This window comes from Phytophthora cinnamomi (genome assembly GCF_018691715.1).
Source record: "Phytophthora cinnamomi strain GKB4 chromosome Unknown Contig38, whole genome shotgun sequence".
Taxonomy (NCBI): domain Eukaryota; phylum Oomycota; class Peronosporomycetes; order Peronosporales; family Peronosporaceae; genus Phytophthora; species Phytophthora cinnamomi.
This window is the reverse complement of record NW_027150971.1, coordinates 1,653,248-1,792,230: the sequence shown is the minus strand read 5'-3', so window position 1 is coordinate 1,792,230 and position 138,983 is coordinate 1,653,248. Positions and strand designations below refer to the sequence as shown.

At 52.5% G+C, this 138,983-nt stretch overlaps 26 protein-coding genes across 27 annotated transcripts; 8 read left to right on the top strand and 18 right to left on the bottom strand.

The window, feature by feature from the left end:
• Nucleotides 1-3,247: 3,247 nt before the first annotated feature.
• IUM83_03443 (Catalase/peroxidase HPI) lies at nt 3,248-4,450 on the top strand (the record flags this gene model as incomplete). Its single annotated transcript, XM_067927444.1, has 1 exon — nt 3,248-4,450. One exon carries the CDS (start codon nt 3,248-3,250, stop codon nt 4,448-4,450), a length of 1,203 nt encoding a protein of 400 aa, XP_067792020.1.
• A 9,687-nt stretch (nt 4,451-14,137) lies between these two features.
• IUM83_03442 (uncharacterized protein) lies at nt 14,138-15,904 on the bottom strand (the record flags this gene model as incomplete). Its single annotated transcript, XM_067927443.1, has 3 exons — nt 14,138-14,161; nt 15,036-15,332; nt 15,422-15,904. The coding sequence occupies 3 exons, from the start codon at nt 15,902-15,904 to the stop codon at nt 14,138-14,140; spliced, it is 804 nt and encodes a 267-aa protein (XP_067791890.1).
• A 13,781-nt stretch (nt 15,905-29,685) lies between these two features.
• On the bottom strand, nt 29,686-31,992 carry IUM83_03441 (uncharacterized protein; the record flags this gene model as incomplete). Its single annotated transcript, XM_067927442.1, has 1 exon — nt 29,686-31,992. One exon carries the CDS (start codon nt 31,990-31,992, stop codon nt 29,686-29,688), a length of 2,307 nt encoding a protein of 768 aa, XP_067791741.1.
• Nucleotides 31,993-32,974: 982 nt separating this feature from the next.
• Nucleotides 32,975-33,794, top strand: IUM83_03440 (uncharacterized protein; the record flags this gene model as incomplete). The annotated part of the gene is made up of 2 exons (XM_067927441.1): nt 32,975-33,668; nt 33,751-33,794. The coding sequence occupies 2 exons, from the start codon at nt 32,975-32,977 to the stop codon at nt 33,792-33,794; spliced, it is 738 nt and encodes a 245-aa protein (XP_067791742.1).
• Nucleotides 33,795-38,939: 5,145 nt separating this feature from the next.
• Nucleotides 38,940-44,206, bottom strand: IUM83_03439 (putative serine protease family S10; the record flags this gene model as incomplete). Its single annotated transcript, XM_067927440.1, has 2 exons — nt 38,940-39,377; nt 43,001-44,206. 2 exons carry the CDS (start codon nt 44,204-44,206, stop codon nt 38,940-38,942), a joined length of 1,644 nt encoding a protein of 547 aa, XP_067791810.1.
• Nucleotides 44,207-46,163: 1,957 nt separating this feature from the next.
• On the bottom strand, nt 46,164-46,499 carry IUM83_03438 (putative serine protease family S10; the record flags this gene model as incomplete). Its single annotated transcript, XM_067927439.1, has 2 exons — nt 46,164-46,225; nt 46,298-46,499. The coding sequence occupies 2 exons, from the start codon at nt 46,497-46,499 to the stop codon at nt 46,164-46,166; spliced, it is 264 nt and encodes an 87-aa protein (XP_067791987.1).
• A 469-nt stretch (nt 46,500-46,968) lies between these two features.
• Nucleotides 46,969-47,556, bottom strand: IUM83_03437 (Zn-finger protein; the record flags this gene model as incomplete). The annotated part of the gene is made up of 1 exon (XM_067927438.1): nt 46,969-47,556. The coding sequence occupies one exon, from the start codon at nt 47,554-47,556 to the stop codon at nt 46,969-46,971; it is 588 nt and encodes a 195-aa protein (XP_067791811.1).
• An 829-nt stretch (nt 47,557-48,385) lies between these two features.
• IUM83_03436 (putative serine protease family S10) lies at nt 48,386-55,321 on the bottom strand (the record flags this gene model as incomplete). The annotated part of the gene is made up of 4 exons (XM_067927437.1): nt 48,386-49,099; nt 49,161-49,848; nt 54,755-55,194; nt 55,274-55,321. 4 exons carry the CDS (start codon nt 55,319-55,321, stop codon nt 48,386-48,388), a joined length of 1,890 nt encoding a protein of 629 aa, XP_067791790.1.
• Nucleotides 55,322-59,596: 4,275 nt separating this feature from the next.
• Nucleotides 59,597-61,102, bottom strand: IUM83_03435 (putative serine protease family S10; the record flags this gene model as incomplete). Of its 2 annotated transcripts, none has more annotated exons than XM_067927435.1 (1): nt 59,597-61,102. In XM_067927435.1, one exon carries the CDS (start codon nt 61,100-61,102, stop codon nt 59,597-59,599), a length of 1,506 nt encoding a protein of 501 aa, XP_067791989.1. The 2 variants fall into 2 exon arrangements, with proteins under 2 accessions (XP_067791989.1, XP_067791990.1); XM_067927436.1 differs by having other exon boundaries at nt 59,597-60,694.
• Nucleotides 61,103-62,036: 934 nt separating this feature from the next.
• On the top strand, nt 62,037-63,017 carry IUM83_03434 (Sideroflexin-1-like protein; the record flags this gene model as incomplete). Its single annotated transcript, XM_067927434.1, has 1 exon — nt 62,037-63,017. The coding sequence occupies one exon, from the start codon at nt 62,037-62,039 to the stop codon at nt 63,015-63,017; it is 981 nt and encodes a 326-aa protein (XP_067791988.1).
• A 230-nt stretch (nt 63,018-63,247) lies between these two features.
• On the bottom strand, nt 63,248-63,842 carry IUM83_03433 (ubiquitin-fold modifier 1; the record flags this gene model as incomplete). The annotated part of the gene is made up of 5 exons (XM_067927433.1): nt 63,248-63,348; nt 63,443-63,482; nt 63,570-63,627; nt 63,703-63,759; nt 63,823-63,842. The coding sequence occupies 5 exons, from the start codon at nt 63,840-63,842 to the stop codon at nt 63,248-63,250; spliced, it is 276 nt and encodes a 91-aa protein (XP_067791991.1).
• An 861-nt stretch (nt 63,843-64,703) lies between these two features.
• On the bottom strand, nt 64,704-66,188 carry IUM83_03432 (putative serine protease family S10; the record flags this gene model as incomplete). Its single annotated transcript, XM_067927432.1, has 1 exon — nt 64,704-66,188. One exon carries the CDS (start codon nt 66,186-66,188, stop codon nt 64,704-64,706), a length of 1,485 nt encoding a protein of 494 aa, XP_067791763.1.
• A 349-nt stretch (nt 66,189-66,537) lies between these two features.
• Nucleotides 66,538-68,070, top strand: IUM83_03431 (putative serine protease family S10; the record flags this gene model as incomplete). The annotated part of the gene is made up of 1 exon (XM_067927431.1): nt 66,538-68,070. One exon carries the CDS (start codon nt 66,538-66,540, stop codon nt 68,068-68,070), a length of 1,533 nt encoding a protein of 510 aa, XP_067791765.1.
• A 149-nt stretch (nt 68,071-68,219) lies between these two features.
• On the bottom strand, nt 68,220-69,368 carry IUM83_03430 (uracil-5-carboxylate decarboxylase; the record flags this gene model as incomplete). Its single annotated transcript, XM_067927430.1, has 1 exon — nt 68,220-69,368. One exon carries the CDS (start codon nt 69,366-69,368, stop codon nt 68,220-68,222), a length of 1,149 nt encoding a protein of 382 aa, XP_067791812.1.
• Nucleotides 69,369-70,246: 878 nt separating this feature from the next.
• IUM83_03429 (ATP-binding Cassette (ABC) Superfamily) lies at nt 70,247-70,720 on the top strand (the record flags this gene model as incomplete). The annotated part of the gene is made up of 1 exon (XM_067927429.1): nt 70,247-70,720. One exon carries the CDS (start codon nt 70,247-70,249, stop codon nt 70,718-70,720), a length of 474 nt encoding a protein of 157 aa, XP_067791944.1.
• A 177-nt stretch (nt 70,721-70,897) lies between these two features.
• IUM83_03428 (Major Facilitator Superfamily (MFS)) lies at nt 70,898-72,996 on the bottom strand (the record flags this gene model as incomplete). Its single annotated transcript, XM_067927428.1, has 9 exons — nt 70,898-71,338; nt 71,404-71,691; nt 71,766-72,008; nt 72,068-72,203; nt 72,273-72,394; nt 72,457-72,538; nt 72,601-72,641; nt 72,707-72,769; nt 72,844-72,996. The coding sequence occupies 9 exons, from the start codon at nt 72,994-72,996 to the stop codon at nt 70,898-70,900; spliced, it is 1,569 nt and encodes a 522-aa protein (XP_067791788.1).
• Nucleotides 72,997-73,161: 165 nt separating this feature from the next.
• On the bottom strand, nt 73,162-75,329 carry IUM83_03427 (Major Facilitator Superfamily (MFS); the record flags this gene model as incomplete). Its single annotated transcript, XM_067927427.1, has 9 exons — nt 73,162-73,605; nt 73,681-73,968; nt 74,060-74,302; nt 74,380-74,515; nt 74,583-74,704; nt 74,779-74,860; nt 74,929-74,969; nt 75,035-75,097; nt 75,168-75,329. The coding sequence occupies 9 exons, from the start codon at nt 75,327-75,329 to the stop codon at nt 73,162-73,164; spliced, it is 1,581 nt and encodes a 526-aa protein (XP_067791773.1).
• Nucleotides 75,330-77,808: 2,479 nt separating this feature from the next.
• Nucleotides 77,809-78,795, bottom strand: IUM83_03426 (Calcineurin-like phosphoesterase; the record flags this gene model as incomplete). Its single annotated transcript, XM_067927426.1, has 1 exon — nt 77,809-78,795. One exon carries the CDS (start codon nt 78,793-78,795, stop codon nt 77,809-77,811), a length of 987 nt encoding a protein of 328 aa, XP_067791954.1.
• A 253-nt stretch (nt 78,796-79,048) lies between these two features.
• IUM83_03425 (Protein phosphatase 1, regulatory subunit) lies at nt 79,049-84,855 on the top strand (the record flags this gene model as incomplete). Its single annotated transcript, XM_067927425.1, has 5 exons — nt 79,049-80,264; nt 83,196-83,284; nt 83,355-83,558; nt 83,629-83,965; nt 84,593-84,855. The coding sequence occupies 5 exons, from the start codon at nt 79,049-79,051 to the stop codon at nt 84,853-84,855; spliced, it is 2,109 nt and encodes a 702-aa protein (XP_067791953.1).
• A 621-nt stretch (nt 84,856-85,476) lies between these two features.
• IUM83_03424 (40S ribosomal protein S15) lies at nt 85,477-86,193 on the bottom strand (the record flags this gene model as incomplete). Its single annotated transcript, XM_067927424.1, has 2 exons — nt 85,477-85,590; nt 85,840-86,193. 2 exons carry the CDS (start codon nt 86,191-86,193, stop codon nt 85,477-85,479), a joined length of 468 nt encoding a protein of 155 aa, XP_067791956.1.
• A 227-nt stretch (nt 86,194-86,420) lies between these two features.
• Nucleotides 86,421-87,433, top strand: IUM83_03423 (Ribonuclease P protein subunit p30; the record flags this gene model as incomplete). The annotated part of the gene is made up of 4 exons (XM_067927423.1): nt 86,421-86,484; nt 86,552-86,799; nt 86,872-87,021; nt 87,095-87,433. The coding sequence occupies 4 exons, from the start codon at nt 86,421-86,423 to the stop codon at nt 87,431-87,433; spliced, it is 801 nt and encodes a 266-aa protein (XP_067791809.1).
• A 53-nt stretch (nt 87,434-87,486) lies between these two features.
• Nucleotides 87,487-88,252, bottom strand: IUM83_03422 (dna polymerase epsilon subunit 3-like; the record flags this gene model as incomplete). The annotated part of the gene is made up of 3 exons (XM_067927422.1): nt 87,487-87,821; nt 87,920-88,038; nt 88,116-88,252. 3 exons carry the CDS (start codon nt 88,250-88,252, stop codon nt 87,487-87,489), a joined length of 591 nt encoding a protein of 196 aa, XP_067791952.1.
• A 10,455-nt stretch (nt 88,253-98,707) lies between these two features.
• On the top strand, nt 98,708-99,871 carry IUM83_03421 (reverse transcriptase; the record flags this gene model as incomplete). The annotated part of the gene is made up of 2 exons (XM_067927421.1): nt 98,708-99,074; nt 99,381-99,871. The coding sequence occupies 2 exons, from the start codon at nt 98,708-98,710 to the stop codon at nt 99,869-99,871; spliced, it is 858 nt and encodes a 285-aa protein (XP_067791808.1).
• A 3,074-nt stretch (nt 99,872-102,945) lies between these two features.
• Nucleotides 102,946-103,498, bottom strand: IUM83_03420 (uncharacterized protein; the record flags this gene model as incomplete). The annotated part of the gene is made up of 2 exons (XM_067927420.1): nt 102,946-103,209; nt 103,448-103,498. The coding sequence occupies 2 exons, from the start codon at nt 103,496-103,498 to the stop codon at nt 102,946-102,948; spliced, it is 315 nt and encodes a 104-aa protein (XP_067791745.1).
• A 24-nt stretch (nt 103,499-103,522) lies between these two features.
• IUM83_03419 (uncharacterized protein) lies at nt 103,523-104,420 on the bottom strand (the record flags this gene model as incomplete). The annotated part of the gene is made up of 2 exons (XM_067927419.1): nt 103,523-104,097; nt 104,171-104,420. The coding sequence occupies 2 exons, from the start codon at nt 104,418-104,420 to the stop codon at nt 103,523-103,525; spliced, it is 825 nt and encodes a 274-aa protein (XP_067791968.1).
• Nucleotides 104,421-108,705: 4,285 nt separating this feature from the next.
• On the bottom strand, nt 108,706-113,103 carry IUM83_03418 (Crinkler (CRN) family protein; the record flags this gene model as incomplete). Its single annotated transcript, XM_067927418.1, has 2 exons — nt 108,706-108,840; nt 112,705-113,103. The coding sequence occupies 2 exons, from the start codon at nt 113,101-113,103 to the stop codon at nt 108,706-108,708; spliced, it is 534 nt and encodes a 177-aa protein (XP_067791654.1).
• Nucleotides 113,104-138,983: the final 25,880 nt, after the last annotated feature.

The following is a 138,983-nucleotide window of genomic DNA, read 5'->3' as shown; positions in this document are numbered from 1 at the left end:
AGTCGCACTGCCTCTTCCTACTAAATATAACGAGCGCATCGTTGGTTCTCAGGACGCCGAGGTAATGTAGCCGGCCACTACTACTCCGATACGGCTCTGTTGGACGTGTTTAACGGCTCGTTAGCTTCGTCTGCGAGTGCACTAGCGGCTCCTGTATCGCTGGGCTTTCCGCTTCTCTGTGGCGCGAGCTGCTCCCCGCCATGTAAGACCACATGTTGATACTACACTACCATTTACTTTAGGAAAATCGTTTCGTATGAACTGCTGTAGCTTCTCTAAACAAATGTAGGGCGGGCTTCCACGTACATTCGAACACGGGTAACCACGGCACTCGCCAACCTGACGAGCGGTTAGTTCGATCTCCTTCATCAACCACACCATCGGTCAAAAACAACTTGTACCAACGCTGCAGTGTTCGCACGTTAGGCCCAAATGTATCCCTTACATACTGCATACAGATTCCACAAACATGCATAAGAAAAACGGCTCGCCAACGGTAGTCGAGAGAGTACATGCTGCACTTGTGCAAGGTGAAGGTTTTCGGAAACTGCGGTGCTTCGACAGATCAGCAGCGCGATCTGCTGACCACTCGTCAAGTGTCCAGATGTAAGTGTCCAATTGCATATTTTATATATATAAAGCGCGGCATTATAATCCATACACACACATCGAGATTTAAAATAAATCGGCCCGAATTGCGTTTTTGGATCGGCAATTCGACCACAGATAGCGTAAATCGATATCGATATCGAGGCTGGCGATTATAACTTGGAGGATTTAATGGCCATCTGTTTTTATATCGGGCGCCAGATATTATAACTCGGGCAAATCACTAGGTGAAAACGACAAACGCATTGCAAAGCATAATATCGGTTGGCTCTCAAGCCTATTGGGTCACTACTCGGGGGAGTGACCTTTTGTAGCCATCCCTGAATAGTGCCAGGGTCACTATTCCATGTAACCCGGGTACATTCTCCTAAGTGATCCACAGCAAGGAGTATTTTCTGCGATAGTACTTGCGTCTTGATACAATGGATAATGCTTTGATCCATCGGATGCACTTTGGCCGCGGTGTTTGGCTGCAACCACTCCACTCGCACGTTTCATCGTGAGATGAAGCGTTATCTACCACTGGTAGATGGTGTGTGGCCAGGTTATTTTGCTCATCCCCAGTTCTGATTTTACACCCAGACGGTACACTGCACTTGATGTTGAAGTTTTGTTATAAAAAAAACAATACCGGAACAGCTTCTTGTATTAATTGAACAATAATCCCTACCCGTCCAAGCGAACGACACCACCTGAATGGTTTACATGCACGCCACGCGATCTGTATCTCGGATTACGTCCATACGAGAATGCCTATGTCGTGCCAAAGTAACAGTTGTGGAGACCCATCCAGTACATGTATGGTAACCGTACATGAATTGGATGGGTCTCCACATCTGTTACTTTGGCACGACCATAATGGTTGTCGGTAGAGCAGTGAACTGTACAGAACACAGCCTATTACAGTAGGGTCAGGTTTGGGAGTTCCGGGTGGGTGGCATATGTACAGCAACGAGCGCTTCGGCTGTATCCCGTAAACTTGAGACTCGATAAAGTGCGCTGTACAGTAGGCTGTACTGTACGGTACACATGTAGAAACACGGTGGGTGACCACTGGAACGGGTCTGTAATGCCCAGGTACGCGGGAACGTTTGGATGGAGAGGATGTTTACAGGATGCTACGAATGATCTTCCATTCCCCGACAGGTTGAGGTATCGTGCCGTCGTTATCGATCGCCTTAGATTAAGGGGCCTGCAGTCTCTGCGAGAATTCTGGGTAGGCACTGCGGATGAAGTATAAATAAAATTATTGAGACGGGAATTGTTAGAATTTCGCTACGAAATCAACACACTCAGCGAAAATTCTCTCCAGCTTCCCACAAGCAGCACTACTCGTGCAGGTGTGACGTTGGCACAGTGTGTACACAAGGTACACCATTGTCCGATCCACCCTTCTACACACAGGGATCGCGTGTTTTGTCACCACCCCGACGTGGCCTCCGATTTGTATTTTCCTGGCGGGCAACGCCAGGAAACGGATGGCTCGTTCCGCAGGTCCGAACCAAATCATGTTTTCGATCTCAAAATCCCAGCGCATGCTTCCTGTTTAACTGATGGTGCAAAGGATGCAAGAATAATACGTCCTTTAAAATCTCATGACTCACCAACGCAACCGAACAACTTGGATGTGTTGGCCATGCGAACAGTAGAACACTCTCACCGTAAAACGTCTCATAAAAGGCGAACGCGTTTGGGGGAGACCTTGTCAAAGGAGCTTTCCGTCTCTCACAATTCGATTCACCTTCAAGGCCTCAAGTCAATCAATCACACTTGAGCGATGAACGTCCGTCTCGCCGCATTCGTCGCTGCGATTGCCACCTTGGCCAGCGGAGCTGCCGCCGGCAGCTGCCCGTTCGGCTACGACAAGATCGCCTCCGTGAAACAGCAGGACCGCCAGATTTCCAGCGAGCTATACGACGCCAAGAGCTGCGATGTGATCGACTACGACCTGGTCAAGAAGGACCTCGAGGCCCTAATGACCAACTCCCAGGACTTCTGGCCGGCCGACTTCGGCCACTACGGCGGCCTGTTCATCCGTCTCGCGTGGCACTGCAACGGCTCCTACCGTCGCGCAGATGGTCGCGGTGGCTGCGACGGTGGCCGCATCCGCTTCAACCCGGAGCACAGCTGGGCCGACAACACGAACCTGGACAAGGCCCTGAAGCTGCTGGACCCCATCAAGAAGAAGTACGGCGACGCTCTGTCGTGGGGTGACCTCATTGTGCTGTCGGGCAACGTGGCCATCAAAAGCATGGGTGGCCCCGTGCTCGGATTCTGCGGTGGCCGCCGCGACGACGTCGACGGCACCAGCAGCCTGCAGCTCGGACCGACGCCCGAGCAGGAGAGCGTGGCGCCGTGCGCCGTGGACGGAGACTGCAAGGAGCCCCTGGGACCCACCACTATGGGTCTCATCTACGTGAACCCCGAGGGACCGATGGGCAAGCCTGACCCTGCTGCATCGGCCCCTCAGGTGCGTGACACGTTCAAGCGCATGGGTATGAACGACCGCGAGACTGTCGCGCTGGTCGGTGGCGGCCACGCCTTCGGTAAGACGCACGGCGCCTGTAAGACGGGTCCCGGTCCTTCACCGCTGGAGGACCCGGCGAACCCGTGGCCGGGTACCTGTGGTGAGGGCCCCATGAAGGGCAAGGGCAACAACACGTTCACGAGCGGCTTCGAGGGCCAGTGGACGTTCACGCCGACCAAGTGGGGCAACGGCTACTTCAAGGGCCTCACGACTCGCAAGTGGGAGAAGTACGACGGCCCTGGTGGCCACGTGCAGTGGCGCCCCGTGCCCGACACGACGCCGCCCGTGCGTATGCTGACGGCCGACATTGCGCTGCTGCACGACCCGAGCTACAAGGCCATCGCGACCGAGTTCGCGGCCAACCAGGCGGCGCTGGACGAGGCCTTCTCGCACGCCTGGTACAAGCTCACGTCGCGTGACATGGGCCCCGTGGCGCGTTGCCGCGGCAAGGACGTGCCGCCCGCGCAGCCGTTCCAGAACCCGCTGCCGCCGTCGCCCGCCAAGCTGGCGGACTTTGACGCCGTGCGCAAGGACATCCGCGCGCTGCTGAACAAGAAGGTGGACGGTCTCTCGGGCGACTCGACCGGCAAGGCCAGCTCGTACAACGGCGCGCTCTTCGTGCACGCCGCCTGGCAGTGCGCCTCGACGTTCCGCATCACGGACTACGCCGGTGGTTGCAACGGCGCCAAGATCCGCTTCGCGCCCGAGAAGGACTGGCCCGTCAACAAGGGCGTCGACAAGATCATCGCCGCTCTGGAGCCCATCAAGAAGAAGTACTCGACCCTTTCGAGTGCCGATCTCATCGTCCTGGCTGGCCAGGTGGCCCTCGAGGACGCTGGTAGCCCCAAAATCGACTTCCTGGGTGGCCGCACGGACGCCACCAACGGTGACGGCTCGGACCTCCTGGCCCCGCGCGAGTACTACAACTCGACGCTGACCGCCGTGCGTGACAACATCAAGATCCTCGGTGTGTCGACGGAGGAGGCCGTGGCTCTGGCCGCCCGCCCGCGCAGTGCCGCGCAGCAGAAGACGCTCGGCTACAGCGGCTCGTACAGCAACAACTCCAACAAGCTCTCGAACGAGTACTTCCAGGTGCTGCTGAACGAGAAGTGGACGGCCGTGTCCAAGAAGGAGTTCAAGGCCGAGGGCCAGAACGTCTACATGATGGACACGGACCTGGCGCTGCTAGACGCGCCCGAGCTCAAGGCGTCCGTCGAGAAGTTCGCCAAGGACCAGAAGGCCTTCCAGAAGGTCTTCGCATCGGCCTGGGCCAAGGTCATGCAGGCCGACCACTTCAAGGCGGGCAGCTACTAAGTCCTTTAATGTCCTCGTGTAGTTACAATCCATATATCGATAGCAACATAGGAATATAGTTCGATGCTTTTTTGCCCCGCGCATAAATACACGACCGAACCACATGAACGTTGTCCTCCGTGTCACTTCAACGTCCAGCAACCAATCATCTGCGTTAGAAACGTTTCTAAAGCACGTGAACCACCGGAACACTTGTCAACCGACAACGATGTCCTGGGGCTGGCGTCGCCGCTACAACGACCATGACTACGAAGACGACGTGGACAAAGAGGAACCTGCCGATTCGGAGGTTTTCTGCGATGGCAATTGGTCTTTTGGGGGTGAAGGTTTGCCCACCGACGTCCCAACACCTTCCGGCCCAATGTGCCAACAGATCAGTGAGATGTTGGCTCGGGCCGGTGACAATGCAGGGGAATATTCCTTCGGGGGTCAAGCCTCAACACTCCCCGCAGTCCCCGGACTTCATGTCGATGGCGTGGGGTATATCCCTGTTCCCAATGACGGAGGCGCACGCGACGAAACTAATTGCCAAGTGTGACAAGTCTCCGTTTGGAAGGAGGCTGGACACCATGATGGACGACAACGTCCGCAAGAGCTGGCAACTGGGTCCGGACCAAGTGGAGATCAAGAACACAATGGGATCGCCAAGTTCACTGAGACCATTGCTGATCGCTTGGAGTACAAGGGGGTGCCGACACAGTGTCTCCTGTACAAGTTGCTGGTGTACGGGGAGGGTGGCCACTTTGTGAAGCATCAAGATACGGAGAAGGAGGACGGAATGGTGGCGACGTTGGTGGTGCAGATGCCAAGTGTTCACGATGGAGGAGATTTGGTGGTGTACCGACATGGTGAGGAGAAGTACCGCCACGATTTCGGGAAGAGTGACGGCACGACACCGTACCTACCGCATTATGCGGTGCACTATGCCGACGCGGAACACTCGCTGCAGCAGGTGACGAGCGGGTATCGGCTTGTTCTTGTGTGCATGCCGCCGACGATGCGCCACTTGATGAGGAACCACGACCAGACGCTGAGTGAGGAGCTGGCTCAAATGATTAATTGTATGGGCCAGGAGGACGAGTCATTTGCGCTTCTGCTTTCCCACGAGTATACAGCGAAGAGTACCGGGGAGCTAGGTTCACGTGCGCTGAAAGGTGTCGATCGTGCACGAGTTCAAGCTCTTGAAGAAGCCAACGCTGTTGTTCCCTCTGCGAAGAGGCTGCAACTTTTCATTGCAGAACTCGACGATGGAGGTAACTGGGAGGAAAACGAACGCTATGAGAGCATCAGCTGGTACTCTACGAGTGGGGACAGTATTGCTCGGTCTACAAGAACGAAGTTGAAGCTCAACTTTCTTAACCCAGGGAAGGAAACGCTTTCCGGGTTTTGGGCAGACCGTGGCAACAGCGCTTTTGAAGGATATCTTGGCAATTCGGGGGCAACAAGAAATACGACGTATTCGCGGTACGCTGTTGTTGCTTGGCCCGCGGCTCAAGTCGTGGAGAATTCATTCAAGTACATCAATGTATATGCGGCCGTCGGGGCACTCCAAGCGCAGAGACCAGTCGATGCTGTACTCCTTCGCCGGTTTATGGAGATCGTGTGTGCGAAATCGTAGGATACGCCAAGCGGAAATTCATGGGATTGCCCGAAGACGGTGTCTGTTGGCTTTTGCCGTTCCTTTGCGAGCTGTTGGTCGATGCTGGAAATCCTGGTTTAGTGCACCTGCTCTTCAGTAATTTCGTCAATGGCTTCAACCAGTACGAACAAAAGGATGATCTCGTTGAAGGATTTGTTGCATTGGCTGGTCGATTTGACTGGAGTGATATTGGCCAAGTTCTACCGGGCTACTTGGGCAGAACAGTGACACTGGATCCCACTGGCATGAGCATGTACGCTCACAATGTGAGTCACAGGGCCCACGATTCAGCACTGAGAATGACGCTACGAATCGCAGATAGCCTGAACGCTGGAGCTGCCCAACAGGCGTTAATCCGAGCAGCAGCGGAGGAAGCCGCACGACTTGGAAAGGAGGAATTGTGCAAGTCGTGCGTCATCGAGTTGCTGTGGAAATGGGCGATTCGATGCGGAGATATGGACATCTTCAACTCCTTGCAAGTAAGTTCCAGCAAACACAGCCAAACCTGCTGCAGCCAATACTTGAGGCGGTCTCGTAGCACATCGGTGCCATCGACGCATCGGATAACAGGTTTGCTGTCCTTGCCTCCATTGCCGCCAAGAGAATCGATTGCCTAAACACGCAGCTCCAATCCATGGGCCAGCCATTCTCGCGGGAAACGCCAGACGCCCACTTCCCTGACAACGCCAGATTGAGGCGTTTGTTCGAGGTCCCAACGTTTCCATGGACACGATCGGCGTGCGTCATTTTAACGGAATCGGTCATGCGCGCAACTACGCAGCCAAGTGGATGCGTATACCGCAGGTAAACGCCTCGTTCACGCTCGAGCCGGAGGGCCGAGGCCAAAACGGGTACGTGGTCATCACCAAGACGCGGTCGTGGTTCTCTGAACACCAACGAAAGTTGGTTGAGTGCACGGTAGAGGTGAAGCATTTGCAGGATCGCTACGGCGGAGACGCCACCGGCAACTCCAGAAAGAGAGCACGGGTGGAGCAGAACTCCATGCCTTCACTAATGTCATACCTGTACTAACAAAAAACTACGTAATCACGGCGGTCCGAAGTTTTTCTGGCTGCAAGCGGCCATCAGCGGCACCTATCAACAAGAGAGTCACCTGAAACTGTATTGACCATTGACGAGCACACTGTGGAGTTAGCACAAGCGCTGGAGGACCTGGAACTTCGCCGTTGACGCTATCGCATGCACCAAGCGAGGCACAAGATAGGGCAGAACAAGGGATCGAAAGTTTGGAGACCAGCATCGCGCAACTACAACACGAGATTCAGCAGCTAAACATCCAGCGTTAGATCGGTGCACTAGTTCCATGACAAGCACATCGATGTGGAGTGTTGCGGCGGAATACTTCCGCTTGTTTGAGGACGGATACAAGGCTCTGTGGTCAGGATGGAGCCCTCCGTATCGACCTCAGGGTCCGTGCGAATATCATGAGCACCGGGAATTTTACTCGCCACGATGTCAGACGGTGTGGTAGGCGACAGAGGAGTTGGAGTGGCGGCACTGCTGGAAGACTGGAGGCAGCTTTCATCGATTCTTGAGGACCTACATGTTCAAATTGTGCGACTTGAACGTTGTGGTTGAGAATTCTTGGGAACGCGCTAGCTCCATCCAGCGTGACGTTCCGGGTTTGGTGGCCAAGTATGCTGAAGAGCATGCTGTTGAATCGTTGCAGTAAGAATTTGGGGGCCCTATGGTGGCTGACAGCAACGTTATGGTCGATCCCATGAGATGGGTACAACTTGACCCTGTTGCTGTCAAAGTTGGGTGTATCGACAGGAAATGGCTAGAGTCACAAGTGGATGTGACCCGAAGGTGGTCTGAGTGTGTCGTGCCGTCTTGGGGGGCAGTGTGGAGTATTGGATCAGACGACGACGACGCCGACGACGCTGCAGCTCGACCGACACCGACCGACAGCAGGACCGCGTAAAATCTACAACTACATAATCGACGCCGCGTCAACCGCGGCACTGCATAATCAGCACCAATGGTTGGCGCTGCAGAGCTGGAGGGTGCTGCTACAGGGCGCCCCTCCTGTAAGGCAAGTAGCGTTAGGGAGCTTTGTCTAACTGCTAAATGAACTCACTTCGCAACTTACTTTTGAGCGCGCAACGTCATAATAAATGAACTAAGTGGGTATTACTGTATCCACTTAGATAACGTGCAACGCGTTTCCCCACGCGCAGATTGAGTTTGCGATGGGCTGTACCGACTCTCTTGCGTCTGCCGTTGCCTGCAGCAAGCCCAAACTAGTCCCAGTTCACTTTCAATTTCGTCGTCAACAGAACAGACCATGAACCTGCGTCACTGGCTTTTCAGCGCTGTTGCCACCGCTGCAGTGTTCAGCTCGGTGGAAGCTATCGTTATCGACCACGATAAGGTGCAGCCATTTCCTCAACCGAACCCCGTCACCTTGACCGAGAAGGTGGCCATCAAGTACAAGCCGAGTCTTGAAATCGTAGCGGGGTGCCATCCGTACCCTGCTGTCAATGCTGCCGGTGATACGAGCGGAGGGCTGAAAGGAACGGGAAAAGCCAACGGAAAGTGCACTGGGTCGCCTCTGGGGTCGCAAGTGTATGGCCGTTCGGGTTGGTACAAGGATATGTGGGCCATCATGTACGCGTGGTATTTCCCCAAGGACATGGTCTACCGCCACAAATGGTCTGCCGCGGTCGTGTGGCTCGACAACCCCGCTTTCAAGAAGCCAAAGATTCTCGCCGTGTCGACCATTGGCATTGGCGGAGTGTATGAGATTACGAAGAATGGTTCGCCAAAGTGCGGCCGTCGGTGGTGTGACCCACCCTTTGTTGAGTACATCAACGATACGAGTCCCATGCTCGCATACGGGCCTGGGAATGAGGCTAGCGGGATAGAATTGACTACAGTGAGGGGCCAAGGCGAATTTCAAAATCTCATTATGTGGGACCAGTTGACGGAGGAGGCTCGAACCGGCCTAAGCAACGCAGACTTCGCGCCCCCCTTCATCGAAGAAGCCTTCAAACCAAATCTCGAGTCGGCTCGTCCGTTCTTCTAGCTTCCTATCGAAAAGTGCCGCTGCCGAGACAAATGCGTTCCAAGACCTCTCGGGTAGTGTCAGGCGGAAAAATATCTGCACCAAAATACTCGGAATACATTGTTTCATCTTGTCACATTGTCAAGACAAAATACAGCGCATTTTAGGCTTCGGGTTTTGGATTTTGAGTTTGCGGTTTACTAACGGATATTACCGAATAACTTGCAAACCCTGTATTTATTACTACGTAGTAAAAATCCGGTGGTAGAAATGACTCCGTCGTCAACTAATAAAAGTCGTCTATCAAATAAAAGCCAAGTTATAATACTACAGTAGTAGAATTATCCTGGGAGACAAGCTTGCTGGTTTACCAGCCTCACAAACTTTAATTCGTGACGAAGTATACTGGTTCGCGGGCTCTAGGGGCTCGCTTGATTCGCAGTTCGATGGTTTTTGTATTTTGGAAGTTGATTGGGTACCGGTATGAATGTAGAAGTAACAGCATCTCCACCGGTCGTGAGTAAAAGAACGTCTCGTCAACCTTTTCCAGTTATTTGAATTCTTCTTCCAGCCAACTCACCTGGTAAGCTGCAATCGCCTCAAGCACAGCAAATTTGCACGTCGTATCGCGCTTGTCGACGCACTTCGAGAACACTTGGACAAACGGATACAGCTCGCTCGGCTTTTTCTGCATGACTTTGTCTGTCATCGATTTGAACATTTCAGTATCACCAGGAAGGATGACATGCTTCCAAAACATATCAACCACCTTGGAAGTCTGCAACTTCAAATCCATTTCAACAGCCATTTTTACCAGATCTTGTCGAGCTTTCGCATCATCCACTGCATCTGCCATTTGCAGCAGTAGCTCCATTTCCGAGTCTCCAGGTGTTTCGTAAAACTGGAGCACGTCAGTTTGATTGCCCAAGACGTCCAGCAGTGCTGCACCAACGGTGCTTCATGCGTATGTATTCGCAACTTTGATAACCGCTGGTATTATTGTTTCGTTTCCGTTCAAATCACCCAGACGAGGGCAATACTTCGTCAAGAACATCGTGGCCAAGTCCGCCTCTCCGACATCCAGCATTAGCTCACAAAACGAACGGGAAAATCGCACTGATGCCTTGATAGTACCTCGATAAAATGGACCTAACCCATATCTAACGACGACAGCGTCGGGGAAACTTCGCAGTTCAATAGCATCAACAGGTCTGCGGGAAAGCAACTCCTCCACAGCGAGCTTAGCAGACATTAGGTTCAGGACAATTTCCAAGTGGCGACTGACTGGCCACGCAACGACTGCGAATCTAGAATACCTGATCGGTCCTTCGTTGCCAGTGAACACATTTTCAGCGGTTCCATAGAATTTCCAGAGTTTTCTTGTCCAGGGTTTAGAAAATTCAGTTTTAACAACACGCTGCAGGTCATTGTAAACCGCGGAATCGATTGTCTTGGGAAGGAGGAAGTCGTTGACGAGATCAAGGGTGTGGGGGAGCCCTTCTAGCCGTGTTTACGGGCCAGCGAGGCACAAAGCAGAAATGTGTGTGTGTGTGGGGGGGGGATGAAATTATGAATGGTGATGAGTTTGGATCGATCGAGCTCATTTCGGCGACAACTCCATCCATTTACCCATTTGTCACAACTACTTTTGAAAGCAAACACAGCGCATTACTATTCGAAGATTAATGCAACTAGACTGGTTGGCCCCCCCCTGTAGTGAGGTACTTCACTTCGTCGAATCAGCTAGCTTGCTACTCGACACGAGCTCGTTTAACGGCAGGGCCATATGCACAACCACCTTGCCCAAATCGCTCGGTTAGATCCTTGAGCTCATCCTTGTACGACAGCAAACTGTTCTCGTACTGGGAAAACCAATCGCGTGTTTTCTTGATGGTAACGAACGCGTCCTTGCCTCGTCCACCGGGCTCCATCGTGAACGAAGCATTGGTCTGGGTGGCGCGCATGCACTTGGTAGCGTACTTTCGAGCGTCAGGGAGGCTAGTAAAGGTCATCAACCCCATGGTCGTGGTCGCAGGGTTTGGGCCGCGGAGGAACGCCTGAATCTGGGCATTATCTCGAAACTATGCTTTTGGCATCTCCCAGCTGAAATGTTTTTCATTCTCCGCCAAATAGTTCTTCAGCCTGTCGATACGGACGGCAACGATTGAAGCGAGCACGAGAAATCTTTCATCTGACGCGTCGATGCCATCCATATGCTGCGACAGGATCTCGATCAATCGCTGTAGTTGGGCCGGCTCCATTTTCTTGACTTTGTTTGCCAGTGGCTCGAGAATTGCCTTGTTGCCTTGACGGATAACAAACATCCACAGCCAACCAATGACACTGGACGAGCACAAGCGTTTGTCGTGGACCATTACAGCTTTCTCCACAGCCGCTTTGAGCAGTACCTGCTGAGCAGTTCCGCGATCGAGACCTTTGACCAACCGCAACGCTAGTTCCATGCCTGAGTCGCCAGCTTTGCCTGCATAACCCATGAAACCAAAACTGTTCTTCTGAATCTCTTCATCCAATGTGCTCAATAACCCTTCACCGATATCACCCCACTTAAAAGCACGGATAACCTTGGTAATAGAAGGAATCACAGACTTCTTCTCCCCAAGCCGGACGAAGAAGTTGGTGAAGAACAAATTCACAAGTGCTGGATCGCGAACTGCCACCAGCAGGTCGCACAATGTTTCGCAAAATTGGACCGAAACAGACTCAGACTTCGGGCGATAACCCAGTGAGTACGATTCCTCATCATCCACCAAGTCAGCGTCCGCAGCAGCTGTCATAAACGACTGGAGCGTCGCCGCATCGATCGACTTCTGAGCTTTCAGGGCCCCCAGAGCGGCATTCGCGCCGATGTATTTCAGTGCATTCTCCACACTTCGGACAGCCGGCCAGGCGACAATTGCGTAGCGGGGATACGTGGTGTTTCTCGTCGCGCCTTCGTTGCCAAGATATCCCTCGAAAGTGCTGTTGCCGTGGCCTTCCCACAGTTCAGCCAGCGAATCCCTCCCTGGGTTAAGAAAATTCATTTTGATTTCCTCCATGCCTCGTCCGTAGCTGTGCCCAATCGAGGAGTACCAGTTGATCTTCTCCTCACGTTCGTTTCCTTCCCACGAACCCCCAGTATCGTAGTAGTTGATATCGGGCTCCACCGCAGCAATGTAAAACAGCATTTTCTTCTTCGCAGGGAGCGACGCGTTTGCCTCTTCCAGAGCTTCCACTCTGGCGCGGTCGATGCCCTTCAACGCTCGAGTGCCCAAGTCCCCGATGCTTCTGTCAGTGTATTCGTGCGACAGCAACAACGAGAACGAATTCGCCTTAGGCTTCAAACGCCCGATCAAACCAGCAAGTTCTTCACTCAGGGGTTTGTCATGATTGCGAACCAAGTGGCGCATCGTCGGTGGCAGGCAGATCGAGTACACTAGTACCAGGCGAAACCCTTTCTTCACCTTCTCCAGTGAATGCTCCGCATCAGCGTAGTGCACCGCATAATGCGACAGGAAAGCTGCTGAGCCCTCTCCTTTGCCAAAGTCGTGGCGCTGCACGTCCTTCCCACCTTGATACACCACCAAGTCTCCTCCTTCATGCTCGCTCGGCAATTGCACCACCAGCGTGGCCACCATCCCGTCCTCCTTCTCCATGTCCTGGTGCTTGACAAAGTGTCCTCCTTTCCCGTACACCAGCAGCTTGTACAGCTTGCATTGCATGGGGACCCCTTTGTATCCGAGTCACCGGCGATGGTCTCTCTCAACTGGTCCACCCCATTTTGCCACTGAGGGTTTTTGAACGAGACTTGGCTCGGTGCGAGCTGCCAGCTCTTGCGCGCCTTCTCGTCCATCATGGTGTCGAGTTTCTTGCCAAAGGGAGACTTGATACACTTAGCAATGAGTTCATCTGCTTGGGTCTTGCATAGAGGGAGAGCGATGGTGCCCACCCCTTTCACGGCGAGTCCCGGGGCTACTGGCAGCGTTTCTGCCTGGCTCCCGAAGGAAAACTCCCCCCCCCCCTGGTCTTCCGCTCGAGCGAGAGCGTTGCTGATCTGTGCGCACACAGCGTCTTTGGGTAGAGGGATGTCTGTGGCCTTCCCCTACACGCCAAATGGCCACTCTCCACGCTTGAAGACCTCCGCCTCTGTCGGCTGGGTCTTGTCATAATTCGCTTCTTCCTCCTCGTAGTAACCCCAACTGCTTCCCCACGCCATGGTGAACTGGGATTTGATGGGGAGTGGAGCTTTGGCTGGCTGGAAACCCGAATACATCTGCAACTTGCAGTTCAACTTGAAATGAATTTAACATCATCATAAACCACCATCAGAATACCAAGTAACCTTAGGGATTTCGGTGCGATATTCGCTATTCGAGCTCTCTTGTTGGCACTTCCATCCGAATCTCCGCCGATCTTTGCCCTCGGCAGTTCGATTTCCTCCTTGGACGGCTTCAGCGTCTACTTCGTTACGTTCTCATCGAATCACTCGACAGTTTTGGTGATGGTTACGTAGGCGTCCTAACCTTTGCCGTCGTCCTCCATGGTGTAAGAGGCAGTCAGTCTCGTAAGGAACGTGTCCCGAGTAAACCATCGAGCGTCAGCCAGCGAGTCCGCCGAAACGGAACACCCCTGTGGTGGTCATGGATACGCTGGGACCGCGGAGGAAGGCTTGGATCTTGGCGTTGTTGCAAAAGAGAGCCTTGAGTATCTCTCTGTTGAATGGCTTCACCAAGGCTTGCAGCAGGCTGTTCAACCAGTCGATACGGACGACGACAATAGCAGACAGAACTGCACACTCGTCACTGGATGCGTCCACGTGGCCGAACTTCTTCGACAAAGTTGCAATTACTCCTGGTAGCAGGGTAGGGTCCATTGCGTGAACTTGTTGGATAAAGTGCCAGTCTTGGCCTTGACCCCAGAGCTAAAAACCGCCTCTCACAGTGATCTCACGACAATGTCGTGACGACATTTAATCAGCACCGAGATTGATCAGAGACTTTTACCGCGATCTCTATCGCAGCTTTTAGTAGTTCTTCTTGAACTTGCCCTACAGTAGATTTGGACAAGCTCAGCGTTATCTCCACGCCGGCCGTGCGTAGCAACGCTTGGCGGACGTAATCCCACCCAAAAACGGCAAAAGAAGTTGCTGAATCATATCCACCAGTGCCACGTCGCCAGCATTGAGTGAGCATCAACTCGCGTAGCGCTTGACAAAATCGAGCAGCGCGAGATAATGGGCCGAGCGATACCATGTGCGAGATCGGGAGCTGTTTCCGTCCAAACTCGCCGAAATTCCTATCGAAGTTTTTCAGACTCTCGAATCGCAAACTGTTCTAGCACTTACAGTAGTCATACTGATGTACCCCATCAAGCCTTCGAACGGAAAACAGTAATCGCTTTTGAATGTACAGAGTGTGAAGCTACGCTGACTCATATCCCATGCAATTTGCAGTCTTCTTCGATAAGTGCTTCTTCAATGAGGGAGTAGCACAACGCTGAAACTTTTTCATGAAATGGTTGAGCGAGGTTAAACAACGCTCGAAGCTGGAGTTCCGTTTTGAGAGAAACGTCAGCCTCGAACGTGAGACGAGAATATGAGCGCGCAAGTGTGGTGTTAACTCCAGCTACGTCCTGGTTTTTGACATCAATCCAGCCTACCTGGCGCCCTTGAACCTTGTGATATTGCAATCCATTGACCTCGATCGAATCGAATTGAGCAACCCACACGACCGCAGTGCGACCTTCGGTCTCAAATTTGCAAAGCGTATACTTGCAATGGACATTCCCATGGGCTTCATTCATGGAGAAGCGAAATTTGAAGGCCTGTGATAGCACACTGTCGGACCTTAGAAGAACCTAACATGTACGGAGAACAATTAGTAAAAGTACACATTACAATCAAGTTGCAAGTGTTCACGTACGCGATGATCGTAGCACTGGTTCTCCAGCCTTTCTGTGCCCATCACCCTCCACAGCGCGTTACCAGTCACCCGTGCAGGGAAGGGCAGCGTCGTATTAGACTCCATGATAAATGCGTCCATGCCCCCATACTTTTTCATCTGAGCGTGCACAAAGCACGCTGTTGCGTCTCTGTAAGCTGGCCCTCGCAGCACCATTTGCATTTCTGCTAAAGCGTTTTCTGCCTGGGCCAAATGGCTTTTGACGATGGCATCATCGTTATTGAGAGGGATATTGCATCGACGATTTATGGAGTAAATCTAGATTTGAAACAGCACGAATCGACCGTTGTGTTTAGTTAGTGTCAGTACCGCGAAAAATATCTGTCACCAAACTCGACAGAGCATACCTTCACATTCGATTGACGATGCAAAAGTGCTGTCAATTGCATTCCAACCTCGTACTCGGCTAGAAGCCGTTCTCGCAATTCTTGGTTCTGATTCTGAGCCCGCCATCTCTCCTTAAGCTGACGTTCGGCAATTCTTTGCCACACGAAGCCGTTGTCCTTTTTCCGGGGGACGATTAACCGATAGTGTTGCTTGGCGCTGGAGAATGGAATAATACTTGCTTTTGTGGAAACATCTCCGAGATCGTACTCCACTCTGGTGTCTTGTTGATGTTTGTAGATTTCTCGAAGTTGAGCGAGCTCAGTTTGAAGTTTTCTCGACTCGAGACGAAGACTGTCGAGCTCAATCTTTTCGCGACGCACACGCTTTTTCTTGGGCTGCTTGGGTTTGCCGTCGGCGTCAAAGGAGGAGCTGGAGGGGGGCAGACCGGCCTTCTGACTGTTTCCAAACTCACAGGAACGGAGTGTCTCCAAGGGTGCCTTCATCGCCTCGTCAGCTTGGAAATGACGTTCGTGACGGCGACCCGTTTTCAAGAGAGTCAGAATGTGACACAGCATGTGTTACTATACAAATATGTGATTGGTCAAAGTGGCATAAGCAATCAAGAGAATAATCGCGAGTATCACGGATGCACTACTTTCCACCGTAATCACCAATTTTCCTCCTTGTGTTTGTTTACTTTGCCTCCGTGATCCATGTACCGTGAACTTGTGTTCACGAGGGGGATATGACAAGTCCTGGCACTGTTATAATATCCCAGATACGTTTTCAAATTATGCCCCAAATGATAAAAGCTAGCACTAAAAACTTTTCTGGCACTCAGAGCTGTAACAGCTCATCCACGGTACTGCGCGCTACGTGGCAACACCAAAAAAATAAACAAGCACAACCGACAAGAGTCTGCAAGAGGATCGTCAGGGCCCCGCAACACAAGAGGACCATGAGTCTGCCTTGTAACAAGCGCCAACGGATCACGGGGGTAGTGGTGAAGACTGAGCCTGCTGTGAAAGCGCTGCAGGAAAAGGTGGCGCCGCGAAGAAGGCCGCCGTGAGGAGATTGGAGAAGGCTGTCGTCGAGGAGATCGGCGTTGTAGCGACCGCTGTGTACAGGAGACCGCCGTCTAGGAGGATACAGATGTCATGCAGGTGCACGTGCCGGCGCGTGTTGTTGAGAAGTAGGAGCACGAGCTGCCTCTTCTCCTGCGCGTCCTCGCCGCTGAAGAGCTCCGCCAGCTTGACGAGCTTCGGCACGTTGCGCTCGTGCAGCGCGGCCGAGTGCTGGAAAATTCACCAACACCTCCACGTACAGGCGCAGCGCGCGTGTTCTTGAGCAGCACTTTGGCGTACACGACGTCCAGCAGCTACGTGGACACGGCGTGCAGCGCGTCCCAGCGCTTGGCGCGCTTCAGGCCCCGGAACGCCAGCTGCGTCAGGTGCACGAGCCCCGCGCAGTGCAGCAGGCTCAGCGGCTTGTCGGCGGCCACGTTGGTGCTCGCCAGCAGCGGTGGCAAACACTTCGCTGTGCTTTGTTGCTGTTGTGAAGTACTGGTCCTCACGGTTGCCTCTGTGCCAGGTTGGCTTTTGGTCCAGTACGGTTGAGTGCAGTCAGACTAGTAGAAGGCACGACAGCTAGAAGCAGAGAGGGAGAAACTTCACTTCACAAAATACAAACGGGAGGAACAAGCATCTTTACTCCCAGCTAGCCTTCTCGCCTTCTACATTCATTCGTGTCTGTGAGGTGTGAGTTGTCGACGCACGCAAGTCAGTCAAGTTTCAAGTGTTGCTTCTGTTTCCACCTGGAGCACAGTACTGTGGATGAGCTGTTACAGATCTAATGCATTTTGTAATGTTGCAATGGGTATTTATTTAACGAAATGATAAATATACGTATACTTAAGTAATTATAATTGTCGGCTTCCCTGATTCCTGAGCTTGCAGGGCGTCGAGGCCATGCAACGATAGCGTATCGTGCGTAAATCGTGTTTCACGTTGCCTGTTCGTTTCCGATGTAGCCTTCGTACGTGCTGTTCCCGTGGCCTTCCCACAGTTTAGCCAGTGTTTCGCCCCGGGTTTAATTAAGATATTGAACTTCACTTTCGCCTTCTCATCGCTTCCGTGGCTCCCTCCCCGCGTCCAGTATCACTTGATCGACTCGTGTCGTTCCATCTCTTCACAACTACCACCAGTGTCTTCGTAGCCCACGTCGTGTGTCAGTTCTGCAATGTAGAACTGAATTTCGTGTCAACAGGAATCATTGCGTATAAATCGTCAACACGCGCACAGTCGATGCTCTTCATCGCGCGGGTACCCAAGTCCGTGACACGTTGTGTACTAGTGCGACAGCAGCAGTGTGACTGCTTCATCCGTTGGCCAATCAGCCGGGCCAGCTCCCCAGTCAAACACAGCGAGTGGACCAGAACCAGCCGATACACTCTCCAACTTATTATCGGCACCACATAATGAACCGCGTAATGCGCCAAGCTAGAGGTTCCCTCTCTCTTGCCATAGTCATGGCGCTGCACCTCCTTCTCACCTCGATGCACCACCAGATCTCCTCTTTCATGCTTACTTGACAGCTGCACCACCAACGTCGCTACCATCCCTCCCACTTTCTCGGCAACGCCAGCAATTTGTACAGCTTGCACTGCATGGGGACCCCTCGTATCCGAGTGGTGGACAGTCTTGAACGGGGCGAGGCCCAAACGGCACTTTTGGGTGAAGCTATGGAAAAAGTCACTGATATCAACCCCGACAAATTAGCAAGGTCGAAGTTGCAAAGTCTACTTTGGAAATGTGTTATCCAGAGTGATGATTTGGGCATTCTTGCCAAACTAGTCGATCATTTCAAGAAGATTAACCCAAGTGACCTGGAATCTGTTCTCAAAGAGGTTCCAGAACATGTGGCATCTTTGGATACGAAAGACGAGAAGTTCAAAGCGATAGCGTCAATCACTGCACTGCGGATGGAGTGGCTGAATCAGCAGATCGACAAAATGGACCAGCCATTTACATGGGAAATGCCTGACGCGCTTTTCATCGATAACGCTCGCGTCCAAGCCTTCCTGAGGGGTCCCGAAACCACGATGACTACACAAGGGCTGGTGTACTTTCGGAATCGGAAGAATGCCAAACGATGGACTGGCCACGTGCAAGAGAATGCAACTTTTGAGAAGGTCGCCGAAGGAACTGGCTGCGACGCGTTTGTGAGAATCACGAAGACCCGCCATTATTACGATAAACGACAGAAGGAAGTCGCGGCTTTTAAGGCTGAAAAGAAAGAGCTGGTTGCGAAGCGCTTTGACGACTCTGCTCCTAGCGTGGTAGGCCGAAAGCGCCCTCGAGACGAAAACAACGAAGCCGCTGAAGACAGCAAAGATGATGTGGAGATGGAGGAAAGACGCAAATTAAGAAAAGTGGTGCCATGATAGAAAATTTGCATTCATTAATGATTGATGAGAATTGATCAATTCATTAATGATTGATAGGAAGTGATCATACCGATCCCCACGAAGTACTCGCAGCTTCGTGTGCTTTTATCCTTATTATCAGTTTTTCTCAATAGGACTCAAGCCATGTCGGACGACGAACGTGAGGAGTTGTCCAATCAAGACCCGGACTTTGATGAAGACTTCGGCGGCAACGAGTGGCCATTCAGCGGCAAAGGTGGGCTCGACGATATTCCGGTTCCGACGGGAGCTGCGTGTGCCAAGATCAGCAGCATCTTGGGAAGAGCCAGCGAGCACTCGGGAGATTTTTCCTTTGGAGGGCAAGCCGACCAGTTGCCCCCAGTTCCATGCATATTTGTCGATGGGGTGGGGCCCGTTCCAGTGCCTCTATGGGAAGAAAGAGCCCAGCGACTCATCGAAAAGTGCGAGAATTATCCGTTTGGTCACAAGATGGACACCAAGATGGACGAGAACGTTCGGAAGAGCTGGGAGTTGCAGCCTGACAAGGTGCAGATCAAGAATCCAATGTGGAAGGCAGGAATTGAGAAGATGGCGGTGACTATAGCTGATCGACTGGGGTACAAGAACATTCCGCTGCAGTGCCTCTTGTACAAGTTGCTCGTGTATGGAGAAGGAGGTCACTTCTTGAAGCACCAAGACACAGAGAAGGAGAATGGTATGATAGCGACGTTGGTCGTGCAACCGCCCAGCTTGCATGAAGGGGGAGATTTGGTAGTGTACCGAAATGGAGAGGTCACATATCGTCATGACTTCGGGAAAGCTGACGGAACTGCAACGTATCTACCACATTATGCTGTTCATTACGCTGATGCAGAGCATGCAGTGGAGAAAGTGACAAAGGGGTACCGGCTCGCGTTGGTGTACTCGATTTGTCTGCCGGTAAACATGCAGCACCTGGAGCGGAACCCAAATCGACCGATGAGCGGAGAACTATCCGATACCTTTGAGACTATGACGTCAGGAGACAACAGTTTTGCACTGTTTTTGGTTCATGAGTACACCGAGAAGAGCATTCGGGGGTACGGATCGATTGCACTGAAAGGCGTTGACCGCGCGAGATTTCTGGCACTGGAGGAAGCCAACAATCACGTTTCTGGGGAGAAGAAGTTGCAATTCCACATCACAAAATTGTACCACCATATTATTTTTTATGGCAGCTATGGGCATATAGGTGATTGGTATGAAGAACTCCGCGAGGAGAAAGTGAGCTGGTACACTATGGCTGGAAAATTCCTTGTCCCTATCGACGAGGTGAAACTCAAATTCAACTTTCTCAATCCGTACATGGAAACCCACTGTCAGTTTTGGCAGAAGCCGTACGGAAGTAGTGACATGCACGGTTATTTGGGTAACGAGGGCCCGACGAAAGATAGCGTATATTCGCGATTCGCAATTGTCGCCTGGCCTGAAGTGGAGAGCGTGGAGTTTACAATCAAATTTGTCAGCTTGACTTCCGCCTTTACGACTCTGCGAGATCAAAATTCCGTCGATACTGCCAGGCTGCAGAATCTCATTGAACTCGCGAGCACGAAACTGTCGGATATGGGAACACAGGTGGCTGTGGACAGACGATCAAGAGATTCGCATGAGACCGAGGATTCTGTCTCTGTTTCCATTGGCGTCTGTCAAGTTTTGTGCCAGCTGTTGGGGAGCACTGGAACTACATCCCTGGCGAACCTATTCTTCAAGGACATCTTCAGACGTTTGAATAATAAAGGACAAGTTGCTTCAGAGATTACCCAACTTGTGCGGCAGTTCACATGGGCGGGGATTGGTAAGGCGCTGCTGGATGCGCTGGATAATAAGAACAAGAGCGAGGCCATAGTTCATACACTTGCGGTGGCCAGAGCTTTCAACCCTGGAGAAGCTCAGCAAGCTTTGTCGGCACTGGCAGTTGAGCAAGCCGTGGGGATCACAGACGACGATTTGATCTCGAGGGGACCACTCAAGGAACTCTGCAGTTTGGTTTTCAGCAATTGCAGCGACCCTATTATCCATAACCTCTCACGCAAGTTTGAACAAATGAACCCACGGCTACTAAACCCCGTCATCGAAATATTTTCAGACTATCTTGAAGATATTGCTTTTCCCGAGGACAAGAAAGCACTGTTCGTGTCGATTATATCGGGCCGCATTGAGTGGCTGAAGAAGCAGATTCGCGTGCTAGAGATGCCGTTTTCTTGGGCGATGCCTGTTGCAGAGTTTCCGGAATCTGCCGACGTAGAAAAGTTTCTACGCAGCCCAATTGAGGCTATCACCACAATTGGAATTATGCGCTTTGAAGGCTGGGGTGCAAATCATCTCGCTCTAAAATACAGGTATCTCCAGATGAATGCCTCGTTTGACATGGAAGATCACGGTCGTGGCACTGATTCGTTTGTGAAGATAACGAAGACACGGGCGTGGTACGACGAGAACAAAGAGAACCTGCCATATTTGAAGAAAGACCTTGCGGATTTGATGAACGCCACGGTGGAGACCCTGGTTAAGATCATATCGAAGAGAGGCTGGACTCGTCCAAAATGAATCTGAACCAGGTCGCAAGTTCGAGCGTAGCGACAAAGATCTTACCTTCCAACACTTAGCTTTTTAATACATGATATTTTACGTGTTCTGCTCGAATATTTATAGAAACTGAAGTGAATAAAAAGCACTGTTTTTGTACAACTACTTCCGTTCGTTGGAGTGCTCGGTCAACCCCACCAGCTCTTTTTTGAACGCCGTTATTTAAACCATTCACACGTCTCCGTAATTTTCAGGCGTTACGACCCTCATCTGCAGGAAGGTCCCAAACCAACGTAGACGTACGCGAGTTTGATATTGTGTAAGTTTGTCGAAAAATATCAAGGTTATCGCTTTCTGTACTAGATTAGACTAATGATCGATATCGACATGGTTGACATCAGAAACCATCTTTCACATTATTGCAATAGTCATGACTGACTGGCTGTGAATGACCAAGCCAGTCTTCTTCACCGGCCGCACTGCGGAATTTTGCTGTTAAGGAATAATGGCTTCAATTGAGGTAGATTTTGAAGAGGGCGAGTGGCCATTTGGTGGAGATGGGGAACCTGAAGACGTGCTAGTTCCTATCGGAGCTGCGTGTACCAAAATCAATGAAATACTTGCTTCTGCCGATGAAAGCGCTGGGGAATACTCCTTTGGAGGGAGAGCAGATACACTGCCAGTCGCGCCAGGTCTTGTCATCAACGGGGTGGGGGAAATTGGAGTTCCGTTGGGCCAAGAGCAAGCTGAAAAGTTGATCGCCAAGGGTGAGAAGTCGCCTTTTGGCCACAACTATGACACGAAGATGGATGAGAACGTCCGTAAGTCGTGGCAGATCGCGCCAGACCAAGTGGAGATCGCGAACCCTCTCTGGGCTGCTGGGCTTGAAGAGCTCACGACTATGATTGCTCAGCGCTTGGGCTATGACTCGGTTCCGCTGCTGTGCTTCCTGTACAAGTTGCTGGTCTATGGAGAAGGCGGCCACTTCGTCAAACACCAAGACACAGAAAAAGAGGATGGTATGATCGCGACGCTGGTTGTTCAGCTACCGAGCAGTCATGAAGGAGGCGACCTGGTGGTGTATCGCGGCGGGAAAGAGCGATACCGCCACGATTTCGGCAAGGCAGAGGGTACGGCGGCATTTTTCCCCCATTACGCGGTTCACTATGCTGACGCTCAGCACGCGCTGGAAGAAGTCACGAAGGGGTATCGCCTCGCTTTGGTCTACTCGATTTGTTTGCCCACTACGATGCGCCATCTTGAGAAGGATTCCAACGCACCGACGAGTGATGATCTTATGGATGCTATCAGTGAAATGGAAGAGGGGAAAGAGTCTCTTGCGTTGCTGTTGGAGCAGGAGTACAGTCCAAAAAGCATCGGGAAATTGGGCATGGGCGCTCTGAAACACATTGATAGTGCGAGATTTCGTGCTCTTAGCGAAGCGAATACTGCCGTACCCGCCGACAAAAAACTCGAGTTTTTTCTTGCGAAGCTGTCCCACAAAATTGTCTCGTGCCCGATGGGAGCAATCCACAATGACTGGAAAGAAGAGGAGCGCAAGCAATCTATCCATTGGTACTCTTCGAGTGGCGAGGGTCTCGGGCGTCTGAGGGACGCCAAATTGAAATGCAAGCTCAATTTCTTGAATCCATCTCGAGCAACTTTCACTCAGCTATGGGAACCCCATGGAGACAGTAACGAAGAGCCGTACACGGGTAATGAGGGTCCTACCAGGAATACGAAGTATTCGAGATTCGCAATTGTGGCATGGCCAGCTGTCCAGCATGCCGAAAATGCACTAAATACAATGACTGTAGAACTTGCTGTAGAGGCTTTAGTACCTCGAAAGCCCATTGATGCTGCAGTGCTTCGCACGTTTCTCGATGTGGCCAGTAAGAAGCTTGGCACAGGGAAACAGTTCTCTGGTAGTGATGCTAAAGCTTCCGTGCGATTCTGTCGAACGTTCTTCGAGCTGTTGGTTGAAGCGGGAGACAAAGGTCTTACAACGCTGTTCCTTACCAAGTATTGCCCTCGTCTCGGTGAGCTGAGCGAAAATACATCTCTGATTCCAGGGCTTACGAAAGTGGTGAAAGAATTTGATTGGAATGACATCGGTGCGGCCATGCTGGACATTCTTGGGCATGTAACGCATGAATACCAGGAAGAAGATTTTGGAGAATCCGAGCTTGAATTGACGCTGCAAGTTATTGATGGGCTAGATGATGGTGCTGCTCTGCAAGCTCTTCTGAAAATGGCGGTGGCACTGGCTATTAAGGATGATACTACGGATCCGGAGAGCCGTGACGAACTTGTTGACTTGAACACTTCCAAGGTTACTGGAATCCTGTGGAAGCACGCTATCAGCTCTACTGATTGCGGTCCGTTCGAGGCGTTGATAAATCACTTTTTGCAGAAAGACCCGAGCGTCATGGGTCCAATGATCGAAGTCTTTTCGCAGTATGTAGATGACCTTGACGAGGTGGATGGGAAATTCACGGGGCTAGCGTCCATTGCTACGAGAAGAGCAAGGTGGCTGAAGAGCGAGATCCGTCGCCTAGATAAACCATTTTCGTGGGAAATGGTCGATGCCAGATTCCCCGGGAACCCAAAGATTGAGGCATTCCTACGCGGCCCCGATACCTCCATGAAGATTGTGCGAGCAAAGCCGTTCACTGGCCTCCCTGAAGCTCGGAAGTATGCTGCGGACTGTGTGCGTGGGATGCAAGATGGAGCGTCCTTCACGATGAAACCTGCAGGAAAAGGCAAGCAGGCATACGTTACGATCTCGAAAACCAAGAAATGGTACAACGACTGCCAGAAAAAGGTGCGTGAGTACCAGGCTGAGAGGACGAAGCTCAAAGAGCTCTACAAAGAGGGCAAAGTGGCCAAGAGAGCACGCACGGAGTAACCAGCTTACGTTATGACGGCCGTGTAGTAGCGGAAGCCGTCATTTTGTTTCACATTTTAACCCCTTTTTACCGATTTTTTTGTTCAAACTCGCATGCTCTGGATAGCAGTGACCCCGGAGGGAGTGCTGTGGCCAGCCCAACACACATTAATTAGGCACCCGGTAGCTGGCTCCAGTGAAACTGATGCCGGTAAACTGAAGCCGGTAACCAGTATTGAGGTTTTGGGACTTTCCACAACTGGTCTGCATCCATCCGGGTGGTGCCGATTGAAGTCATCAAGCGCTTACTGGACGTTGGATCGATGTGTCGGCTAATCTGGATGCTGTCCAGCCGAAGCAACAGATCAGAGAGTGCCTTCGGACTACAATATGCGCCGGCCTCTTCGTTGCCGGCGAGCACCTCACACGGAGTCAGCGAAGACTCACTACGCACATTAGTGGACCAGTGCAGCAACAAATAGAAGCTATATAGACCTAATCCTATTCATCATGTCTGCAGCAATGAACTCTGGGGTGAGGCTGTTCTTTCCAAATGGTACGGCACTACTAGGGTCCATGGTTTGCTAGTATCTAACGCGGTCACCTCTATGCGTAGATTTTGCTGTCCAGGGTGCGTTCTAAACTTCTGGAACAACGATCAACCGGACTGTGAGCTCTCCCCACCAAGCAGCCAAAAGATATTTGTGTCGAGTCAGGCTACGGAGGTGGATTGAAGCTACTCTCGCGGAATTTGACAACCTTACTCAAGCAACAGCAACTCGTAAATCTGGTGTTGGGATTCCGGCTGATATTGGCCTTCCACACCGTGTGGAGTGTTATTCACATGCGTCGTTCCTCAACCGCTTTTCAAGTGAGTCTAGTCTTTTCGACATGTTCGTTTGTAATGAGTTCTCTCCGCACATGCACGAGTAATAAGCGATCTCAGCACCTGCTACTTCTACATCACAACGAGAAGAGATTGAGCGGATGAGGAAATGCGAGCGGAATCTGTGGAAAGCCCGTTTTAGTAGTTTGATTTCATTATTAGTAACTCTTTTAGTAATATTACTATTTTCACTCGTCCACTTCGTAATAGTAATACAATTAGTAAATCAAAATCGTCTCCCAAATTATTAATATTACTTAATGGGTGAAATGGATATCTTAACTTACTAATTAGTATCAATCCCACTTCCCATACGCCTTACCCATCTTTCACCTTTCTGCGTGCGCAGGCAAAGGATCTCCAGAAGCTGCGCTAGACGTGGGGACATGTATTGTCTGATTCCAGGGCTCATTCGAGATAGCGAAAGTCTACCAGTGTATATTACGTACGACAGCTTGTTTTTTTTTTTTGAGATGCCCGTCCCTTCGGCTCATCAACTCCAAATACAATGCCGTGCTTCGCCCGGAACAGCTCTGGATTTTAACTTGTAGACCATTAAGCATGCAGCTGAGGTAGATTTCATATTTTATTTAACTTGTTCACTCCGAGAGCATTCCATGAAACAAATTTTGATTTGTGACTCCCGGCCAAACCTGTCGAAATCGGTAACCAATGGACCAGAGAAATTTCGAATAGGTACATGTACAACTTTGTCAAGTAAGCCTGGAACACCTAGTGTCATGCATACTTGCACTAAGTATGTACTTCGTAGTACTAAGTATGGATTTGATATTGCAATGATACGAATGAGTTGGCTCGCGCGAGCTGCACGATGATCCAAGATTGTCCGAATTATTCGTCACCTAATTTTATTCTACACCCAAAAACAGCTACGGTTGCACTTTCAATGCCTGCGTTGCGGGTTTTGATCACGTTTAATGGTTTCGTTAGGCAAATAGCCAATCCTCTTTGCAAAGAATTTATTTGCTCGTAAATTACGCGAATTGCTGAACCAAAATTAAGGCTTACACGGTTTCCTACTAGTTTTCCAACCACAAGAGAAGGTTTGGAGTTGCATAGAGTTAAATGTTGGAATTATTGATCATTGCTTCGACACTCATTGGCTACAAAACGTTGTGTGCATTTATAAAATCGTGGGCTAATGGATGAACACTGCATAAACGATAGTGGGCTCCTTAAACATGCCTAAACTAACCGAAAGTAATTGTTGGGCACGCGTTGTTGCCGTTCGTAGCCTCACGGCACGGATACATTGCTCAAGCACTGCCTGCGAGCGCTACAATCGATCGAGCCAACGAAGTATTTAGCACCAGAAACTCCGCCAGTATTGGAAAAAGCTCGAATGGAGGCTCCCACGTACTGCCTCACGAGTGACATCAGTTTTGATCTTGGTTGCCTTTAACTAATGCTCGTGCTGGCACAATTGCTAGCATGAAATTTTTGTATAGAGCGCGATAATGTCTAGTTAATTGTGTCCAATGCCATGTGGTACTCCAGTCTTCAGTCAAGCAACCGAGGCCCTTTTGGCAAGGGGTCCGCCATTGATGGTAACTACACCATTTCACAGTCAAATTGAGAATTTGTAGGGAAAAACTACATTCAAAACGAGAAGCTACCAACACGGTATTCGCTGTCCTGGATATTTTCTTCGATCGATGTTGCACTGAGAGTCCAAATACAACATAACTTTAATTTACTGGTTACTGCTCGCTCTCTGGCTTGAACTTCACGTAGTCATAGAGGTTTTCTCGTTTTGATTGTATATTGTCTCAATTTGATCGCAAGACGGTGTCCACCCGTCACCTATTGGTAGAATGTGTACGGGTGCTTTCTAGGATACGACAACTGGTTGGTAAGGTATGAACTCGTGCTTGAAAAAGTAGTTTGAAGAGTGCGTGGTAATGAGAACCAGAAATTAGACATTGCCGAGGATAACTAACATGTACTAAATATCCCTCATTTACTATCTAACATTTGTTTGTAATTACTTCTGTTCGCTAACGTTTAGGCGAGCACTACTGTAGTACAGAATTCGGAAATAAATGCGGCGGTCAATTGTGTCAAGCTTTTCTCGCCTGAGGGTGGACATGGAAACACTTCCTCAACGTTCATGTACAGTTAATAAGTCCATGAACTTAGACCATAAAAAATATTTAGATCAATTGTCGCCTTCAAGTCGCATCATAATGCCAACACAAACGAGCTCCTTGATAATGCCAGGTGAACATAATGATCATCGATATTTCCGGGGGGATCATAGATAAGAGCAAGTAGCGCAAGATGATTTCTTTGCTTGGTGGAGTCAGCGTTTCCGACGCCAAGTTTGTCAATTTCGACTAGTGGGTTACGACTGTCAGTCCTCCAACGAAATTCGCTGTTTCTGATGTACGAGAATATCTCGAATGCCAGCACTTCGCAGCAGGAATTTAATTACGAGCTAGACTAAGGTAAATTTGGTTTGCTTTTGTTTGTTTTTCCAGGGTTCAGTTCAATACATCTGCTACACGTGTCACGTGCAGTCATTTTCACTTGACCGTGGCTTACATTCTCTTATCTTTCATTTTACTTTGCCGTGGTTAACGCCGTCTGCGCTCAGGGTTACCGACACCTACGGCTGTATTATCTTATTTTTGCTAGTAAAGGTTTGCGTGTTGTTCCAGTAAAGAAAAATCCGGTGAATGTCGCTCGAGTAAACAGATAAATCATTTGTCATAGGTATTATCGTTGCTTAGAGGCTATGGAAAAGAGTAGGTATTTTATTTCAATCTCTACTGGATGGGTCAACATAGCAACATAATTTGTACAACAAACAAACTATTCAAAATAACAGGCATTAATTATAATAATCACAAAGAGTTCTTCAACATCGCAGATCATATTCAACAGGGTATGTGATTAGTCAATAGTGGCACCGGAGTGGCAACCGCCTATGGACTCTGGATAAAACCCAGAGAATACCGTCGCGTTTCGCTTTAACCAGGGTTCTTCAGCTATCCCAGCCAACGCAAAGCTCTCGTCTTGGTACTATAAAGTCACTTCATGTCCGAGGGATATGTTTAACAGTTACATCGGCTAGGAAGTGAACAATCTATCGAAAGGGGAGCGTCACTTGGAAGTACGAGAGACGGGAGTTGGACTGCGACCTCAATTTTTTAAACCCTACCCAATCAAGTTCCAACGAGCTATGGAGTCGTTTCGTGAAAAACCGTACACAGGCAACGAGGGTCCTACAAAGTGTACTCCAGGTTCGCTGTTGTCATTGGCATGGCCGGCTCTCCAACGTGCCGAAATGCACTGAAGATTGTGTCTGTGGAATTGCTGTCGAAGTTTTATTGTCTCGACGGCCAGTTGGCGAGGCTTGGTGCATCAAACAGTTGCTGGGCGAATATAGGGAAGGCTTCCGTGAGATTTTGTCGGTCGTTTATCGACTTGCTGATTGATGCTGGAGATGAAGAACTAGCGACGTGATTTTTCACCAAGTTTTTGCCTCGCCTTGGCCTATTTTAACACTTAAAAGTGAGAAACCTCTCTTATCCCTGGGTGACGGTGGTGATGAATGCATTTGATTGAAATGCAATTGGGGTGGCTATGTTGGATCTACTAGGGAATAGAACGCAGGGATTCTTGGAGGGGGCGATTCAGTAAGCGGGAGGTGGTCTGCAGGCTCTTCTTAAAGTGGCGGGGCCATTGGCCATAGAGGCCGATACTATGGACCCACCGAGAAGGGTCAAGCCTGTTGATTTTGACTCCCCGATCACAGCTAATGACAGCACTATGTTCGAGACGTTGATAAACCACTTCATGCAAAAGGACCCCAGCGTGTTGGGCCCAATGATCGAACAATGTTCAGAGTATATAGGCGACTTTGAAGACTACAGCAAGCAATTCAATGAACTCGCGACCATTGTTTCCAAACGAGTAAAATAGTTGGAGAATGAGATTCAACTTTTGGTTACATCGTTTTCATGAGAAATGACCGGCGCCATGTTCCCCGGCAACCCAACGATTGAGGCGTTCCTTCGTGGCCCGAAATCAACATGAACACGGTGGGTTTGAAGCCGTTCACTAGCCTCCCTGAAGCTAGGAAGTAGCGCGAGATATGCAAAATAGAGCCTCTTTCATGATGAAACCTGCTGGAAAGGGTAAGAAGTCTTACATGACGATCACGAAAACCAGGAAGGGGTATAACGACTGCAAGAAAAATGTGCGCCAGGATCGGACTAAAATAGAGAACTCTGCAAACAGAGCCCAACCGAGAAAGCACGCGTCGATCAATTGTTTCTGTTTGGAATCGAGTCTCTTCTTTTCGTGTTAACAAGAAATCCATGCTTTAGAGTACTTGTGGGTGAGACGTTTTTGTTGTACGTTGATTGTTGCAATATTTGTTTGTACTAGGCCATCGAAAACTAATGAGCACTGGCACTTCCACCAAGTGTATGTAGAGATGAATTAGTACGAAATGGTTAGATCCCTGAACACACGCGGATGACTTGTCACTGTACTAGATGTTTGCCTCCGCTCGTTTGTGAACGGACTGCCTTCTCATCGAATCCGTCGAGGTAGATCGATACGAGGTTTCGCCATCTCCGCCGAAATACCCGTCGATCCAGTCCAGCCGCGCCTCTTTCAGCTTGGACCAGTGTGTGTGGATAACTTGATCGGCGACCAACTCGATCGGAACTCCGTTCAGCGTCCTGTTGGTGTGAATCAGCTCATAAGTCGTCACAGTCAGATTGAAGAAGTTGAGAATCTGCATCGGCAGGATGCGTGCAACAAGGAACAGCGGGAGATCGCGGTACCGGAAGAGAATCGATGACGCCAGAACAAAGCCGCAGGCCTCCAATTGCCCACGCGTTGACATAACTGCTTCTCCTGGCATCGAAACGTAAATTTCCGTGCTGCAGTCATACAGACCGGTATTGCGCGATCGGTCGTCAAGGAATCGCGTGAACGAGTTCATATCGGGAGACAATGATTGACGCTGGCCCCGGACGTGAAAATACACCTTGGAACTTGCTCCAACCTTGGATGTGCTTCGAACCGAGGCTTGCAGCATAGCGTGAGCTGTCAATCCGATTAAACAGGCTCCAACGATTACTATGATGAGCACCACACTGTACACACTCAGCGATGCTTCCAAAGCACAAACCGTCGAGCCGCGGCAACCGGAGTACTTGGTCAGATCACTCGTTGGGACCGAACCCATGCCAGTCGCTAGCAACGCCCGAGTTGACACCGCCACCGATTTGGTACGGCTGATCAAAAACAGGATGATCGACACAAGGAACCCGACTACATGAGCAAAACTTGGCTCCATTTCTTGCATCTTGAGATCCCCTGCACGCGCGAAGACGATGTTTATCGCCAACACCACGACCAATGTGCCACAGCCAAACGCTCGAAGGACTGCCTGGTTCGTGTCGGCTCCCACCAGTAAGTCTATTGTCAACTGCTTGCGCCACTGCATCATACCCAGGACCATTTGAGCAACCAGGACGAAGTTGTAGCTGCTGCGCACCACCTTGGCGATGGTGCAGAATGTCGTCACGTTCATCACCTTTGCCCAGGGAGATACAAAAGTGCACTTGAGCTTGTACCAGCCGCGTGCGCTCGTCAGGTACGCCGTCACGACCAGTGCCAAGATCTGTAGATTGATCAGTATTCGAATACTAAACGTGCTGTCCACTGTCACCTCGTTCACCTTTTGGTTCACAAAGTTGTGTCGAAGTACTACGCCGGATGTCGTTTGCTGAACAGTCCACTCATCCAGCCAGACCTGGGTGAACAACAGTGAGCTGCAATCGCCGGACATGCTGCATTGAATCATGCGCCACGGCGCTGGGTAGGAATACGTGCGCTGGGCTCCGTCCGAGTTGAGATCAGCCGTAGCGCCGGATGTTGCGAGTGCCGAGTACGCGCATCCCAATGTGTCTCGCTTCCCACCAAATAGGTTGAACATTGCACAGTTCGCAGCAACCAGCAACTGGTTCGAGTACGTCGTTACCAGATCAATGTACTCGGAGTGGCCTGCGGTCTCTGCGTAACGGGACTCACGCGTTGCATCGTAGCATGTACTCTCCACGGGGTTCAGGTTCTGATCGAGCAGTGACACGATCAGCATGGCACCGGATATGCGTGACGGGTTGAGCTCTCCCATGGTGTCGGGGACGAAAAACTCGGTCGATTGGAGACGAGCGCGGACGTGCGTAGCGGTGCCCTGCAAGCACGAACCGTCGACACCGAATGCTGGGGAATCGTGAACACTCAACAACGTTTCGATTTGTATGGCACCTTCAGCGTCCACGCCACCATAGCAGACACTCTTATCCACCGCAAGACCGATGATATCCGTGTTCACGGAGAGCATCGTAGCAGTGGAAGCGGTTGTCTCGTTTACAACGTAGGAGCGGACGACCTCGAAAGCCGACTGAGGAACTGCGCGTAAGAGGTCGGTTGTTGCTGTGGGTGTCGCCCCAGTGAACAAATACGACTGGAGAATACCGCAGTCGAGTTTGCGCGGGGCCAGCACTTGGTAATGGTCGTTCTCGAATGCGTAGTAGGAGAGCTGTTCGTATCGGTCACCGTGTCCGTCGCCAAAGACGCTCTGAGGGTTAAGTATGAGTTGAAGCATTAGTGGCCAGAGGCCCATGGCGCCGATCGATACAAGCGCGAGCTGACGCAGTCGACCGCACACGGCGAACACGACATTGCGGTGCCTTGAGCCCAATTCGATCTTCTTGGGTCGGGCTTTCTCCTCCGGGGCGGTGTCGGTATCGACGAGATCTCCGTTCATGCTGACCTCCCCCATGCTGTCGAGTGCGCGCTGAAAGGCGTTTTGGTCAATGAGAAGAGACTTTCCAGCAGTGACCACAGCGTCGCGTGAAACCAAATCTGCCGTGCCCTACTCGTGCCCTTGGTACTGCATGCAGTACATGTAGCTATTCTTGCCGCCCAAACGCGACGAAGTGTGGGCGAAACGCTGCCAGCTTCAAGGTCTTGCCAGTACTGGTCAAGGCGATCAATTTTAGAGCGAACGGACCCTTATTATCTCCATAGGTTCAAGAGCCTCAGGTCGCGAGTACCACGCGCAATTGTGAGCGACTTCCCAACGTTTCAGCGCGTGCAATACTTGCGCACGCGTCTGGCTCATCCTCCAGAACACCACGCTATTAAAACCAAGACGGCAGCGCTGCCGCAACGGGAGGAGATGAATAGATAGGTCCACGCCCAACGCCGGACAAACTGCAACGCAGATAGTTGGTGACACGGTCTGACGCTGGGAGCTCTACAGCACGTTAAAAACAGTGACGAGCGAGAATGAACGAACCAACTGCTCTTGTCGGCCAAGACTCGAGAGGATAAAACTGCCGCAGTTCTGGTCAGCCGTTGAGCGACTCGCGTCCTCTCAGGCAGAGTTTTCCGAGCAATCGTGGTTCATTTCGGTTCGAGCGTCGCAGTGAGCAGGTCTCGTATCAGTTACCGTACCGAACCTCCTGCGACAACCTCGCCCTACGCAACCCAAGCAGCACTTTTCAGTCTCCAAAGCTCCAGCTTGTGGCGCGCTTCGGATTTTCAACGCGCCCACCATCCCATTGGGGCTGCCATTCGGCACCTTGACTTCCACGCAAGGACCCTCAGGACAATGATGGCCCATAACCGAAATGAATCACTTTGCCCCCATTGTCTGTATGAGTCGTATTGAAAACGCACACTGGTTGGCTGACGGTATCATTGGTTGTACATACTTTATTGCAACCGCTACCTTCAGGAATAGGAAGTTGCCTTGTGTCATGTCTTACAAGAGCTACCTGGATTATATGGACTACTATGACGACGATGACTATGGCTATAACGACGATGTCTATGGCTATAACGATGACGACGAAGATGGAGGCTACAGCTTCACCGCTAGCCCACGAGATCCCGCTCGAATCTTCCGCGGCCAACCGTGGCCGTTCTACGACAAGGCTGACCCCGACGAGAAGCCGTGTCCTGAAGACAACTCGAGTCTAGCGGAAATCCTCACGAACGCCCTGCTCAAGACCGAGCCAGAACTCCCATTCGCTGGGCGAAAGGAAGGACTTCCAACCGCCCTAAAACTAGAGGTGGAAGGTGTTGGAACTGTGACGTTACCACTAAACGAAGAGCAGGCAGGAAAGGTACTTGCTCGATGCGAGAAAGAGCCAGCTAGTAAACCCCAGGCGAATGTCTGGGAGCTGCACGAGAAATTCGTGGAGCTAGAGGGTTCCGAGTGGTGGGAAGGCCTAGACAAGCTGGCGGAAGTTGTTACGAGTCACGTGGAACTGCAGCATCTCACTGATGACGAAATTATGGACCACCCGACGCATAACCTGGTTCTATACGGCCAGGGTAACGTGGTGCTGGAGGGTGGAGGGGGTGAAAGTGGCGAAAACGCTGCGGACGCGAGGGTGATCGTGCCCTACTCGCCCTCCGATTGCGGGGTTATTGTTGTTGAAGAGCCTGGTGGCGCTAAAAGCCGACACGTACTATCCCCGCGTGAATCGCAAGACGGGAAAAACTTCGTCGTTGTTTCTTCTGGGGCTAGATGCACTGTGGAGGGAGCTCAAAGTGGAGTTCATGCAGCAATGACATTTTCCTTTCACATATGGAAATTATTTGCGTATTTGTCGTCACACGCCCGTGACCAAGACGTCCGCGATATTCTTTCCCCAGCATTGGAGGCGTCTGATGCAGTTGCCATATTGCTCAAGAACGACTATAATAACGAGGCGTTGACAGAGGTAGGGACTTCTGCTCTTACTGGGGTCGATCTTTCCAGACTTTAGACCATCGAGAAGCTGAATGCCACCTTGCCAGCAAACAACAAGTTGCAATTCTTCCCGGTCAGACTGGATCACGAGGTGGAGTCAGTTGCGACAGGTGACTCTGACTACGACGACGGCATGGACAAAGAACACAAGGACTCCATCCTCTGGTACACTCTTGGTACGAGAGGCCAGACCTTTAGTAGAGGTAGTTAGAACTGTGAGGACCCCCGCCTTGAGTACCTCAACCCCGACGGTGAGACTCTTCGAGAAATGTGGATAAAGGCAAAACCTACCAGCACCGTCACAATGCCGTCCGAAGAAGAGAATCTAAGGTTTGAAGACAGAATGAGGAACGCGCGTCACGAACACGACTACTACGACGTTCCGCCAATGCCAACTAAACGGGAAAGATACTCACGACACGCGGTTCTTGTGCTTCCTTGCGAGCGGGCAATGGAGATTGTCAGTAAATTCAGCGGGGATAACACAGCTGCTGCTTATCTCAAACAGTTCACACCTCATGATTTAGTGGCGTTGCACACACTGCTCAGGAAACGAAACTATGCTGTGACAGAATGGACTGATGCAGTCTGCCATTCGCTGGTGGAGATGAAGGATACGGAACTTGTTCATTTCTTCTTTGAGCAGGTAGCTGATATTTTCTGCTCGGGCAGTCGCGTCGACATCAACACTTCATTTCTCATTTTGGTACAAGGATTCGGGTGGGAAGTGATTGAATCACCGTTTCGTTCGTGCTACGGTTGTGTGAGGGACTGTGAAGCCCTGGAAGCATTGGTTCATCTTGCAAGAGGTTTACCTGGCCACAACGATCAGAATCGCATTTTAGAGTCACTGTTCAACGAGGCGAAGTATTGGGATCCGTCCTGTGTCCGCGATTATTTCGAGATCGAGCTACTCTGGAACTGTGCGAGCCATTGTACAGACATTACAGTGTTCGACAGTTTCGTCGGCGTGTTAAAGCGCTTAGGCCCAGATCCTTACGGTTTGATGATTGAGCATCTTGAAAGGTACTCCAACGACGTGGGTTTTTCACCAAGGGAGCGCGACGCATTCACTGATCGTGTGGCCGCTCGAGTCGAATATCTGAAGCTTGCGGTCGTAAATCGTGGCAAACCAGGTGCATGGAGCATTCCTGAAGCTATCGTTCCAGGTGAACCAGAAGTTGAGGGATTCCTGCGAGGGCCCCAACAATCCAAGGAATTCACATGCTTTCCGGATACAAAGGCTGCTCGTGCCTTCATGTCCAAGTTTATTGACGATAATTGTGCCTCGATGTTTAGCATGGAGTGTTGCAGAGACTACAGATCCAAAGCCGGGTAGAAGATGGTAACACTGAGTAAGTTCTCGCATAAGCACGCATCAGGAGAGAGGCTCGAACTTTATCTTGACGAAGAGCTGGTAGAGCTCATGGAAAAGTACTATCCCGATGAAGACCGCGGTTGGATCTGTGAGACCTGGGCGAGACGGGCACCTGAGTGCGAGCGAGGACTTTCACGACCCAAACGCTAAAAAAACACCACGCGTAGTAAATAACAGCAATGTTGCAGCATTTTGGGATATTTCTCAGAAAAATTCTCTCAAAGTCGTTTTTCTTTTCTCGTACTTATCTCTTCCCATTCAGAATCTTGCGGAAGCCATCTAACATAATGATCGATGAAGACTTTGCCAAAGGCAAGTGGCCATTTGGTGGAGAAGGTAAGCCCGACGATGTGCCCGTTCCTTCGGGCATCGCGGCACAGATAAGCGACGTTCTGTCTCACACAGACGAACAAGCAGGAGAATACTCGTTTGGGGGACAGGCTGATACGTTGCCCGCTGCGCCGGGGTTAGTTGTTGATGGAGTTGGTTCGATCCCTGTTCCTATTACCGCCGAGCAAGCTCAGAAACTGATCGAAAAGTGCAAGAAGTCTCCTTTCGGACACAATTTCGAGACCAAGACGGATGAGGCGGTGCGTCAGAGCTGGCAGCTCGAGCCAACACAAGTGAGATTTGAGAACATGACATGGCAAAGCGGTATCGAGAAATTATGCGAAGCCATCGCCGACCGGTTGGGGTACAAGGACATCCCACTTCGATGTGTTCTGAACAAGCTGCTGCTGTATGGTGGAGGAGGACACTTTGTGAAGCACCAAGACACGGAAAAAGAGGACGGTATGATCGCGATGTTGGTGATTCAGTTACCCAGCTCTCACGACGGGGGCGATTTAGTCGTTTATCGAGGTGGCGAGGTGAGACACCGCCACGATTTTGGGAAGGCGGATGGGACTTCGGCGTTTCTTCCTCATTACGCCGTGCACTATGCGGATGTCGAGCACGCTTTGGAGAAGGTGACGAAGGGGTACCGACTCGCTTTGGTGTACTCTATTTGTTTACCTCCTACGATGCGCTACCTCGAGAAAGCTCACGACAAGCCTCTCAGTGAATACTTGGCTGCTCTGATAGGCAGCATGGAGGGTGATGAGGAGCCGTTTGCTCTGCTACTATCTCATGAATACATGACGAAAAGTATTCAAAATCTGGGCACAGGCGCGCTGAAAGGGATCGACAGTGTGAGGGTTCATACGCTTGAGGAAGCAAACGCACTTGTGCCAGCAGCCAAGCAGCTTCGGTTGTTCATTACGCGTTTGGCACACAAAATAGAGTATGATATGAATCGCTCCATGGATTGGGAACCTGGTGAGCGCAAGGAATCCATTCGCTGGTACTCCGCCACGGGTGAGAATATTGGACGAGTGAAGAAGTCAACGGCGTTCAACTTTTTAAACCCTGCGCAAGAAACGCTGTCTCAAATGTGGGCTCCTCATGGAATCGAAAAAGAAGAAGGAGGGTACATGGGCAATGAAGGACCGACTAAAAACATCAAGTATGCTCGATACGCAATTATTGCGTGGCCTTGTGCGAACCATGCGAAGCACGCCATGCAAGTTATGCCGTTCGACGTTGCCATGGAGGTGTTTTACGCTCAAAAACCGGTGGCTGCTGCCAAAGTTCGCACATTTATGGAGGACATGGGCGCGAGGCTCAAGGTGGAGGATAAATTCTACTCTATGTCTGGTACCATCTCAATCAAGTTCTGCCGGCTTTTTTGCGAGCTGGCATTGGAGGCTGGAGATCCAGAGATCGTGCGAGACTTTTTCGCGAACGCAGACTACTACATTAACAAGCCGAGGCCAAAAGACAAGAAGCCGTTGGCGTGTTGTTCGGGGCTCGATAGGCGGAAAGACAACGGCGCTCTCATCCCAGTAATAACGAAGATTGCCCGCAAGTTTGACTGGGGTGACTTCGGCGACGCGTTAGTAGCGAATTTGGATATGAGCCCGTGTGTATCAAAAGAGAAGGACACTGGATACTCAAGCATGGAGATGGCGCTGCTGATTCTCGATGACCTGGATGGCAGAGGTGCGCAACACGTTCTACTCAAAGTAGCGATGGAAAAATCGACACAACTCACTACAGATGAGTTGTGTTCATCTCCGGTCGCTGGACTCATTCTGAAATGGGTAGTTGGCAGCAATGATGACCCCTTCGTTGCCAAAGTAGCAGACAAATTCAAGCAACTTCATCCGAGCCTACTAATCCCGACACTTTTGAAGAAGGCACTCGAGTGTTTTACCGCTGTCGATTCCAACGACGAGAAAGTAAGTTTGCTGACTTTGCTCGTCTCGAAGCGTACTGACTGGCTCAAGAGCCAGATCGATGTGCTTGACAAGCCATTTTCATGGCAGATGCCGTTTGCGCAGTTCCCGGATAATGCGAAGGTGCAAGAGTTTTTACAAGGTCCTGCTGTGACGATGACGATTACGGAGGGAGTGCACAAGTTCGAGGGATTCCAAGATGCCAGTAACTGCGTTGGTAGATGGACGCGTGAAGGGCAAGTCGGTGCTTCGTTCAAGATGAAGGCAGGTGCGATTAATGCTAATGCCGTGGTGACAATTACGAAGACACGCAAGTGGTTTGGTGAGAGCCAGCAAACGTTGAAACAGTACAAGGAGGAGCTAGCGAAATTACTGGAATACTCAGGTGGAGAGGCCAACTACGGTGGCAACAAGATGGCTCGCTTGAAGTGAAGTCACAACATGGATGTGAAGATCAGAGCGGATTTAATTTCCCCTCTGCGTAAGTGCTTCATTACCAATCAAACCGTGCTAATTAATATTGATATTTCCATCTATCCTTTGCTGAAGGTGGGGGGGGATACAATTGAAGCAGACAAAAGCGATCATTCAAATATCATCAAAGTGGTTGTTTCCAGAGAGATATAATACCAAGGCGGTACTGTGCACCATGTCTGCCATAGTGACAAGTGGTGATGTGGAGCTAGCGAGATGGCCGGAAGAGGAAATTGACATCTCTCTCCTGAAAAGAGGTGCGCTTCTTGAAGTTGTCGCCAAAAGCTGTTTTAAAATGCTTCAGACGTATTTACCGCAAGCCGCAAACGGTACTGGAGTGCTACTGAAAACGGGCATTCGGGTATCGTCCGCTGGTTATCAACCGTGAGCCAGGGGGCGGCTGTCTTCATACGGATGAAGAAGATGCCGATGAAGATGCTCTAGCTGCCACAACTTCCCTCGGTGGCGAGGCCAGTCTCTCTCTCACGCAGCCGCTTTCAATGGACATTTGGAGGGTGCGAAGTATCTCTTGGGGCATTATGCCTGGAGACGACCACCAAGCGTGCCCAGTTACGAATGAAACAATGCTGCAGGCAGCCGGGAAAGGCTGCCAATAACGACTTCGAGGTGGCCAAATGGCTCCATGACAACAGATCGGAAGGGTGTACGCCGCTTGCCATGATTTAAGCGGCTGCCGCCGGTCACATTGAGATGATGGAGTTGCTACATGCCCACTACAATATATCCACCGCCGGAGCGATGGAAGCCGCTGCGGTGTATGGACGGTTGGACGCCGTAAAGTGGCTGCAAACGCACACGAGCTTCACTTGTAGTACTCAAGCAATGGATACCGCAGTAGCTCTGGGATACTTTGAAGTCGTGAAGTGGCGAATTTGCACGATGCAGTTCACCAGTTGTGACTCAGCTGTCTTGAAAGCCCACTGCGAGGGGAAGTAGCCTCCAGGATCGAACCGCGCCACGTGATGTACTCGCACTACATTGGGCTCGGCGCGATCAGTACAGTACATGTACCCAGCGAGGATCTTTGCTCGCACGAGTCCATGTGAATTCTCAAGCGACGGGCACTCGTTGATCTCGATCGAATTGAGGATGCGAATGTACATCTCGTTGCCGAACGAGTCCACGATATTGTCCTTCACCTCGAGGCAGCAGTAGTCTCGATGCGACACAATGGGCGTGGGCGTCATGAGCATACTAGCGCCGGTATTGCGACTGGTGCGATGGATAATGCAGCGGCAGATGAACAACGTGATCTCGTCGTGTAGTTACGTTACAGTCGAACTGAAGGATGCACCGCCGATGCAATAAATACAGCAGTTCGTTCTGGTGTGCTCGATACGATAAAGTGGCTGCATCGCAGCCACTTTCACGTTTGTGCTACAACGGCAATGCGTTTCGCAGCTGCGACCAGGAATTGGCAAGTAAAGTCGCTGCACACGCACCGCCCTCAGGATTGTATGTCTCCGGCCACTGGCAGCAGTGGACGACTTTGAAACTGCGTTGTTTCTGCATCATGTTCGACAAGAAACAGTGTCTCCAAATACCGTATGGAATGAGGAAGTGACATTGTGCCTGGTCTGTGTGATTGGGCGCTGTCTAATATTTCTGCTAAATGAACCGGTGTGCTGAGAGTCACGCCTGACAGAGAACGCCACCAGCCACTTGGCTAAATCATCAGGTGTCGCGGCGTGCAAACAGCCGCTTATAAAGCTCTGTGTTGGGACTCGATACTTCAGGGCCCAAAACCACAATTATAAGCTTGCGTTAACCAGCATGACTTCATATATTCGTATTAGTTGTAAAGTTGCAACAATGTCCAGGCTCATCATTGATACTACCACACTATTTCCAGTTATGGGGTAACCCAAGCTTGTGTGTTTGCGGAATTAGTCTCGCACAGTGATCATTTAAGTTGCGTTGCCTATACTTTACGTGCACCTTGGCGATCTCAAGAGCTGATCACAATTCAGCAAAATATCGATGAAGTGGGAAAATGATACCCTACTCAATCGTACCTTGTTTAGATGCGGTCACGGTGCCACTTCGTTTATCAGTCTTCGTTCGACATCTTTTTTTATTTCTCATTTTCTTAAAAAATGAAAATTTGAAAGTGTGGTGGGGTGACTGATTGAATGAGACCGGCCGAGATCTTTCTTACCAAACCACTACGCAAGTCACTTTCGAATTGTCTTACCAAGTAGTAAGTTCCAGTTAGCAAGAAGGCGAGATGGAGGAGGGTGATGGCGACGTGAACGATTTCAACGATAATGAGTGGCCTTTTGGTAGCACTGGGGAGGCAGAAGATGTACCAATTCCAAGTGGAGCTGGATGCCTACAAATTAACAAGGTACTTGCTCGATCTGACGAGAAAGCGGGCGAGTTCTCCTTTGGTGGACCTGCAGCCGCTTTACCATCAACACCGGGGTTGTTTGTGGATGGAGTGGGGTCAATTCCGGTTCCGATTACCACAGATCAAGCCGATAAGTTAATTGCTTGTTGTGACAAATCTCCGTTTGGGCACAACCTAGACACCAGGATACTGAGAAAGAGGACGGTATGACTGCGACGCTGGTGATTCAATTGCCGAGTCTGCATGAAGGTGGTGACCACGTAGTGTATCGTACTGGGGAAGTACGATATCGTCATGATTTTGGGAAGGCGGATGGGACAGCGGCCTACATGCCTCATTATGCAGTCCATTATGCAGACTCCGAACATGCCGTGGAGAAGGTGACCAAGGGGTACCGACTGGTTCTAGTATACTCGATATGCTTGCCGAAAACGATGCGCAGTCTCAAAAGGTATCACGATGACAGCCTGATTGAAGAACTGGCTCAGGCGATTATTAGCATGGATCCTGAAGAGGATGATTCGTTCGCGCTTTTACTAGATCACAACTACACGGAGAAAAGTATCGTGGATTTGGGCTTCACAGCGTTCAAAGGTATCGACCGTGCAAGAATTGAAATACTCGAGGGTGCAAACTCTGTCGTTCCTATCGACAAGCAGCTGAAGCTTTTTATTGCAAAACTGTCCCATGATGTTTCCTACTACTCGGATTATGGAGGCAGGCGTGTATCAGGGCATTTGAACTCCATCACCTGGTACTCATTGACTGGGGAAGCCTTAGGCTCCACAAGAAATATGTCGGCAACGTTAAATTTCCTCAATCCTTGTCAAGAGGCGCTTTTTGACTTGTGGATGCCACACGGAATATGGAAGTCTGGGGGGTACACAGGTAATGAGGGCCCCACACAAAGCACGGTGTACTGTACGTACGCGATTATCGCGTGGCCTGCCGTAGTACACACGGCGAAAACGTTGGAATTCATGCCAGAAGATGTCGCCGTTGAGCTTCTGCATGTTGACAGCTCAACTGATGCTACGCTACTTCGTGAGTTTATGGAAGACCTCAAGGAAAGGCTTAAAGCACTGAAAAAGTTCTCAGGCTCCAACGAGCGTGGTGTCGTTTCTGTCAGATTTTGTCGGACGTTGTGCGACCTCCTAGTCGCTGCTAGTGACTCTGAACTTGTGAACTTCTTTTTCACGAAATTTTGTCCTGATTTGGACGGCCTGGAAGACAACGAAAGTCTAATCCCACCTAACATCTCGATTGTTCGTGCCTTTGACTGGGGCGACATTGGTCAAGCCATTTTAAAGACCTTAGGAACGTATGTATTGTGGCGTGAAAACATTAATGGCGCGCCAAATCTTGATATGACTCTGGAAGTTGTAGCCGGTCTGGATAACGGAACAGCCAAGCAAGCACTGCTCAAACTTGCCGTGGACAAGGCGGCACTTTTTGCAGGGGATAATCTGTGCTTGAACGGCCCAGTTGAGCTGCTGTGGGAGCACGCTATCCGTTGCGAAGACAAAGGTATCTTCGACTCGGTCGTGAACTCCTTCGAGAAAATGGATGCAAGCGTGCTCAAGTACGTTGCTGCGTCTATTTCGCAGTCTATTCGCGATATGGACCCAACAAACGAGAGATATCCCGTGCTAGCTTCAATGGTGTCGAAGCGGACGGAGTGGCTTAAAGGCCAAATAAAAACCTTAGACAAGCCCTTCTCGTGGGAGATGAAAGACGCTGAGTTCGCAAATAACGCCAAGGTGCAGGCGTTTCTTCGAGGTCCCGCTGACTCCATGAAAATGACAAAAAGTGTGCACAAATTCAAAGGGCTTCAAGACGCACAGAACTGCGCGGCGAATTGGATGCGCAACAATCAAATCAACGCCTCGTTCGAGATGGAAGCGAGCTCGAAAAACAGGAATGTGATTGTGACAATCACGAAGACCCGCAGCAGGTACACGGAGTGCCAACAGAAACTGCAACAGTACAAGGTAGAGCTGAGTAGCTTGCTGAAGCATGGAAACAACAGTGGAGGTGACAATGTTGGTGATAGCAAGCATGCGCGCGTGGAGTAGTAGGGTGGCTGCCGCGCTCGTACTTATACTGTTGCGATACCTTCTCGGAAAACTACGAGAACTACTTGAGGAAGTCCAACAACAGCAAGGGAAGCGTATCAACAAGGCTCTTGGTATTTTTCACATAATGTCTCTCTCTCTCTCTCTCTCTCCCCATTTTGATCGTTCACACTCAGAACTCCTCGTTTTGGAAGAACTTGTTAATCATCTCAAACGAGACCGCAGGTTGATCCTTCGGCACCATGTGGCCGGAGTTGAAAACACGGATAAACGCCAAGTTCTCGAAAGCGCGAACACGACCAGCATCCAGGTTCTCGGACGTAGCAAACGGACGGTTCGATGCGCTATTAAACTCCGTTTTGCCGCTCCACTCCAGTGCCATCACCCACGCCTGATTCCCCACCCAGTTGCACATGAGGTCGGCATCACCGGCGTAGATCAGCACGCGTACGCCTGAATCCAGAAGCAGCTTCACGTCGTTGGCGGAGGAGACCATTTCGTCGAACACGAAGCCCGCCCCCACCGTTGCATCGCACTCGCGCCACGGCTTTGACTTGTGCACGTCGACACCGAGCTCGGCCAGAACAGCCGGCAAGTTCAAGTACTCGTCAATATGATCAAAGTCGAAGCACTTCATGACGTCCACCTCCGCACACGGCTCGCGGATGTCGTACGGGTTGCGTCCCGACTGGAGGTAGGGTCCTTCCAGCGCTCCAAAGCAGAACTCCATGGCATCGAAACACGTCGAGCGCTCCTTCTCGCACCTTAGGATCAACTCATGGCACACTGGCTGCGCCTTGCGCATGTCGTCGATCCCCTGCTCATCCAGCAGCGACACGTTGTACGAGTTGAAGGCCATGTCGACGCTGTGCTGGTACTGCACCGCCGGGTCCGTGAGTCCGTTGCCGACTGCAATACCCGCCAGATTGATATGGAAAGTCTCGGAACCCGAGTGCCGCAGCATGTTCGCCTTCATGATGTGGCTGGCGGTGGCAGGCACATAGTGTCCGCCGTAGCTCTCCCCGGTGACGAAGAGCTCCCGGTCGGCCAGATCTGGGTGCTTCTTGAGGAACTCCTGCAGGAACCAGTAGATGTTCTCGGCCACGTTGAGCTCCCCGGAGTCGTAGTCCACCTTGGGGCCGTACGAGTAGCCCACGCCCGTGGGCTGGTCCAGCCAAATAACATTGGCCTGTCCGTTCCACGAGTGCGGGTTCGTCCTGGTGGACAGATCCGGCTGCACGTGACATGGACCATTTTCGGCCAGGAGGGCCATCATGCTGGAGCAGCCGGGTCCGCCCGTGAGCCAGAGCACCAAAGGGTCCTTCTGCGGGCTGCTGCGCGACTCGACGAACCAGTAGAAGTAGTGGTCGTCCTTCTTGTTTGGTAATTTTATATACCCCGTCTCGTGATTCGTAATCCCGCAGAAGAAGTCTTGGGGTCTCTCATAGTTGTTCGCGACGCCCTTGAGGTTCTTCACACTTGATAGCGTCGCGTCCTGGTGCACCACGAACGCGAGCGTGAGCAGCAGCGCCACGCCCGCGGTCACCAGCAGCGAAGAGCGCGTGGCGGAGCGGCGCACAAAGCGCGCGGGGCCTGAGAGGCGGGGCGCGCGCGCGCCCTCCGCCACCAGCGGCGTCAGCTCGGACGTCCGCCGCATTTTGCTGATCAGATCCAAGAGTGAAAATATATAAGTTATGAGATTCAGATCTGCGTCGGACGGTAATTGGATAGGGAGAATGTGATTGCCCTACACCTAGCACTTCAACTTTGAAGTTGAAGTGCTTTACCTCGAGTTCTGGTGACAGGTGCGACTCGAGTACATCTCAAGAGCACAGCACCATGGTCTTTGTCCGCCACCTCGAATCGCTCGTTAGCGTAGCTATACCCCGGCATTGATCGCACGAGGTGGTCGGCGACTGCACGAGCCAACTCAACGTCGAGGCCTGACACACGTGCGAAGTCGAAGTATTGCTGGAGACACCCACGATTGCCGTAGCTTCAGTCGCTTCACGGGTTGGCGGAAGTATGGGAGGTCGTCCTCTGAAGAAGTCGAAGACAGTGCCAGCAGCTTTCGGATCACCTGGAAGGCCTCGCCTGGGGTTCTCGTGGTCCCTTTGCATATGCACTCGGAATCGTTGCTCTTCTTGGAGACCCAGAAGAACGTCCAGTGTTGGTTCAAGTCTGTAATCAGAACCATCACGGGTCCTCAGAGAGAAGATCTAGAGCGATCAGCTCTGAAAATGCTTGGAAGTCGGAGACTGCTACAACTTCTCTCTTCACTTCTATCAGCATTTTCACTTCGGGCAAGTACATCAAACTGAGTGGGTCTTCCTCTATGATATCACTCAATACGAGGAGATCCGTGCGTCCTTGGAGCTCGATGCCAAGCTTTGGGACGTCGACACTGAGGATATTTTCGCCTTCGTCAACTCCAATCACACAAAGTCTGTTCTCCTTGAGCACAGCACCAATGTTGCGTTCCAGGTATTCCCGATATCTTCCACGTTGCTGCTCTTCGGTTAGCACGATTTCTTGTCCATCTTTAAGAACGGCGCTCTCCCAGTCGAATGGGTCAACCGTAGCAACCTCAGCGTGAATTGTGCCAATAGGTTTTACCGTGAGCTCGAAGGCCTCCAGAAGTCCTCACCCCTGGTTCCTGTTCATCTCTGAATGACAGTATCGCTTGCGCTTCTTGTCCGTGGTCAGCTTGTCTAGAAACTGGAGTTGCCGGGTCCTTGCCGATGGTTCAGTCTCGCTGTCCGACTCAACTTCATCTTCCGTTGGTACGACTAACACATGGACTTGATTCGTGAATAGCGGTCTCGTACCGGCCAAAATGTCCTCAACGGCTCCCTCCTGGATGGATACCTTCTGCTTTCCCATCAGCGCTTCAATGGCAGCAGTCTTCTCTCCCTGCTTGAGCTTCTCCACATCACCAGAGTCAGCCTCTAGCCACTCTTCGGACCCCGAGCGCGTACTGTCTTCCTTCATAGCCAGGAAGAGCTGCAGTTTGTCTGCTTCGCACTTGACGGTGTCTGGCATCTCTTTCTTGATCGCGCCCTTCAAACCCGACACCAGCTCACTTTCGTCCACGTCCACGTGGAAGACGTTCCCTTGCACGCCAACCATCACACAATTTAGTCTCACCATGTTACTCAGGTAATAGATTTTAGACTGGCCGAAAACTTTGCGGGAAAAGAAACCATACTTTGGTGAAAGATGTTTTTTCAACTTTCTTTGCCTACGACGTTAGTCAATCAATGTGTCTTTTAATTACAGGCCGTTGGTTCTAAAGGAGCGCGACTTCCGGTTGATCTTTAGACACCAAGTGGCCAGACTTATAGACCCGAAGGAAGGTAAATTGGTTCTGGGACGAGCGAACCGATCCGGCGTCAATGATGTTCAACTTGGTCACTCTAGTCGTGCTGTAGCACTCGGCTGGATTGCTCGAGTCGCATGTCTTGCGGTGTGATCCATCGCTGGCATCTACCGGCACCGGTAACAGCGAGCTTGAGCAATAACGTGCGGAGCCTGTACAAGCGCTGCTGTTCGACTGGCATACGTTCTGTACTTCTTGGCACACTGGTTGTGCTTCCTTCGCATTTGCCAGTTCGCTAGGGTTCAAGAGGTTGATATTGTACGAATTCTTGGTTGCCATATCCAACGTGTGTGGCATCTACACGAATCAAAATTCCTAGAGGTTAGCTCTGTGAGCAGCATTTGTGTTGGTGTTACGACGGATACTTACCCACCTGAGTTACCAGTCCGTTGCCAATGGCGATGCCCTGGAGGTTGACACGAATCGTAGCGCTCTTCTTCTCTACGATAACGTTCTCGCTTGTCGCTGCAGGGACGTCGTAGTGACTTGCATATCCCTCGCCCCTTCCTTCAAATTCCGGGTGTTTGTCCAGAAATCGGTCTCGGTCGCCATGGCTTCGCGTCGATAGCAATCGGTAGCAATCTTTGACAATGGCCGCGCGTGTTCATCCTGTCGCCGTTCGGCTGGATTCAAAGGCGGGCTGTAGTGTACGTGTCAGCACTGCGGAGACTGTCGCGGTCTTCAGTTTTCTGCTTGGTACACGTGCGTACCCTGTCGCATGCAAATCTCTGTTATGTCAAACCTAGCAGCAGCTCCGGTCGAGTCGAGTTGAGCGCCATGGACGTTGGTGGGAGCGCTTGCTCATGGCAGACGGTCTGGGGCTTCCATTCATGTGAAGAGCGGCCGGCAGCGGTCCCTCGGGCACAGTACCACCCACGCAAGCTTAGACACGACGCCCACGGAAGAAGGCACGGCAAAAATGGCATTATAAGGAGGTGGTGCAATTAGGCTGTGAACTAGACCAGGGCGACAGCTAGAGCCATGCAGCGCCACCAAGTTGGCAGCGCTTGCAGGGCACGGAGCGTCCAGCGACCCAAAGTTTACTGGGCGGGCTGGTCCACAGGCTGCGCGTCGGCAGGCTCGGGCTGAGCTGCAGGCTGCTCCTGGGGAGCGGCCGGTGCCGGCTCCGCAGCAGGCTGCTCTTGAGGGGCGGCGTCGGCAGGCTGAGCCGGCTGAGCGTCGGCCGGTTGAGCGTCGGCCGGTTGAGCGTCGGCGGGCTGCTCCGGAGCCGGCTGGGGCTCGGCCACAGGGACGGGCTCGGCGGCGGGCACGGGCTGGGCCTCAGCAGCGGGCTGCTGCTCAGCGGGGGCGGGCTGCTCGGCCGGGGCCTCAGCGGGCGGCTGAGCCGGAGCTTCCGTGGCCGGAGCTTCCGTGGCCGGAGCCTCAGTAGGCGCCTCGGTGATGGCGACGGGCGGCTCCGTGCGCAGGGCGGGGGCGGGGGTGGGCTCGGGCGTGGCCTGCACCGCCACCTCGGAGGACTTGGAGCTGTGGCCGCTGAGCGTGAGCCACAGCACGACGACGATGGCCGCGAGCACCACGACGGCGCCCGTGATGCCCACGATGCGCTTGCGCTTCTGGGCGTCCGAGGCGTACTGCTCGCCGCGCAGCGGGGTGGTTTCGGTGGCCATGCTGGCTGGGGACTAACTGGGCGAAAGGGGATACGTGTGTGCGCTCGGCGCCGGCGATCGAGAAGTGAGAATCAGCTCGCGCGTCTCGCTTGGCAGAGCCGTCGGAGCCAGCGCCCGCCGCTGACAGCGCGGCGTAGGCGGGCCACGAAAATATCGAAGCCTGCGCGTGGATCACGGCCTGCTGCTTGGAAAGCTCCGACCTCGATGTTAACGCGGGGATTTGCGCCGCCGCCAGTCATTGCGCAGTCTGCGGAGCCACTTGCGGCCATGGCCGCGGCGGCGTCGAGGTGTCCGGTTGGGTTGGCGCTGTGTCGGGCTGAGGCATCAGCGCCGTCGAGTCGATGATCGAGCGTGGGGCGCCTCGACTCGCGGCTGCGGGCAAGTTCGCGGAACGAGATGGACGCTCTACCATCCTGCGATACTCCTTCGCGGCGGCACCTGCAGGCTGCAGGCCTGCAGGCTTGACATGATGCTCGACTCGAGACGCGAGCACCTCACCAGGAAACGTCGCGCCGGAATTTTGTGCGCAGTTACCACTCCTCTGCCATAGCCCACCAGCAAGGAATGTGCCGCGAGCGGATGCATCAGCAACGACCTGCATGCTACCGGTAGACTATGGGCCAAGCCCTGCATTGCAGCGCCAGCGATGGCACTGGCGATGGCGCTGGATGCTCGCAATGGATGCCCGTCAGGACCTGATTCGCCACGTCAGACTCGCATAGAAAAGACAAGGTAGCCGCTGTAATCAGGTATCTTTTGGGCCAACCACTTCAACTTCGACCTATGAGTTATGCAGGTGTCCATGTAAATGCAGTGCGGGCACCAAAGACTACAGCGCCTCGCTGCGTAGGAAGCGATTGATCATCTCGAGCGCGACTTCGGGCTGGTCCATGGGCGCCAAGTGGCCGGCGTTGAACACGCGCAGGAACGTGAGCTGGTCGCCGTACGCCCAAACCGTGCCGGCGTCTCTCGCGTCGACCTCGAACGCCTTCGGCTCGGCTGCATTGAACTCTTTCTGGTGCTGCCACTGCAGCGCGCGCGTCCAGGCCAAGCCGCCGTACCAATTGCACACCAGGTCGGCATCGCCGTGGTAGATCAGCACGCGGACGGAGCTGTCGGTCAGCAGCTCGGCCACGTCTTGCTCGAACGTCTTCATCAAGTCTGCGGCGAATGCAACCTCAACGTCGGCCGCAATCGTCTGCCACGGCGCCGGGTGCACACTCGAGACGTTCAGGTACGCGCGCACAGCGTCCGAGTTCAGGTACGCCGTTATGCGCTGGATCATGTCGCCATAGCACATGATCGGGTCCAGCTCGGTGCACGCCTGTCGGATGTCCATCATGTTGCGGCCAGCAGCAGCGTACGCGCCCATGACGTTGAACTGGCAGAACTGCGCTGCGTCGATGCAAACACTCGAGTTTGTTTGGCACGCAGTCACGAGCTCAGTGCACTGCGTCTCGGCGATCTTGGCCTTCGCCAGTGTCTCGTCGTCCATCAGCTTCACGCCGTACGAGTTGTTCACCATGTCTAGCCCGTGCTCACTCTGCGGGACCACAACATTAAGGTCAGCTCCGCTCACAGCGTCCCGAGAATTGGAGACTTACCTGCACGATGGTATTGGTGAGGCCGTTGCCAATGGCGATGCCCTGGAGGTTGAGACGCCTCGCCTTCGCTGCCTTGTTCTCGCGGTGGATCTTGTGCGCTGCCGCAGGGATGTAGTGTCCGGCATAGCTCTCGCCTGTGAGGAACAGCGGTCGGCCTTCGAACTCGGGGTGTTTGTCCAGGAATCCCTGTAGGAACGCGTAGACGTTCTCCTGGACGTCCTTCTCGTCGTGATCGGCATCTGCAGGGCTGCCGTACGAGTACCCGACGTTCGTGGGCTGGTCCAGCCAGATCACATTGGCCTCCGCGTTCCACGAGTTGGGGTTGGTCTCCGTCGACAAGTCCTCCATGACGAAGCACGGGCCGTTCTCGCTCAAGAGCGTCATGAGGCTGGAAGCGCCGGGGCCACCACTCAGCCAGAGCACGAGAGGGTCTGTAGCTGGAGCTTTGCGGGACTCGAAGAACCAGTAGAAGAGATGGTCGTCCTGCTTGTTGGGCAGCTTGATGTACCCCGCTTCGTTGGCTGCGGTGCCACATGAGACTGCATCGGCGGCACTAGCGATGGGAGTGACTGCGGACGTCCTGTCCTCGATGGACACGCAGCCGAACACCACGACAACCACGAGAGCTAGCGCCCCGAGGCCCACCATCTTGCCAATGCGCTTCTGGCGTTGGATCTCCGCCGCGTTCCTATCCCAGCGTAGAGGCGTCGATTCATCCACCATGGTTACGGTTGAGCTGTGAGAATCGGTCCAGGGAGACTGCCGGTTGGAGGATGCTATCGTAGGGTAGCAGCGGGTCGTGGGTGATGTAAGCTCGCTCTTCTACTGCGTTGCTGCCGTCTTTGCCTCGCCAATTGAGCGCCAACGTCCACGTTCGATTACCGATCCAATTGCACATCAAGTCGGCATCGCCGGCGTAAATGAGCACGCGGAGGCCGTCGTCCAGCATGTCCGCGATGAACTCGTGGAATGACATGGACCAGTCTCCGGAGACGAAAGTATCGCGCACGTCTTCGTTGTCCTCGATCCACTTTGGAACGCGCTCATCGACGTTCAGGTACTTGCGGACCGACGGCAGATCGAGGTAGTCGGCGATGATGGGGAAGTCTCCGCAAATGGCACCGGGGTCGCTGTTGTTGCGAGGCTCTCGGATATCGTAGTAGTTCCGGTTCGCACCGCTGAAAGGCAGCACGAGCTTGTTCGTCCAGCATTCCGGCCCAAGCAAACAGAGAGTTTGGTTGTGTGGCGATGACTGACACTCACGCGTGACTTCGATGCACTCGACACTGTCAACCTTCATCTGCTCCGCTTGAGCGTCGGTCAACAACGTGATGTTGTACCGATTGTGGTTCATGTCTTGGTTGTGCGCGTACTGGATCAACTCGTTCGTAAGCCCGTTGCCGATTGCGAAGCCTTGCAAGTTGACAGTCGGAACTTCGCCCTCCACCTTGTCCTCCTTGTTCTTCGACCAAATGTAGTGCGCCGCAGCAGGAACGTAGTGACCACCATAACTCTCGCCGGTCACGAAGAACTCACGCCCTTGATACTCCGGGTGCTCCTCCAAGAAGCCTTGCATGAACCAGTACAGGTTCTCACCCACGTCCTCCTCGTTGTAGTCGTGGTCTCCTCCAGAGCTGTAGAAGAAGCCAACGCTGGTGGGCTGGTCTAGCCAGATCACGTTGGCTTCGTACGTCCAAGAGTACGGATGAACCTTAGTCGTGAGGTCGGGTTGAATGCGACACGGTCCGTTCTCGTTGAACAGCGCCAGCAAACTCGATCCGCCAGGCCCTCCCGTCAGCCAAATGACCAGCGGCGCCGTGCTCGCATTGTGCTTGGCCTCGAAGAACCAGTAGAAGTAGTGGTCGTCCTTCTTGTTCGCCAGCTTGACGTATCCAGCCTCGTTCTTGGTATCTCCGCAGATAAACTCATCGATAGTCACCGCCGCAGACTCGTCGTGGTCATCGAAAAACAACCACCAAATACCCAATCTGGACAGAACCACCACCCATAGTATACAAGCCGCGAACGTCTGATTCGGGAACTAGCTAATGTTACACAATTTGTGTATCATTAGACCGAGCTGCGTGCTTTCCTATGCAGTCAGACTATCCTACGTACGCAAAGCTCCAACCAAACTGTGCTATCATGACGTAAGAAAACCTAAAGCTCCTTGTTAATGAGGAACCTGTTGAGGAGATCCAGTGACACAGCAGGTTGGTCCATCGGCACCATGTGACCGGCATCGTACACCCGCAAGAAGGCAAAGTTGTCGAAGGACCGAACCACCCCAGCATCAATGCCATTGCCTCCGTCGGCTAGTAACGGGTCGTGGGCGATGAAAGCTCGCTCTTCAGCTGCATTGAAGCCGTCCTTGCCTTGCCAGTCGAGCGCTAAAGTCCATGCTCGATTGCCGATCCAATTGCACATCAAGTCGGCGTCGCCGGCGTAAATGAGTACGCGGAGACCGTCGTCCAGCATGTCAGCGACGAACTCGTGGAATGGCATGGACCAATCGCCATCGGTGATGAACGTCGTCTCCACCTCGCTACTATCCCCGTGCCATGCCGGAACACGCTCGTCGACGTTCAGGTACTTCCTGACTGCGGGGGAATTCAGGTACGCAGTGATCGTAGGAGTGTCATCGCACGTCGCAGTGGGGTCGCTGTTGTTGCATGGCTGGCGAATGTCGTAGTTGTTGCGATTCGCGCGATTGTAAGGCCCGATAAGCTTGTCGGTCCAGCACTGCTGAGCAACCTTGCATATTGTCCCATTGCGCGGGGCCAATTGACACTCACGGGTCAAGCGGATGCACTCCACGCTGTCAATCTTCATTTGCTGCTCTTCCGTATCGGTAAGTAGCGTCAGGTTGTATCGGTTGTGGTTCATGTCTTGGTAATACGCATACTTCCACATCACGGAGAACAGCGACGTCAGCTTATATGCAAAGAGCGCAACGAAAAGTTCATCCAAATCTACAGCTCACCTGAACGATAGGGTTCGTAAGCCCGTTGCCGATTGCGAGGCCCTGCAAGTTGACAGTCGGAGCTTCGCCCTCCACCTTGTCCTCCTTGTTCTTCGACCAAATGTAGTGCGCCGCAGCAGGAACGTAGTGACCACCATAACTCTCGCCGGTCACGAAGAACTCACGCCCTCGATACTGCGGATGCTTCTCCAAGAAGCCTTGCATGAACCAGTAGATGTTCTCCCCGACGTTCGTTTCGTTGTAGTCCTTGTCTGCCGGAGAGCCGAACGAAAAGCCGACCCCGGTAGGTTGGTCGAGCCAAATGACGTTGGCGTTGCTGTTCCACGAGTATGGGTTGAACTTGGTGCTCAAGTCTGGTTGAATGGTGCACGGACCGTTCTCAGTCAGTAGCGCGAACATGCTGGACGAGCCGGGTCCTCCTGTAAGCCACAGCACAAGAGGATCTGTCTTCGGGTCGCTGCGGGATTCATAAAACCAGTAGAAGTATTGGTCGTCCTGCTTGTTCGCCAACTTGATGTAGCCGGCCGTGCTATTGGCGACACCGCAGACGTAGGAGCCTGTGGGGGTCTCCGTTGATTGCCCGTGGTCTTGTATCAGCCACAACGCCAACACCAGCAGAGCTCCACCCAGCGCAAACTTGAGCACAAACGCCTTCCGGCTGCGATCATAGTTCCGAGCGTTTTCATTAGCAGACCGCGCCACCAACGGTGACAGTTCACCTTGTGCCATCGTTCGCTCTGGCACGGTTCGGAGCTACCTGCAGGTCAAAAAACACAATGGCACTCGCAACTGATGATTGGCAATCAGAGATTGGTAGTAAAATCGCGATTAGTACTACACACAATTAATAGTATAATACTAATAAAATAGTATAAGTTCAAATTCTAAGTAAAGTTACTACATAAACTTAGTAGCAAAAAATCACGATATTAGTGCAAAAAACAACTAAAAATCCTACTAAATTCCAGGATGAAGTTCAAGGTCAATATCTTCAAAGGACGCGCGGAATGGTCGAGCTGCTCTGTCGTATTCTCCCGCTCATTTTGCGTTTTCCTCCCTGAAGATCGCAACCGGGTCCAATGAGGTGCTCCAAGGCCGATTGCTGTTTGTCTGATGTGATGGAAACGGCGCCGTGTTGCATCTGTGGTCGTCCTGTTCATCATATATACAGCAATGAGCTCTAGGGCGAGGCTGTTCTTTCCAAACGGTACGGCTAGCAGTACTAGGGTCCATGGTTTGCTAACATCTAACGCGATCACCTCTATGTGTAAATTTTGCAGTGAAGTGTGCGTTCTAACCTTCAGGGATAACGAACAACTGGAGGGTGAGCCTTCCCCAACAAGCGGTCAAGGGATATCTGTGTCGCGTCAGGCTACGGAGGTGGATGAAGCTACTCTCGCGGGATCTGACAACCGACTCAAGCAACTGCGAGTTGTGAATCTGGTGTTGGGATTCCGGCTGATATTGGTCATTACAAGCCCACCCGAGCTCGGGACGCCGTGTGAATTCATCGACATTCGTTGACACTGCTGAGCAGACCTTTCCGGTCGTAGCACTTCTCTCTCGAGTTTGGCTGGGGCGTTGCTTCTCAACAGCTTTTCAAGATAGAGTTTTTTCGACTAGTTCGTTTGTAATGCCACGTACGAGCAATGAGCGAGCCTAGCGCCAGCTAATTCTCCGTCATAACGACGAAGAGATTGAGCGGATGAGGAAATGCGAGCAGAATCCGTTTTGGTAGTTTCATTTTACTATAAGTAACAATTTTTTGTAATATTATATTTCCCACGCACCCCAATTAGAAATATTCATACAGCTAGTAAATCAAAATCGTCTCCCGAATTATTACTATTACATTTGGGTGAAATCGATATTACTACCAATACCTGATTGTCGGTGAAACGTAGGCCGTACTTGGCACTTTGTATGTAATCGTAGGAAATATTCGAGTGAGCTGGGCAAATCGGCATCATTGCGATTATGTCTTCGAGCACACCTAGAACCTCTAAGCGCTGCTCGGCTCCGCCCACCACTGACGCCTCGAATCTCGCTCCATGCAGCTTGACCTTTAAATCTTAAAATGTGTACCGCTACGAATATACACTTTTGTGTAGGTGGACAAGCTTCGCGTGACAATGCGTCAAGCGCTCTGCAGCTAATTGTCAACTCCCGCAAGTGGGCGTACTGCCCCCACATTATGATCGCCATAAATGGCACGTTTTGTATTACTTGGGTAATGGCATTAATGCCACCATGCCCACCCCTAGCAATCATTTACGTGGTCAGGTAGGTGGTCAGACAAAACCCTGTGCTCTACTTTATTATCTAGGCAAGTGCTTCGTTCTTGAAGAACCTGTTGATGAGGTCCAACGACGCTGCAGGTTGGTGAGTTGGCACCATGTGGCCAGCATTGAAGACGCGCACCAAGGCCAAGTTGTCCAATGATCTCACAACTCCCGCGTCCGTCAACACAGCATTGGGGTTGAGCGGGTCTCTCGCCAAGAAGGGCTTCTCCTCCGCGGTGTTGAACGCATCTTTGCCTCTCCACTCGAGTGCATCAATCCACGCCTTGTTGCCCGCCCAGTTGCAGATGGCGTCTGCATCGCCGACGTACAGAAGCACCCGAACGTCGTCGTTGAGCAGATCCGCAATGAACTTGTCGAACGGCTGCATGTAGTCCACGATGAAGTTTTCGCCCACTTCATCGCTCCCGCCCACCCAGTCGCGGTCAACGTTGAGGTATTTGTGCACGTGCTCTTGAGCGAGGAACTCCTCAATGAGCGAAATTCCATGGCAAAAGCCGAAGTCCACCCAGTCGCAGCTCTCCCGGACGTCGTACGGGTTACGCCCGGTCGCGTTAGCTGACAACGCGAGGATAAGGTGCTCGATGCAGAACTCGTATGGCTCCAAGCAAGACGCGAAGCTTGGGCTTTGTTGGCACTGAACAATGAGGTCGACGCACTTGGCAGCATCAGTTTTCATCTGCTTTGAAGCTGAATCGCTAAGAAGGGTGATATTGTACGAGTTGTCGAGCATGTCGGGGAAGTGCAGGTGCTGTCAAAGTATAGTAAGATAAAATACAATCAGTATGACTGACTAGTTGTGGCAGGAGCGTATTCGAAAGCGTACATACCTGAACAGCAGGGTCTGTCCAACCATTTCCAATCGCAATTCCTTGCAAGTTGATCCTCTTTGCCACCGCGGATTCGTTCTTCTTGTTCTGCTCCCAGATGTAATGAGCCGCTCCCGGAACGTAGTGGCCACCGTAGCTTTCTCCGGCCAAGAAGAACTCCCGGCTGTCAAACTCCGGGTGTTTTTCAATAAATCCTTGCAGGAACCAGTACAGGTTCTCGCCCACGTCTTCCTCGTTGTAATCGTGGTCTCCTCCAGAACTGTAGGAGAAGCCAACGCTGGTGGGCTGGTCCAGCCAGATCACGTTGGCTTCGTACGTCCAAGAGTACGGATGAACCTTAGTCGTGAGGTCGGGTTGAATGCGACACGGTCCGTTCTCGTTGAACAGCGCCAGCAAACTCGATCCGCCAGGCCCTCCCGTCAGCCAAATGACCAGCGGCGCCGTGCTCGCATTGTGCTTGGCCTCGAAGAACCAGTAGAAGTAGTGGTCGTCCTTCTTGTTCGCCAGCTTGACGTATCCAGCCTCGTTCTTGGTATCTCCGCAGATAAACTCATCGATAGTCACCGCCGCAGACTCGTCGTGGTCATCGAAAAACAACCACCAAATGCTCAATCCGGACAGAGCCACCGCCGTCACAATGCCCAGAATGATCAAACACCGCTTAATCTTGAGCTTGTTACTGGTAGAGCCGTAGATGGCTTGCACAGCGGGCAGCAGCTGGGTCTTCTCGTTCACGCGCGTCATAGTACAACACAAGACGCGTACGTCTGACCGGGATGATTCGGGAATGAGCTGCTGAGGGACTGTGCCGGTATCATGGAGGATTGGACCGAGTTGCATGCATTCCTATGCATTCCTATCCAGTCAGAAGAAGAATGAAGCTGATTAACTGGGGGGTAGACCTAGTGCTGGCACAGGAATGCATGCAACTCGGTTTACATGTGATCCTGCATGATACAAACAGTTCTAACGTAAGGCTGAGGTTTACATACAGTGCACGCGTCACTGCGAGTTGAACGTCGTCACAGGGAACCCCAGGCGGCTCAAAACTGTCCTGATCTCGTCACTATCAAGACTAAACTCGGCTGATTGGCGATAGAGGTGCTGGTAGTGTTGCCGAAACGAGTAGCTCAAACGGGAATGTGTTGGCTGATCGCACGCACACCGTAGACGTTCTGGAGAAGACGCCATAGCGCGTGGAACACAATCTATCCAGTCAGACTTACGCAAAAAAAATGCTTCCATCGATGTAAGAGAACCTAAAGCTCCTTGTTCGTGAGGAACCTGTTGAGGAGATCCAGTGACACAGCAGGTTGGTCCATCGGCACCATGTGACCGGCATCGTACACCCGCAAGAAGGCAAAGTTGTCGAAGGACCGAACCACCCCAGCTTCAATGCCACTGCCTCCGTCGGCTAGTAACGGGTCGTGGGCGATGAAAGCTCGCTCTTCAGCTGCATTGAAGCCGTCCTTGCCTTGCCAGTCGAGCGCTAAAGTCCATGCTCGATTGCCGATCCAATTGCACATCAAGTCGGCGTCGCCGGCGTAAATTAGCACGCGGAGGCCGTCGTCCAGCATGTCCGCGACGAACTCGTGGAATGGCATGGACCAATCGCCATCGGTGATGAACGTCGTCTCCACCTCGTCACTAACTTCGTGCCATGCCGGAACACGCTCGTCGACGTTCAGGTACTTCCTGACTGCGGGGGAATTCAGGTATGCAGTGATCGTAGGAGTGTCATCGCACGTCGCAGTGTGGTCGCTGTTGTTGCATGGCTGGCGAATGTCGTAGTTGTTGCGATTCGCGCGATTGTAAGGCCCAACAAGCTTGTCGGTCCAGCACTGCTGAGCAACCTTGCATATTGTCCCATTGCGCGGGGCCAATTGACACTCACGGGTCAAACGGATGCACTCCACGCTGTCAATCTTCATTTGCTGCTCTTCCGTATCGGTAAGTAGCGTCAGGTTGTATCGGTTGTGGTTCATGTCTTGGTAATACGCATACTTCCACATCACGGAGAACAACGACGTCAGTTTATATGCAAAGAGCGCAACGAAAAGTTCATCCAAATCTACAGCTCACCTGAACGATAGGGTTCGTAAGCCCGTTGCCGATTGCGAGGCCCTGCAAGTTGACAGTCGGAGCTTCGCCCTCCACCTTGTCCTCCTTGTTCTTCGACCAAATGTAGTGCGCCGCAGCAGGAACGTAGTGACCACCGTAACTCTCACCTGTCACGAAGAACTCGCGGCCTTGGTACTGCGGATGCTTCTCCAAGAAGCCTTGCATGAACCAGTAGATATTCTCCCCGACGTTCGTTTCGCTGTAGTCCTTGTCTGCAGGAGAGCCGAACGAGAAGCCGACCCCGGTAGGTTGGTCGAGCCAAATGACGTTGGCGTTGCTGTTCCACGAGTACGGGTTGAGCTTCGTACTCAAGTCTGGTTGAATGGCGCATGGTCCATTCTCGACTAGCAGTGCAAACATACTCGAACCACCAGGTCCTCCAGTAAGCCACAAGACCAACGGATCCGTGGCAGGGCTGCTGCGAGACTCAAAGAACCAGTAGAAGTAGTGGTCGTCCTTCTTGTTCGCCAGCTTTACATACCCAGCCTCGTTCTTGGTGTCTCCGCAGATAAACGCGTCGGTAGCCACTGCCGTAGACCCGTCGTGGTCATCGAAAAACAACCACCAAATGTTCAATCCGGACAGAACTACCGCCGTCACAATGCCCAGGATGATCAAACACCGCTTAATCTTGAGCTTGTTGCTGGTAGAGCCGTAGATGACTTGCACAGCGGGCAGCAGCCGGGTCTTCTCGTTCACGGGCGCCATAGTACACAACTTGTGCCTTGTGTAACACAAGGCGCGCACGTCTGACCGGGATGATTCGGGAATGAGCTGATGAGGGACTGTGCCGGTATCATGGAGGATTAGACCGAGTTGCATGCATTCCTATCCAGTCAGGCTATCCTACATACGCAAAGCTTCAACCAAGCTGTTATCGTGATGTAAGAGAACCTAAAGCTCCTTGTTCATGTCAATGCCACTGCCTCCGTCGGATAACAGCAAGGGATCGTGGGCGACGAAAGCTTGCTCTTCAACTGTGCTGAAGACGTGCTTGCACCGCCAGTCCAGCTTGGTTCCCGATCCAGTTGCACATGAGATCGACGTCGCCGGCGCTGATGAGGACGCGCAGGCCGTCGTTCAGTAGGTCCGCGATGGACGAGTCGTACGACATGGACCAGGCTCCGTCCGTGACGAAGGTCTCGAAGACGTCAAAGTTGATCTCCAGCCAAGGTACATGGCCGGAGTCCACGTGGGGCATTTCGCGCACTCGAGTCGAGTCCAGGTACGCATGAATGTCAAAGAACTTGTGTAACACAGAGGAAGTCTGGGTGAAACGGTTGACGGATGTCGTATCGATTGTGCTGGGCAGTCTCGGATGGCGCAATGAGCTTCTGCTTCCAGCAATTTTGGACGTCCGAGCCAATCAAGCGGTTTGTGCTATCGAGCAGGCATTTTTGCGGAAGATCAACACACTCAGCTGCATCACTGCTGCTTTTGCGCGGGCGTCCGCAGCGAAATGTTGTAGACATTGTCCGCCATGTCTGGGTTCTACAGTTACTAAAGCACCCAGACCACGCATTTGTTAGTGACAGGTACAACAATACTCAAGGCAAAAGCACGCGTACCTGGATGATCGGGTTCGTAAGCCCATTGCCAACGGCAGTTCCCTGCAGATCAAGTTTAGGAAGCCAGGATTGAAGCGATTTTGCTTTCAGATGCAGCTCCTTCGAGCTCGGGGTGCCTTAAAAGGAATCCTTGCAAGAACCAGTAAACGGAAGTAGGTGGTCGAGCCACACCACATTAGCTTGAGCTGTCCATGAGTATGGGTCGGTCTCCGTTGCGATGCCTGGACATACCTTGCATGGTCTGTTTTCGGCTAGCATGGCCAATGACCATACTGGAGCCCCCGTAAACCACAGCACCAGCGGGTCTATCGTAGGCGAGCGCCGCGACTCGAAGTACCAGTAGGAATAGTGGTGTTCGCCAGCCTGACATACCCTGCGTCCTGCTTCAAAGCTGGGCTCTCCAGCATCAAGAAGAGTACAAGAAATAACAGCGCGAGCCGCCAGGAACAGCGCTATGAGTCCCCATCGATGCACGGAACATTTCGACGAGCTCGTGCCGCATCGTCTCCGACCAGCGAGGTCAGCGAGGCACGTTTTACAATACGTCGAGGGACAAGTAAGGCAGGGGTCAATTGATGTCACAACATGTTACTTTTCACCATACACTCATACACGCGCAGCAACGGCAGTCTGATCAAAGCGCTTGATTCTGGTAGAACTTGTTGATCATCTCCAGCGCGACCGCGGGCTGGTCCTGCGGCACCATGTGCCCTGCGTTGAAAACGCGGATAAACGTGAGCTTGTCGGCTGTAATTACCGAGCCAGCAGCCTCGCCATCGACGACCATGTCTTGCATCTCGGCAGCATTGAAGGCTGCTGCTCCGGCCCATTCCAGCGCTTGCAGCCACGCCAAATTCCCGGACCAATTGCACTCGAGGTCAGCGTCGCCTGCGTAAATTAGCACCCGCACTCCGTCGTCGAGGAGGTCACCTACAAGCGAACTCGTTGAGATCATCACGTCGTACGAGTTAGTGAACGCCGAGTTCACGGTGAAGTTGCACATTTGCCAGTCGCCGACGCGCTCGTCCACGTGGAGGAAATTGCGCAGGTTGGGCGAATTGAGGTACGGGGCGATGAAATCGTTGGTGATACACTTGAGAACGTCTGTGTCGCTAGTAGGGCATGGCTTGCGGATATCGTACGGGTTCCGCTTGGCGGCAATGAAGACGCTGTTGATATTTTCTTCACAGTAGGACTCAGCCTCGAAGCACAACGACGGCTGCGACTGACATGCCTCCATTTTTTGGCCGCAAACGGCTGCTTCTTCCTTGAGAGAAGGCATTTCACTGGGATCCACCAGGGAAATGTTGTAGGCGTTCTTAACCATATCGATGTAGTGCGGGTTTTGGATAACCGGGTTCGTACAACCGTTGCCAACGGAGATACCTTGCAGGTTGAGACGCGAAGCTCCACCATGCCGGTTCTGCAGCAAGATGAAATGCGCAGCAGCCGGAACGTAGTGTCCGCCGTAGCTCTCACCCGAAATGAAGAACTCGCGCCCTTGCAGCTCTGGGTGGCGCTCGAGGAAGCCCTGTAAGAACCAGTAGATGTTTTCCGCGACGTTGTCTTCGTTGTCGTCGGCGTCTCGCGGGTCAGGTCCGTACGAGAAGCCAACGTTCGTCGGCTGGTCAAGCCACACGACGTTCGCCTCGTTGGTCCACGAGTACGGGTTGCTCTCAGTCGACAGATCCGGTCGAACGCGGCACGGCCCGTTCTCCGTCAAGAGCGCCAGCATACTGGAGCCTCCAGGTCCGCCGGTCAACCAGAGCACCAGCGGCGCCGTCTCCGGGTCGTGGCGAGCCTCAAAGTACCAGAAGAAGTAGTAGTCGTCCACCTTGTTGGGCAGCTTGATGTAGCCCGAGTCCTGCCTGGTGCTCCCGCAAAAGTGCTCGTGCTGGACGCCGTTGGAGGTTGTGACCAGGATCGGCTTGGCTTGCAGCTTGCCCGTCTGCGGGCTTGGGATCGCTCCTCTCCACAGACTCACGCCCAGCAGCAGGCAGACTGCTCCGATCAGCGCGAACGGCGGGACGCGCAGCTTGTGCACGCGCGCGTAGCTCCGGACGGACGACTCGGACTCGCAGCTCTCTCGGCGCGGCAGGAAAACCTGGCCGTTCAGTAGCGGGGTGATCTCCGACGACATGCTTGGAGCTGGCGGTGATGCGCTCGGCGCAAGTAGAAAAATGGGCCCACGCGGACTGAGCCCCACACAGCGCAGCACCACCAGCGGTGTTGCCTTTTTACCATCATTCCTGGCTCGCGGTGGCACAGAAGAGGCGCCATCTTCAACAAGCTAAAACATACAGCGCGGATTAATCCCGGGCTTGTGAGCGCAGTCTTCGGACATCCGCAAGGCCATGCTGTGCTGCACTGCTCGGCGACCAGACCAGCCACGCCAGCGCATTTCCGGGGCAGCAATTCCTCCGTCGATCATCATTGCGGGTTCCCGAGGACAGGACTTGGACTCCTTCGAGCAGCGCGATCGCTTCTCCCGAGCCTGTGTGCGGCGTGCACTGTACGCGTCCAGATTCAAAGCATCAAGGCAACAGTAGAACTTGGTGCTTGTATCGATTGCGGCGTGGCCTCACTCGCGATGATAGAAGCCGCTTCGTTGGACCTTCCAGAGTCTGCTGCAGCCGGAAATCAATCAAAACCTCAATCAACTTCCCCGTGCTGTTTTCCGCCTGGCATCCCCGCATCGCATCGCGCTTCGACACCAAGGAAGTCTGCTCGCCGCGGCAAGATCGCCACTGGGCGGTTCGCGGCCACCGGTTTGGCCGGTGCAACCAGTTGAACTTGAGCTATGTGTCCATGTCTCGTCTATGTCTACCCCGCCACATCTAATGCTCCCGCATTATGTACTCACACCACCTCCCTTCCACTCTCCAATCTCCCTCGTCATCCTACATACCCTGTCGAATCGCATCGCACCTCATCATTGCGCAATCGGTTTAACTGCATCATGTACTGGTAATCCCCGTCAGCATCCAATCATTGCCACCCGCTACCACCACCCTTGGGCTCACATCCGTTCCCTCCCCACGACGGTAACTGCCTCCCCGCCACGCACTGTAGCCATGTCGCCCCCCACGCTCGTGAACCTGGACGCGCCCCGCTGGGACCAGAGCACGTACGCGGGCCGCGCCAAGCACTTCCTGGCCACGACCAACCCGCTGAACGTGCTGGCCAGCGACGCCGAGCTGGACGCCGCCAAGCAGCTCGTGGAGGAGTACAAGGCCGGCCTGCACCCGGCGCTGGGCGAGGACGACATCTGGCGCGCCAAGCAGCTCGTGGACAGCGCGTTCCACCCGGACACGGGCGAGAAGAATTTCCTGGCCGGCCGCATGGCCTTCCAGGTGCCGGGCAACATGATCATCACCGGCTGCATGATGACCTTCTACCGCTCCACGCCCGCCGTCGTGTTCTGGCAGTTCATGAACCAGACGTTCAACTCGATCGTCAACTACACGAACCGCAACGCCAGCACGGGCGTGAGCCAGGAGCAGCTGCTGCAGGCCTACGCGGCCGCCACCACGGCGTCCGTGGCCACGGCGCTCGGGCTCAACCGCTGGGTGGCCAAGCGCCCCAAGCTCAGCAACGGCATCGTGGGCCGCCTCGTGCCGCTCGTGGCCGTGGCCGCCGCCAACTGCGTCAACATCCCGCTCATGCGCCAGCGCGAGCTGCTCGGCGGCATCGAGGTGGAGACCGCCGACGGCCTCAAGGTGGGCAAGAGCAAGAAGGCCGCCGTGGAGGCCGTGGCGCAGGTCGTGCCCTCGCGCATCCTCATGGCCGCCCCCGCCATGTTCATCCCGCCCGTCATCATGAGCAAGCTCGAGCAGCGCCCCACCTTCCGCAACAACAAGCTCGTCAACGCGCTCACCATGGTGGGGCTCACGGGCGTGTGCCTCAGCTTCTCCACGCCGCTGTGCTGCGCGCTCTTCCCGCAGCGCAGCTCCATGGCCGTGTCGTCGCTCGAGCCCGAGCTGCAGGAGGCTGTGCGCCAGCGCACCTTCAAGCAGGACCCCGTCACGCACGTCTTCTACAACAAGGGTCTCTAATATCTCTGCAACCATAAAGCGCGCGGCCGGACGACACATTGGTGGGGAGTAAGTATCACACGCCCCTTAGAACTGCTCGCTTGACGAGCAAACCTCCGCCTGCGCGGAATACAACCTCATGTATAGCAATACAACAGCCCGATAGCAACACACAACTCACTTCTCTCTCTCTCTCTCATTTGTATCAAGTGTTGTAGATGCAGCTATGCAGAGCAGTCGCCCCGTGCGTGTTAGGCGCTTCCGACGCGGTCGCGCGGGATCAGACGCAGCTCCGAGCCGTGCTTCAGGAACACATTGCCAGCGCTCTGCGACGGGTTGATGCCGATGCCATCTGCAGCACAACCCACACCACCACCACCACCACCAACCTCGTCAGTACTTAACCACCGCCCCAAAACCATTGCACCCTGTGTGCAGCGTCATACCCTTGGTGATGATGGCGCTGGTGGCCGCCGGCACGTGGAACTGCAGCGCGGACACCAAACAGAGCACAATTCCGTCAATATTGACCCTAACTGCGTGCAAGTTGAGCTGTTCTGGCGGATAAGTTACCTCGTCCGCGACGAACTTGATCACGGCCGTGAACGGGGCCTGCTCCGGGACGTTCACCCTGTTGAAATGGCGCGAACGGGGTTAATGGGGTTTTGAGGGCAGGGGAGACGGAGCTTCGGGCGGCAACACTCACACCCGGTACGGCAGGTTGGGGTCCGACGCGAGGGTGACGTTGAACGTGACTTTGGACCTGCACACGAGCAAACGGTGGCGTTAGGCGCAGCTTGTAGGCGCTGGGAGCAGCGGTGCGCACATGGCTGGAGCTTCGGGCAGGAATTGGGAATGACAGGGAGCGAGTCACAGTTTTATGCTGTTCGATGGGTATTACGAAACTCTCGTGCGGCATAAAGGCAACTTGGTCGACTTCAACTTGACCTTACTTTTTGTGATCTGTGCTGAAGGCATCGGGAAGGTCTATCGTGCTGCCTAATGCCTTGGAGCCCTCGCGTCATGCTGTAGTTTACTTGTGGGCGTTATATGCTCGGGACTTGCGGGCGACGCTTATAGCTGGAGTCTTCCGGACCCAGCACCTTTTGGGCTTGGCTTGGCTGGGGGATCGCTCTGGGTGGCTTCAATCTGAAGGCTGGCCGTGCCGCAGCCGCCACACGCCGGGTCTTCGGATCGCGTGGATGATGATCACCAGCATGAGAGCACCTGCCAGCCAGAGGACGAGTCGTCGAGCCCGTTGATCACCTTCCGTTCGCCTGCTGCGGTTGTGGCGGTGCAGGTGGCGGTCGTGCGCCCTCAGCGGCGTGTTCTCGTTCACGGCGGTCATACCTGTTCCTGCTCGCCACGGATTGCCGTGTAGACGCTGTTTCTGGAAATGGCCTCCGCGGCCCATTTCGTCCGCCAGCACAATCCCGATACGAGCAAAATTTCGACGGTGTCTTCAACCAACCTTCTGAATCCGTTGGATGACCAGTTCACAAAAGGACCAGGACAGGATTCGTAGTTTCTGAACCGAGGTGCATGCGATCGAGGCATGCACCGCTAGTAGCGGTCCGCTACACAGCGAAGTTTAAACAAATGGCAGTGTCCAGGTGAGAGTTGGCAGCACTTTTATTGTATTTTGCTGGTGACTTTATGATGATAAGGCAGGCGGTGCACGCCATTAGCCTGTACGCGCTGTCATTCTTAGAGCGCCTGGTTGTTGAGGAACTTGTTGAGCATCTCGAGCGCCACCGCTGGCTGGTCCTGGGGCACCATGTGGCCAGACCTGAAGACACGGAAGAACGTGAACTGGTTGTTGAACGACTGCACGACGCCCGCGTTCGTGCCGTCCGACGTGATGAAGGGAGTCTCAGCCGCCGCGTTGAAACCGTCCTTGCCCTTCCACTCCAGCGCACGAGTCCAGGCCTGGTTGCCGTACCAGTTGCACATCAGGTCGGCGTCGCCGGCGTAGATGAGAACTCGCAGATCATCGTTCAGCAGATCGGCCACGAACGTGTTGAACGGCTTTGCCATGTCGGCCGTCATGTAGAACGCCACGTTCACCTGCATGTTGCACTCCTGCCAGGCACCCACGCGCTTCGAGTCCACACCAAGCGACTCACGCACGTTAGGGGCGTCCAGGTACTTGGAGACGTACGACATGTCGTAGCACTTGGTAGGGTCGTCCATACGTGTGCACGGCATGCGGATGTCGTATGGGTTGCGCTCTGCTGACAGCAGCGGCATGAACAATTTCTCTGTGCAGAATTCTGTTCCGTCAAAACACGCCGTCATGTTTTGCGGGCACTGGTCCAAGATGGCAGCACACACTGGGGCCGCAGCCTTCATCTCGGTCAGTTGCGAGTCATCCACAAGCGAAATGTTGTACTCGTTCTCCTCCGCCATGTCGATGTAGTGAGGCAGTTGAATCGACGCCTGCGTAATGCCATTGCCAATGGCAATTCCCTTCAAGTTGATATACTTCGACGTACCAACGTTCACCTTGTTCTTCTGCCACAGGTAATGCGCTGCAACAGGCACGTAGTGGCCGCCGTAGCTCTCACCCGTGATGTAGAAGTCGCGGCCAGCCAACTCCGGGTGCTTCTCGAAGAAACCCTGCAGGAAGTAGTAGATGTTCTCGCCCACGTTATCCTCGCCACTGTCAGCGTCGCGCTCGTCGCCGTACGTGAAGCCCACGGTCGTGGGCTGGTCCAGCCACACCACGTTGCTCTGGTTCGTCCACGAGTACGGGTTGATGCGAGTGGAGAGGTCGGGCAGCACGTGGCACGGTCCGTTCTCCGTGAGCAGTGCCATCATGCTGGAGCATCCGGGTCCTCCGGTGAGCCACAGCACGAGCGGGTCTGTGCTGGGCTGGCTGCGGGACTCGAAGTACCAGTAGAAGTAGTGATCGTCGACCTTGTTGGGCAGCTTGACGTATCCCGAGTCCTGCGTCGTAAGTCCACAGAAAACCTCGCTGCTCCCAGCCCCCGTAGCCACTGGCACACCCTCGGGGACAGCGTCGTTTCTCTTGAGGAACAGCGGCTCCCCCACATACACCACCAAGAGGCAAACGCCGATCAGAGAGGCAACAGCAATCAAAGCGCGGCGCACGTTGCGGTTGCGGGCTTCCTGTCGCTCATAGTGCTGCAAATTGCGGTCCAGCGTCAACGGGGTCGTCTCGGTCGCCATGGTGCTTGCCTCTGTCAGTCTTGGGCTGCTCTCGGCGGCTGGAAAACCCGAAATGATGAGTGTGTCAAAGGGCCACCACGCCGGACAAGATACTGTGGCCGCATATGCCTGCGGCGCAGCTGCTCGTTTGCCAATCAAAAGCGCCAGCCGTTACGACTCGTAACGGCTGGCATAACTTCCGAGAAACCGTCCACCGAAAGAGGACACCTGCTGGCCACTCCATCCTGCTCTAGTGCCTGCTTATCTCTTGCACCTGTCCGTGCGTTCCGACGATGGGACGAACTCATGCCGGACGTTCCCAACTCATTCCAACACGGACGGAAGGAAGCTCTGAGAACCGCGGGCGGCCATGGCCTCGGAGACGACTCCGCTGCGACTGCGCTCCACGTCGCTGCAGTACAACCTGCGCATCTGGCGGCGCGAGGAAGCGCGCAAGCGAGATATCAAACGCGGCGGGGTCTTCATCCTCGCGCTATGCGCCATCAGCCTCATGGTCATGTTCGTTGCTGAACCTCTCGTGGAAGGTGGAGGAGGAGAAGACGGAACTGAGCAGCAAGTGCAGACTCATGCGGCGACGGAAGGCGTGCCGGTGAACATGACGAGCGCAGACAGCGAGGTCTTCTGCGGACTTACGACGCAGGACTCGGGATACGTCAAGCTGCCCAACAAGGTCGACGATCACTACTTCTACTGGTACTTCGAGTCCCGCAGCCAGCCCAGCACAGACCCGCTCGTGCTGTGGCTCACCGGAGGACCCGGATGCTCCAGCATGATGGCACTGCTCACGGAGAACGGACCGTGCCACGTGCTGCCCGACCTCTCCACTCGCATCAACCCGTACTCGTGGACGAACCAGAGCAACGTGGTGTGGCTGGACCAGCCCACGACCGTGGGCTTCACGTACGGCGACGAGCGCGACGCTGACAATGGCGAGGATAACGTGGGCGAGAACATCTACTACTTCCTGCAGGGTTTCTTCGAGAAGCACCCGGAGTTGGCTGGCCGCGACTTCTACATCACGGGTGAGAGCTACGGCGGCCACTACGTGCCTGTTGCAGCGCATTACCTGTGGCAGAAGAACAAGGTGAACGTTGGTACGTCGAAGTATATCAACTTGAAGGGAATTGCCGTTGGCAACGGCCTCACCCAAGCAGCCATCCAGATGCCTCACTACATCGACATGGCAATTCACAACGCGTACAACATTACGCTTGTGGATGACTCGCAACTGGACACGATGAAGGCTGCTGTACCGGATTGCATCTCCATTCTGGAGCAGTGCCCGCGAAATGCTACAGCATGCATTGACGGAGAGAACTTTTGCATGGAGAAGCTCTTCGAGCCGATGCTGAAGGCTGGTCGTAACCCGTTCGACATCCGCCTCCCTTGCAAGAACGACGGCGATGACACTGAATGTTACGACCTGTCTTACGTCTCCAAGTACCTGGACGCACCCAACGTGCGTGAGGCACTCGGCGTAGACTCGAAGCGCGTGGGTGCTTGGCAGGAATGCAACTCGCAAGTATATGGAGCATTTGACAAGGCAGGTGATGTGGCCAAGCCCTTTAACTCGTATGTCGCTGACCTGCTGAACGATGACCTGCGTGTGCTTATCTACGCTGGAGATGCCGACCTCGTGTGCAACTGGTACGGCAACGAAGCTTGGACGCGCGCGTTGCAGTGGAAGGGCAGGGACGGGTTTAACAGCGCACCTGAGACTGCTTTCGTCACGTCGGACGGCAAGAATGGTGGCGTGGTGCGATCGTTCAATAACCAGTTCACGTTCCTGCGCGTGTTCAACTCCGGTCACATGGTGCCGCAGGACCAACCAGCGGTGGCCCTGGACATGCTCAACAAGTTCCTGGACAACGAATCCTTCTGACAATAATGTATTGTGGCAGCAGAAAACAGATAAGTGTGTAGATAGACGAATACTGTCAGATAACGCTTACACCTTGTAGCTCTTGATTTTGTCGTCATTTGCAGGACTTGCATCTTCATACAGAGGCAATTGCAAACGCTATCCGTCTTTTAGATCCCCATCAACCTTTTGGCGTTGTCACGCAGCATAGCGCTCTGCACTTCCTTGCTCATTTTGGCCATGATCTCGTAGTTAGACAGGGTCGATCGCCAATCCACCTCGCTCAAGTCCTCGCCTTCACCTCCCTCGGTCACCCCCTTCTTAGCAGGAGGGAAGAACGGGTGATCCGTGCCAAAGACGATTTTGTCAGCCCCGACAAAGTCAATCAGACACTGCAGCGCCGGCTCATGGTACGCCACCGCATCGTAGTAAAACCTCTTGAGATAGACACTCGGCGCGTGCTGCAGATTCTGCGCGATCGCCGCGTCATGCTCCACACAGCTGTCCAGCCGTCCAGCCAGGAACGGCAGCGTGCCTCCCGAGTGAGCAAGCAGCAGCCTCAAAGTATCCGGCACTTGATCCAGGAGTCCCGACAGCACGAGCTGCGATACCGCCACCGTCGTCTCGAACGTAAAGCCCAACGCAAGGAACAGTGCGTGCCCATACTTGCCATAGTGCTTATTTCCCACTCCGTAGTGCGGGTGCAGGAAGATCGTCAGCCCCGCGCGATCCATAGCGCGGTAGAACTCGAGCATGCCCGGGTCGTCCAGCCCTTTGCCGTTCAGACCAGCGGTGCTCAGAATCACCCCGCGGACATGGGGCAGGTAACTCGACAGTCTCTCGACCTCTTTCACTGCTGTCGTTGAATCCTGAGGCACGACGCCGAAAGCCAGGAACCGGCCGTCGGAGCCCCGACACAGCATCTCCATGTCATCATTAAGCAGCGTCGCCTGGCAGATCTGCTCCTCGAGGGGCAGGAAGTCAAGCCACGGGTTGGCCAGACTCAGAACCGACGTGCGGATCCCATGGCGATCCATGTAGCAGAGCTTGTTGCTCGCGTCCCAGTACTCGCCGCCGATGGGGCGACCGGCACTGATGCCTCCAGGCTGCTGCTGTTGCTCTAGCTGTTGCTGCTCCGCCGGGAGGATAATGAGCCGCTCCCCGCCGACCCCGGGGCGGACGAAGGGCACGTCCTTCCGGGCGCGCAGGATGTCCATGTAGCGAGGCAAGTATACGTGCGTGTGCAGGTCCACGGCGTCGAGGTCACGCACCGAGGCCTTCCCTTGGCTAGCCAGCAGCTTGCTCAAAGCGCGGGGCATGGCGGAAGGTGTCAAGAGGGACAAGTACCGGAGCGGAGAGGATATCTCCCCCGTTGAGGTGGTACAGTGGTTAGTATCCGCTGGAATTCCACATGGCTACATTGTTGGTACTCAGATTTGTCTGAGACCAAGTTGAAGTGAGTGGGTCATGTTGAAGTGGTTCTACGTCGAGCTGCTGAGACCGAAGCGTGGCCGCAATCCTGGCGCCAGCGGTGCCGCTAGCAGGTCGGGAGGTGGACTCTGGACGAAAGATGACCCGAGTCTTGCTGTCGTGCGCGGGAGTTGCCGCACACATCCTTGAATTACAACTGGGACTTCACTGGCCGTGAGGCCAACCGACTCCAGCGGGAGGACACCAGGCGATTCGTCTACTGTAGTTTCGGTGCGGTTGTCAAGCCACGCGTGATTTTTCTTATTCGGACACTTCAATGTCAGCATCTCGACGGCACGAAGAACCAGCAGTCCTTGCTGCGACAGCGAGTACATGCGGTATAGCTGTCAATGAAAGTCCTTCATGGCCCTCGACACTTTGACATGGGAAGTAACACGTGGAAATGGAAACGCTCGCCGTTGAGATGCGCTGCCTGACGCTGCTAAACGCACGTGGTCCTCGAACTACATAGAGGAGCTATCGTGCCCCCAAGAGCGCGTTCGCTGAACGAGCCAAAGCTCTTTACCTTAATTCACCCCCAGATCAAAGTGATGCGGAGCCTTCGACTGCAGCTGCCGGTGACCTGAGTGTGTCATTTCTTGCCTCGAAACAAGACGTCGACTAATCCTTTGAAGTGGTTCCGTTCATCTCTCGGTGAAGACGTTCGACAAGTCGCTCACTGTTCAATTTGCCACCAGCCACGCATTGAGTTCTCCAGATTTTCGCCATGGCACCACGAGCTTCCGCCGACGTTGTCATCGCTCGTGAACCCGAGGCCAACCCGCGACTCCACGGACTGCTGCTGACCTGGGACCCCGCTCTACTCGAGCAGTTCATCGATGCAGCCAACCACATTGTCCCGATCGAACAACCAGATCTGGCACAGTCACAGTGGCTGAGCGAGCCGCAAGGCAGTCTCACCACGGAGGGCTTCCTTCAAGACACCATGACATTCCTATCCGAGTCGGCAGGGGGATACACCGGAAACATCTTGTCGCCGCTCACGCCTGCGCAGTCGAACGCCTTGTCCAGAAAAATGGGTCAAATGGAAATGGACCCCTTCATGCAGGCTTGCGCCAAGAAGCTGCCGACTGGTTCATGCCTCGTAACAGGGACGCTTTTCTTCCAGGACCCTGCCACCGATGGAGTGCCGACAAACCTTCCCAGCCCACCGTCACCTCACCGACAAATCTTCGTGTAACTCAGGGCAACACAGGCGATGTCAAGTACATGTTATTGAAGCAAATAGTCCTTTTTGTAAGTAGTGTGTAGTGTGCAACAACGTCAGATCTGCATTTCTTGGGAAACAATACAAACACGCATGGGTAAATTGCGAGGCGTACACTTCATGTCGAACATGATGCCAGTCAGGTCACATTTACAATTCATTGCGAACGTGCGCAGCCGAACTGCTTCCCAGCAGCGGTTCCGCAAGGAAATGATCGTCGTCGAGCTGCTTCGCCGTTGAATAGACCGTTCGGTCAAATGCACCACCGTCCTCCGTTCCTTCGTCTTCGTCATATTCGTCATCGTCGTCGGTCTCGAAGTACATGGACGTTGGCGATTCGCCGAACGTTGGCGACAACAAAGGTGCTGGCACAGCGACGATTTTGCTTGGTGGCGGGGTCTTGCCAACAGGCAGTGACAAAGCCACACCAACACCAACGAAATAGATGAACGAGGCGACCACATACGGAAGTGCTTGCGACCAAGCAGATTGACGGGTCATAGCAGCGTAGAGAGCAGCAAACACGACCGGGCCGAGCGCCTCAAAGAGCGACCGAGCACCGTAAATTGCTCCCTGTAAACGTCCTTGTTCCTGCATTTCACGAACTACATAGTCAGTATCGGACAATTTTATTAAACAATATTCCAGGAGCTTACCTCTTCGGAGGCGTTGATGGACTTGAGGGCTGATATAGCTGGGAAGGACAGGTCGCTAATGCTCGCTGAGATGCCCACGACATAAACCAACCATTTATGCGGATAGTATGCCGTAGCAGCAAACCCACAAGTGCCTAGCGTGTTGGCTACAAGTGCGATGACAATCACGCCCTTCTCTCGGACGCAATTGATCATGGGCTTGAGCAGCAAACCCTGTCCTACCAACGCCATAAGCCCTCCAAGCAGCATCAGGTTGCCGAAGTCCTTCACATCGAATCCCACAATAGTCTACAATGCAGCACAAAGTCAATACCAACGTGTCACCTGTCTAGTTTCCAAGAGAATTGTTGCGGAGAACTTACATTCAAGTAAAACGACTGGATCTGGAAAATCCCGTTCAACACGAAGGTCGTCAGCGCGATCAGGCACGTCAGCCGCATGAACAATTGGTTCCGGAAGAGAATTGTCATGGAGCTGATGGGGTTCTCGACTACCCATCGGGCTTTGTTCATGCGAGTTCGAATTGGAAGCGTCTCGGGCAAAAGGAAGATCGCCCACAGAACGCGTGCCACGAAAATACCAGCTGAAACCTGCAGAACACTCTCCTGCAAAAAGGATTTAGAGTGGCTAATCAGAACACACTTTGCAAGAAGGCAGCGCTTACCCGAGAAAAGAACGGTGCGATGAAGGCACTTGCGCAGAAACCAACGGATAGACTGGCAAAGAGAACCCCGAATGCAGCTGCGCGATCTTCAGGAGCAACAATATCAGCGACCGCTGCACTCATTATACCCGCCATCCTGGTCCACGCCAACGGCAGTTAGTTTTCCGAGATAAAATGAACAACTTGAGAGTAGATTCACTCTCACCCAAAGCCAGAGTCGACCAGCCTCAGCACGAAAAAAGGCGTGATGGAACCTCCCGGCTGCATGAAGTACATGACCGAAAACGGCACGCCAACCCTCAGGATCTGATTCAGCACTAGAAAGGGCTAGCAATAACAACGCTTTAGACACTTTCCACTATCAAGTTCATAACAAAAAGCTAACGAACCTTGCGTCCATAGACATCGGACGCCTGCCCGAGCATCGGCGACAAGATGATGCTGAACACACATCCCACGGCCGAGAAAATACTAAACACCAAGTCACAGTTAGTTTAATGGCAACATTTCACGTGAACATATTATCCTCCTACCTCGACAGCCACGCAGCTTGTTTCGACCCAGCAGTGCACGCCTAAACAGAAAAAAATATCCTTGAGCACCGGCATATCAACCACAATACTGCAATAAATACAGTGCCTCGTCATGAGGATTGGCCCCACAGTCAATGGGGGCGCCATCCCTGTGCAATCTAGCAAAGTACTGAAACACCATCAGTATACAAAATCTCAGTACGATATGCTGTTATGACTCTGAATTCAATGCAGGTGGGAGACCTCGGTCATGAGGATAGAAAGGATGGGGCTCATGAGGCCGAACCCGCTGGAGGCCAGAAGCTGCAACCCCACGATCGCAGCCACAGTACACGGGGCGCCCTTCTTGCTCTGCGGCTTGCGGGGCGCGGAGGTGTCGGCGGTGCTGCTGTCCATCTCGCTGATCAGATCTGAAAATGAAACTAAATCCCGTTAAAGTCGATCGTACGACCAGCAAAAAACGGATACTCACGACAGGTTCAACAAGAGAGAAAAAAGGTTTTGAGGCGATGTCTATTTCGTGAGTGTTGATAAGCATCGAATGCATCTAACGGGCAGGTTCTACACTTCCGTGTGCACGTGTGCGGCAGTGGAGTTATTTCCCAGCAACGGTTCGGACAGCAAGTGGTCGTCGTCCAGCAGTTTGCTGCTTGCATACTCCATGCTATCGAGATCGTCCCCTGATTCGAACTCGTCGTCATTGTCATCATCGTCCGTCTCGAAGTACACGGAAGACAAAGACGGAGTCTCGTCGGTCACAGGCGGAGGGAAGGGAGCAGGGTCAACAGCAATCTCGCTTGGCGACGGGGACGTCTTGGTAACGGGCAGCAAGATGGCCACAGCGATTCCGACAACGTAGACGCACGAAGCGACTACGAACGGGAGAGCTTCCGACCAAAGTGACTGCCGAGTCATCGCGGCGTACAGTGAAGAAAACACGATGGGGCCTATTGCGTCGAAAATTGAGCGCGCGCCGTAAATCGCGCCTTGGAGACGTCCTTGCTCCTGCAGATTCAAGCCAATTCATGAGAATATCGTCAGTCTTTCAGTTTCTTGAGTTTAACAGATGCGCAAACATACCTTCTCCGAGACATTCATTGACTTGAGAGCCGATATGGCTGGGAAGGTCAGATCTCCGATGCAGCCAGGTACGCAAGCCAGGAATACTACCCATTTATGTGGGTAAAACGCTGCACCGGCAAAGCCGCTCGTCTTCATGAAGCTGGCAATCAGCGCAATGATAATCACGCCCTTCTCCTTGAAACAGCCCACAAGCGCCTTCACCAGTAGTCCCTGTCCTAGCAATGCTAAAACGCCACCGAGGAGCATCAAGTTGGCGAAGTCCTTCACATCGAATCCCACGATTGTCTTCGAAGCGCCACAAAAAGATTGTTCGATGTAAGATACATTAGACCAATCAAGACACGGTAGTGACAAGCAGCGTTATTGGGGAACGTACATTCAAGAAGAACGACTGGATCTGAAAAATTCCGTTCCTGATGAAGCTCGTGATGGCAATCAAGCACGTCAGCCGCATGAACAACTTGTTGCGAAAAAGGATCGACAGAGAGCTGATAGGGCTCTCCATCACCCATCGTGTCTTGCTCATACGCGTTCGCTTTGGAACTGTTTCAGGCAAAATGCATGCTGCCCAGAACACCCGTATCACGAAAATACCAGCGGCAATCTGCAGAATATGCTCCTGCACCCAAGTTACCAAAGTCCGCGTTAGAGGAAAATCAACCAACGGCCCTGTCAACGGAGTAGCAGAAAACTGACTCGTGAGAAGAACGGCGCGACGAAAGCGCTCAATGAAAACCCAGACGAGAGGCTCGCAAACAGAATCCCAAAAGCGGTTGCACGGTTCTCAGGGGAGACGATGTCTGCGACCGCAGCGCCCATCACTCCAGCAGTGCTGCGTTAGAAGAACGTTAAATCGCGAAAGGAAAATGTGGTTGGAAGGTAACGCAGCCCGCGCGTACCCAAATCCATAGTCGATGAGCCTCAAAACAAAATACGGAGTAATGGATCCGTGCGGTTGCATGAAGTACATGATGGAGAAGGGCGTGCCCAGCCTCGCGAGTTGGCTAAGCACCAGAAATGGCTAATATTGACACAAAGCTTGGCATTAATACATGAACACCACAGCCTTTCCCTCAAAGTCCACACACTACCAACCTTGCGTCCATAGATATCCGACGCTTGACCCAGCATCGGTGCCAGGAAAAAGTTAAACACGCACCCTAGCGACGAGAAGAGGCTTAAAAAATGGTAATCTGTCAGGTTTTACCATTTCTCTACAATTCCACTAACAATATTGCTGCATACCTCGACAACCACGCTGCCTGCCTTGACCCCTCAGTGCACGCCTAACACGAATTGCAATTGCTACTTAGCGATGAGTTTCATACTATACGCAACATGATAACTCTACCGCGTCGTGTGGGTTGGCTCCACAGTCAATAGGGAGTCCGTGGCGATGTTGTCTTGCAAAATACTTTACAAATTGAAGGGTAGAGTGAGATTCCTGCTCTTTGGTGGGGATGACACATGTGCGCATTGCAGACCTCGGTCATGACGATGGACAGGATGGGGTTCATGATGCCGAACGCCGCCTCCGTGAGGAACTGCAGCACCACGATCGTCCCGAACTTGCACGACAGCCCTCGCTTCCGCCGCGGCTTGCAGGGCGCCGTGGCGGCGTTGGGCCCCTCCCTCACCTTCCCCATCCTCTTCCTGTCTGGATTGTGGGGCCGCGCTCTTCAAGTCTGAACCCCGTCGAAACCGATCAGTTCGACCATCGGAAATCACGAAAGTCGGGCACATCTGACCCAGATGCATACAGCACTCTCCACTACTGATACGTTCCTGTTGCTTCGAAATGCAGAAAACTGTTGAACTCAAAACTTGAGAAGCTTTTGTTCTTAGTCTTTAGATGCAGCTGTCACCACAGTGTTATTCTTGTATTTCTGGTGTTTCGCTTTCAAATCCGCGAGGTTTCTAGCAATGGCTCCGAAAGCATGTACTCGTCATCTAGCACGGCTCTACTGTCATGAGCAATTCCATTGCTTTCTCCAATTCCACTCTCTCTTTCGGGCTCGGTCTTGGAGAACGGTGTTTCTCGAAATCTTAGCGATAGTAGAAGCGCTTCGTCATCCACACTCCTGCTCGAGTGTTTCCCCGCGGGTAGAGAGATCGCTACACCAACTCCGACGAGATAAATGCATGAAGCGACTACAAACGGAAGCGCTTGCGACCAGATCGACTTCCTTGTCATAGTAGCGTACAGAACGGAGAACACGACAGGCCCAACTGCTTCAAAAACCGAGCAAGCTCCGTAAATCGCCCCCTGCAGACGCCCTTGCTCCTGAACCAAGCACAGTGATTTAGATAGTGACGCGTAAGAGTTTATGAGTAGTACATTGTACCTCATCCGAAGAGTTAATTGACTGCAGTGCGGAAATAGCTGGAAATGCCAATTCTCCAAGACAAGTAGGCAGGCAAAGTACAAAAACGACCCATTTGTGTGGATACAATGCCGTACCCGCGACCCCGCATGTCCTTGCGAAGCAGCTCACCATAGCTGCGACGATCACACCTTTTTCTCCGGCATAGCTCACTAGAGGGTCGAGCAGCAGACCTTGTGATATCATCGCTAAAACGCCACCAACTAGCATCAGGTTGCCAAAATCTTTCACGTTGAACCCGACTACAGTCTGCACAACAGTGCAGAGCAGAACCGGTCAGTCGCTCAACTCCACACTCCCCATACACCATATTCGCGGCTCACATTCAGGTAAAATGGTTGCACCTGAAAAACTCCTTCCATCACAAAGCTCGTCAACGCTATCAGGCATGTCAGTCGGGTGAACAATTTGTTGCGAAAAAGAATAGAAATGGAGCGGACAGGATTCTCCATCGCAAATCGGGTCGTTCGACCACGAGTCTGGGTGGGTAAGGTTTCAGGCAGGAGAAACAGTGCCCAGACAATTCGCAGAGCGAAAAGCCCAACAGAAATTTGCAAGATGTGTTCCTGGGTCAGAGCACTAAGATGAGTTCTCAGGTTGTGAAAGTTCCTAAGTACCACGTACTCACACGAGAGAAGAACGCAGCAATGAATGCGCTTGTACAATATCCAATGGCTACGCTTGCCGATAGAATTCCGAATGCTCCCGCGCGATGCTGAATAGGGATGATATCGGCGACCGCGGCACCCAAAACACCAGCAGTCCTAAGAAACATGCACATTAGCAAGTGCTGAAGTAAAGCAGCCCGCACAACTTTGTGCGAGCAAGTAACTTACCCAAACCCATTGTCAACCACCCTGAACACGAAGTATGGAATTGTTGAACCTTGAGGTTGCATCAAGTACATGACTGAAAACGGCACACCAATTCTCGCGAGCTGGCTCAGTACTAGCGGCATCTGATAGCAAAACGATAAAAAGAGGTTAGCAACATATCCTTAAAGCGCATTGCCCTCTTGCATCGATTAACCTTTCGTCCATAGAAATCGGAAAGCTGGCCAATCATCGGTGATACGATAAAGTTTAAGACGGACCCCAACGCCGCGTAGATGCTACATTGGCAAAAAAAAAAAAAACTGTCACCGAGTCATCTACGTTATGAGGGTTTTCTTGTACCTCGACAACCAGGCTGCCTGCCTTGATCCGTCAATACACGCCTGCCAACAAAATTCAAACATGGACACGGTTGATACAGGAGTGAATCGAACCTGGGTGATCGTCAGTACCTCATCGTGCGGGTTGGCTCCACAATCAATTGGCAACCCTTGTCGATGCAGTCTGGCAAAATACTACATGTAGTAGCACAAAAAGCACGAGCTAATGAGAATCACGGTCGCTTTCTGGTTAGTAGACAGCATATTCGGTTGGCGACCTCGGTCAAGACGATAGAGATGATGGGGCTCATGAACCCAAATGCAGCTTCACTGAGGAGCTGAAGGCCAACGATTGCGCTGAACGTGCAAATGGTGTTCCGCGCCCGGTGTGGTTTGCTGAACATCGTGGTGCACGAGCTGCTGTTCTCCATCTCGCCGATTCGATACTGAGCATTATATCTAGTTTTGCCTGATTAGTGGACACCTGCTCAGGTTGCGATCTAGCCGTCGGATAATCATGGCAATCGTCCCGATGGATACCTCGACGCGACGGAATACAGTCAACCTGAGGTGCAGGTTTGAGCACTATTAGCATTTAATAGGTATGTCTACCACTACAGGGGCGTGTTTCGGTTTAGCCAGTAGCGTGCTGGTAGCCGCATTGACAAACACCGTATTCCCGACTCGAGTGGCTCCATACGCCTCGTGGATATGTCCGAACAAGTGGAAGCTCGGTCGGATGCGGGACATGCTCTCCTTCAGCAGCGTCTCGCTGCCCACATGCAGCCCAGTGACCGTCGTGTCCAGAATGCCATGCGGCGGTCCGTGCGTCACCAGCACGTCCACATCCGCGGGGACCTTCGCCCAATGCTGTTGGTCGGCGAAACCTCTGGCCACATGGAACGCCCCGGGGCGTCCAGGGATGGGCGGCGTCATGGGAGAGCCGTAGATCTTCACGCCCTCGATCACCACCGACCGGTTCTCCAGGTACGTGCAGTTGGTCAGCAGCGCTCTGGAGAGCCCGGGGTCGTTGTACTCCTCGTGGCGGAAGGCCTTGTCCCAGTGCTGGTCGTACTCCACCGCGTCCATGCAGACGTCGTGGTTGCCGGCGATCACCAGCTTGTGCCTGTGCGGTAGAGTGCCCAACCAGTCGTTGAAGTCGCGCAGCTCGGCGTGGGTGCCGCGCTGCGTGAAGTCTCCGCAGTGTATCAACACGTCTCCGTCCGGGAGACCCGACAGGTTGCGGTGCTTGCTGTGCGTGTCGGAGATGCACACCACGCGTAGGGTGCCCTCCTGCTGCGGCTGGCTGCACAGGGAGCGCGCCACCGCGTCCGACGAGCGCAGGTAGGGCGCGTCCCAGCCCAGCACGCCCACGCCGTTCCAGTAGAGCCAGCGGAGCGTCAGGCCCAGCAGCAGCAGCGTCAGAGTGTGCGCGAGGAAGCTGCCGTAGAAGAAGCGCACGAGCCAGAGCACGCAGAGCACGCAGAGCAGGAGAACGCCGCTCGCTGCGGCCGCGAGCTGCTCTGGAGAAGCGTCGTGGGGCACACGCTTCAGCACCAGGTTCATGAGCGTCATAGTGGCTATTGAGACTGACGTGGAGGAGGCTGGTGTTGTCACTCACTCGAGGGAGTGACGTAGTGGAGTTGCGAAAGGAGGTGGGATGGAGTTCCAAGACGCGGTGGAGTTCGGAGGTACGTTGAAGTTGAGGACAGAAATAGGGCGGTGTAACGACCGGCAGTTGCAGTTTGTTGCAGTGACTGTCAAGGCGCAACCCTCTTGGAGTGACAGCTTTAAGCTTCTCTCTGTGTGTGTGTGGAGGATAGAGAGCATGGAGACAGGACGCAGCAGCTCCATGTCTGGTGTTGACTCGAGTGCGCTGCCGCCACTTGCCACGCCTCCTCCGCGTCTTGCCTCGGCCAAGACCCATGCGCCCCCCAGCAAGCAGTTTGTTCGAGGAGGCAGCATGAACGCAGCGAGTTCTGGTAGCACGCCGACGTCTGAGGATGAATTATTGCCCGAGAGCGACGTAACGCAATCGGAGGTTGTCACGGAGCCGGCCAGCAGCGGAGACGCGCTGTCGGTCTCTCAGCAGGAAAAGATGCAGCTATTTGCTGCGTCCCCGGACCTCGAGCTGCTGTGCAGGGAGAACGGTATCACAGCGGCGCAATTCGCGCGGAATAGCGAGACGGTGACGTCACTGGACTTGTTCTTGGGGTTCTGGACGTCCATGAAGAGCGTCGTGTACTTTCCAGGGCTGAAAGAGCTCTCGATCATCAACCAGCCGACGATCTGCGGGCTTGAGGGGGTCAATAATTGCGCCAACTTGGAGAAGCTGTGCATTACCGAGTGTGGGCTGACAAAGATCGCCAATTTGGGGAATTGCTCAAAGTTGAAGCAGCTGAATCTGAGCTCGAACAAGATCCGACGCCTTGAAAACTTGGATGCGCTCGTGAATTTGGAGAAGCTATGGGTGAACCAGAACCAGCTTGAAAGACTTGACGGGCTGTGGAGGCTCACAAAGTTGACGCAGCTCTGGGCGTGTCGGAATCGCATTGACCGCATTGATACGGCGCTTAATGGCTGTGTGAATCTCACGGAACTGAACTTGGCGGACAACCGGCTGTCGAGTTTCAAAGGACTACTGTCGCTCATGAACTTGGACCAGCTCGCGATTCTTGTACTAAGTGATCCTCACTTTGGCGACAATCCTGTGTGTAGGCTCTGTAATTACCAGACGTATTTGATGTGTCAACTTCCTCGTTTGAGTTTCCTGGATACTGTCGAGCTGTCTGCGCGCAACAAACAAATAGCAGAGGCCACAATGATCAAGAAGAAAATGTACTATAACATGCGGATTAAGGCGATTAAGCGGGACGTGCACGGTCGAATCCGGCATGCCGAGACAATTCGCAATCAGGCTGAGCATCATATGGAAACAAGTATGGCAGCTCTCGTACGGCACAAGAAAGAGATCGAGCGATTTCTGGTCGACAGTCGTGCTGGAAAGGATGAAATTGCTGTTAAAGTATCGCAGGAAATGCTGAGTGCGTTGGAAAAGAAGTTGGACTGTGTATCTTCGTGTATACGTGATCGCTGCAGTGCTGTATACAGAATGAATCAAGACTTCGATCGTTTAAGGACAAGCTTGAGGTGTACGTCCGAGATGAATATTGCGCGTCTAATGCTGGAGCTGGAAACAGGCGGTAACATTCGGCTTGAAGATGGAAAGCCGTCAGACGCTTGGTTTGGGTCTTGTGTAGAACTCGTGCGATCCAGATTATTTCTTCCAGAGCTGCAGAAACTTGGGATAAACGACATTCAAATTAATCGTGTCACAAGGATAAATAATAGATTTTTACGAAATCGTTTTCAGGCACGAATGGAAGCGGTCCTTGTAGCTCCAGACAAAAAGGTGAAGGATAACGTATCGAAGAAAGGAGTGACAGTGCCCAATGATGACATTGATGCGGAACGCGAGGGTGAAAAAACAAGGGAGCGCAACTCCAGAACACCTCAAGAGCAAGGTAGACGTGGTAACCAGCCGCAAAACCCGTGCCCCGGTTCCGCCTTGGAAACATCGATGGAATATCTATTTTACGCTCAGTCTTCCCTGTTAGAAGACCATCAATTACGTAGTCCTGCTGACACTGACCAACTATTCATCGCAGAGAATGGCTTCCGTGGATTTTCAGGACTTGGGACGACTGATTTTGGAGCTGCAATTAAGCTCGCCAACTCAATTGCCCTGTTAGACGTACCCCGTGTCACAGCAACACTTGTTGCTAAAGGACAGCAAGTTGTGCCTAGCATAGATACTACATCGTCTCAGCAAAAATTGACTCAAGATATGAAGAGGGCGGTGCAGCTTGCGGTATCTGGTGATTGGGATTTACCTTCCGGCGTGCTTCTTGTAGCAAAAGTATTTCCAGGATATACAAAATGTATTAGCAACGCCGACGTTGCTCTTGCGAAAGCAACATCCGGTTCCACTTTAGGAAAGGCTCAGGATTTTACTGGGGTTCAGAGTTTGCAGGTCATGCATGGAGGCGCTGCGGCGACAACTGCAGGCGGAGAAGCTTCTGCAAACAAGCAGAAGTTGTATTATGTGTTTGACAGTGCGCTGGTTCTGCCTGAGTATTTTGTGGAGTATCAGTATACATTTGAAGATGACCTCCTGGGATCGTCTCGTAGTAATAGCGCTTCACAAGGTGCTATTCGATCATTAAAATCTCAATCTCCCCGCACTCCGCATAGCAGTGACGAAGACGCTGTGAATCTTGGAGTTGCAGCCAAACTAGTGGACGATTTTGAGCGCAAGTATCGTATCCGGCGCTTACAAAGCCCGCTACCCGCTGAGAACAGCGTGTATTCCAGCACCGACGAAAGCATAATGCGCTTACTTCAAATGGAACCGTTGCTACCTGGATCAATCACGTCTACTTCCACACCAATCGTTTCGATACGACTACAAGCTGCTATAGCAAGTCGAATAAAATATTTAAGTTTGTTAGGATGTGATCTCGAAACGATACCCGATATGTCGTCTCTGAAAGATCATCTGGAAGTGTTGGTGCTAAGTTACAATAAGATTCAAGGCATCTGTAGCAACATCGATTCCCTTTCAAGTCTGCAAGTTCTCGATTTATCGTACAACCATATCGCACGAATTGGACATCTTGAACATCTCTACAGTTTAGAGACTCTGGAGATCACGCACAACCTAATCAGATCTTTCGATGATATCGAATGCATTGGAAAAGCTCTGGGGAAGCGGTCACTCAAGCGACTCGATCTCCGAAAGAATGGTATTTGTGATTCCAAGCGATATAGATTCCATGTACTGCAGTATTTACCGGAGCTTGCGCAACTTGATCAACAAGTTGTATCGCAAGAAGAAATCGCCATTGCTCAACGGATGATTACCCAATTATCGCCCTCGAAGGTGTGGGCCCTTCACTGCCAGAAGACTAGATGTACTGTACCGCTTTCCACAAGTGAAGCTACTGATTTTTCATGTTCCGATCGGCATCCTGAGTCTGATGACGAAGCAGAATCCGCAGCAAACAAAGCCGAATGGAGTTCAGTGGAGGAGCTCATCTTGAATCACGAATTGCTTGGGTCAATTGAAGGGTTGAGTAAGGCTGTAAATCTGCGGGTAGCATCGTTTTCGGACAACGCGATCAAGCGAATTGACGGCTTGCAATTATGTTCAAGGCTAGAAGAATTGTGTTTAGACGACAATGAGATTACTCAGATTGAGAATTTGGAGCAACTCTCGTTTCTGAAGAAGTTGCACCTTGGTCGAAATCGCTTGACGGTTATTCAGCATTTGGACTCGCTGGAAAATCTCATCCAGCTCTCGCTGGAAGAAAATCAAATTTCGAGTTTGAGAGGCCTAGGCTCGGCACTGAAGCTCATGGAGCTTTACTTGGGAAACAATCAAATCGATAACTTGAAAGAGGTTCAGCATCTGAAGTCTCTGCCAAAGCTAACCATCCTTGACTTATCGGGTAACGAGATCACGCGAATTCCAGATTATCGTCTGTACACTGTGTACTACCTCCGACGTGTCAAAGTTCTGGATGGAGTAAGTGTCTCGACCCAAGACCAGAGCCTTGCAAAGCAGAAATACAGCGGGAAGTTAACGCTTGAGTTCATTCTGGAAAAATGTGGAGGAGGAAATGTCACGCCCTGTGGGTCTGGAGGAGAGAATCAGTTTGGGCGGATTACCGACATGGATTTATCTTCAAGCCGAATTCGTGAGATCGGGTCGATTCCAGGAGATATCTTCTCGAATGTCCGTGAGATTAATCTCGAAAACAATCAGATCGCTGACATATCTGGTCTTGAGGCACTGCCCAAACTCCGGGTGCTGAATCTCAATCGTAATCGAATCGAGAGCCTAATGCCTTCCAGTCAGACGAATGATTACACGATGCCAGATTTTTGCGATGGTGGAGGGAAAGGAATCCTAGCTTGCCTAAATCTCGAGCAATTGCACCTGGCCTACAACCAAATCACGGACATGACGATGCTGGGACTTCAGTTTTTGGATTCGTTAAAGGTACTGAGCAGCTCTTTGTGTGCACTTGCAGTATATGGGCGTTCCTAGACTGACGGCGACTTTAATATAGGTCCTCCATCTCCAAGGTAATGCTATCGTGTTCTTAGCTGGATTAGAATGCAACACCGAACTTGTCGACATTCGTCTGGACAAGAATCGCATTCGGCAGCTCGACCCGCATTCAACCCTCGCACTGCGGCAGCTGAAATTCCTGAACCTGGAAGACAACGGCCTCAAATCGCTATCCAATTTCAACAATATGCTTAGTCTGGAGGTTTGTGTTTGTGAATGAAACTGTAAACTCATTCCCTGGGCAACGACTTACAGTCCGTTGTGCTTCGTAGACGCTCGAACTATCCAACAATCGGCTCACAGATTTGGAGGAGGTGGAAAAGTTGGCTTCATTGCCCTCGATAATTGACTTGCGCATGAACAACAACCCGTTGACAAAGAAGCATCTCTATCGACAGCATGTGCTGTACAAACTCAACTCCCTCAAGGCGCTTGACGGCAAAGACGTTTACAGCGACGAGAAAGAACGTATCGATATCCTATTCCTCCACGAGCGTGCTGCCGCTGCGGCTTCTGGATTAACTTCGAATACCCCTGAAAGACTCGCGGAGAATAGGAATGTGTACCAGACTCAACTCATCTTGACTCCATCTAGTATCCTGTCGAAAGGTTCATCATCGGTGGGGATCTCACAACCTCTGGGAATCCCACACAACGAAGTACTGACCGGTTCATTGCTTCGAAAAACGCCGACTACGCCACTTCCAATACCGACACCGCCGCCCACCGTGCCCCCACCAACTTTTCCACAGCCCGAGCACGAAGTGGATCTCTCGATTGCAATCGCTCCATCCAACACAACTACTCGATCACTATTAGCACCAACGCACAATTCCTATCGCAATCTCACCTCATTAGGAAGTCAATCCAGTTGGCAAGTTGGCACCACGGGTACGACCATGGGTTTGCCATCAACGTCTACTGCAACTGTTGCGTCGGCTATCAGCGCCAACCTTGCCAAAGGCATTGGCACTTCTGGCGTTGAGCAGCTGTACGTTGGCAGCAGTTTGCGCAGACGCTTGTCCAGCGTGCATTACGATCTGCAGCAACCCCCTCCTTCACTGCAGGTGAATGGAAATTTCAGCGGGACGGACACCAAGCTTCCTGTTGGCATCATTTCATCGCAAGCAGTCGTCCGGGGTCCATCTGCAGCGATAAGAAGAGGTAGGTTGCCCTTTGATAACTTCAACCTTCGGATCATACTTCACCTTGACTAAAATGTTATGCATTTTTCAGCGGGCTTCAACATGCAGCCTACCTCGACAGAGATGCAATCCAAGACGGGAACGCAAGTATCTTCAGATCGCGTTTTCCCCTCTAGCACCATCCCCACTACCAACGATATGGGCAACAACAGCGGAAGAAGTTTTGCTGGCTACGTCGTGACCTACGGCAACCAAAAGCGGTACTCGAGCTACCCAGGTTCTCAACACGAGACAACGATCCCGTACTTATCCACAAAGCTGCAGCAGCAAACACGACGAGGCAGCGGGCGGTGAGTATCAAACAGATAAAAGTGTAAACTAAAATTGAATGTTCCGTACGAGAATCTATTCATCTTTACCAGCTAGAGTACTGAAGACGCATCTACCACCTACGCTTGTCTGTTTGCCTTCAGTAGGATCAATTGGAATTATAAAGAAGCTTTCATCAACCTTGATCAGGAGAGAACTGGTCATCATCGGCAAACAGACAAGTTCTACAATACACACATGCACATCTACCAAATGCAAAGGGCCCACAAGCAAAATACCTTCGAGCTGGACCGATGCGGGTGCTTCTGGGAAGTGGACGGAGTGCCTCAGACTGACGTGCAAATATCAGAGAGATTGTTGTCCACCATCGAATCGTTGGTACTTGCGAGTTTTGCTTCATCGGCCTCCGTCTCTTCCATCTCGCACCCATTACCACGTAGTCCAGCTTGATCAACTACTCCACCTACAGCGACAGCAGACAAGACAGACGTAAACTCACACCACAGCAGTCGATCTTCCGGGAAGGCTGTCCCAAGTCAGAAGAGTGTATTACAATGGCTCAACCCCAAAAGGGAGCAGCATGCAGACACCACACACGATATGATATCCACCTGCGCCGCACTGCACCTCGACAGGTCACACCGCTTACTTGAGCGGGATGAAGCGGGCAGCGCTGGTAGCGCCGATACCGGGGCGACCGTGGGTCACCGGCTTGTACGTGATGGCGAACTCGCCAAGGTAGTGGCCGATCATCTCGGGCTGTCGTCATAACACACCATCGTCAGTCCGGTCACACCCCTCAAAAACTTATATCATATCATATCGATATGACCAAAACTAATAATATGCAAAAGCTCCCTGGGTCGCCCCATACACAGAACGTCGTCAGAGGGGGTGGCAGCCGGGCATAACCCGCCGTCATATCGGGCGATATGACAGCGGGCCCTCCGCTCTTCGGGTCATAAGCCGCGCACCCCCCGAGAGCCGCGAGCGGTTCCGGACACATACCTTGATCTCAATGCCGTTGAACTCCTTGCCGTTGTACACGCCGACCACCGAGCCGATCATCTCGGGCACGATGATCATGTTACGCAGGTGGGTCTTGATGCCCTCCGGGCGCTCCATGGGCTTGGCGGCGGCCTTGGCCTTGCGCAGGCGCTTGATCAGGGCCATCGGCTTGCGCTTGAGGCCGCGCGAGAAGCGACGGCGCGCGCGCGCGTTCACCAGGTCCATGAGCTCCTCATGGTTCAGGTCCAGGAGCTTGTCCAGGTCCACGCCACGGTAGCTGAACTTGCGGAACGTGCGCTTCTTGCGCAGCGCAGCGAGCTCCAGGTTCTTGTCCTCCACGGATTGGTCAGCCATTGTTTCCAGTAATACGCGTCTCCGGACTGCGCCGGGCTGAGGTCATAGCGGCGAGAGCCACCCGCAGCCATTCGAGGCGGCGGGGCGCTGCGATTGGCGCACAGGTTTTTACGTAAAAAGACGGCGTAATTACGCAATGTGAGAGAATTGAAATTGCAATAATTGATTATGTTTTGACAATAATTGAGGTTTGGTGTACACCTGGTGTGCAGAGGCAACTTTGCGCGATGGTGTATGTGGACTTGAACGTGCGCGCCACGGCGCGGGTGTCGGCGGGCGAGCTGCAGCGACGTACGTGGCGACAGATGCAGTGGGTATAAATTGCAGGCTGACGGAGGCTGTTGCTGCTGCTGCGCAGTGGGCTACGCGACTGTGTGCGTCAATGTGGACTGCGAGGGCGGCGAGAAGCCCAAGCCGGCGACGGCGCTGCCGGAGCTGCCGCAGTCTGCGCAGAAGGACAAGGGCAAGCCCACGAAGAAGGCCAAGTTCTACACGGCTGCGCTCGGCAACGGCCTGCAGCTGAAGGACGCGGGCAAGAAGGAGCTACCGAGGCAGCGCAAGCGCATCACGCTCAAGCTGGAGGAGGTGGCGGACGCGCAGAAGCTGGTGGGCGTGTAGGCGACTGAGCTGCGTCGAGCGCAGCGTGTGTGTTGACTTGCTGTGCTGTGCTCTGAACAGTTGGGGTCGGACGTAGTGCAAGGATACGACGTCATCGCGGCCGAGGCGGCCACGCCCAAGGTATTCCAGTTCCTGTGCGAGCAGGCCGACATCGACCTGATTACTTTCGACGTCACCAACCGGCTGCCGTTCCAGATCAAGCGGCCACTGGTGCGTTGCAGTGCTTTTGACGTTTGAAGGTAGGGTCGGCGAGACTGATGATCTGGTGTGTCGTGTCCTGCAGATCGCCGCTGCCATCAAGCGCGACATCCACTTCGAGATCACCTACACGCCGTGTCTGGGCGACACGGCAGGGCGGCGATACTTCTTCTCCAACGCCAGCAACCTGGTCCGCCTGACGGGCGGAAAGAACCTGGTCTTCTCCAGCGGAGCCACGCGCGACATTCTGCTGCGCTCACCGTACGACGTCCTCAACGTCGGGCTGCTGTCCGGCCTCAAGTACGGCCAAGCACTGGACGCCATCTCCACATCCTGTCTGGCAGTCCTGGAACACGCAGACAAGCGCAGAGGAATTACAGGCGGTGTGCAGGTGGAAGCCACCGAAGATGTAGCCATGGAATAAACTTATCTTGTTGGCTTGCAATACAGCAGCTTCGCCGTCGAGGTATCTCTGGTCTATGCTTGCTCCATCGCCTCCGCCGAGTCGTCGTCTTCGTCCTCTGTCTTCCGTTCCCGTGCGGGAGGTTCCTCTTCAGTCTTAGCGTCGTCCTGCATGTCCTCGTCGGCCGACCCCTTCTCCTCTGCGTCCTCCTCTGGGTCCTGCTCGTTCTTCTCCACGTCCGACGGCTCGTCCACCGACGCCATGCCTTCGTCCTCGTCGGCGTCCTCCTCGTTGGTGTCAAGCGCCACTTCTTCCAGCCGCTCCTCCACCTCGTTGGTCGTCGCAGCCCCGTCCTCCTCTTCGGCCACAGTCTTTTGATTCTTCTTCCGACTAGCTGCAGCCTTCGTCTCTGCATTGCAGCAACAGGAAGAAGAAGAAAAAAAAAAACACCCGCAAGCGGTAAATTAAACTGACAAAGGCTCGGCGAGCGATTCGTTCGCAACTGACCCTGCAGACAGGCCTCAATGGGCTCGATGAAGTGCTCGAAGTCCGCGTCCCGCAGCGTCTGCAGCACGTCCTTCAGTGTGATGGTGCTGCGCTTGTTGGCCACCGACGTCTCGTGCGCGCTGCAGTCAGAAAAGGAAGACAAGCGGTCGGTTAATCTATAATGGCAAAAACTTTGCAGCGCGAATACTGCACGCACATGGACGCCAGATACAGCGTAAACACGCTGACCGCGGAGTTCAGTGTCTGCCGCGCATCCTTGGTCAAGATGGCGCGCTCGGGCAGCGCCTTCTTCACGGCGCGCGCCGTCAAACTTGCAGCGTGCTCCTGCTCCATCTTGAATTATGGCAGTAGCAATGTGCAAAATACATTACTGGTGTGGTACACACATTATCCTTTTTAGTGTGGCACACAAAACTGCCATCATAATATTATCACAACAAGCCGAGCGGAACCCTGCCAGTGGGGCTCTTTGGGCAGGGATAAGACAAGCACGTGAACAGCCGCCTCGCTTGGCTCTGCGGGGTAGTTTGTATTGTAAGTGAGATTTCCTACACTACTATTTTCTGTATACAATGTTTTTAGTGTAAATTCCATCTTCAGTGACTGCTGAGTTATTTGTCAAAATCGTAATATTTCTTCTCGCAGTTACGCGACACAGTCACGTAAAGTTGCCCGTGAGAGAATACGGGCTCTGGGAGGTACAAACCGAAAGCCATCTGCACGGGAAACTGCTTCCTACGCAACTCGAAAGGGAAGCCAGAGTTTTTGCTGATAAGTGTATGATAACGTGCTTACCCACGCATGCACCACCCATATTTACGGCTTCCATGTTCAACCCAGCCGATAAACCTCTGCTTCGCAATTTCACCTCATCCTTGGTACTACCCTCGTGCAAATAAATCTTTGCCAACCTGGGGTTGTTATCGCCGGGTGGGAGTAACTGCCCAATACGTTGATGCATCGACCCATTAACGCGAAAAGTGTAGGGTGCGTTTCCTCCTTTGATGGCATAGTCTTCCTTAGCGCCGGTTGATGTAAACGCAAAAGCGCTGCTATAACCCCGAATCTTCGCCAGAAATGCGGGTGTCTCAAATAACTCGCGAATCCGTTGTGGTAGCATGTCGACGGGCGCCAATTTGACAGTTCCATGAATACAGCAAACATTTGGTAGTTCCAGTGGCCAACGCATACTTCCACAGTGCTCACATTGGTTGTCCATAACAAAAAATCTCCGACTTCCGACGGCCTCCGACACGAACAAAGTTAGGCCTGTTTAATGTAAAGTAGTGTAGTTGTTTAGGGGATCTAAAATAGATACGTGTGTGGCCAGAGGGCTTGCAAAAGGCGGGCTGTACCGAGTTTATAGGCGGCCTCACAGGCTCAAAAACGACCTGTGGGCTGAGAAAACAGCCAGAAACAAATCAGGGATGTTTTAAGGCCGGTGAGATGTGCACGCTCCAGCGCCAATTGTAAAATGAGGGTTCGACCCGAGAATCGGGGTCTACTAACTAGAGCACGCCCGTTGTTTTTACGCACCTAATTTCATTGCCTAATGAGCGGCTGGCTTACAGCGGAGACGTAGGTAAAACCATGAAAATAAGGTTTATCACAGATTGACTGGCTTGTGGAGCCGCAAAGGTGATGCGAGCGCCATTCTGCTTTTTTTGCTCGGAGGGCGCAAGTCTCCTGCTTCACCCACTGACACTCAGCCGTGGGTTGACTGTATGTATACTTTCATGTTTGTGTGATGTGCGGCCACCTCTGCGGTTTGTGCGCGATGTGCTTGCTTGTGTTGAGATTAATATCGCTGTTCCGAATGGAGGTTAAGCATTGTGTACGACGCTGCACTTACATACAATGCACGTCCGCATACTATGTAAAGAGGTTAACTTTGCTGTTCCACCTGGAGGTTAAACTTAGTGTTCAATGCGGTGCTACTAATGGGTATTGTAACGGGGTTACACGTACAAGTGGCTGCAAGCCACTTGTGAATTTAACAGATAGGTTATCTGCTAAAAGTTTTTTGGATACTTCCTCACCTTGGTGTAAGTCACACCAATGGATACATTGAAGTGGGCCACCACAATGAGTGGTCCACACCTACCCAAAGATCCTATTGGTAGAAAGCAGCATCTTTCTACCAATCAGAGACATGCATATTAGTGGGGCTCTGACAGCCAGCCGCTGACAACCCCTTTCATAGATGATAAACAGATTTTAACAGTTCTAGGAGGAAGATCAATTTACAAACAATATAGTTCTCATTTTACCTAATCTAAGTCACTTGGAGTCTTATCTGATTTAAATTATATTTGTGTATTCAAATATAATTAACCTAAGTAATTACTAAGTACTTACGCTTCCTCATACACGTAGCGCAACGTGTAAGCAAAAGTAGTGAGTCAAGTTAGACCCACTACACCTGGTAGCACTTTGTAGTCCGTCCAACGACCGACTGCTTGACGTTCGTACGCGGTGTACGAACGCGGAGCCGAGAACCCCATGAGCACGGAGGTGCCCATGGAGAGCTCCAATACGCCTGCAACGCATGTTGCACGCGCTGACTGCCCCCACCTGTCTGACCCAGAGTGGGAAGCCCTCCAACGACTGTCAACAGTCATTGGAGAAGCGGCGATAGCTACGATGCTGCGTACGCTATCGCCGACGGAGCAACATGGTGTTGCTCTGGGGTTCATCATGAAGGAGTAGCGTGACGCTGCTTCCTCAGTGACGGCGTCGTCAGGGACGACACCGCGTGCTCAACCATTAAAGTTGAAACTAAGTGTAAGCAATCACGTGGGAAGAGAGGGCGAGCCTCTCCTCCGATGGCTTGTCGAACTCGACACAGCCATAGCGGCTCGACGCATCGTCGACCCGCTGTCGAAGGTCGCGTTCGCCATGTCCTGCCTTGGCGGACGCGCAAGGAGTTGGGCGTATGGACGCCGACTCTCCGATCCTATGAGCTTCAGCACGTACGAGGTATTCAAAGAGGAGCTCAAACAAGCGTTTGAGCCCCCGCAAAACGAATTCCGGTCGAGGGCGGAGTTCCTCGACCTTCAGCAGGGTAAGCATGACGTCCATGCTTACGCGCAGCGCGCACGATATTTGGTATCAAATATCGTGACTAACCCAATTGACGAGGCGACCAAGGTCGTCACGTTCATGAAGGGGCTTAGAGATGGGCCTGTGAAGACCTATCTCTTCCGAGAGTACCCGAGTACTCTCGAAGATGCGATTACTCTTGCCATGCAAGAAGAGTTTAGCCTGCGGCAGGCTAAACTACATGTGAACGTACCGAGGCCGCAACTGCGCCCGGTAGTGAGGCCGGGAGGTCCAGAACCAATGGACCTCTCGAATGTAACAACTGCTGGCTACCAGCAGCACGGAGGCAACGTGCGATGCTTCCGTTGCGGAAGGATCGGTCACTTTGCACGGGAGTGCACAGCTCCCATGCCCCCTGGAGGTGGCCGTCGTGGCGATGCTAGGCATCACCGCGGACCAACAAAAAACGCGAACATCCAGTAGGCGCGGGGCGCCCTACTGGTAATGCAGTCACGCGTGCCGACATCGGGCACGCGACACTGAGGACTGCAGCCCCCAGTGAGACTAGCTCTCGCTGCAAGAAACAAGATGACAGGCCGAACCTAGTCGTCTTGAAGGTTTACTCGAAGAGAGCGAGTGACTCTCTTCGAGCTTTGGTAGATTCAGGCGCGTCGAACAACTTTGTTCGACTACGAAGCCTGCCGAGACTTGACTTCGAGGAGGTAGATGTACCTCGAAGTCTTCTGGAAGTTCGATTGGCAACAGGTGCCATCGTGAAGACTGGGAAGCGCGTCGTGAACGTGTGCTTCTCGTACAAACAACGAGTGTTTGTCGAACACTTTATCGTCCTGGACCTGGACGATAAGTTCGACGTGGTAATGGGCATGCCGTGGCTTGCACGGCATGATCCGGTGATAGACTGGAAGAAGCGCACGCTCGTGCGCTTCGGCCGCGGTAGCGGAACAGAGAGCGATGGCCCTGTTACTGCAGCGCACGCATCAGCAGGTGCGCGCGGCTCATCAGTCGAGACAGCGCTTAATGCTGCTGTCCCGGAGTGCCCAAGGGGTGCGCGAGGATGCGCACAAGTGGGATCCACGTCGGCAATGCTGCCGACGTCGTAAGGAAAAGTTGTGTCGGTTCCGGGAACCAACACTCGGGTTCAAGTACGCATGGGACAGTCCCTGACCCGAAGAGGTCAGGTCGACAACGACGCGTCGGTTCCGGGAGCCGACGCACCCTCGGTCATGAGGGGCTCCGCCAATGAATGGCGTCGAGGTGACGAAGGCGTGTCAACTCCGGGAGTTGACGCTGCAAACAGTGCGGACGGTTGCAAACGTACCGCACTGACGCAATTTGCATGCTGTCGTGCAGTCGGGCTGCACGACGAAGCGCCATGCGATCAAGCCGGGCTTGATATCGCGCGCCCGCAGACAGGGTCTGCCGGCGAAGGGACACATTACCGTTCAGCTGGGCTGCACGAAGGAAAATGCGGTCAAGCCGGGCTTGATACCGTGCGCCCGCGGACAGGGTCCGCCGGCGAACGACTGTCCACGGCCGGGCCTGGACAAGAAGAACAACTGTGCGGAGCCGGGCTCCACACAACAAGAAGACGGCGCAAGCGGAGAACGCTGCGCAAGTCTCGGTCCGGGACCAAGACGCAACAAGAGCAGTCTGCTGGGCAGACTGCGGCGGTGACGCCGAATGTCAAGACGCTAAGCGTCTTGACGCGCACCGATACTGGATTCCAGTATCGTGACATGGAACTCGCTAATCCTCCGACGACGGCGTCGGAGTTGACTTCGCTTCCAGCCATGAGCTGGAAGCGCTTCACGCGCGACTTGCACGATGGACGCATCGAGCAAGTCTGCGTTCTTTCGGACAGCGAAAGAACGGCGAGCGAGAGCGAAGAACTGAGGCAGCTCTTCATGGGAAGTACCACTGAGAGTGAAGACACTCTCAGTGCGAAGACGAAGCGAGAGCGCTTCGAGGAACAAGGTTGGGACTCGCTGAAGTCGAGTCCCTATTACGAATTGTTGAGGGAGTACAAAGACGTACTCCCGGAAGACATTCCTGCGGAGCTTCCGCAGGATAAGGGCATTCAGCACGAGATTGATCTCGTGCCGGGCACGAAGTACTGTGTTACGCGGCAGTGGCCACTGCCGCGAGAGCAAGTGAAAGCGATCGACGACTTCTTTGCAAGTCGTCGCAAAGCTGGACAAGTGCGAGAATCAAAGTCCCCGCACAGTGCTCCGACGTTCTGTGTCAAAACGCCACAAGGCGGATGGCGCATCGTTCATGCGTATAACAAGCTGAACGATGCGACGGTACCGGCGCAGACGCCGATACCGCGAAAAGATGTTATCATCGATTCGATGGCCGGGAGCACCGTTTACAGTGCTCTCGACTTGCGAGACGGATTCTATCAGATCCTAATGCGTGAGAGCGATATTCCTCTCATGGCAGTGAGCACGCCAAGCGGCATGCTCTGGGAATGGCTAGTAATGCCGCAGGGGCTCAAGAACGCCCCTGCGACCTTCAACAGGTGCGTGACGCATTTGTTGCGCTCGGTGCGCGGCTTCGCACCGAGCTACTTCGATGATGTGTTCATCCACAGCCGAGCTGTGGACGGGAAGACCGACGCAGAGATGCACAGGGTGCATCTCCGGAAGCTACTTGAGCTTATGCGAAAGCATAAGCTCTACGCGAACCTGAAGAAGTGTATCTTCGGGGCGAGCGAGATACCCGTCCTCGGGTGTCTCGTAGGGAAGAATGGTGTTCGCCCTGACCCGGAAAAGGTCAGAGTGATTAACGAATGACCAACGCCTTCAAGTGTCAAGGAACTGACGCAGTTCCTTGGCTTGGCCACGTACTTGTGCAAGTACGTGGAGGATTATGCGGGCAAAATCCGCCCGCTGTCACAACTTCTCAAGAAAGAAGCTGTGTGGAATTGGACACCCGATTGCCAGAAGGCATTCGATGCAGTCAAGCGGGGCTTGACTGAGGCACCGATCTTGGCAGTGGCTGACCAAGATCGCCCATTTCACGTAGTGTGTGACGCATCCGATTTCGCGATCGGATGCGCGTTGATGCAGCACGATCACGAGGGCCGTGATCGTGTCGTCTACTACCAACCGCGTCAGCTGAAGCCAGCTGAGCGCAACTATCCGGTGCATGACAAGGAACGCCTTGCCATGAAGTATGCACTCGCAAAGTTCCGAGTGTACTTGCTTGGGAGTAGACCATTTGTGGTCTACACCGACCATGCTTCACTGCGTACCGCAGTGAAGTCGCCACACATTTCACAAAGAATGGCGAGATGGCTCTCATTCTTTGCGGAGTATAACTTCCGGGTCGAATACAAACCCGGAAGATTGAATGTAGTGGCCGACGCGTTATCACGTCGGCCGGACTACGCAGAAGCTGCTGACGTCAATGCCATTGACGTCATGCGATCGAGCAAACCCACATCGTCTCTGTTGGACGATGTGAAGGCCGCGTACACACACGACGCGGACACGAAGCTCTTGCTGGCCTATGGCACAGCGCCTTCTGACAAGTCCCGTCAGAAGCTGCCCAAGCACCTTCGAGCGCGTGCACACCGCTTTCGTGTGCACGACGGACTACTGCTTTACAATGCAGTCGACGACAACGCGGATCGCGTTGTCGTGCCGAATGACCATGACCTGCGACTCAGGATCATGTACGAATATCATGATGCCCCGACCGCGGGACATCTCGGACGTGAGAAGACTTACGTCCTTCTCACGCGCGACTTCTACTGTCACCACCAGTATAAGTGGGTGCGCAAGTACATCCGTGCTTGCGAGGTATGCCAACGCGTAAAGCCTGCGCCATTCGCGCAGGCTCCGTTACAATCACTACCGACTCCGTCGGAGTGTTGGAAGTCCATGTCTTTGGACTTCATCTTTGGTCTTCCCCCGGATAGCGGAGGGAACACCGGTGTTGTGGTCTTTGTAGACCGTTTCAGCAAGATGGTACATCTTGCTGCGGTGCCAGCAGAGGTGACCGCGAAGCAGACGGCCCGTCTGCTCGTCGACATGGTGTTCAAACCAACGCCATGGCATGCCGACCGACATCGTGTCGGACAGAGACCCGCGCTTCACAGCGCACCTGTGGCAAGAAGTGTTTACACTTCTTGGGAGCCAGCTTTCCATGTCGACTGCGGATCATCCGCAGACGGACGGTCAAACCGAGCGCGTGAATCGCGTGCTCGTCGATATGTTGAAGAGCTACGCTCACTCGTTCCAATACTGGAGCGAGTGCTTATCGATGACAGAGTTTGCCATCAATAACTCAGTGCATGCCTCGACAGGGCATACACCGTTCTACGTGAATGCCATGCGGCATCCACGTCTACCGAGTTTACTCGGAGTGATGGCTCCCACTTTAAGTGGGGGAGGATCTACGACTGCAATACAGCAGCCGCAGAAAACCGCTGACACTTGCACAGTGTCAGCTGCAACAATGGACAGACCACATGAGTCTGCGCAGGGCGCAGACTCCCCCAACAACAAGGCCAACGACCACGGGTCTGCGCAGGGCGCAGACACCGCAAAGAACCACGCAGAGGCCGGGCCTCTAGCGGAGAACGAGCTGGATGACTTCAGCTCGGATGCAATCAGTTTCATCACCAAAAGACAAGCCGTGATTCGGTTTGTCCAAGACACAATAGCAGCTTCTGTTGATCAACAGAAGCTGAACGCAGACAATGCGGGCAGAGGCAACACAAATGAATTCAAAGCTGGTTCATTAGTTTTGTTAGCTACACAAAACCTGCCTAGACATGCAGTTTCGGATTTCGGAGCAAGCAAGCTTGCTCCGCGCTTCATCGGGCCGTTCACTGTGTTGGCACGGCACGGCAACGCATACACGCTAGACATACCGTCTAGCATGCGCCTCCATCCGACCTTCTACGTCGGACGGCTGAAGCCATACCTGCAGCACGAGCCATCTAGCTCGGCTGACCCGAAGCCTCGGCAGGAGCCGAGGCAGAAGCGGAGGACTTGGCCTCGGCGACGAGCAGCCTCTCCTCCAGCGCGCGGACGCGCTGGAGCAACCCCTTCATCTGGGTCCCCAGCTCGACCTGGATATTCGAGGCGGTCTGCGAGACCGCCGCGACTTGGGCCTTCTGGTTCGCCAGCTCCTGTTTCAGGGCGGCGAACTCAGCGCCCTGCAAACGCTCCACGGCGGTCACCCGGTCGTGGATAGGCGCATACTGATCAGCCCGGGGCTGATCATACCCGGGGCGTGTTCCCACCCCCGCCACCGCCGATCCGTGACGCCCGCGGCTCAACCCGCTGGATTGTTGAGCGGATTGTTGACCATAGTATCCCGAAAACGAACCCTCAAGGGGCTCGTTTTCGTATTCGTTGCAGAGGATTTCCTCCCCATCAAGATACATGGGAGCCGCGGAACGTCTTGCTGGAGGACGTTCCGGAAATGGTGAGGGCGTACGAGGAGCAGTACGCGCTGGTGCAGCGGAAGTAACACGAGCGCTGCGATCATCGCTAGCGCCCGAACCCTCACGTGCTAAGAACTTAGCACGGAGCTCTTTGAGACTCTCGGGCACACGGAACGACGTGTACCCGTTCAGGTCGCGGTCGCTCAAGCGGACCGCGCCTGGGAAGCACTTCGTGCACTGAAAGCCCTCGGGCACAGCGCACGGCACATTTGCCTCCTCCGCAGCAACGTGGAGTTGCTCCAACTTTCCACGCTTCGAGTACGTCTCGAAGCGATCACGCGCTTGCTTAATCCGATCCCGGTAAGCATTCGGCTTCTTGTTGAAGTTCTCAACAAAAGCCTTCCAACTTTGACAAAGTGCCTGCCACTTGGGCACTTTGCTGCGAGAAGATGTCTTCTTGCTTTGAAACCATCGGAGCTCATGAAAGAGTCCGATGTAGTAATCGCGCCTTTGACGCGTTTCCGCATCAAAGTGCAGCTCGGCAGCCACAGCGTCATCTTTGATGGCGCTGCATAAGTACAGCGGCACCTCATTCGGAGGTTCCGAGTTCCCATACCGGTCCGTGATCTCGGACGCGGACGGCATCCACGGATCGCGCGCTGCGCCTGCAGCGCGCGGAGAGCCTTGAGGTTTGAAATCACGCGCTGCAGCAGCAGCGCGCGGAGTACTGAGAGCCCCAGCGGAAGCGAGTGGGGGTATCGCTCTCAGTTCGCGAACGCTCCGAGCTCGAAGCGTCCGGTTCGTCCCCTTCACGCGGGCGAACGTTCTTGGCGTGAGGGTCGAGCGATTCGCTCGACACTGAGTCTTTACGCTTTGAGGGCGAGTCCTCCTCGCCCTCCATATCTTCATCGTCGTCGTCGAAGTCGACGACGTCACCATACTTCGCCTTCTGGCGTTCGAAGTAGTCGTCGATGGAGAGATGACTCCCCACCGACTTCGAAGTCTTCTTCTCTTGAGGCGCGCTCATCGTTGAATGAGCGCGGATTTCTTCTCCAAACGCGGAGAATTGGTGAGTGGTCCATTCCGAAGAGCACGGAGGTGCCCATGGAGAGCTCCAATACGCCTGCAACGCATGTTGCACGCGCAGACTGCCCCCACCTGTCTGACCCAGAGTGGGAAGCCCTCCAACGACTGTCAACAGTCATTGGAGAAGCGGCGATAGCTACGATGCTGCGTACGCTATCGCCGACGGAGCAACATGGTGTTGCTCAAGGATTCATCATGAAGGAGCAGCGTGATGCTGCTTCCTCAGTGACGGCGTCGTCAGGGACGACACCGCGTGCTCAACCATTAAAGTTGAAACTAAGTGTAAGCAACTACGTGGGAAGAGAGGATGAGCCTCTCCTCCGATGGCTTGTCGAACTCGACACAGCCATTGCGGTTCGACGTATTGTCGACCCGCTGTCGAAGGTCGCGTTCGTCATGTCCTGCCTTGGCGGACGAGCGAGGAGTTGGGCGTACGGACGCCGACTCTCTGATCCTATGAGCTTCAGCACGTACGAGGTATTCAAAGAGGAGCTCAAACAAGCGTTTGAGCCCCCGCAAAACGAGTTCCGGTCGAGGGCGGAGTTTCTCGACCTTCAGCAGGGTAAGCATGACGTCCATGCTTACGCGCAGCGCGCACGATATTTGGTATCAAATATCGTGACTAACCCAATTGACGAGGCGACCAAGGTCGTCACGTTCATGAAGGGGCTTAGAGATGGGCCTGTGAAGACCTATCTCTTCCGAGAGTACCCGAGTACTCTCGAAGATGCAATCACCCTTGCCATGCAAGAAGCGTTTAGCCAACGACAGGCTAAACTCCATGCGAACGTGCCGAGGCCGCAACTGCGCCCGGTAGTGAGGTCGGGAGGTCCGGAGCCAATGGACCTCTCGAACGCAACAACTCCTGGCTACCAGCAGCACGGAGGCAACGTGCGATGCTTCCGTTGCGGAAGGATCGGTCACTTTGCACGGGAGTGCACAGCTCCCATGCCCCCTGGAGGTGGCCGTCGTGGCGATGCTAGGCATCACCGCGGACCAACAAAAAACGCGAACATCCAGTAGGCGCGGGGCGCCCTACTGGTAATGCAGTCACGCGTGCCGACATCGGGCACGCGACACTGAGGACTGCAGCCCCCAGTGAGACTAGCTCTCGCTGCAAGAAACAAGATGACAGGCCGAACCTAGTCGTCTTGAAGGTTTACTCGAAGAGAGCGAGTGACTCTCTTCGAGCTTTGGTAGATTCAGGCGCGTCGAACAACTTTGTTCGACTACGAAGCCTGCCGAGACTTGACTTCGAGGAGGTAGATGTACCTCGAAGTCTTCTGGAAGTTCGATTGGCAACAGGTGCCATCGTGAAGACTGGGAAGCGCGTCGTGAACGTGTGCTTCTCGTACAAACAACGAGTGTTTGTCGAACACTTTATCGTCCTGGACCTGGACGATAAGTTCGACGTGGTAATGGGCATGCCGTGGCTTGCACGGCATGATCCGGTGATAGACTGGAAGAAGCGCACGCTCGTGCGCTTCGGCCGCGGTAGCGGAACAGAGAGCGATGGCCCTGTTACTGCAGCGCACGCATCAGCAGGTGCGCGCGGCTCATCAGTCGAGACAGCGCTTAATGCTGCTGTCCCGGAGTGCCCAAGGGGTGCGCGAGGATGCGCACAAGTGGGATCCACGTCGGCAATGCTGCCGACATCGTAAGGAAAAGTTGTGTCGGTTCCGGGAACCAACACTCGGGTTCAAGTACGCATGGGACAGTCCCTGACCCGAAGAGGTCAGGTCGACAACGACGCGTCGGTTCCGGGAGCCGACGCACCCTCGGTCATGAGGGGCTCCGCCAATGAATGGCGTCGAGGTGACGAAGGCGTGTCAACTCCGGGAGTTGACGCTGCAAACAGTGCGGACGGTTGCAAACGTACCGCACTGACGCAATTTGCATGCTGTCGTGCAGCCGGGCTCGATATCGCTCGCCCGCAGACAGGGTCTGCCGGCGAAAGGACACATTACCGTGCAGCCGGGCTGCACGAAGGAAAATGCGGTCAAGCCGGGCTTGATACCGTGCGCCCGCGGACAGGGTCTGCCGGCGAACAACTGTCCACGGCCGGGCCTGGACCAGAAGAACAACTGTGCGGAGCCGGGCTCCACACAACAAGAAGACGGCGCAAGCGGAGAACGCTGCGCAAGTCTCGGTCCGGGACCAAGACGCAACAAGAGCAGTCTGCTGGGCAGACTGAGGCGGTGACGCCGGATGTCGAAACGCTAAGCGTCTTGACGCGCACCGATGCTGGATTCCAGTATCGTGGGATGGAACTCGCTAATCCTCCGACGACGGCGTCGGAGTTGACTTCGCTTCCAGTCATGAGCTGGAAGCGCTTCACGCGCGACTTGCACGATGGACGCATCGAGCAGGTCTGCGTTCTTTCGAACAGCGAAAGAATGTAGAGCGAGAGCGAAGAACTGAGGCAGCTCTTCATGGGAAGTACCACTGAGAGTGAAGACACTCTCAGTGCGAAGACGAAGCGAGAGCGCTTCGAGGAACAAGGCTGGGACTAGCTGAAGTAGAGTCCCTATTACGAATTGTTGAGGGAGTACAAAGACGTACACCCGGAAGAGATTCCTGCGGAACTTCCGCAGGATAAGGGCATTCAGCACGAGATTGATCTCGTGCCGGGCACGAAGTACTGTGTTACGCGGCAGTGGCCACTGCCGCGAGAGCAAGTGAAAGCGATCGACGACTTCTTTGCAAGTCGTCGCAAAGCTGGACAAGTGCGAGAATCAAAGTCCCCGCACAGTGCTCCGACGTTCTGTGTCAAAACGCCACAAGGCGGATGGCGCATCGTTCATGCGTATAACAAGCTGAACGATGCGACGGTACCGGCGCAGACGCCGATACCGCGAAAAAATGTTATCATCGATTCGATGGCCGGGAGCACCGTTTACAGTGCTCTCGACTTGCGAGACGGATTCTATCAGATCCTAATGCGTGAGAGCGATATTCCTCTCACGGCAGTGAGCACGCCAAGCGGCATGCTCTGGGAATGGCTAGTAATGCCGCAGGGGCTCAAGAACGCCCCTGCGACCTTCAACAGGTGCGTGACGCACTTGTTGCGCTCGGTGCGCGGCTTCGCACCGAGCTACTTCGATGATGTGTTCATCCACAGCCGAGCTGTGGACGGGAAGACCGACGCAGAGATGCACAGGGTGCATCTCCGGAAGCTACTTGAGCTTATGCGAAAGCATAAGCTCTACGCGAACCTGAAGAAGTGTATCTTCGGGGCGAGCGAGATACCCGTCCTCGGGTGTCTCGTAGGGAAGAATGGTGTTCGCCCTGACCCGGAAAAGGTCAGAGTGATTAACGAATGACCAACGCCTTCAAGTGTCAAGGAACTGACGCAGTTCCTTGGCTTGGCCACGTACTTGTGCAAGTACGTGGAGGATTATGCGGGCAAAATCCGCCCGCTGTCACAACTTCTCAAGAAAGAAGCTGTGTGGAATTGGACACCCGATTGCCAAAAGGCATTCGATGCAGTCAAGCGGGGCTTGACTGAGGCGCCGATCTTGGCAGTGGCTGACCAAGATCGCCCATTTCACGTAGTGTGTGACGCATCCGATTTCGCGATCGGATGCGCGTTGATACAGCACGATCACGAGAGCCGTGATCGTGTCGTCTACCAACCGCGTCAGCTGAAGCCAGCTGAGCGCAACTATCCGGTGCATGACAAGGAACGCCTTGCCATGAAGTATGCACTCGCAAAGTTCCGAGTGTACTTGCTTGGGAGTAGACCATTTGTGGTCTACACCGACCATGCTTCACTGCGTACCGCAGTGAAGTCGCCACACATTTCACAAAGAATGGCGAGATGGCTCTCATTCTTTGCGGAGTGTAACTTCCGGGTCGAATACAAACCCGGAAGATTGAATGTAGTGGCCGACGCGTTATCACGTCGGCCGGACTACGCAGAAGCTGCTGACGTCAATGCCATTGACGTCATGCGATCGAGCAAACCCACATCGTCTCTGTTGGACGATGTGAAGGCCGCGTACACACACGACGCGGACACGAAGCTCTTGCTGGCCTATGGCACAGCGCCTTCTGACAAGTCCCGTCAGAAGCTGCCCAAGCACCTTCGAGCGCGTGCACACCGCTTTCGTGTGCACGACGGACTACTGCTTTACAATGCAGTCGACGACAACGCGGATCGCGTTGTCGTGCCGAATGACCATGACCTGCGACTCAGGATCATGTACGAATATCATGATGCCCCGACCGCGGGACATCTCGGACGTGAGAAGACTTACGTCCTTCTCACGCGCGACTTCTACTGTCACCACCAGTATAAGTGGGTGCGCAAGTACATCCGTGCTTGCGAGGTATGCCAACGCGTAAAGCCTGCGCCATTCGCGCAGGCTCCACTGCAATCACTACCGACTCCGTCGGAGTGTTGGAAGTCCATGTCTTTGGACTTCATCTTTGGTCTTCCCCCGGACAGCGGAGGGAACACCGGTGTTGTGGTCTTCGTCGACCGCTTCAGCAAGATGGTACATCTTGCTGCGGTGCCGGCAGAGGTGACCGCGAAGCAGACGGCCCGTCTGTCCGTCGACATGGTGTTCAAACCAACGCCATGGCATGCCGACCGACATCGTGTCAGACAGAGACCCGCGCTTCACAGCGCACCTGTGGCAAGAAGTGTTTACACTTCTTGGGAGCCAGCTTTCCATGTCGACTGCGGACCATCCGCAGACGGACGGCCAAACCGAGCGCGTGAATCGCGTGCTCGTCGATATGTTGAAGAGCTACGCTCACTCGTTCCAATACTGGAGCGAGTACTTATCGATGGCAGAGTTTGCCATCAATAACTCAGTGCATGCCTCGACCGGGCATACACCGTTCTACGTGAATGCCATGCGGCATCCACGTCTACCGAGTTTACTCGGAGTGATGGCTCCCACTTTAAGTGGGGGAGGATCTACGACTGCAATACAGCAGCCGCAGAAAACCGCTGACACTTGCACAGTGTCAGCTGCAACAATGAAAAAACCACATGAGTCTGCGCAGGGCGCAGACTCCCCCAACAACAAGGCCAACGACCACGGGTCTGCGCAGGGCGCAGACACCGCAAAGAACCACGCAGAGGCCGGGCCTCTAGCGGAGAACGAGCTGAATGACTTCAGCTCGGATGCAATCAGTTTCATCACCAAAAGACAAGCCGTGATTCGGTTTGTCCAAGACACAATAGCAGCTTCTGTTGATCAACAGACGCTGAACGCAGACAATGTGGGCAGAGGCAACACAAATGAATTCAAAGCTGGTTCATTAGTTTTGTTAGCTACACAAAACCTGCCTAAACATGCAGTTTCGGATTTCGGAGCAAGCAAGCTTGCTCCGCGCTTCATCGGGCCGTTCACTGTGTTGGCACGGCACGGCAACGCATACACACTAGACATACCGTCTAGCATGCGCCTCCATCCGACCTTTTACGTCGGACGGCTGAAGCCATACCTGCAGCACGAGCCATCTAGCTCGGCTGACCCGAAGCCTCGGCAGGAGCCGAGGCAGAAGCGGAGGACTTGGCCTCGGCGACGAGCAGCCTCTCCTCCAGCGCGCGGACGCGCTGGAGCAACCCCTTCATCTGGGTCCCCAGCTCGACCTGGATATTCGAGGCGGTCTGCGAGACCGCCGCGACTTGGGCCTTCTGGTTCGCCAGCTCCTGTTTCAGGGCGGCGAACTCAGCGCCCTGCAAACGCTCCACGGCGGTCACCCGGTCGTGGATAGGCGCATACTGATCAGCCCGGGGCTGATCATACCCGGGCGTGTTCCCACCCCGCCACCGCCGATCCGTGACGCCCGCGGCTCAACCCGCTGGATTGTTGAGCGGATTGTTGACCATAGTATCCCGAAAACGAACCCTCAAGGGGCTCGTTTTCGTATTCGATGCAGAGGATTTCCTCCCCATCAAGATACATAGGGAGCCGCGGAACGTCTTGCTGGAGGACGTTCCGGAAATGGTGAGGGCGTACGAGGAGCAGTACGCGCTGGTGCAGCGGAAGTAATACGAGCGCTGCGATCATCGCTAGCGCCCGAACCCTCACGTGCTAAGAACTTAGCACGGAGCTCTTGAGACTCTCGGGCACACGGAACGACGTGTACCCGTTCAGGTCGCGGTCGCTCAAGCGGACCGCGCCTGGGAAGCACTTCGTGCACTGAAAGCCCTCGGGCACAGCGCACGGCACATTTGCCTCCTCCGCAGCAACGTGGAGTTGCTCCAACTTTCCACGCTTCGAGTACGTCTCGAAGCGATCACGCGCTTGCTTAATCCGATCCCGGTAAGCATTCGGCTTCTTGTTGAAGTTCTCAACAAAAGCCTTCCAACTTTGACAAAGTGCCTGCCACTCGGGCACTTTGCTGCGAGAAGATGTCTTCTTGCTTTGAAACCATCGGAGCTCATGAAAGAGTCCGATGTAGTAATCGCGCCTTTGATGCGTTTCCGCATCAAAGTGCAGCTCGGCAGCCACAGCGTCATCTTTGATGGCGCTGCATAAGTACAGCGGCACCTCATTCGGAGGTTCCGAGTTCCCATACCGGTCCGTGATCTCGGACGCGGACGGCATCCACGGATCGCGCGCTGCGCCTGCAGCGCGCGGAGAGCCTTGAGGTTTGAAATCACGCGCTGCAGCAGCAGCGCGCGGAGTACTGAGAGCCCCAGCGGAAGCGAGTGGGGGTATCGCTCTCAGTTCGCGAACGCTCCGAGATCGAAGCGTCCGGTTCGTCCCCTTCACGCGGGCGAATGTTCTTCGAATGAGGGTCGAGCGATTCGCTCGACACTGAGTCTTTACGCTTTGAGGGCGAGTCCTCCTCGCCCTCCATGTCTTCATCGTCGTCGTCGAAGTCGACGACGTCACCATACTTCGCCTTCTGGCGTTCGAAGTAGTCGTCGATGGAGAGATGACTCCCCACCGACTTCGAAGTCTTCTTCTCTTGAGGCGCGCTCATCGTTGAATGAGCGCGGATTTCTTCTCCAAACGCGGAGAATTGGTGAGTGGTCAGTTCCGAAGATTGACGTGCGGAGACCCCGCGCGTCTAACCTTAAGCGGGGATGGTGTAACGGGGTTACACGTACAAGTGGCTGCAAGCCACTTGTGAATTTAACAGATAGGTTATCTGTTAAAAGTTTTGGATACTTCCTTACCTTGGTGTAAGACACACCAATGGATACATTGAAGTGGACCACGACAATGAGTGATCCACACCTACCCAAAGATCCTATTGGTAGAAAGCAGCATCTTTCTACCAATCAGAGACATGCATATTAGCGGGGCTCTGACAGCCAGCCGCTGCCAACCACTTTCATAGATGATAAACAGATTTTAACAGTTCTAGGAGGAAGATCAATTTACAAACAATATAGTTCTCATTTTACCTTAAACTAGCTACTTGGAGTCTTATCTGATTTAACTTATATTTGTGTATTCAAATATAATTAACCTAAGTAATTACTAAGTACTTACGCTTCCTCATACACGTAGCGCGACGTGTAAGCTAAAGTAGTGAGTCAAGTTAGACCCGCTACAGGACGCGACGGAGGTACGTCGTCACTTGGTGGGGGTTCATTGCTATCTGCTTCCTCACTTGTGTCGATTTCTTGACATTTACGTTTCTTCTCATTGTAGAGTTTTAGCTTCCATGAGAGTCAAACGAGTAGCGAGTTTATGCTTGACTTAGATTAACTGCTCAATCAATGCTGCTTGGTGAAGGAAGATCGGATGCTTCGTGATATCAGCTTCGTCGTTGGTGGTCTTGGTGCTTCCGGGCTTGGTGTCTGCCCTTGTGTCACAGGTCAGGTGCGACGACCACGCCAGCTGCTCGCTGACAGAGAAGCATTTTTCGATCGTACAAGCTTCCATGCGCTGAACCGCCAGGCCATCCGGTGCAAGCGACTTCAATTCAGGATAGTGGCGTAACAGGTACGCCTGCGTGTCGACTACCCGTTCATTCACATTGTACTAGGCAGTATGCAGTCCGGATGAAGCGACGAAGCCACCGAGCGAATATTTGACTTTGTATGGGAGTCGAAGCTGTCCAGCGTGAGAAGCGGAACATTCGTGTCTGGATCGCGTCTGCTCAAGACCCGAGCGACCTTGCGGTCTTCAGGCGGTGTGTTGAAGACGTACGCGAACGCTTTGTTTGTCGCGGTCATTTTCCAGACCCCTCGGTCGAAGATCCACTGAACACACATGCCAGCTCCGTTGGCGTGTTGTGCCCCTCCCCGACGGAAGGAGTGAGACGTCAAGCGCTCAGCGACCCCAGCCGGGTTTACGACTCTATAAAGAACGCGATTGACATAGCTGTGGGTTCCGGGCGCCGAATCGGGAGACTTGGCTTTGTCGGGTTGGCGCGGGAGTACGGTTTCTGGATGGTCCATTAAATCGATGAGCGGCGTGGTTGGCGTGAGCGCGGCTTGGGAAGCAGTGTGGTGCCCCGGTAGTTGTCCTAGCAAACCAAAGGAGGCATAGCAGACCCGCATTCTGGTAGCCGTCATTGGTAACAGCCGTCGAATAGAGATGCACAATCATCTGCTTGAGCGCCCTCTTCGTGCATGCTGTGGCCTTGTTGACGAAAGATCCCGACTCTCTCTTCATGCCGAAGCACTCGAGAACTTGTCCTTTTTTTAGAAGCACTTTGTCAACGGCCGCGCGATGTTGGGGGAACTGTTCTAGCAGCCAGTTCTTGGCCTGTCGGAAATACTGCATGACTGAGTGACGGTCCGAGCCCTGGCCCTTCCGGCCCTCTTTGAAAGCAAGGTACATCCCAAACTTGTCAACGACAGCCTCCAGAGTGAGCGGGGCGCTCTCCCTCTGCATACATAATTCTAGGTAGGCGCATCCAACGCCTTCCTCTTGGAGGAACTTCATGAAGGAGCGTGCTGCGAATCGCCATCGTAGGTGCTAGGTGCGCTGGTTTTAGTCAAATGAAAAGGGAATGGTTGGAAGTGTAGCTTGACAATACATTTAAAACCAACACGATCTAACGACTGAATTTCGTAAGTAACATGCAGGATATTTGCGTAGAAGCGTAAAGCTAAGTAGGTATACGTTCGCACAATCCTGAACTGTATATTAGATTACAATTCTGATTAGATTACAGTTCTGGACACAAATAACGATTACACGAAACAGCGCTGTCGTCAACGTGATGGTGAAAAATCAGTTTTGTGGTGAATTAGCTGAGTGCTATTAGGTTACAGCTGTACCCTGAAGGCGAACATGCCCGTGACTAAACGTATGGCGACGATAGCCGGCGCAATCAATCTCTCGCAAGATTTGCTTGCAGTCTCTTATATAAATAGTAAATAATAGGGACGGACTGCTGTGCCTCCATGAGTCAGGATTTGCTGATAGCCTCGTATATAAAGAGTCCACTGTAGAGAGGCACGAATGTACCATCTAGAGAAGGGCGATATCAGCGATGTGGTGCACACAGAGTCCTGTAGTACACACAGAGCCTTGTATTAGGAGGGGTCTGCACATCCCAGCATAGCGCAAGCATAGAAAATAGTGGATAAAGCGTGACAGGAAGCTTCCCGTTCACTAAAAAAAATGGCCGTACGGTACCAACCCAGATATATATATCTGATGTCAGCCAATAGTCAAACATCATATTTCCATATGATTTCAAGTTTGTCATTAGCGTCAACTGCAAAATCCGGTAAATTCCTAACGGTTTTGTGAGGTCAGGTCGGACTCCCATTCGCGCCACAGTACTGTATAATTATTAAAGAGGTCTCAGATCACGGTCGTACCTCGCAAGTCTAACCGGTACCCCCGAAAGGCGGTGACCTACGAGACGAAAAGAAATGATGCGTCTCGTTTGATTTTTTATGATCTCACTAAGCCTATGAACAATGCATTTGGGGTAAAAGAGTCCAGCAAAGTTAGAGCAATAAAAAACAAGTTCGGAAGTGGCTAGTTAACGTGCGATATATCTTCGGGCAGTGTGAACAAGGGTGGGACCTGTATTTCCGTCACCGGTCCCGAGGAGTGGAAACGGGCGCTGACGCGTTGGAGATCGTGGCTTGGGTCAATACTTTAAACCGGGATGTATTTCCTCTGTCTCTTGTTCAATGCTGATTGACAAAGCGGTGGAAGTGGCTAGAGAGCTCTCGATTTCACGCGAAAAAAATCGTGCACCTCATTCCTGGATGAAAACGTTCATGCGCCCCCATCGACTTTCGATTCGAGCGGGCACAAGGCAAGACCAGAGCACACCAAATGATGATAAAGAAGTGGTGCGCGCATTTGACGCGATGGTCCGACAAGCTATCGTTGAGAATGGTGTAACCAAAATTTACAACAACATTTCAATTTGAAGGAGTAACTCTGAAAATAGCACTTTGCGCAGTTGTGTGCGTGTTTTTTTTATTACCTTCGTACAACCATTGTGGCTCGTCATTCGAAAACCGTCTGGGTCAAATGCGGTGGAAAGATAAAGAGCGAACAACGGCGATGGTCTTAGCTGATTCAACCGATAGGAAATACGTTCTACGTTTTTAAGAGTGGACCGTCGGTGCGCACTGGCATTGATAAGTGAACAAGGCCAAGCAAAACGGTTTTGGTCGTGCGGTTTGGAATGAATTGAAGCCCCTGCAAGAAGGGACAGGTTGATAGATATATGGCAATGCGAAGACGATATTGACCGCGGATGTGCCAATCAAATTCCTCCTCATTCGCTTTGCCAATCGAGTGCGGTCAGACCGAACGAGCACGTTTGCTGTAGGACGCCTTCTCTGGCATCACTTAACCAAAGAAGCCAACCAATATGCTGCGTCAATTGGTGTGGTGGTACTGAAGGTTCCCCCGCACAATACGGACTTGCGCGTTGTGTGTGTGTGTGTGTTTTGTATTGGACAGAGAGGCTCGTGGAACTGTGACGTACTTATTTATATAATTAACTGGTTTTGCTCTTTTACTTTTTTGCATTTGGGGTGGCGCCTTTGGCAGGGGGGATACGGTAGCCATTCCGGAACACAGGAAGTGGAAGTGGCTGGGGCTTTAGAGAACCCAATTGGAGACAAGATGTGCGGGCGATACCTTCCCAGCGGGTGGGTGGAATAATTACATAGGGTTTTATGTTTACCATACCATTTTGTGCTTCGAATCGCACAACGGAGTCGTTTAGGCATATTTCGAGCACTAATGTGGCAATTCGGGGACAGTTCAGGGTGTTTGGGGCGATCTAAAGGAATTGCGATGCCATTTATGGGATATGAGCAAACTCGGCATTACTCCGTGGAGCCATCTTCCTCGTCGTATTCGTCGTCCTCCTCGTGATCGCCCTTCTCCTCCTCGTTGTTCTCTTCGTCCTTGCTGTTGTCCTCTCCGACCTCCTCGTCGTGATGTGGGCGGGCTCGGTGGGGCTGGTGCTCGTTGCAATGCTCGCGACCGATGTGCTTTGTGCGGGAGTTTCGAATGTTGCACCTGCTGTCACTGCAAGGGCAGGCAAATCTACCTCGGGTAGTGCACGCCGACCTGTGTTCTCTAACGTCGCGGCGACATACATGCAATTCTTGCAGCCATACATTTTGAACGTTATGCTCTCCGTTGCATTTGGCTGTTGCCAAATAGCACGAAGCAGTGAGGACGGATATTCCCCATTTCGTACGTGGCTCTAGTATGAACAAGATCTCCACGGAACAAAATTAGATCGCCTCGGTCTAGTATCAATGTGACTCTTCCGCCCTTTTCGACTAGACCTCCAAAGCTACCCGGATATACATGTATGACGGTATTGTCCATTAACGCCACGATCACCGAACTGTGTACAACTCTGTGCTGTAAAAATGCCCTTGATATCTCAAAAGCCGGGAAGTCCTGGTGCGGTGCCTGCGTTCTACCTCCTGATAGCGATTTGAATGCATGCCATGTACTCCCATTCACCTCCCACTGGGTATTAGCTGCCTCCACAAGTCCGACCACCACGCTATGAATGTTAGTCAAGCCATCGCTATTCACGTCTAAGTTCGCTTGGCCCCGATAGGGGTCAAGCCTTTTAACATACACCTTGCGAAATACAGGCTCGAAGTCCAGATGCTCAACTTGCATGTAGGGCTTTGTTGCACAACGACCCACATCAAACCTTTCGTTTGATAGTGTATCCAACGTTCCAGAAAGCAGCCAAGTCGCCCACAGAGAAACCCAGCACCATATTTCTTCGATAAAAAAATAAACTTGGTTAGTCAATGCTTGCTACGGAAATCGACGGCGAAACCTCCGCTTCCAGGAGCGGCTCCATGCGCGGGGGACGGTACGCCAGCTGCGGCGTGCCACTGTGCGTCGCCGACGCGAGGCGACGTGCGTGTCTGGCCGTCGGCGCGCTAATGTTGGGGTCTCAGACGGCAGTCGCGGGGCGGCGACGGTGGCTGGCGGCAAGCGCGGGGCAGCGAGTCCCGGAAAGGTCCGGGAACGCGTGCGCGCCGTAGTCGAAAAAGGCAAGTGAGCAGACTAGAGATGCAGCGCAGCGTATTGCGTATCTGTGGATTTAACTGACCTAGATCTGTACATTTTCCTATTGTGTCTGTGCGCTTAACCTTATGTCGCTCAACAGTTTGGCAGCATTGAGCGCACAAGATAACGCTGGTTCAGCCAGAGTGTGTTCGATAAACGCAATAAAGGGACGCTCCTTCCCATTACCAAGAAATTCACCAAACATCCGTAAGTTTTTTTAATCATATTTATAATTCAAAATTTCACTGATGTAGTGTGGACGTTTGCTGTTGCAGGACTAATATCATGTCCGACATGTTCGAAACCTACGTCTGCGAGCGTGGGAATAAGCAACACACAACAACCACGCCCTGCTGAGTACTCACTATGTCCATAATTGGGTAAACCGCAGCCTCAACTTCGTCGACCCCATCACCGGCTTGCGCACAAACACGATCGATGGACTGTGGGAGACTCGTGGTAAGAGGCGCATCAAGAGCACGCGCGGCATGGCCAAGGACAAACTAGATTTCTACCTGAACAAGTACATGTTGTGACCCTGGTTCTTCCTTCCGAAGGCTAGTATAAGCCGCTCGAGAAAGAAGGGCCTGATCCCAACAGTGATGAGTCGTACGGGTCGTGTTCAATGTAGGCGCTACACGACGCGCTTCACGCTTGTCAAGGAGTTGGCCAGTGGCGAGGGAAAAGAAGAGGAAGATGAGCTTTAGAAGGTAAAATGAGTTGTGGTACTTCCAAAAAAATTGTCGTGGCACCGGGGAGAGTCTCCGGTGCCAAGCATTAGGAACCTCTTAAAAATGCTAAAGTACTAAGGTTGTTTGAGCTTGCACAACTAGGATCCGTTGTGATAGAATACAGACTGTGCAAAGTCGTGGCACTATTTGAGTCCATTACTTTAGCAGTCTCACTGTGCCCAAAATGGAGGTGTCTTTTTGTCGCAGTTGGTATTACAGAATTTTCTTTCGGTGTAGCAGATAATTTTTAGCGGTGTCAAGGTGGCGATGCCTCTGCTCAGGCTTCGAGGAGTATTTCCATCGTGCTGCCTGACGTAGGAATAACTATTGTGGTGTAACTACCCGTATCAACAGCTCATTTCCGAATTCACCAAGCTCCGCTGAAGGTACTACTTGCCTATGCACTTATTCTTACAAGAAAACTTGAACGAATTTAAGGCACAGAATTGAAAACAGATTCAATATCAGCTTTTTTATCTCTATTCCTTGTTGACTTTCTGTTATTAGAGCGAAGCTCGTCTTGTCTGCAGGGTATTAGATCACACAGGTGATCAGAACAAACGAGCTTTGGGCGATCAATACATTGTTCAAGAAGTAGCAGAGGATAGGAGGCAAATCGCTAACATCACAACACTATCGGTTTGGACAGGCTATCAGATAGAAGCTTACCGAACGATCATGACTCTCGCAGTAAGTAACCATTACGAATGTGAGAACTTGCAGCTAATTTGACACACCAAGCTTTTGACAGACTGCGTGGGCCAGACGATCAAGATTTTCTCTCGTAGCTCTTTCGCCATAGTTGTCAATCAACTGCACCAGCGCCGGGTCCAGCACAATTTTCCGAGAAACGCTGAGGGTGGACCTTGTGAGAATTTCAGCATCAAATCGCTTCAGAGTGGAGCTCGCTTCCATCACTTCCACAAGATCAATCCAGAGAAGTTTTTCTCCGTGAAGAATCACGTTTGGCACGCGAGGATCTCCATGGACCAGGTCATTCGCGTGGAGCTGCCATAACAGTCCATAGAGGCTTCGTACTTCTTGTTGTGTCCTTGGGCGAGGCAGAGGTTTCCCAACTGGAGACAGCAATAACGCAGCACTCTCAGGAGTTTCGATGAGCTTTCCCACAAGACTTGTTGTCAAGCCTGTGTGCTGGGCACTCGACAAGGCCTTCTCCTCTTGATAAAGACGCCCCACGGAACATTTATCCACGATTTTTAGCGCGAAAGTCTTCCCATCTTGCCGACTGACCTTGAACACGCGTCCATGAGCGCCGCGGCCAAGAAATGCATCACCCTCCACCACATCAACGCCCAAACACAAGCAGGCAATGGTCAAGTGCTTCACCCACGGAGATACGTTGTCGGTAATGAAGTTCTGAAACAATGCTTTCGAGCCAATGTTGGCCCACATCGCTTTTTGAACTGTGACAACAACAGATCGGTGGCTCTTGATCAACCAAAACGAGCGGCGATCAAAGAGAATAGCGCTTGCTGACGCGTCGGGGCAAAAATTTTGCAGATATCGTACCACTTGACCAAACGCAGCTTCAGTTATAGTGAGTTTGCTTTCGAACAAAATGAGGCAGTCAAACAACTCTTCTGCTGCCGCTCCAAATCGAAATCCACTCGGACGTAGCACTCCATCATTTGGTACTGGCTTGCCACGAAACATCCCGCGGTGAGTCGCAAATCCATCCGGTTTGAGATCTGTATTCTTGGTCACAAGCGTAGACTGGGACAACCATTGATATCTCTCGCTATTGACGAAGACCAGACCACAGCTGTGTAAGATCGTGCTGAAAAAAGGAGTAATGAAGGCGTCGAAAACGGCCTCATTCGTGATGGCATCGGCTTGAATCTGAACTTCCTTCGACCAAAATGCTTCTCCATCCCCTATTGGGGCGGCATCAATGATCAAGTTGTCCTTTTTCAATCTTCCCAACTCAAGTTGACCCAATTCCGCATCAGAGTAGGACTTTGTCTGTTTGTGTGGCAAAGAGGCCACAAGTTGCTCAAGTTGCATTTCAAGCCGCATTTGGCGAACGCTAGCTTCTCGAAGCAGCGATAATGAATCGTGTTCGCTCGTCGCACCTTCCGGAACCACCACCAACACGTGGATTTGCTTGCTTTTCGGTTCTGGCATCTCCTCGAGAACCTCCTCAAGGCCAAACTCCCCATCGAGTTCATTGTCTTCGTGTGTCAGCGCTTCGATTAGAGCAGTCTTTTCCCCTTTCTTGAGCTTCTTCACATCATCTGTGCTTGATTCGAGCCACGTGTCGTCGCCGTTCTTGGCGAGGAACAGCTGCAGCTTGCTCGCAGCGAAGTCATACTTCTGCTTCTCTGCGATCTTGTCCTTCAAGTCATCCACAGACTCGCTCGCATCGATCGTCACGGAGAACGCTTTTCCCTTCACGCCAACGAGCGCGCAAAACAGCTTCACCATGTTTCCAATTGCTTTTCTGCTGGTGAGGGGACGTTCTCTATTCTAATTTCAGCCAATCAAATGAGGACACGTGATGGAATATAAATATATTTACTAATATATCCATAAGCATAATGGGTATTACGTATCTATCCGATACCGATGACACTGGTTAACGATGTCGAACTACATGTACCGGTAAATACCGAAATAACGAGTAATTTATATGAGTACCCAGAATTAGAAAAGCATTCAGCATCAGAAATAATGCAGCTTTGTAAAGATATTGATTTAATCAGTGCCAGTTTAAAGAAGTGTCAAAACATCGACGAAAAGCACACTACTGCGGGAAAACACATATTTTGTCGTATCCATCATAATATTTGAGCACAACTCCATCAACTTTATCGTTTCGGATGTTCTCAATGATTGCTTTACGCAACATACGGTTATGTCCAGTATGAATGCACCATTGTTTGTATCTGGCATTCAGTATCGTTAATGGAATTTCGAGATAATCTCCTTTGCTAATAAATCCATCTTTGAGTAAAGCTTCTCAATCTTTTGTAAATATCTCTTCATTGAAGTATTTTGAAATGGATGTTTCAACCTTTTTTTGAGCAAATTCAGAGCGAAGATACTCCAATTCTTTCATTATCGCATCGATTCTATGATCATCTTTTGGAGCAGCTTCATTAACTCCAGTATCTCTATAACGTCTGATTCTATTCATAATTATATTAACGACGCGAAACTTCTGTATTCAAGTCGTAAAAATTTCTGAATAAGTCAGGTTGATTGTGTTGTTTGCTATAAAGATACAACAGACTCCATAACCCACAATAGTCATCATATGTGCCTTGATACTGTTTATCATTATATTTCATGGTACCCAGAACTCTTGGTGACCCCAAACCCATTGAATCAAAGTATCCATTGTTATGGACGCAAACCCAATGGCCTACACCTGAGTCTAATCGAAGTAATATAATGTAGCTTCCGTTGCCTAATGGAGCTCTAATGTTTCTGAAATCTAATATCCCATCGATATGAACGTTCAGCTGATTCGCAAGTTGTTGTAGTTCATTAGCGGTTGATTCACCCAATTTATTTAATTTTAAAATCATGTAATGCTTATATATATAGCTAATCATAATATAACAGGCATTAACCTTCAATTCAATAATGAGTGATAGCACCCAATTAGCAGATTCGTTTTTATTCGATTCAACAACTAATCCAGATCCAGTTGTCAGTGTTAGCAAAGACAAGCGTGTTGTAAATGTCGTTGATGACAACAACGGTTCGTATCAATCGGGAACTGTCATCATTAATGCAACTTCACAACGAAATGGCTCGACTGGCTATGGCAGTCTTCGAGATGCATATGTAGTCGTTCCTTATGTAGTAACGGTTAAAAATACGTCTGCCTCTGCTCTGAACTGTACTCTAAATCATTTTGCGGTAGGATTAAAGGCTGGTGTATGGAACATTTTAGATAAATTAGCGGTTGAAATCAACGGTAAAAGTGTCATTACAAGCAATGACTATAAAAATTATTGGATCAATTTACGAGCTCAAACTGAATGGTGTGATGATGATTTATTAAAGAACGGTGCAGACTGCTATCTTGCTCCTGATGAGGTAGTCAGTCTAAATTTCCCACAAAGTAGTAGCAATCCTTCCGCTTCAACACAAGGAGATGGCTTTGTGAATAATTCAGTTAATGCTGCCACGAGTGTAGCTACTGGTTTAATTCCAGAAACAACTCCAGCTCTTAATAACGGACTAATTCAGCGTCTAATTTGGAATCCACAACAAATTGGTACCTCTGATGCCACTGGAGCAACGATTACAGCAACAAACCCTCTTGGTTGGCCGACAACGCGAAGTGGCGCAATTCTCTCTAAAATTCAGCAACAAGGTACTGGTGGATACGTAGCTGGCGTTACTACCGCAAGAGGTGTTGCTGGTACGTGGTATTATAAGTTAAAGCTTCGTTTAGTTGACCTCCATCCAATCTTTAAAGAATTGGATCTTGTTGCGAACCCTCAAATCAAATTAACGATGACGTTCAATACCGGCTTTGTTGATATCACAACCGCAACTGGTGATTTAATGAGCTTATCCTCTCTCTCTCTAAACGGTTGCTCTACGATTCCAGTAATGGTATCAAGTGCCGCCCCAGGCAATCCAAACGCAGGAAAACTTACAACTGGTGGAGCTGGCTCACTTCGAGTAGCTTTCGGCGTTATGTCCAACAACATTACACAAATCTCGACTTCTGGTCAAACCTTCCCATTTACAACGACTCGCCTATATATTCCTTTCCACGATATCGCTAATCAAAGTCAAATTGTTGCTAAACCTGTTAAGAAAATCAATTACCTCGATTGCTACGCACAGTATTTTAAATCAAAAGCAGCTACTGGTCAACAAAACGCTCAGCAAAACGCTCCGTTTAGCTTTCAATTATCTTCAAGCTTAAAGAATATCAAATACATTGCTCTGATTCCATTCAGTGAAATCAGCAGTGGTCATTTCGTAAGCGCAACGAATATTGAACAATTCCAATCCCCGTTTGACAGTGCTCCATGGACTTGCCAGCCAGGAGCAAGCATTCGCAATTTCCAAGTAATGGTTGGCAATGAAAATGTATTCAACAAAACGCATGATTACTCATTTGAATCATTCCAAGACGAAGTCAAGAAGCTCGGAGCTATTAATGGAGCGCTATCGCATGAGATTAGCAATGGATTATTTGATTCCAACAAATGGGATGTTGGTCAGCGTGTTCTAATTGCAGACTGCTCTCGATTAACGAATCCAGATGTGCCTCAATCTATCCTTGTCTCCGGCACCAATACTTGCAGTCAAGGAATGAATTGTCTAATTCTCGTCGTATACGGTCGTTCTTTGTCCATTGATCGTCTAACCGGGGAGGTTGTTGAATTTGAGTAGTTCCCTTACCGTGAGGCAAATAGGTTGACAAAAAAATGTTTTTTTTCCGCCAAAATCCTGACAAAAAAATGTTTTTTTTCGCCAATAGCCTGACGGCAAGAGATCTCACTCTCGAGCCAAGGGCTCTCGAGGTTCGCTCTAATGCTTTCGTGTTGTGATTGCATTTCTTCAGTTCCATTTCAAGTTGCCCAACACGATTGAGTAATTTTTTTTATCATACAGAAGTTGACCGCTGTAATTTTACTATAATCAATGTTCATCTGATATCCTTCAATATCATCCTCATTCACTTTCTTCAAGTTTTCATTCGGTGTCATTGATAATAAATTTATGTATCCAGCTGCATACAATTCTTGACTGATGAAACCAATCTTTGGGATAGTTTCATCTGATCCTTTGTATCTGTATTCATAGATATTTAGATCATAGAATTTATCGCAATAAATAGTGTCTAATTGTTTAATAATGTCTTTACATCGACGATCAGACGTGCAATAAATGGATGAACATTGAATGGGCCCTCCAATCATAGCAGCGACACTCACCGTAACGGGACCCAATTGACTTGTTGTGTAAGCTGTTGATGTTCCAGTAGCATAAAGCTGACCACCAACATTAAATGTATTAGAAACAGTTCCACTAACATGCAAAGTAGTGCTTGGTGTTGTTGTTCCAATACCCAGTCGTCCATTTGTATCAAGAATCATCTTAGTTGAGTTATTTACCCCGAATTGCAAATCATTGTTAGTCAAATTTCTCATCCAAGTAGCATTCGTGGTAGTAGTATCCGCTCCAGAGTTAATTTCAATACAAAAATCTATTGGAGACACATTATTTGATTGCAAATCTAATACTTTCTGGTAGGAACCATCAACATAGTTTGCGGAACCAAAGCAAGTAATTCCAGCGTTAGCTGTAGTATTAACAGCAATAGCTCCCGTAGATAAACAACGTAAAGTTTCAGAAACATTATTGGTCGCTGATTGGGTCAAAAATACCAAATCGCCAGCCGCAGATGCCGTTCTTTGACATAAAATTACTCCATGGGGGATACCATCAGTAAGAGCATTTCTGAATGCGATGGCTGACGAATTGTACTGTCCATTAGTGTTAGCGGTACTTAAAATATTTAATCCAAAAGCACTTGCACTAGTAGTTCCTGTAGGTGTTGTAGCATCAGAGCTCGTTAGATTTATTTTTGCAATATTTGTGATATTTCTGCTTGAATCCAACACTAAAGCTTTACTAGCAACAGCAGTTCCTTGAGTAGCTCCAGATAGATAGTTCAGCTCTGTAGCGTTTGATGTAATTAACGTTCCGCCAAGTTTTAATCCAACATTAGCTGCATTATGATTTAAAATATCTACATTACCAGAAGTATCACATTGTAATCGTCGTGTATTGTTTGAATTTAAAAATAAACTATGATTTGTAAAAGAACCAATATCTTGAGCACCACCACTATTTTGAATTGTTAAGCGAAAGGTACTCGTTGACGTTGTATTACTGATTGAAAGTGGAGTCGTTCCATTTGTTATCGTGAGCGAACTCGGTAATGTTAAATCTCCGGTAGAAGCAATGTTTGGTTGTGCTGCTGTGTTGTAAAGTTCCTGTAATAGAATAGCGCTTAACGATGAGATGCCAGATACAGCGCCCGTTGAACTAATAGTCATTCTTCCTGTATTACTTGTTTGAAAGACTAATTGTTTGCTGTAGATGTTCCAAAGTAAGCATCTCCATTGTTGAAGTGAAACAGAGCACACGTACTAGTACCATTTACAGATCTAAACGTTTGCCCATTAGCAGTTAAAGGAGCGGATACTAATCCTGTCGTATTCAATGATGTCAGAGTTCCAATCGATGTAATATTAGGCTGAGCAGCTGTTTGAAGTGTCCCAGTAATTGATGTAGCCGTAAGAGTCGCTAAAGTTCCAATTGATGTAATATTTGGTTGTGCTGCAGTTGATATTGTCCCAGTTAAAGTAGTAGCTGATAAAGTACTTGCTGATAATGTATTTGCTACTGAAACATTTCCATTTGTTAAAACTGACATTTGCACAGATCCATTATTTGATGCAAAAGTCAATGGATGATTTGAAAACGTTTGAAGACAACATTGCGTTCCATCGAACCACTGCTGATAAATAACTGTTCCATCAGTGATTTGATACAATGAGTTTGTTAATGCTGTCGATTCAATAATATCTAATTGTTTAGCAGGAGCCGTATTATTAATGTCAACTAAACCAGTGGATCCTATCGTAATTTTTCTATTTCCATTTGTTCTCAAATGAAACTTATTCGCTGTTGTACTTCCAAATGTCTGATCTCCAGATACAGAATCAGCAGATAACGAGCATGTGCTACTCGATAGAGAGTTATTATAAGTTAATAATTGTTTCGGTTAGCAAGATCAAGCTCCTGGTGTCGAAGATTCTGTGGATGCGAGTCTGACGTCGCAGTCTGGGCTAGCCCAGAAAGTCTCCACCGATCTCAATGACCGGGAGTTTGAGCGAAGCCTGTAGTGGGCCTACTTTGGCTCACTACTTTAGCTTACACGTCGCGCTACGTGTATGAGGAAGCGTAGGAGTTTATTAATAATTTGAATTAATTATACTTGAGTCCACAAGTATAATATAAATCAAATAAAACACCAAGTAGCTAGTTTAAGGTAAAATGAGAACTGTATTGCTTGTAAATTGATCTTCCTCCTAAATCTGCTAAAAACTGTTTATTATCTATGAAGGGATTGACAGCGGCTGGCCCGCTAATATGCATGTCTCTGATTGGTAGAAAGATGCTGCTTTCTACCAATAGGATCTTTGGGTAGGTGTGGACCACTCATTGTGGTGGCCCACTTCAATATATTCATTGGTGTGACTTACACCAATGTGGGGACGTATCTAAAACCTTTAACAGATAACCTATCTGTTAAACCATAAGTGACAAATGTCATGCTCAAGTGACAGTTGTCACTTGTGACCGTTGTCATGCACAAGTGACTGTTGTCACTTGTGTGTGTAACCCCGTTACACCATCCCCCCGTTAAGCTTAGACGTATCGGTCTCGACACGTCAATTAATATTGACTGCTTGTCAATTGTTTGTGCTGGGGGTTTCCGTGCTCATCCGCAATGAGTAAGACCAAGCTGAAGACTGCCATTGCAACAGAGGGCAAGCTCTCTGTTGCTGAGTACCATGCGCGGTAGGGCGAGGTGCGCCGCTACCACGGGAACAGACAACACAGTGTCTGTGTACGATTCTTCGACGTCGACCGCGTCTGTGCGTCGACATCTCTAAGCGAATTTCTGTAGCTTACCGTGATCGGGTAAGCAAGCAGCAAAGCACTTCGAGTCCTTCTCGAAGTGAGGCAAGTATTAGCAACTCCACGCTGTTGCGGTGGAGGCTGGTGTCCGTGCGCCGTGCGCACTGTCCGTCCAGGTGGCGGTGCGTATTAGCAACCGCGATCCCAACAGGTATACTATATGTATACCTGAAAGCTTTAATTATCTCCGTGCTAATTATCTAGCACGCGAGTCGTCAGGCGTTGTAGATTACTACAGCGCTCACACTACCTTCTTGCTGGTAGTGCGTGTTGGGCTGCGTACTCCATCATCATGTCCGGAACGTCTTCCATCAGTACGTTCCGTGGTTCCCACGTGTCGTGTTGGGGAGGGAAACCTCTCCAGCGAATGCGAAAACAATCCGGACCTCGGATTGTTTTCCTATGATCAACAATTCGCTGGACGATCCAGCGAATTTCTCCGAGTGCGTCTCGCAGCGGTGGCGGAGGTGGTGGAAACACGCCCCGATAGTCAACGCCGTGTTGACCTTCATCTCGTGTTGCTCCACGACCAGGTGACGGTCGTGGAGTATCTACAGAGCGCGGAGGTTGCCGCTCTGTACCGTCGTGTCCCGGCTGTGGCGGTTTCCCAGATCGCCTTGAACGTGCTGGTCGGGCTGTAGGCCCGATTGTATTCACTGCTCCAGCGCGACCACGCGCAGGAGGGTTTCCCCTGCCGAGTCTGTCTCTTCGGGTCAGACGAGCCACTTGGCTCGTGCTGGAGGTATGGCTTTAACCGCCCGACATAAAATGTCGGGTGGAGCCGCGTGCTAGACGGTATGTCTAGCGTGTATGCGTTACCGTGGCGTGCCATCACCGTGAATGGCCCGATGAAGCGCGGAGCAAGCTTACTTGCTCCGAAATCCGAAACTGCATGTTTAGGCAGGTTTTGAGCAGATAACAAAACCAATGAATCCACTTTGAATTCATTTGTGTTGCCCCTGCCAATATTATCGGCGTTCAGCTTCTGTTTATCCACAGAAGCTGCAATCGTGTCCTGGACAAACCGAATTAAGGCTAGTCTTTTATTGATGAAGTCAATCGCATCCCAGCCGAAATCGTTCAGCTCGCTCTCCGCAAGAGGCCCGGCCTCTGCGTGGTTCTTCGCGGTGTCTGCGCCCTGCGCAGACCCGTGGTCCTTGTTCCTTGTGGAGTCTGTGCTCTGCACAGACTCGTTTTCCTTGTTCTGGAGATCGGCGCCCTGAGCTGACCGTTAGTTCTTCCTGCCAAGGTCTGCGCCCCGCGCAGACCTGGTTGTCTTGTTTCTTGTTGTCGCGGCTGACACTGTGCAGATGTCAGCGGCTTTTTGCGACTGCTGTGTTGCAGTCGTAGATCCTCCCCCACTTAAAGGGGGAGCCACCACTCCGAGTAAACTCGGCAGACGGGGATGCCGCATGGCATTCACATAAAACGGTGTATGCCCGGTCGAGGCATGCACCGAGTTGTTGATGGCGAATTCCGCCATCGACAAACACTCGCTCCAGTATTGGAACGAGTGAGCGTGTGGCGGAGCAGGATCAGCGAAATTGCGAACGCGATCCAAACTCGCACACAGGTGGCCCAGACTACCAACTAACGGAGGGGGTACTCCGATCGTCCGTGAGGCGCTGAAGTTTTCCTCACCTTGTGTACCCGTTGGTGGGCGCGGGTTACGCTCTTCCGGTGCTCGATCAAGGATGTCGAGAGCGATCAGTCGTTGAAGCCGTGTGAACGGCACGTAGGGTTGGGGGGGACAGCCGCCCGGGTATTCTTCAGTCGGCTGTCGGGTGTAAATGATCAAGTCTTGAATAGAGTCGACCGTTGGGGTTTGTCCTTGGTGTGTTTTTTTGTATTCCTTTTCCGTGCTTGTCGCCTCCTCTTGGCGGGATCTTCTTGAGCGCTGAGTAGATCACATCCCTGGTCAAGCAATCCAGGGGTTGTAGCAGGTCGTCCTTGGGGGACTTGGCAGTTCCTTAGGTCGTCGGGGGGGGGGGGGGGGGGGCTATGTACGTTCCCGCCCGGAAGAAGAAGCCGCTTGTGTAGTCCAAGGGAAAACTCAGTCTGTATTAGTATAAGGCAAAACAAAGACCTCTCCTCCTATCCTCTTGCGCATCTAACGATTGCTCATCGCACTGGCTTCTTCAGTTCGGGGGCCGCCGCAATCACAGGTACCAGTTTTGTGGTACCCATTGTGCCGATATGATCGCGCCAGCGATCGATGCACACTTACTCGGGGTTGACTAAATGAGCCCCATCTCGATCTAGATCGCCCCGATCTTGATCTACCAGTTCGATTTGTACCCATGTCGATCTGGACCTGTACCCATGTCGATCTGGACCTGTACCCATGTCGATCCGTTCCAGAGATGTACCATATAGCTGGTACCACATAGTACCTCAGAACATAGCGATACTCGATAACTTTCCCCTGTGGTGTGACACACCATAAATCAGTCCGGAGCGTTGCCCCCCATAACCGATCGATCCCCATGCATTCGCCCGATCGAGCCAGTTACGGCCGATCTTTCAGCCGGAGATCGCCATAAATCTGATGCCACTATGCCACAAGCGTAGCGCTTCAGAATGTCGACGAGCACGCGATTCACGCGCTCGGTTTGGCCGTCCGTCTGTGGATGGTCCGCAGTCGACATTGAAAGCTGGCTCCCAAGAAGTGTAAACACTTCTTGCCACAGGTTCGCTGTGAAGCGTGGGTCTCGGTCCGACACGATGTCGGTCGGCATGCCATGGTGTTTGAACACCATGTCGACGAACAGACGGGCCGTCTGTTTCGGGGTCACTTCTGCCGGTACCGCAGCAAGATGTACCATCTTGCTGAAACGGTCTACAAAGACCACAACACCGGTGTTCCCTCCGCTGTCCGGGGGAAGACCAAAGATGAAGTCCAATGACATGGACTTCCAACACTCCGACGGAGTCGGTAGTGATTATAATGGAGCCTGTAACGGGGTTACACGTACAAGTGGCTGCAAGCCACTTGTGAATTTAACAGATAGGTTATCTGTTAAAAGTTTTAGATACTTCCTCACCTTGGTGCAAGACACACCAATGGATACATTGAAGTGGGCCACCACAATGAGTGGTCCACACCTACCCAAAGATCCTATTAGTAGAAAGCAGCATCTTTCTACCAATCAGAGACATGCATATTAGCGGGCCAGCCGCTGTCAATCCCTTCATAGATGATAAACAGTTTTTAGCAGATTTAGGAGGAAGATCAATTCACAAACAATACAGTTCTCATTTTACCTTAAACTATCTACTTGGAGTCTTTATTTGATTTATATTATACTTGCGGATTCAAGTATAATTAATTCAAATTATTAATAAATTCCTACGCTTCCCCATACACGTAGCGCGACGTGTAAGCTAAAGTAGTGAGTCAAGTTAGACCCACTACACCTGGTAGCACTTTGTAGTCCGTCCAACGACCGACTACGTGACGTTCGTACGAGGTGTACGAACGCGGAGCCGAGAACCACATGAGCACGGAGGTGCCCACGGAGAGCTCCAACACGCCTGCAACGCACGTTGCACGCACGGACTGCCCCCACCTGTCGGATCCAGAGTGGGAGGCCCTCCAACGACTGTCAACAGTCATTGGGGAGGCGGCGATAGCCACAATGCTGCGTACGCTATCGCCGACAGAGCAACATGGTGTTGCTCTGGGGTTCATCATGAAGGAGCAGAGCGATGCTGCTTCCTCAGCGACGGCGTCGTCGGGGACGACACCGCGTGCTCAATCAGTGAAATTGAGCGTGAGCAACTATGTTGGAAGGGAGGGCGAGCCTCTCCTCCGATGGCTTGTCGAGCTCGACACAGCCATAGCGGCTCGACGCATCGTCGACCCGCTGTCGAAGGTTGCGTTCGCCATGTCCTGCCTTGGCGGACGCGCAAGGCGTTGGGCGTATGGACGCCGACTCTCCGATCCTACGTGCTTCAGCACGTACGAAGTGTTCAAAGAGGAGCTCAAGCAAGCGTTTGAGCACCCGCAAAACGAGTTCCGGTCGAGGGCGGAGTTCCTCGACCTGCAGCAGGGTAAGCATGACGTCCATGCTTACGCGCAGCGCGCACGATACTTGGTCTCAAATATCGTGACTAATCCAATTGACGAGGCGACTAAGGTCGTCACGTTCATGAAGGGACTGAAAGATGGGCCTGTGAAGACCTATCTCTTCGGAGAGTACCCGAGTACTCTCGAAGCTGCGATTACTCTCGCAATGCAAGAAGAGTTTAGCCTGCGGCAGGCTAAACTGCATGCAAACGTGCCGAGGTCGCAACCGCGCCCGGTAGTGAGCACGGGAGGTCCGGAACCAATGGACCTCTCGAATGCAACGGCTGCTGGTTACCAGTAGCAGGAAGTAATGTGCGATGCTTCCGTTGCGGAAGGATCGGTCACTTTGCACGGGAGTGCACAGCTCCCATGCCCCCTGGAGGTGGCCGTCGTGGCGATGCTAGGCATCGCCGCGGACCAACAAAAAACGCGAACATCCAGTAGGCGCAGGGCGCCCTACTGGTAATGCAGTCACGCGTGCCGACATTGGGCACGCGACACTGAGGACTGCAGCCCCCAGTGACACCAGATCTCGCTGCAAGAAGCAAGATGACAGGCCGAACCTGGTCATCTTGAAGGTAACGTCGAAGAGAGCGAGCGACTCTCTTCGCGCTCTGGTAGATTCGGGCTCGTCGAACAACTTTGTTCGACTGCGGAGCTTACCGAATCTTGACTTCGAGGAGGTAAAGGTACCTCGAAGTCTTCTGGAAGTTCGATTGGCAACAGGTGCCATCGTGAAGACCGAGAAGCGCGTCGTGAACGTGCGCTTCTCGTACAAACAACGGGTGTTTGTCGAACACTTTATCGTCCTGGACCTGGACGATAAATTCGACGTTGTTATGGGCATGCCGTGGCTTGCACGGCATGATCCGGTAATTGACTGGAAGAAGCGCACGCTCGTGCGCTTCGGTCGCGACTGCGGAACAGAGAGCGATGGCCCTGTTACCGCAGCGCACGCACCAGCAGGTGCGCGCGACTCGCCAGTCGAGACAGCGCTTAATGCTGCTGTCCCGGAGTGCCCAAGGGGTGCGCGAGGATGCGCACAAGTGGGATCCACGTCGGCAATGCTGCCGACGTCGTAAGGAAAAGTTGTGTCGGTTCCGGGAACCAACACTCGGGTTCAAGTACGCATGGGACAGTCCCTGATCCGAAGAGGTCAGGTCGACAACGACGCGTCGACTCCGGGAGTCGACGCACCCTCGGTGATGAGGGGCTCCGCCAATAACTGGCGTCGAGGTGACAAAGGCGTGTCAACTCCGGGAGTTGACGCTGCAAACAGTACGGACGGTTGCAAACGTCCCGTACTGACGCAATTTGCATGCTGTCGTGCAGCCGGGCTGCACGACGAAGCGCCATGCGATCAAGCCGGGCTCGATATCGCGCGCCCGCAGACAGGGTCTGCCGGCGAAAGGACACATTGCCGTGCAGCCGGGCTGCACGAAGGAAAATGCGGTCAAGCCGGGCTTGATACCGCGCGCCCGCGGACAGGGTCCGCCGGCGAACAACCGTCCATGGCCGGGCCTGGACCAGAAGAACCACCGTGCGGAGCCGGGCTCCGCACAACAAGAAGACGGCGCATGCGACGAACGCTGCGCAAGTCTCGGTCCGGGACCGAGACGCTACAAGAACTGTCTGCCGGGCAGACTGAGGCAGCGACGCCGGACGTCGAGACGCTGAACGTCTTGACGCGTACCGATACTGGATTCCAGTATCAGGAAATGGAACTCGCTAATCCTCCGACGACGGCGTCGGAGTTGACTTCGCTTCCAGTCATGAGCCGGAAGCGCTTCACGCGCGACTTGCACGATGGACGCATCGAGCAAGTCTGCGTTCTTTCGGACAGCGAAAGAACGGAGAGCGAGAGCGAAGAGCTGAGGCAGCTCTTCATGGGAAGTACCACTGAGAGTGAAGACACTCAGTGCGAAGTCGAGTCCCTATTACGAATTATTGAGGGAGTACAAAGACGTACTCCCAGAAGAGATTCCTGCGGAGCTTCCGCAGGATAAGGGCATTCAGCACGAGATTGATCTCGTGCCGGGCACGAAGTACTGTGTCACGCGGCAGTGGCCACTGCCGCGAGAGCAGGTAAAAGCAATCGACTTCTTTGAAAGTCGTCGTAAAGCAGGACAAGTGCGGGAATCAAAGTCCCCGCACAGTGCTCCGACGTTCTGTGTCAAAAAGCCACAGGGCGGATGGCGCATCGTTCATGCGTATAATAAGCTGAACGATGCGACGGTACCGGCGCAGACGCAGATACCACGAAAAGATGTTAGCATCGATTCGATGGCCGGGAGCACCGTTTACAGTGCTCTCGACTTGCGAGACGGATTCTATCAGATCCTAATGCGTGAGAGGGATATCCCTCTCACGGCAGTGAGCACGCCAAGCGGCATGCTCTGGGAATGGCTAGTAATGCCGCAGGGGCTTAAGAACGCCCCTGCGACCTTCAACAGGTGCGTGACGCACTTGTTGCGCTCGGTGCGCGACTTCGCACCGAGCTATTTCGATGATGTGTTCATCCACAGCCGAGCTGTGGACGAGAAGACAGACGTAGCGATGCACAGGGTGCACCGCGGGAAGCTACTTGAGCTTATGCGAAAGCATAAGCTCTACGCGAACCTGAAGAAGTGTATCTTCGGGGCGAGCGAGATACCCGTCCTCGGGTGTCTCGTAGGGAAAAATGGTTTTGGCCCTGACCCGGAAAAGGTCAGAGTGATTAACGAATGGCCAACGCCTTCAAGAGGCAAGGAACTGAGGCAGTTCCTTGGCTTGGCCACGTACTTGTGCAAGTACGTGGAGGATTACGCGGGCAAGATCCGCCCGCTGTCACAGCTTCTCAAGAAGGAAGCTGCGAGGAATTGGACAACCGATTGCCAAAAGGAATTCGAAGCAGTCAAGCGGGGCTTGACTGAGGCGCCGATCTTGGCAGTGGCTGACCAAGACCGTCCATTTCACGTCGTATGTGACGCATCCGACTTCGCGATCGGATGCGCGTTGATGCAGCACGATCACGAAGGCCGTGATCGTGTCGTCTACTACCAGTCGCGTCAGCTGAAAGCAGCTGAGCGCAACTATCCGGTGCATGACAAGGAACTCCTTGCCATGAAATACGCACTCGCAAAGTTCCGGGTGTATCTGCTTGGCAGTAGACTGTTTGTGGTCTACATCGACCATGCATCACTGCGCACTGCAGTGAAGTCGCCACACATATCACAAAGAATGGCGCGATGGCTCTCATTCTTTGCGGAGTATAACTTCCGGGTCGAATACAAACCCGGAAGATTGAATGTAGTGGCCGACGCGTTATCACGTCGACCGGACTACGCAGAAGCTGCTGACGTCAATGCCATTGACGCCACGCGATCGAGCAAACCCACATCGTCTCTGTTGGACGATGTGAAGGCCGCGTACGCGCACGACGCGGACGCGAAACTCTTGCTGGCTTATGGCACAACACCTTCTGACAAGGCTCGTCAGAAGTTGCCCAAGCACCTTCGTGCGCGTGCACACCGATATCGGGTGCACGACGGACTGCTTCTTTATAATGCAGTCGACGACAACGCGGTCCGCGTTGTCGTGCCACATGACCATGACCTGCGCCTCAGGATCATGTACGAGTATCACGATGCCCCGTCTGCGGGACATCTCGGACGTGAGAAGACATACGTCCTTCTCACGCGTGACTTCTACTGGCACCACCAGTACAAGTGGGTGCGCAAGTACGTCCGTGTTTGCGAGGTGTGCCAACGCGTAAAGCCTGCGCCGTTTACGCAGGCTCTGTAGTGGGTCTAACTTGACTCACTACTTTAGCTTACACGTCGACCTACGTGTATGGGGAAGCGTAAGTACTTAGTAATTAATTAGGTTAATTATATTTGAATACACAAATATAATTTAAATCAGATAAGACTCCAAGTAGCTAGTTTAAGGTAAAATGAGAACTGTATTGTTTGTGAATTGATCTTCCTCCTAAATCTGCTAAAAACTGTTTATCATCTATGAAGGGATTGACAGCGGCTGGCCCGCTAATATGCATGTCTCTGATTGGTAGAAATATGCTGCTTTCTACCAATAGGATCTTTGGGTAGGTGTGGACCACTCATTGTGGTGGCCCACTTCAATGTATCCATTGGTGTGTCTTGCACCAAGGTGAGGAAGTATCTAAAACTTTTAACAGATAACCTATCTGTTAAATTCACAAGTGGCTTGCAGCCACTTGTACGTGTAACCCCGTTACAGGCTCCATTACAATCACTACCGACTCCGTCGGAGTGTTGGAAGTCCATGTCATTGGACTTCATCTTTGGTCTTCTCCCGGACAGCGGAGGGAATACCGGTGTTGTGGTCTTCGTCGACCGCTTCAGCAAGATGGTACATCTTGCTGCGGTGCCGGCAGAAGTGACCCCGAAACAGACGGCCCGTCTGTTCGTCGACATGGTGTTCAAACACCATGGCATGCCGACCGACATCGTGTCGGACCGAGACCCGCGCTTCACAGCACACCTGTGGCAAGAAGTGTTTACACTTCTTGGGAGCCAGCTTTCAATGTCGACTGCGGACCATCCGCAGACGGACGGCCAAACCGAGCGCGTGAATCGCGTGCTCGTCGATATGTTGAAGAGCTACGCTCACTCGTTCCAATACTGGAGCGAATGCTTATCGATGGCAGAGTTTGCCATCAATAACTCAGTGCATGCCTCGACCGGGCATACACCGTTCTACGTGAATGCCATGCGGCATCCACGTCTACCGGGTTTAATCGGAGTGATGGCTCCCACCTTAAGTGGGGGAGGATCTACGACTGCAATACAGCAGCCGCAAAAAGCCGCTGACACTTGCACAGTGTCAGCTGCAACAAGGGATAAACCACATGAGTCTGCGCAGGGCGCAGACTCCTCCACCAACAAGGCCAACGACCACGGGTCTGCGCAGGGCGCAGACACCGCAAAGAACCACGCAGAGGCCGGGCCTCTAGCGGAGAGCGAGCTGAATGACTTCAGCTCGGATGCAATCAGTTTCATCACCAAAAGACAAGCCGTAATTCGGTTTGTCCAAGATGCAATAGCAGCTTCTGTTGATCAACAGAAGCTGAATGCAGACAATGTGGGCAGAGGCAGCCCAAATGAATTCAAAGTTAGTCCATTGGTTCTGTTAGCTACACGAACCCTGCCTAAACATGCAGTTTCGGATTTCGGAGCAAGTAAGCTGGCTCCGCGCTTCATCGGGCCGTTCACTGTGTTGGCACGGCACGGCAACGCATACACGCTAGACATACCGTCTAGCATGCGCCTCCATCCGACCTTTTACGTCGGGCGGCTGAATCCATACCTGCAGCACGAGCCATCTAGCTTGGCTGACCCGAAGCCTCGGCAGAAGCGGAAGCATTGGCCTCGGCGACGAGCAGCCTCTCCTCCAGCGCGCGGACGCGCTGGAGCAACCCCTTCATCTGGGTCCCCAGCTCGACCTGGATATTCGAGGCGGTCTGCGAGACCGCCGCGACTTGGGCCTTCTGGTTCGCCAGCTCCTGTTTCAGGGCGGCGAACTCAGCGCCCTGCAGACGCTCCACGGCGGTCACCCGGTCGTGGAGAGGCGCATACTGATCAGCCCGGGGCTGATCATACCCGGGGTGTGTTCCCACCTCCGCCACCGCCGATCCGTGACGCCCGCGGCTCAACCCACTGGATTGTTGAGCGGATTGTTGACCATAGTATCCCGAAAACGAACCCTCAAGGGGCTCGTTTTCGTATTCGATGGAGAGGGTTTCCTCACCATCAAGACACATGGGAGCCGCGGAACGTCTTGCTGGAGGACGTTCCGGAAATGGTGAGGGCGTACGAGGAGCAGTACGCGCTGGTGCAGCGGAAGTAGCACGAGCGCTGCGGTCATCGCTAGCGCCCGAACCCTCAGGTACTACGAATTTACCACTGAGCTCTCTGAGACTCTCGGGCACACGGAATGACGTGTACCCGTTCAGGTCGCGGTCGCTCAAGCGGACCGCGCCCGGAAAACACTTCGCGCACTGAAAGCCCTCGGGCACAGCGCACGGCACATTAGCCTCCTCCGCAGCAACGTGGAGTTGCTCCAACTTTCCACGCTTCGAGTACGTCTCGAAGCGATCACGCGCTTGCTTAATCCGATTACGGTAAGCACTCGGCCTCTTGTTGAAGTTTTCAACAAAGGCGTTCCAACTTTGACAAAGTGCCTGCCATTCGGGCACTTTGCTGCGAGAAGATGTCTTCTTGCTTTGAAACCTTCGAAGCTCATGGAAGAGTCCGATGTAGTAATCGCGCCTTTGATCCGTCTCCGCATCGAAGTGCAGCTCGGCAGCCACAGCGTCATCTTTGATGGCGCTGCATACGTACAGCGGCACCTCATTCTGAGGTACCGAGTTCCCATACCGGTCCGTGATCTCGGACGCGGACGGCATCCACGGATCGCGTGCTGCAGGCACAGCGCGCGGAGAGCCTTATGCTTTGGAATCACGCTCTGCAGTTGCAGCGCGCGGAGAACTGAGATCCCCAGCGAAAGCGAGTGGGGTATCGCTCTCAGTTCGCGAACGCTTCGAGCTCGAAGCGTCCGATTCGTCCCCTTCATGCGGGCGAATGTTCTTCGCATGAGGGTCGAGCGATTCGCTCGACACTGAGTCTTTACGCTTTGAGGGCGAGTCCTCCTCGCCCTCCATATCTTCATCGTCGTCGTCGAAGTCGACGACGTCGCCATACTTCGCCTTCTGGAGTTCGAAGTAGTCATCGATGGAGAGATGACTCTCCACCGACTTCGAAGTCTTCTTCTCTTGAGGCGCGCTCATCGTTGAATGAGCGCGGATTTCTTCTCCAAACGCGGAGAATTGGCGAGTGGTCCATTCCAAAGATTGACGTGCGGAGACCCCGCGCGTCTAACCTTAAGGGGGGATGGTGTAACGGGGTTACACGTACAAGTGGCTGCAAGCCACTTGTGAATTTAACAGATAGGTTATCTGTTAAAAGTTTTAGATACTTCCTCACCTTGGTGTAAGTCACACCAATGGATACATTGAAGTGGGCCACCACAATGAGTGGTCCACACCTACCCAAAGATCCTATTGGTAGAAAGCAGCATCTTTCTACCAATCAGAGACATGCATATTAGCGGGCCAGCCGCTGTCAATCCCTTCATAGATGATAAACAGTTTTTAGCAGATTTAGGAGGAAGATCAATTTACAAACAATACAGTTCTCATTTTACCTTAAACTAGCTACTTGGAGTCTTATCTGATTTAAATTATATTTGTGTATTCAAATATAATTAACCTAATTAATTACTAAGTACTTACGCTTCCCCATACACGTAGCGCGACGTGTAAGCTAAAGTAGTGAGTCAAGTTAGACCCACTACAGAGCCTGCGTAAACGGCGCAGGCTTTACGCGTTGGCACACCTCGCAAACACGGACGTACTTGCGCACCCACTTGTACTGGTGGTGCCAGTAGAAGTCACGCGTGAGAAGGACGTATGTCTTCTCACGTCCGAGATGTCCCGCAGACGGGGCATCGTGATACTCGTACATGATCCTGAGGCGCAGGTCATGGTCATGTGGCACGACAACGCGGTCCGCGTTGTCGTCGACTGCATTATAAAGAAGCAGTCCGTCGTGCACCCGATATCGGTGTGCACGCGCACGAAGGTGCTTGGGCAACTTCTGACGAGCCTTGTCAGAAGGTGTTGTGCCATAAGCCAGCAAGAGTTTCGCGTCCGCGTCGTGCGCGTACGCGGCCTTCACATCGTCCAACAGAGACGATGTGGGTTTGCTCGATCGCGTGGCGTCAATGGCATTGACGTCAGCAGCTTCTGCGTAGTCCGGTCGACGTGATAACGCGTCGGCCACTACATTCAATCTTCCGGGTTTGTATTCGACCCGGAAGTTATACTCCGCAAAGAATGAGAGCCATCGCGCCATTCTTTGTGATATGTGTGGCGACTTCACTGCAGTGCGCAGTGATGCATGGTCGATGTAGACCACAAACAGTCTACTTCCAAGCAGATACACCCGGAACTTTGCGAGTGCGTATTTCATGGCAAGGAGTTCCTTGTCATGCACCGGATAGTTGCAGTGCGCAGTGATGCATGGTCGGTGTAGACCACAAACAGTCTACTTCCAAGCAGATACACCCGGAACTTTGCGAGTGCGTATTTCATGGCAAGGAGTTCCTTGTCATGCACCGGATAGTTGCGCTCAGCTGCTTTCAGCTGACGCGACTGGTAGTAGACGACACGATCACGGCCTTCGTGATCGTGCTGCATCAACGCGCATCCGATCGCGAAGTCGGATGCGTCACATACGACGTGGAATGGACGGTCTTGGTCAGCCACTGCCAAGATCGGCGCCTCAGTCAAGCCCCGCTTGACTGCTTCGAATTCCTTTTGGCAATCGGTTGTCCAATTCCTCGCAGCTTCCTTCTTGAGAAGCTGTGACAGCGGGCGGATCTTGCCCGCGTAATCCTCACGTACTTGCACAAGTACGTGGCCAAGCCAAGGAACTGCCTCAGTTCCTTGACATTCGAAGGCGTTGGCCATTCGTTAATCACTCTGACCTTTTCCGGGTCAGGGCCAAAACCATTTTTCCCTACGAGACACCCGAGGACGGGTATCTCGCTCGCCCCGAAGATACACTTCTTCAGGTTCGCGTAGAGCTTATGCTTTCGCATAAGCTCAAGTAGCTTCCCGAGGTGCACCCTGTACATCTCTACGTCTGTCTTCCCGTCCACAGCCCGGCTGTGGATGAATACATCATCGAAATAGCTCGGTGCGAAGTCGCGCACCGAGCGCAACAAGTGCGTCACGCACCTGTTGAGAGTCGCAGGGGCGTTCTTAAGCCCCTGCGGCATTACTAGCCATTCCCAGAGCATGCCGCTTGGCGTGCTCACTGCCGTGAGAGGGATATCCCTCTCACGCATTAGGATCTGATAGAATCCGTCTCGCAAGTCGAGAGCACTGTAAACGGTGCTCCCGGCCATCGAATCGATGATAACATCTTTTCGTGGTATCTGCGTCTGCGCCGGTACCGTCGCATCGTTCAGCTTATTATACGCATGAACGATGCGCCATCCGCCCTGTGGCTTTTTGACACAGAACGTCGGAGCACTGTGCGGGGACTTTGATTCCCGCACTTGTCCTGCTTTACGACGACTTTCAAAGAAGTCGATTGCTTTTACCTGCTCTCGCGGCAGTGGCCACTGCCGCGTGACACAGTACTTCGTGCCCGGCACGAGATCAATCTCGTGCTGAATGCCCTTATCCTGCGGAAGCTCCGCAGGAATCTCTTCTGGGAGTACGTCTTTGTACTCCCTCAATAATTCGTAATAGGGACTCGACTTCGCACTGAGAGTGTCTTCACTCTCAGTGGTACTTCCCATGAAGAGCTGCCTCAGCTCTTCGCTCTCGCTCTCCGTTCTTTCGCTGTCCGAAAGAACGCAGACTTGCTCGATGCGTCCATCGTGCAAGTCGCGCGTGAAGCGCTTCCGGCTCATGACTGGAAGCGAAGTCAACTCCGACGCCGTCGTCGGAGGACTAGCGAGTTCCATTTCCTGATACTGGAATCCAGTATCGGTACGCGTCAAGACGTTCAGCGTCTCGACGTCCGGCGTCACCACCTCAGTCTGCCCGGTAGACGGTTCTTGTGGCGTCTCGGTCCCGGACCGAGACTTGTGCAGCGTTCTTCGCATGCGCCGTCTTCTTGTTGTGCGGAGCCCGGCTCCGCACGGTGGTTCTTCTGGTCCAGGCCCGGCCATGGACGGTTGTTCGCCGGCGGACCCTGTCCGCGGGCGCGCGGTATCAAGCCCGGCTTGACCGCATTTTCCTTCGTGCAGCCCGGCTGCACGGCAATGTGTCCTTTCGCCGGCAGACCCTGTCTGCGGGCGCGCGATATCGAGCCCGGCTTGATCGCATGGCGCTTCGTCGTGCAGCCCGGCTGCACGACAGCATGCAAATTGCGTCAGTACGGGACGTTTGCAACCGTCCGTACTGTTTGCAGCGTCAACTCCCGGAGTTGACACGCCTTTGTCACCTCGACGCCAGTTATTGGCGGAGCCCCTCATCACCGAGGGTGCGTCGACTCCCGGAGTCGACGCGTCGTTGTCGACCTGACCTCTTCGGATCAGGGACTGTCCCATGCGTACTTGAACGCGAGTGTTGGTTCCCGGAACTGACACATCTTCATCTTCCGACGTCGGCAACACCGCCGACGTGGATCGCACTTGTGCGCATCCTCGTGCACCCCTTGGGCATTCCGGGACAGCGGCATTAAGCGCTGTCTCGACTGGCGAGTCGCGCGCACCTGCTGGTGCGTGCGCTGCGGTAACAGGGCCATCGCTCTCTGTTCCGCAGTCGCGACCGAAGCGCACGAGCGTGCGCTTCTTCCAGTCAATTACCGGATCATGCCGTGCAAGCCACGGCATGCCCATAACAACGTCGAATTTATCGTCCAGGTCCAGGACGATAAAGTGTTCGACAAACACCCGTTGTTTGTACGAGAAGCGCACGTTCACGACGCGCTTCTCGGTCTTCACGATGGCACCTGTTGCCAATCGAACTTCCAGAAGACTTCGAGGTACCTTTACCTCCTCGAAGTCAAGATTCGGTAAGCTCCGCAGTCGAACAAAGTTGTTCGACGAGCCCGAATCTACCAGAGCGCGAAGAGAGTCGCTCGCTCTCTTCGACGTTACCTTCAAGATGACCAGGTTCGGCCTGTCATCTTGCTTCTTGCAGCGAGAGCTGGTGTCACTGGGGGCTGCAGTCCTCAGTGTCGCGTGCCCAATGTTGGTACGCGTGACTGCATTACCAGTAGGGCGCCCCGCGCCTACTGGATGTTCACGTTTTTTGTTTGTTCGCGGCGATGCCTAGCATCGCCACGACGGCCACCATAGTAGTGCACGGGAGCCGTGCACTCTCTGGCAAAGTGACCGATCCTTCCGCAACGGAAGCATCGCACATTACTTCCTGCTACTGGTAACCAGCAGCCGTTGCATTCGAGAGGTCCATTGGTTCCGGACCTCCCGTGCTCACTACCGGGCGCGGTTGCGACCTCAGCACGTTTGCATGCAGTTTAGCCTGCCGCAGGCTAAACTCTTCTTGCATTGCGAGAGTAATCGCAGCTTCGAGAGTACTCGGGTACTCTCCGAAGAGATAGGTCTTCACAGGCCCATCTCTAAGTCCTTTCATGAACGTGACGACCTTGGTCGCCTCGTCAATCGAGTTAGTCACGATATTTGAGACCAAGTATCGTGCGCGCTGCGCGTAAGCATGAACGTCATGCTTACCCTGCTGAAGGTCGAGGAACTCCGCCCTCGACCGGAACTCGTTCTGCGGGGGCTCAAACGCTTGTTTGAGCTCCTCTTTGAACACTGCGTACGTGCTGAAGCACGTAGGATCGGAGAGTCGGCGTCCATACGCCCAACCCCTCGCTCGTCCGCCAAGGCAGGACATGACGAACGCGACCTTCGACAGCGGGTCGACAATACGTCGAACCGCAATGGCTGTGTCGAGTTCGACAAGCCATCGGAGGAGAGGCTCATCCTCTCTTCCCACGTAGTTGCTTACACTTAGTTTCAACTTTAATGGTTGAGCACGCGGTGTCGTCCCTGACGACGCCGTCGCTGAGGAAGCAGCATCGCGCTGCTCCTTCATGATGAACCCCAGAGCAACACCATGTTGCTCTGTCGGCGATAGCGTACGCAGCATTGTGGCTATCGCCGCCTCCCCAATGACTGTTGACAGTCGTTGGAGGGCCTCCCACTCTGGATCCGACAGGTGGGGGCAGTCCGTGCGTGCAACGTGCGTTGCAGGCGTGTTGGAGCTCTCCGTGGGCACCTCCGTGCTCATGTGGTTCTCGGCTCCGCGTTCGTACACCTCGTACGAACGTCACGTAGTCGGTCGTTGGACGGACTACAAAGTGCTACCAGGTGTAGTGGGTCTAACTTGACTCACTACTTTAGCTTACACGTCGCGCTACGTGTATGAGGAAGCGTAAGTACTTAGTAATTACTTCGCGGTCTTCTGCGTGCAAGACTCCTACCTCCAGCCGATATGTCTCCTCCCTCTGAGCCGGGTTGGCCTCTGGTTCGGACTTGGGTGGAGTCGGCGACTCCTTGAGGACCTCTGTCACGGGCGCAGGCGGCGTTTTTTTCTTCAGGTGCTCCAAGCGCTGCGCTGGCCGCTTCGGCGCTTCTTGGTAAACTCTTTGAATTCCTCGAAGGTAGCGAACGCTCCAACGCTTTCGAGTTTTGTGATAATTTGGCAACCCGCTCGTTTCGAAGTTGTTGGACCTTTTCCTTTCACTGTTGGAATGCTTGCACGTGGTGTTCCGTTGACCTCACGTAACGCGCCACGTTCCTGTAATACATGGTAAAACGCACCTTGAACTTGATATGATCAACCTCGGCTGTGTCTTTCAAATCTTTGGCCCTTTTCACGCGAAAACGTTCGTTGGTGTACTCACATCAGTCATCATGTCCAGTTCATACTGGGTTTTCCACTTCGTATCAACGGTCATACCATCCCAGAACACGTTAAAGGTCTTTCCAGTATCACTATACGTCATGATTTTCTCCAGACGATCTCCAAGTTTGTCCTGCGCAGTTTTAGTTTTGTCTGGATGTAGCACCAAAACTGCCATGTTTGGCTGTCATCTCGGTTGGGCCCTGTCAAAATTTCGATTCACATCGTGCGCTCATTTCGAAAATAAAAAAGTGAACAGGTGTGGATCCCTGCTGACAGCACGAGGAGGTTCTTGTAAGACAGCGCCTGCCAATGCGTTTCCCCTGCGGGTTCCACGTCTAGGGGTTGCGTCTCTTGTTCTCTCTTTGCTGCACGCCTCTGAGGTCCTCTGTATGAATCACACTTTGATTCGGGCCGGGGACCTAAGCCAGGACAATAGTCCAAATGACAGCCGCCAGCTTCTTGACGAGTGTGGGACTCGAATCCCCTTAAAACGTTTTCTGCCGGTGGCTCACTTGATTGGCTAAAAAAATGTTGTTCGGCGTTGTTTCATAGAAAGCGGTAACGTAGAATACCGATATGCCCCTGCACATGTTGTGTGCCATGTTGAATTCGCCAAGCTTAAAGCCGTTCAGAACCAATTTTCCGAATCAAGAATCGTCGGATGTTTGTTTCACTTTAAGCAAGCCCTCCGTCGAAAGATGCTGAAGTTGAAAATTTCAGAACCTGAAGTTGATTTGGTTATGCGGGAAGGCTGCATGGACAGGTTGACACTTATTCGACGCATGGATATCCCTTCGAGGCGCTCATGATGTCCGGTCGATGATTAAGCGCGACTGCCGCGACAGGGGAATCATTTACTCCAGGGCCACCTGGAAGAAGTTTTGGAAATATTTCAAAACAGTTTGGATCCGTTTGTCCCAGGGTGGTGGAACATTAACAGTGTGAGCGAGGATATCGTAAATCGGACTAACAATTCGCTCAAGCGCTACCACCGCACCCTTAATTCAGCTTTCTCTGGAGCTCATCCCGACATCACCCAATTCATCAATGTGATCGAGCAGCAAAGCCGCGAGAATGTTCGTCTACTGGGAGACATTTCAACCCGCAGAGCCCGTGCCCCAGTCCACGCCGACTCCCAGCGTGCACCAGGGTTTGAATCTGACTCGGAATTTGAAATTGATTCTGACTGTGATATGGAAGTCAATGACTCTGACGAATCTGACTCAGGTAATGATTCAACCAGGTCCATGTCACCTGAATATTAGGACCCGAACTTGCTAAGTAGTTAGCATATGAAACATTTATTTTATTTTGGTAAACTCACATTTTTCCTGATTTAGTCAGTTCACAAAAATTACATCATTAAAAAGTGTAGGATTAACTGTTTTGTACCGCACCAAAACGTGACTTGATCAATCTATAGTAGTATTTTGAAATAAAAATGGTAAAGTAGAGTGCTCTTGCCAACCGAGAAGGTTTGTAGCCAGGGAATGATCCCACTTACCATCCGCCAAACGACTTAACGGCCAAATTATCACGGTGGGTTATTACTCGTGATCCTTTGGTCAATCAGATCTATGGGATACTCACCCCTCCTGAGAAGAGCGTGTCGGACGACCCAAATCCTTGGTTATGTATCAGATCTGACGGGGGATTTCCACACGACACGTACCTCAAGCATCGAGCTCCTCAACAGGTGTGTGATTTGAACCCACGCCACCTGATAGACACATCTATCTAGGCGTATGCCCTATGGGCATACTGAAATTTTCATGACAAAACAAGTGCTACTAGTACATATTCTTGAAAATCATGATATATATTATACATTCTAATTCATACATTATAAGAGGAATCGAAGTTATACAATCACATGGTTTGCTATGGATCAAATATGGTCAAAGTTGATCCATGGTTGACCAAAGATAATTGTAGACCCAATTTTGACCTGTGCAGCGGTTGACCCATACAAAATCCCCCCCCCCTAAGGCCGGCGCACGGCTGGCTCGGCGGCGCCCGGGATTGCTGTGGCGTGGCATGACAATGCCACGCAGCTTGTACAGAGCGTGTTGATAGGACCCCCTTGTACCGCTCAAGTTGAAAGCTGCGTGGCATTGTCACCGCTACGTCAGCAATGCCGCATACTTAGGCATTGATGTTAAGATTGACATGTATTTAATAACGTTTTATGAAGGTGTTGTCACGTGTTCTTCTTTCTATGTTCTTTCTTCTGTTATTTATGTTTCAATGTAGGCGCGTTCGGAACTACGCCGTTGGCGACGCCTGTACTGGGTGATCTCGTTTGAAGGCAGGTTGGCTGCGAGCTCCCACGTGGGTTCCCATGAAATCAAAAACTGCACACGCCCATTGACACGCCTGTCACTTAAGATGGTGCGCATCTGGTGCGTAGGTTGACCACGCATGTCAGTGCCTGCTGGTAGAACCCACTCCATCTCACACGCAGCATCTCCGTGGGCAGCCACTTCAACTAGATGGACTTTGGTGATGCGGACGTGGGGTGCCGCATCCAACAGTCGATTGATTGCACCACCGAAGTTGATGTTTTCGCCACGCGTGAGGAGTCCCCACTGCCTAAAAAACGGGGGCTACCTCATCGAGACGGCCCCGCCCGCATTCTTGGAGATATTGCTTGCACCAGTTGAAAACGTCAGCGGGGGAGGTAGGGGGGGCTTCGTCGGTGCTGTGTTGCAACTTGGTAGGTGGGCTTGCATGTAGAAAGTTTGAAAATAAGCTGTTGGTGTGCGAGGCATCTACACAATAGCGATTGAGGATTTAATTAGAATGCTATAACAAAACATGGGAAGTGCAATCGATTCGATACTATATTTTTGCCTCAGAACGATATTGCTACTTTTAGTCGGTGCTTAAGGCGTGGCCGTTAGTGCGGGACGACCAGCAGGAACGCGAGGAGTTGTTGTGCCAGTCTTACGACGCTTCTTGGATACAGGCCGATTAACTAGGGTCCTTTTCCCGTCAAAACTGGTGTAATACCTGGCTTGAAGAGCAAAAATCACGTGAAAACAGATGCGAACTTGAAGTGATACTTACATCCAC